Source organism: Lemur catta, chromosome 9, assembly GCF_020740605.2.
Source record: "Lemur catta isolate mLemCat1 chromosome 9, mLemCat1.pri, whole genome shotgun sequence".
Lineage (NCBI taxonomy): Eukaryota > Metazoa > Chordata > Mammalia > Primates > Lemuridae > Lemur > Lemur catta.
This window is the reverse complement of record NC_059136.1, coordinates 39,356,740-39,488,830: the sequence shown is the minus strand read 5'-3', so window position 1 is coordinate 39,488,830 and position 132,091 is coordinate 39,356,740. Positions and strand designations below refer to the sequence as shown.

The following is a 132,091-nucleotide window of genomic DNA, read 5'->3' as shown; positions in this document are numbered from 1 at the left end:
ACTCCTAGGCTCAAGCAATCCTCTCACCTCAACCTCCCTGAGTATCTAGGACTACAGGTGCACACCACCAGGCCTGACTAACTTTTTAATTTTTTTGTAGAGAGGGGGTTCTCTCTAGTTGCCCAGGCTGGTCTCCAGCTCCTGGCCTCAAGTGATCCTCCCACCTCAGCCTCCCAAGGTCCTAGGATTACAGGCATAAGCCATGATGCCCAGCCTCACCACCATTTATTTGTACCCACTACTCATTATACCCAAGGTACAATAAGAGAAAACAGGGGTTGAGGGCTAAGGACAGTTTCTCTGATGGACTCATAAGTACATGTGCATAAGATGAAAACAAGAACTAAAATGGACCAGGTGCAGTGGCTCACACCTGTAATCCCAACATTTTGAGAGGCCCAGGTGGGAGGATCACTTGAGGCCAGGAGTTCAATGCCAGCCTGAGCAATATATCAAGACCTTCATCTCTACAAAAAATGAGAAAAATTAGCTGGCTGTGGTGGTACTCACCTGTAGTCCTGGCTATTAGGGAGGCTAAGATAGGAGAATTGCTTGAGCCCAGGAGTTCAAGGTTGCAGTGAGCTATGATTGTACCACTGTACTCCAGCCCGGGCAACAGGAGAGAATGAGACCCTGTCTCAAAAAAACAAAACAAAACCACAAACAACATACACCCAATGTCTGTATTCTAGAATTCACAGATTGAGTGCTCTGGAATTCGACTTCAGGCTTTTAGAAACACTAAAGTTTAAATCGTGGCAACACCAAATATTAGCAATATCATGTAGTAAAAATTACTTATCCTCTCTGTCATTCCATTTCCTTATCTGTAAAATATGGGAGAGGAGGGTATTGATGGTACTGAACTCATAGGATTGTTGTGAGGATTTAAGCAAGATAAATTTATATACAGCAATTGAAGCAGTATCCATGTTGACTAGTCTCTCTTTTTCTCTCTCTCTCTTTTTTTTTTTTTGCTTAGCTGTCTTTTTGAAATGTCTTACAATAAAAATGTATCACTTTGTAATTTTTAAAAAGTAAATTAGTAAAAGTACTTGTCTGCCTGTAAATTGACCTAGCCCAAGGACAGAACAGTTTCCAAATGATAATAGGTGTAAGGATTACCAGTAAGAACATGGCCCATCTCCTGAAGAGTCCAAGTTTCATAAGTCTGGAGTGGTCCTAAAATCTCCATTTTTTAAAAGCCCTTCCTTTCTCCCTCTCCCATGTGATTCCGATGCAGTGATCTGCAAACCATTCTTTAAGAACCATTAAATTAGATGGACATTCAGGATTTTTCTCTTCCTCTTTATAAAATCACTATATATTGCAATAAGCTATTCCAATAAACACAAAGATTATATTAGGTATCTTAAATAGAGGACTTCCCCAGTTTTCCCAGACAGTTTGCTTTAGAATTTAATTATTTAACTTATAAGGAAGTTCCTGTATTACTGCCATCAGTACAAGCCATCACGGAAAAAAACATGCAGGTAAATGATGTTGGGCTAGATTCTAGAACAAAATGTGAAGATATGGGGCAAAAAATATGGAAAAATGGTGCTCCCATGAATTATTGATGAGAATATACATTGGTACAGCCTCTACTGCAAGCAATTTGGCAATATTTAAATGTACTTCTAGGAATTTAAGCTTTAGATAGATTCCAACATATTTTTAAATGTAGGATAGCCATTGCTGCATTTTTTTAAATACCAAGATTAGAAACAACTGAATATCTGCCTATAAGAAACTAATTAAATTATGGTTTATCCATATAATCCAATATTACGCAACTTTTATTAGAATAAGACAACTTTTTCTATGTTAAAGTAGAATGATCCCTAACATATAGAATTAAGAAAAAAAGAGTTACATTACAACATGCATAGTATGCCATTATACCATTGCATTGTACAGAAAGCACACACACAAATATACATACAGTATTTTATTGAAACAGGGGTCATTTCTGGGAAGGGGAACTCAGAGGCTAGGAGACAGGGGTGGGAAGGTGATGTTTTATTGCATATCCTTTTGTACCTTTTAAATTTTGTTCCATGTTATGTACTATGTATTTAAAAATTAATTTTAAAACTGAGTTTTACTCAGAAAGGAATGGGTTTGATAGTCAGAAACTCCAGAAAGATGAAGATGGCCTTAGCTATGTCTTTCCTGCTGTAATTGAAATATCTTTCCTATTGTTTCTCTAAAAACAAAAAAACTTCAAAAACTTGGAGGGAGACCAACAGTCAAGAGCACAGCATTGCCTAGCAGTGAAGCTTGGCACTGCGCTGCCAAGAGCTGCTGACAGCAGGCTGGGGACTCCAGTTTTGCTCTGTCACAACAGTCACACAGGAGCACCATCCTTGTAGGATGCCTGCCACGTCAGAGGCATCTTTCTTCAAGAAGTTCAAAGCACATTGCAGACATGAAATTAATCCCTATGTTAACTAGGAGGCAGTTTTGTTAGCCCCATCTTGCAGATGACGACGCTATGGCAAGAATAATAACTTGTCATTGTCATGCTGAGCAGAGCCAGTCCTGTCCTGTATTTTTAGCTAAAATCTTGAGACTTTTTTTTTTCCAATTTTGACACACCAGGCTGGGAGAAAATGGGGTTATAAATAACATATAAAGCATTTCTCATTTGTTATTCTGATGTCTGTGTGTGTGTGTGTGTGTGTGTGTGTGTGTGTGTGTGTGTGTACTAAAAGTCAGCCTTTGTCACACTATAAAGGAATCACTCTGGATTCTAGTCCTTCCTCTGCCTTTTGCTGATTGTGTGACCATGGGCAAGTTACTAACCTCTTAGCTGACTCATCCAAATGGGAAAATAATAATAGTATTGCAGCCTACATCAAGCTTTGTTTGTTTCCAGAGCCTACTCTTTACCAAGCTCTGGGCTTGTACTTTACACAAACCACCTCACTTAACATTCATCCTAATCCCTGTAGGTAGGTACTATTATTATGCAAACTGAAAACCAGACATTAACTAATTTATCCAAGGTCACATAACTAGCAAAATGTGATTCAAATCTAGGTTTGTCCAACTCTAGAACCCTTCCTCTAACTACTCTACTTTACCTCTGTGACGAATGTAAAGGCTCTTTAATAAAAACTCCAAAGCATCTCATAGGTACTGGTTTCATTCTAGTAACCAACACCAGAGACCAGCGCACGAGAGACACTCAGTGTTTCATAGGTGAGTAAACCAGGCTGGCAGAACCAAAGAGTTTATGCAGAAAGCATTTGGAAGAAAATAATTCCTTTAATATCCAACTTCTCTAAACTAACAATTCTGCAAATCAAAATAATCAGAATAACAATAATCCAAGCAATAATTACTGATGTTCATAACATATGTACGAACTCATAGTTTATAGTCATAATCAGAACAGTAGTTAATGATATTCATTCAAGATAGGCCTTGAAGAAGGCCGATAAGGATCTAAAATGCCTTCCTTCTAAATCAAAGAAAAATTTTTCAAGCTAATGTCAGTGTTAGAAATGTGAGGCATAAACTGATAAGAACAGATACTACACTTGATCTTAACAAAGCAATTGTGAGGTATATTTAAATGCAGGACTCTTATCAGTTGGCCTTGGACCCAAGTCATTGCCTGTGAGGTGAACATCCCATTAGAATTAAGGTACAGCCAGAACTCTCAAAAAAGCCTTCCATTGGTGACACATCTGGAGAAAGACATATTAACCTGGACCCTGAGCCATTGCAAAGATACAAGGCCTGTTCGCATCAGTATCAGGGCACAGCTGTTAGCCAAAATGTAAATAAGACTATGAGCTTTGTGGTTAAAAACTTTAGGGGCAGCCAGGCACAGTAGCTCACACCTGTAATCCCAGTACTTTGGGAGGCTGAGGCAGGAAGATCACTTGAGGCCAGGAGTTGGAGACCATCCTGGGCAAAGTAGCAAGATCCTGTCTCTACAGAAAATTTAAAAATTAGCCAGGCATGGTGGCATGCACCTGTAGTCCCAGCTACTCAGGAGGCTAAGGCAAGAAGATCACTTGAGCCTAGGAGTTGGAGGTTGCAGTGAGCTATGATCATGCCACTGCACTCCAGCCTGGGCAACAGAGCAAAACCCGTCTCTTAAAAAAACAAACAACAACAAAAAAAAACCTTAGGGGCAGGTTGTTCCCTTGGAATGAACAGAGTAATTAGAGGAGGATTTGGATGAGGAAGAATGCTTATTGAAAAGAAGACACAGATATATTAATAAAAATCTTACTCTTTCCTAGTCTTTGTCCATATGTCAGGTTTCAATGTGAAAATGTCGGTTCTGAGTGCGCTCATAACTGAAGAATGACCAGATACACCAAAGTAAGACAAGCACGAAAATGAGGTTTATTAAGGAAAGAAAGATAGGATTATAGGGCAAGAGCAAGATACAGGTTTACAGAGCATGATACACACTCCACAGATGACGACTGGACCCATTGTCACAGCAAAGGGAGAGCAAAAGGAAGGGCGCAAAAAGGGACTTGGTTATGGCCTGCATCTTGTTTCATAGTGCCCTGATTGGGACCTCCCTAGTGGCTCTGACGTCACCATGGAACCACTTTGATTGGACAGTTGGGGAGTTGCATTACTATGCATGCAGTTTGTTCTAGATCAATTTCTGGATTCTGTGGTATCTATGTTGCTTGGCCCATGGGCTAGAGAGTCCTCTGCATTCTTTTGCAGCTGGTGCACTAAGTTCTGATTGGTGGATTTGCAGGTGTTCCCTCCTCCCCCAGGTATGGCAGTCACTTGGGAGATTAGTGGGGGGCAGGACCAAGATGGGGGCAACAACACCCACTTTCATCCCTAGGAGACCTGGAATCCCTCGCTAACTAACTTAGACATACATGTATTATTGTCTGGTCTTTTCATTTAACTTTACATTTAGAAAGGCATTTTCTGTTTCTACAAAGTCTGAATAACTATCATTTTGATGACTAATAGGGCATGATCTTTTGGCCATTTTCCTATTTCTGATACCTGTTTTTCAATACTATATATAGCTCTGCAATGAACATTTTTATGCATATATGCTTTTGTATACTCACAGCTACCTTTTTTAAATTTACTAATGTCAGGTCAGCAATCTAGTTCTTGGTTCTAGGTGTGCTCTTGGCTGAAGAATGATCAGACACACCAAAAGCAAGGTAAGCATAAAAATGAGGTTTATTGAGGAAGAGCAAAGTAGGTTTATAGAGCAAGAGCAAGATACATTCGCCACAGACAACAAACAGGCCCCCTTTCATAACAAGAGGCTCTGGTTATGGTCTGGAGTCCTGTTTTATATTGTCTGGATTAGGCCCTCCCCATGGTTCAAATGTCACCATTGAACCACTTTGAGGGACAGTTAATGACATGATAATTAGCCTTAAGTTACTCTAGGTCATTTTCCAGATCCTACTGTACCTGGGCTGTCTGGTCCAAGGGCTGGGGAATTCCCTGCATTCTTTTGCAGATTGGCAGGGTGTTCCTCCTTCCCCAGTGGAGGAAGTTTGCTTTGGAATTTAATTATTTAACTTATAAGGAGGCTCCTGTGTTACCACCATCAATATGTGGCTAATATCCCTAAGCATATAAACGATTTCTAAAAAATTAGGGGGGAAAACTCAAAAACTCAATAGAGAAATGGACAAAATACACAGGTAATTCACAAAAAATTAAATTATTCTAAAACATACTAAAAGATACTCAACTTTTCTCATAAGAGAAATGCAAATTAAAACAATACAGAGATACTATTTGTCACCTATCTGATGGGCAAAAAATAGTATTATACAATAGGAAATGTATAACAATAGAAATAATGTATAGATTTACAGTTTAACCTGACAGTATCTATTTTAGTAATTTACCTTGAAGATAAATGAGTAACAGTATAAAATATTATACAAAAAATAAGATACAAGTTTATTTGACATTGCAATATTTGTAATTGCAACATATGGAAAGAACCTAAGTGTCCATACATAGATTGGTTGAATAAACTATAGTATGTTCACACATTAGAGTAATATGCAGCTATAAACAAAGAATAAGAAAGCTTTCTGTGAACACAGAAAGAACAATTTCCAGGATAAGTGAAAAAAGCAAAGTTCAAAATAGTGTATGTAATATGCTACTTTACATGTAAGATAGAAGAGAAAATAAGAATATACACACACATGTTAAAAAGAACAAGAAAGTATAATCTTTTTCTCAAGCAGTAGCTGTGTTTCAGGAAAATTGAATGCCTATTAAATCCCAGGAAATATTCTTTATGTTTTATGCAAAATAGAATTAGTTCTAGGTTCAGATATCATACACAGGGTTTTTACTTACAGGAATATTTTGAGAACTTGCAAAAGGATACAGGACTGTCTTATACATTGTAGAATGTCTGCCTAGCACCCCTGGTCCCTGCCCTAAATGCCAGCTGTGTCTCCTAGTGTTTGTGATAACCCAAAACAACCCTGTTGTGGGTTGGATTGGGTTCCCCCCACAAAAATGTTAAAGTTCTCACACCCAGTACCTGTGAATGTGACGTTATTTGGAAATAGAGTCCTTGCAGATGTGATCAGGTTAAAGTCATACTGAATTAGGGTGAGCCAAATCCAATGACTGTGTTCTTTATAAAAAGAGAAAATGAAGACACATCCACACAGGGGAGAAGGCCTTGTGAAGGCAGAGGCAGAGACTGAGTAATGATGCATCTACAAACCAAGCGATGCCACGGATTGCCAACAAGCACTAGAAACTAGGACAAAGGCACGGAACAGGCTCTCCCCTGGTGCCTACAGTATGAATGAACTTGGCTAGTACCTTCATTTCTGACTTCTGGCCTACAGAAATGGTAAAGAATAAATTTCTGTTGTTTTAAATCACCTAGTTTGTGCTCCTTTTTTATGGTAGCCCTAGAAAATTAATATAAATCTCCCCACCCGGTATAGTGCACTATTGAAAACCTGTCTTTGGGGCTTCCTTCTGCACCACTTAGATAACACCTTTCAGCAGAACCTTCCCTGCACACCTTAACCAAAGTACCACCCCACTCCATCATTCTCATCTCTTTACTCTGCTTACATTTTTCCTCACTTTTCATTACTTAACATAATATCATTTACTCATTTTCTTATTTGTTTATTGTCTGTTTTCCCAACTAGAATGCAAGCTCCATGCAAATGCAGCTTTGTCTTGTTCACTGCTGTAGCCCAGTGTCCAGAACAGGTCTTGTACACCATAAGAGCTCAGTTAACATTTGTTGAATGAATGAACGGAGATCTCCTTTGTAAAAAGAGGGCATATGTAACCTTGGTATCATGAGGGATAAAAGAGAACAGTTTACCTGGAGAAAAGAGCAAAGAGAGGCACCAAGAATACCTGAGAGTCAGAAGTCTTAGAGGAAAAAATAAAATGATTTGAGATGTTTTAGTGAAAGTTGGATGTACAACCACTTTTAGTCACAGAATATTATTGCTGTTGCTGAAGACATGATGTGCAAACATGCATATGCTTGACTGGCAAAGCATTTGAGCCAAAAATGCTACATCTGTCATATTTGTTTGAAGTTAATCCAAGTAGGCTGAACACACATTTAGAGAGCTGTGAGAGAATTTTTTTATCTTGTACATGCTGCCAAAAGTAGCAAGGGAAAATGTGTTGGGAAGAGAAAAATGTACATACTAAACAGCCAAAATGTTGCATGTGTTAGGTTACGTACAGGGTTTCTCAACCTGGACACTGTTGACACTTTGGGCTGTATAGTTCTTTGCTGTGAGCAGCTGTCCTGTGCATTGTAGGATGATTAGCAGCATCCATAGTCCCCATGTGACAGTAGCACTCCCTCCCCATTATGACAATCAAAAATGTCTGCAGACATCACCAAATGTCCTCTGCAGGGCAAAATCATCCCTGGTTGAGAACTGCTGAGTTATATGTGATGCTTGTCCATTCTCCTCCTTTAGCAATTGCCCATACATCCCAACACACACACACACACACACACACACACACACACACACACACACACCTCTAGGGCACTCCCACCCAAAACAGGATGACTTGTTCCTGTGTATCCTCCCTCCAAATGTGCCCCTGGGATTACCTGCCATCATCTATGGTCAACAATTACATGAAGGCTCACTCGTGCCCTATTGCCATGTGATGCCCTTCACTAAGCTCTGACACAGAAAGAAAGGCCCTCATTAGAGGTTGCCACCTTGATATTGGACTTCCCAGCCTTCAGAGCTGTAAGAAATAAATTTTTTTTTGAGACAGAGTCTTGCTCTGTTGCCTAGGCTAGAGTACTGTCATCAAAGTTCACTGCAACCTCAAACTCCTGGGCTCAAGCAATCCTCTTGCTTTAGCCTCCTGAGTGGCTGGGACTACAGGTGCATGCCACCAAGCCCAGCTCATTTTTCTATTTTTAGTAGAGACAGGGGTCTCACTCTTGCTCAGGCTGGTCTCAAACTCCTGAGCTCAAGCAATCCTCCCACCTTGGCCTCCTAGAGTGCTAGGATTACAGGCATGAGCCACTGCACCTGACCAGAAATAAATGTCTTCTTCTTCCTTTTTAAATAAAGTACCCAGTCTCAGGTATTCAAGAAAAAAAAAAAAACAATTATATGAGTAGCCTCTAATGAAACATCTCCGTGAGGATTCATGCACTTGTGTAGTTCCCTCCTACATTGATTCTGGTCTTAACCATGTGACTTGCTTCAGCCAATCTGACATTAGCAGGCATGGTAATGCAAGCAGAGGCTTGATAAATACATATTCAGGCTTGTCCTATTGGAACATTCCATTCTTAGAAACCGAGCCATGTAAAGAAGCTCAGGCTAGACTGCTGAATGATGAGAGGTCACCTGGAGAGAGATCCTGGTGGATGAGAAGCCATCTTGGATGTTCTAGCCCCAGCTGAGCTTCAGCTGAATGCAACCATGAGTGGCCTTGGCTGTACCATGTGGAGCGGAAGAAGTGTTCGGCTGAGTGCAGACAACTCACAGAATTGTGAAAAATAGGAAATCACTGTTGTTTTAAACCAGTAAGTTTTGAGGTGGTTTGTTGCAATAGCAATAGACAACTAAAACATCATCAAATGTCTAGGTTGATGAAAGTGCAGTGCAATGTTGGAGTCAGTTCACACCAGCTTGTAAGAGCCAAATACCAAATTTTCAGGAATTATTTTCTTAGTCAAGTATTAAACATTTAAATTAAAATTATTAAAAATTTAACAATTTATAATTTTAAAATTATTAAAAATTATATGGGCCTGGTGCAGTGGCTCACACCTGTGATCCCAGCATTTTGGGAAGCCAAGGCAGGAGGATGGCTTGAGCCCAGGAGTTTGAGAACAGCCTGGGCAACATAGCAACACCCTGTCTCTACAAAAAATAAGAAAAGTTAGCCAGGCATGGTGGTGTGCGCCTTTAGTCCCCGCTACTCAGGAGGCTGAGGCGAAAGGATTGCTTGAGCCCAGGAGTTCAAGTTTTCATTGAGCTATGATTGTACTACAACATTCCAACCTGGGTGACAGAGAGACCCTGTCTCAGCTAGGGTCTCAAAAAAATTATATAAACTTACATTAAAATAAATTATATTATATTATATTTTATTTTAGAGACAGGGTCTCACTCTGTTGCTGAGGCTAGAGTACAGTCATCATAGCTCACTGCAACCTCAAACTCCTGGGCTCAAGCAAACCTCCCATCTTAGCATCCCAAAGTGCTAGGAGTACAGATGTGAGCCACCATGCACGGCCAAAATAAATTATATTTTAAAAAGTAATAAATATTGACTTCTTAATTATTGTACTATATTTTACTAATATATATGGTCTTGAGGTTATTTATGTCTGTTTATCTGTATGGTGGACATACTGTATCATAGTGTACTACTGTTCACCTCTTTCCAACTCTGCATTCAGTGGCATCATATTGATAGTTTGAAATTGGTCATGGTAGGGGCATTTACACCATAGAAATTGCCACATGCTACACACAAGGGCTCTTTTGTGTGTGTCCAGAGAACTAGTAGTTAACATTTACAGCACATTACTGGTACCCTCTTTAGAAGGGCTTTAATGATAGCTAGTACCCATTGAGGACTTCTATGTGCCAGATGCTGTTCTAAACTCTTCATAGCTCTATGAGGTCAGTACTATTATGATCCTGATTTAACAGATGAAGAAATCAAGGAATAGAGAAGTTAAATGCTTTGCCCAAGGTTATAGCATTAGTAAGTGATGGAGCCAATGAACTCAGGTATTCTGGGTCCCATGTCTTTAAGTATACTACCCATATTTTCCCAACCATCACTTATGGTACAAGCTTTAATAAATACAAACGTATTTATGTAGAGAACAGAGCATGAGACTTGAAATGCGAACTCTCTGTTCATGGTACCCATGAGTTACAGGTTTTAATTTAATGCAAAATTCAAATAGGAGCTTCTATGGAATTTTAAAACAAAAAGCCAGCAAGACCAAAGAACAACCTGTAATAAAATGAAAAGTAGCTAACACATGCCTGGTACAGATGCCCAGTCTATGGTGGTTCCATCCCTCTCCCCACCCGCCACATGTTCACACCCACTTCCTTACAGAGAATCCTCTGCAGGGTTAAGCAGATGGTCCCAGCTTCTGGGGCCTACATTCACTAACAAAGACAAAACTCTTCTAAGGCCCATAGGGTAAATTGATGATCCCATTGTGCATACCCCACCTTATTTTTCTCTTTCTTCACATGGAAAGTTGCTTGCAGTATTTTTCAAAGCCATCAATATAAGGAAAACAACAAAGATACTTGGGAAAGATTTTTACTAATAAAGCCATCTAGAAATGGGAGGGATGGAAGAGCCAGCTGGGATGTGATGAAGTTTGGCCAAGGAGGGGTCTGTTAGGTGCTGATTTCTCGCTGGTCATTGTTACTGCTCCAAGTGGTTGCCACAGGAAGGATGCTACACTGCCCTGGAATAATTTACTGGGCAATAAATGCTTCGCTCAGTTTGTCTTCCTGCCTTACAGCAATTACAGGCATCTTACTCATGGTTTACCAGCATCCTGTCATGCTTGATTGATAGCCTGTCCTCTGAGCCCACAAATGTTATTAAGAGCCTGCGAATTGAGGCTAATTATTCAGTGCTGTGGGAGATATTCCCAACATCCTCTGACTCCACAGCCTTCTGCCCATGGAGGACTTTGCAATAGGCCATTACCTGCAGAGAATAATTTTGAAGGTTTAAATTTAACTGATAGAATCTTCTAGAGCTGGCTTATACTAGTGCCCACAATAGCACAATTAGATATTAATTCCTCTGGCATAAAAATTGCAAATGATTTTTTAAAACCCAGCGGCAGCAACTGGGGAATTAGAAACTCGTGTCACATCCCCATGAGACGGAATATTATGCAGTTGTGGCTAAAACCCAAGTGTCTGTAGGCTGTCCTTGCTTCTTAGGACAGCTTCAGATGTCATACAGGCTAATAACACCATATCCTCCTCTTCTGGCCGTGGGAGGCCTGTCCAGACTGGAAACTTGTAGGCATGATCCATGCTGTCATGGAATAGGAAGTTTTACTTTCTGATCTCCTCCTTCATTTAGTCTGAGGAAGCCTTTATCTATGGCAGCAGTTTTCTCATTGTATGTGGACATGATCTTCCTGCCTGTCAAGATTAATGCCACATTCCCCCCTCTCCTCTGATACTCTTCTATTTCAGTGTAGGTGCCAAATCCTTCTGATTATACATGAAACACTGCCCTTGGTTGCTTTCATGTATGTTTTATGAGAACACCAAGCCATGAATATTTATATAAGCAGCTTGGAACACATCTCTTTGATATTTTCTGTTCTGACTCATACTAAGGGGTAGGAGAAGGTGCATTATGTCATAGTTCACCTGTAATGGCTTCTGCCTCCTTCCTCCCCCTCACAAGACCAAATAGTTGAGTCATCTGGCAAATGGAAAGCATTGCCTAGGTTTGCACCAGCTAGCAGCATGACACATATTTCTGTTTTACTGATGAAACAGAACTGTTTCTTTTGCAATGTCAGCTTTCCTATGCAATATGTCCATAAATCCTTGTCATCAAACTGTTGCTGACTTGTTCAACCCACCCTCACTTTTTGTCTCAGTTGGAATAACAGCTCTCACTCTCACCCCTTCTGCCCAAAGCCTCTTTTAAGTGATCTTCCCACCACAGTCAGAGGGATGTATTTAGAAGTAAGGAGTTTCCCTAGAACCTTTCAGATCCAAACACCTTAGAATGGCAAACTTTTTATAGTCTGATGTTAGCATATCTCTTCCCTCTTACTCTCCTGCCATTCTTCCATATAGTGATAATAGTGACTGTTACTGTTTTATTAAGAGTTTTCTAAATGCTAAGCACTGTACATGCACGATGACTCCTTGTGCATCCTGCGCTTTAACTGCACAGAGCTCCTCTAGTTTTTGGAGGGTACCATGTTGCTTCATAACCTCCTTGCCTTTCGACAGATGCTGCTTCCTCCCCTCATGTCTCCTCTGCCAGGGCAACCCCCACTCGTTCTTCTAGACTGAGCTCATGTATCATCGCCTACAGAAGCCTTTCCTCACTCTTTTTTCTTCCAATTCCATCTACTTTAGGAACAAAATGGAACGGTTTAGCTCAAGTAACCAGAGGACAGGAAAGACTGGAGGTCAAATGAGCTCCTGGGACAATTAGAACAAGGAATGTAAATGCTGCCAGGATGCTCTCCTACCATCACTTTTTGCTTCTTTTCCTCAAACATTAGCTATCCTCTCTCAGACTGACCATCACCACAAGGTTGGAGCTATTGCTCTGGCCGCCCCTAGTCTCTGCTACCAGGGAGGCACTGAGACTTGCTTTTCTTGATCTCACACTTTAAAATCCCAGGGCAGGGTTCTGATTGGCTCAGCTGAGCCAGGCACCGCCCTGGGCCAATCATACGACCAATGAGGAGCAGGATAAGAACGTTCCAGGAAGGGTTTGTGAGAAGGCAGTATTAATATATTTCTGAGGGGTGGAGAGTAAAGTGCTGGGCTGGCAAAATTCTCCATGTTTACAATCTTCTCCCAGCCCCACTTCCTCTGTGCTTTATTATTTTTTTAAAATGCTCTCAACATTGAGAGCCTCTTTGTTTACCAACACTCCTTTTTTTCTTCTTTTTAGGGATGGAGTCTCATTCTGTCATCCAGGCTGGGGTGCAGTGGTGTCAGCATAGCTTGCTACAGCCTCAAACTCCTGGGCTCAAGGATCTCACTGCCTTAGCTTCTTGAACTACAGGTGCACACCACCAGGGCCGGCTAATATTTTTTATTATTTTTGCAGAGACGGGTCCTGGCTATGTCGAGTAGGCTGGTCTTGATCTCCTGGCCTCAAGCGATACTCCCTCCTTGGCTTCCCAGAGCACTGGGATTAGCGACATGAGCAACCTTCCCAACCATAACACTTCTTTTAATATGCAAAGAACCACCCCCCAACACCCACCCTCTTTTATTAACAAGGGGATGAAGAGAATCTTGTTCTAAAGATTCCCAGAGATTTTTAACTCAGGTTAGCAATAAGTTCTTTTCTGGTCCAGGCAATGGGTCTTTTGGAAGAATTACAGAACTGTGCCAGTCTGGTCCACAAAAGGCAGAGAAAGATAGGAAAGGCAAAGTAAGATAATGGAGCCAGATAGGTCTACACTGGAACCTTGGCTTGACAGCTGTATGACCCTGGCCAAGTTATATAAACCTTAGTTTCCTCATTAGTAAAGTAGGGACAAAATTACTGTATTAGGCAGGATGGGCAGTAACAAGAAATCTCCAAAACTCATTCTTCTGTCTAGAAAGCCTCCTCCACCTCATCCTTCCAGGCCTACCTTAAACGCCAACGTTGTTATTAACATCTCCCTCTCTCTTTCCTGGAGAATTAATTGTTCCCTTCTCTGAAATTCACCCATACCTCAATTACAGATGGCCCCTGGCTTACAATTTTAGAGTTTATGATGGTATGAAAGTGATATGCATTCAGTAGAAACCATGTTTCAACCCATACAACCATTCTGGTTTTTTACTTTCAGTAAAGTACTCAACAAATTACATGAGATATTCAACACTTTGTTGTAAAATAGTCTTTGTATTTGATGATTTTGCCCAACTGTAGGCTAACATAAGTGTTCTGTGCAGGTTTAAGGTAGGCTAGGCCAATCTAAGATGTTCCAAGGTTAGGTATATTAAGTGCATTTTTGGAGTTTGTTTGTTTGTTTGTTTGTTTGAGACAGAGTCTCACTCTGTCACCTAGGCTAGAGTGCTGTGGCATCAGCCTAGCTCACAGCAACCTCAAACTCCTCGGCTCAAGCAATTCTCCTGCTTCAGCCTCCCAAGTAGCTGGGATTATAGATGCTACAGGTGCGTGCCACCACACCCAGCTAATTTTTCTATTTTTAGTAGAGACGGGATCTCACTCTTGCTCAGGCTGGTCTCCAGCTCTTGACTTCAAGGGATCCTCCCACCTTGGCCTCCCAGAGTGCTAGGATTACAGGCGTAAGCCACCGCGCCTGGCCTTAAGTGCATTTTTGACTTATGATATTTTTAACGTATGATGAGTTTATCAGGACATAACCCAATCATAAGTCTAGGAGCATCTGTATAGCACTGATCACATGGTACTATACTCACACTATTTCTCCCTGTAACCTCCCGTGTTACTTTAAGCTGTGAGCTTTGCAAGAACATGAAACTCATCACATTTCACCACTGCAGCCCCAGGTCCTTGTACAGGGCCTGACATATAGTTGACATTCAAAATGTTGAGTGAATGATTAGCCGATGACTGAACTAATCAATGAATGACAAGAGTAAGACATGACCTACCCATGAAGGGCTAATCCAGGCTCTTTTCCAATTTTGATAAAAAGAATTCTGCAGACACATTGTATATGGTCACTTATAAGCCTTATGCTTTTCAAAACTAGATACTAAGCTAATTTTTTTTTTTTTTTTTTTGAGAATCACTGGGTTGAGCTGCTGTCTCCAATCAGAGGCATCAAAAGTTGACTGTGCTTGGAGAACAAATAAGAGTAGAGGTATGGAAAATAGGTACCAGGATTTTTTGTGTGTGTGACAAAAGTCAAAATGAAGGGACATGTCAGATGTGTGTGTGAGAGACGGGGAAATACAGAGGGGATCCTATCTTCCCCAAAAGAGAACTCTCATTCAGAATCTTGATGCTGATAACTTCAAGGGGGATTTGAATAAAATGCAGCCAAGTTTTTATGGGTGTCAGGAAGAAAATGTGTGTAAACATGAACTGTGCCCGGCTGTGGACCCTTGAATGCATACCTGAAAATATGAAGTGGTATTGTGTTTGCAATTGCACATAAGAAAAATTTCAATGGGTGCACAGATGAGCTTCCATCTGTATATTGTAGCAGCATGGGATATGGGAAAGGGAAGAGGTTAAGGAAGTATTTTTCCATTTGTGCTGTTTGCAGATGAGGAAAATGGATCTCAGGGAGGTTGTGACTTACCCAAGATCACACAACGATTTAGTGTCTGAGCTGGGATCAGAAACTCAGTCTCCTTGTTTCTTTCTTCTTCCTCACTATAGCTTGATATTCATTTAATCAGGAAAACGTAGCCTGGAGTACTTTAAGTTTAGATAATATCTCAATTGTTCACTAAACATGTTTTAAGGGCTTACTATGTGCCTGGCACTGTGCCAGATGCTAGGAGGTACAAAACAAGTAAATTCCTGCACTCAATAGATTACATGTTTTATGTGCCATACTTTATGCTAGGTTCTGGGGAGCTGTTTGCCTTCATGAAGTGCTGTGGAGAAGGCAACATTAATCAAAGAATCACACAATTAGTGAGTATGTGACAGGGACGGAAGAAAGATATTAAATTCCACGAGTCTGTAATCTTCTCAACATTTTAAGGAGGAAAGATTTCTGGATCAGCTTCTAGGCTTTTTTGTTTGTTTGTTTTTTGTGACAGAGTCTTGCTCTGTCACCCAGACTGGAGTGCAGTGGCAGGATCATAGCTCACTGTATCCTTGAACTCCTGAGCTCAAGCGATTCTCTCACCTCAGTCTCCCGAGTAACTAGGACTACAAGTGTGCACCATCATTCCTGACTACTTTAACAAAAAAATTGTTTTAGAGACTGGATCTTGCTATTTTGCCCAGGCTGGTCTTGAACTCCTGGCCTCAAGCAGTCCTCCCACCTCAGCCTCCCAAAGTGCTGGAATTATAGATGTGAGCCACCACACCTCGCTTGTAGGCTTTTTTGATTGTACAACTCCTATTAATGGGGAAAAGACCAAAAATGCTTTAATGTTAAACCAAATAACAAAGAATTAGAGATAAGAACCCTGGTGCCCAAGAACTTCAAGGAAGGTTTTAGGACGGAAAAGAAGGAAGTCCTGAGGGTTGTGAAGATGTATTTCATATATTGAGAAAGAGGGATAGTATGGGAGCTGTTAATGATGCCCACCAAATATTTCAGGGTCTTCCCCCTTTCAAACACATGGTAGATGTTGTAGATTTCAAAACTGGTCCCCATTCTCCACTCCTCCCTGGATCCAAGCCCTCCAGGGAACTTTTCAATGTTCTCCTGCCATGAGTGGAATATAATATTCAGCCCCTGAGCTCAGCTGCCTAACTTACTTTGGTTATTAGGCAGAGGTGAAAGTGATGGTGTGCCAGCTCCAAGCCTAGAGGCATTGCAAGTCTGCTTGCTCAACTGCACCACTGCATGCCTTGGCTAGCTTGAGGGAGGATGAGAGACACTTGGACCAGAGTTGAGTTGCCCCAGTTACCCCAGAGGAGGTCAGCCTATAAAACTGAAAGCCAGCTGACCCTCAGACATGTGAGTGAGCCCAGCCAAGATCAGCAGAGCCACCTGGCTAACTCCAGATGCATGAGCAATAAATGCTGATTGTTGAATGCCACACAGGTTTGGTGGTGGTTGTAGCATTATTGCAACTATATCTAACTGATTTAGTAGAATCGCACTTCCTAGCACCTTGTGTTTGGATGGGGCCACATGCTATGATGATGCCATTGTACTCTACCCTGGCAATAGAGTGAGACCCTTTCTCTAAAAATAGTAATAATAATAAATAAGGGATGCAGTTACCTCCTCTGTAATAGTTCATTAAAAGTTGTCTGACCTTTCAGAGCCACCCCTTGATAAGTTTTAAAATCTCCACTAGTATTTTTTTGAGAGTTTTGTTTTTCTGATAGAGAGTTTGAGGTTTTCAAATATCATAGCCATATTATTTTTCTACAATCAAATTTCTGTTGTAGAATAACATTGGGACCAGGAATGGAAACACTAAGGTTCTAACCTGGCTCTCCCCTTACCTCAATTTCCTTGTCAGTAAAATGGAGATAATAGTAGCACCAGGGTTGAATGGTGCCCCCCAAAGTATAAGTTCACACTCTAATCCCCCAAATCTATGACTGTTATCTTATTTGGAGAAAGGATCATTGGAGATGTTATCAAGTTAATGATATTTGAGATAAAGAGTCATCATGGATTATTTGTGTGGACCCTAAATCCAATGACAAGTGTCTTTATAAGAGAAAAACAGGCTGAGCACAGTACCTCATGCTTGTATTCCCAGCACTTTCAGAGGTTGAGGTGGAAGGATCGCTTGAGGTCAGGAGTTCCAGACCAGCCTGAGCAAGAGCAAGACCCCGTCTCTATGAAAAATAGAAGAAAATTAGCCTAGCCGGGCATGGTGGCATGCGCCCATAGTTCCAGCTACTTTAGAGGCTGAGGCAGGAGGATCACCTGAGCCTAGGAGGAGTTGGAGGCCTCAGTGAGCTATGATTGTGCCACTGCACTCCAGCCTGGACAAGAGAGCAAGAGCCTGTCTCTACCAAAAAAAAAAAAAAAAAAGGAAAGAAAGGGGCAGGGAGATCTGAGACAGATAGAAGAGAAGACACATCCCAGAGGAGAAAGCTATGCAAAGATGGAAGCAGAGAATGGAGTGATGTGATCACAAGCCAAGAATGCCAGCAACTAGCAGAAACAGGAATGACAAGGAAGGGAATCTTGCTGACACCTTGATTTCTGACTTACGGCCTCCAGAACTTCAAGAGAATCTAATTCTGTTGTTTTATGCCACCGGATCTGTAGTAATTTATTAGGGCAGCCTCAGGAAACTAATGCACAACTTCACAGGGCATTAAAAATGGGGATAACAATACTACCTAATTGGTAAATTTGCTACGAGGATTAAATAAACTAATATATTCGTAAAGTATGTAAAAAATGCCCAATATCTAGTAAACACTACAGAAATTCTAAGTGAATTTTTACAAAAAAGAACTCAATGATGTCAATGCAGCTGGTTGTTGATGATATTATTGCTTTTCTGGGCCGTGATTGGTGGACCGGACACCATCACACCAGAGCATTTTGTCAGATTACGGAACTGAAAAAAATGAGGATGGTTAGAAACTCAAGAAGAATGGACTATTTCATCTATAAGGTTCTTTCGACCCTGAAAGTTCTATAAAAGGAACCCTTCAGTTCTCCAGTTCTCGATGCATTTGGCTCCTTGCTTATTAGTTATCTCTATACAATCCCTTAATCCCTAACCGTAATTTAAAACGGAATGCAGAAATCACAGGAGAAAAAAATCACTTTTCTTGCCACCTGCAGAAAACTACGATTCCCAGAAGGCTTTGGGTCTCCCACGAGGGCGGGACCACAATAGGGGCGGAGTCTAAGAGAAGGTCTTTGGTCGATTCCATTGTCCAGAGCGGGAGGGGTCACCTGGGCCAAGTTTGGGAGGAACGAAGGCGGTTGGTTCGGGCCGCGGGGGATCGGGCCGTGGCGGACCGCGCTCAAACTTCCCGGGCCGGGAGCGCGGGGCCTGCTGGGAAGGCGCCGGGACGGTTACCCACCAGGCCGCCGGCGGTCTCGGCTGGGCTTCGGCATGCAGAGCACGGACCTGGGCAACAAGGAGAGCGGCAAGATATGGCACCGCAAGCCGTCTCCAGCCACTCGGGATGGGTAAAGGCCGCGGCGGGAGGGCGCGGGCTGTGGAGGGGGTGGAGACCGGCGAGGGGCGGGTCCGCGTCCCTGGAGAGGCGTTCGAGGGTCTGTCTCAGGCAGGGATGCAGGGGGCCAGGCGGTGCCGGTTTGGGCCCTGACCCTGCCGTGCTGCCCCGGGGTGGGTGACCCCATCAGGAGTGGGTAGCTCCAGACGCCCGATCTCTGTCCCAGAGACCCGCTTCCAGGTTCTGGGGGCAGGGGTCTGGTCCGGGACAGCATGGAGCAGGAGGCAGGTGGTTCTCTTTATGTAAGAGAACGTGCGCTTCTTGGTGAGTGCCAGCCAGGAGGCTTCCTTCTTTAATTATCATGGTATCCCTGTAGTATCCCTGGCACGTAGTAGATGCTTAGTAAATATTTAATGGTTGCATCTGGAAAAGAACTCTAGGGGAGCTGCGAGTTGGGAAAGCAATACACTTCTGCCGCTTCCGAAGGCCGCAGCTTATGCATTCTTAGTGCACTGTGTTCAGACAGGCATGCATTCATCAACTATTTGTTGAGGGCCTGCTATGTGCCAAGCGCTCTTCTAAGCCCTGGGGGCAGCAACGGAACAAAAACTTCCAGTTCCCTGAGTTCACATATGGGCGTGTGTGTTACGAGTAGGGGTTACATTCTAATTGCACGGCGGCCTTCAAGTATTGCCGGGGCTGCTTTTCATTCTATTCCCAGTTATCTGACCTGTTTAAGCCGCAGTTTCTCATGGTGACTTCATTGGAAACCTTTGTTCCAAAGTGCTATTTGGGGTTCCGATTGCTGCGCACAGAGTAGTAATCTTATTGCTTCCAATTCCTTGGGGTTTCACGGACTTTGCTGCATCGCTTGAATTCATGTTTCAGTGTGTTTCTTGTTCTAGTGATTTTTCTGTTGATCTTTTGGTTGCTTCTCCACAAATCAACAGACTTTTAATTGCCTGCTACGGTGCGCAAAGCGCTGTACTAGACATTTTACCAGGAGCTTGTTTGGTTTCTGGCTGTTGTCAGTCCCCTTTTCAATGTGCTGTCTCTTCAATATAATTGAATAAAAAATTGTCTAAAGTGAGGATTCTTCAAGTTTTTCATTTCCAAATCTGGGTTTATGTAAAGGCCATCACTACCTCTGGTATTTTTAAAACATTTGGAAAGTTATAGCCAATCTACATTAATTTTATTTCTAAATCTAAAACATCTAGATATACATGCAAGATTTAAAAAAGAGGTTTATTGTTCAAATGTCCTTATCATTTGCTTCTTCCACTAAAACTTAGCTTTCTTTTTATTCATTAAAACCCATTGTTTACGCTGTTTAGAGAGGCGAATAGCCCTGACTAGGAGTCAGATGGATTTAAAGTAAATGTCCACTTACCAGCTCTGTGACCTTGGGCAAATTGATCGCTAAGACTGTAAGGGGATAATCAGACTTACCAGACACATTGTCTGACACATTTGGTGCTCAGTAAATATTTGATATTATGTTTAAGAACTGAGAAACTCTTTCAGGCAACCAGTGGTCAGTTGAAAGGAAGTTGCTTTACTAAATACTTGTATGTGTGATTTATATGAAAAATCAGAGGGGTAGAATGTTGCTGTTAATTGTGATTACATCTAGATGGTAGGGTTATAATCAAGTACTTATTTGTTAGTGTATTTGTGTATTTTCCATATTTTGAACAATGATCATGTAATTTTGTAAGCAGAACACATGTAAATGTTACAGAAAAAAGACTGGAAGGAAAAGTCATTTTTGCTATGTCTGAATTTAGTTGCCAGGGACATTTTGATATTATTGCTTGTCATTTCAGTACATTTATTTTTGGATTTTTAATTCCTTGGATACTAGATAAAAATAAGCATTGTAAGAATTTTGCTGTTTCCCTTAATGGATCTAAAAAAAAGCCTATGTTTAGATAAACCAGTGGAAGATGTTTAATCCACTTAGTTCAGTTTAGCATGCTTTAATGAAATTATAATGAGGAACATAGATGTTTCTATGTTAAAATCCAAAAATTCACAAAAAATAAAGATAAAATTTTCACAATTAAAAATTATTGTTGCAATAAAGAATGGCATTATTCTAGACCAGAATGTACACACATATATTTTTTTAAGGAGTTATTTTGTGCCACAAATTTTATAAATATTTTTTTCAACAGGTACATGGTATATGATCCTCCTCTCAAAAATATAGTAACTTTAGACAAATGTAGTTGTGTGTTCTTAATAAAGTTTGTCTTTCCTCTTATGAAAGTAGTATATGATCATTAAAGAACATGTATAAAATATTGAAAAGTAGAAAGAAGGGGCAAAAGCCATATTCCTATTATATGCAGGCAACCGCTATCATTATAACATTTGGGTATGTTCATCTTTTTTCTCTATGTGGACGTTTTTCTTTTCCTTTGCCATTTTTTCTTTGAATCACATGTACGTATGTATCAGCTATTTAAAACCTAAGGTTTTTAAGAATGTTTTCATTTTCATTTAGCTTTTTAATCATTACATATGTTTCCATAGAATAATATTGAAAAATAAACTTCCTTAATCTTTTGAATAGAAGTATGATTAATGTGGGTTTTAAAGAATGACTTCCTAATGCATTCATTCATTCAGCAGGCATATTTTGAATGCCTTTTGTGAGTTGTAGGCCAGATGCTGGGATACAGTAATGAATAAGCAGTGGTCCTGTCCTTGCAGAGCTTACCTGCCAGGGTATTATGGTAGATATGTTAGAAATGAAAGTAAAACTCATGTATGTTTATTCACTTTGGAACATTCTATATCACAAAATCTCATTCCCTGTTGTTGTCTATCACTTAGTCACAATTTATAAATCTGCTTATGAATCTATTATATGTGTGTTTATTTTTTTAATGTCTGTCTTTACCACTAAACTATAAGCTCCACGCGGGCAGGGACCATGTCTATCAATTATTTGCAGCGCCTGGCTTGTTTGGTGCCTGACACAGTGAATTTACAAGTATTTGATGAATGAATGAACAGTAGCTACTTTGGTAATGAATAACTTTCTGAACCGTTTTCAGAATCCTTGATTCTAGGGGAGGGGAGGAGCAGCAACAGTAGGAGAGGGACGAATAGGTAGCCTTCAAAATTAGTATACTCTAAAAGCCATATTTTTTCATAATATTGAGTAATACTTGATGTAGAATTTAATGTTTTTTTTTCTTTGACAGAATTATAGTGAACATCATTCACAACACTTCTGATTATCATCCAAAAGTTTTGCGATTTTTGAATGTGGCTTTTGATGGCCCAGGTGATTCCTTAATTGCTGGGGACCATCAGGGAAATATTTATGTTTTTGACTTGTATGGAAATAGGTAAGTAGATACTTTTGATATTTACTTTATTTAAAAAGTTATTAATTTGTTGACTGTTTTAGCACCTGCTATTCATTATTCATTCAGAAAGATTTATTAAGTTCTATATTTCAGGTATCTTGTAAAACACTGATGTAAGAGCTAAAGGAAGAAAGTGGGAAAGGATAGAAAGATTACATCGCCTAACTTTTTTAAAGAATTAAAATGCTGGTTTTAAAAGTGTCTCTAGTAGTTTGTTTTTTCTTAAATTTAAAAATTCATTACTACTAATTTATCACTTAATTTCTAGTACTTCATTAGGCAATTTAGAAAGAGCATAATTTCCTTTGTATATTATTATTACAGTGTACTAGATCCAAGAATTTTAAGGAATTGATTTTCACTCTTCCTTTTTTCTTCCCTTGTGGAACAGTTTAGTCCAAAAGCAGTTAGGTGGGACTGATGAAGGTCCATACAGTAGGGCTAGGTGGGAGGGAGAACTACAGCAGCCCAGCAAGAGAGTCAGAGGGTGTCTGCATGGGAGATGGGGTGATGACGGCAAGTTTAATATGGGGCTTTGATCGAATAAATATATTGGGGATAATGAAGGCCAAGTTCCTCACTATTGGAACAGGGGCTCACAATATGGAAAGGAGAAAACCAGAATGAAAACAGTGATACTAGATTGGAATTGGATATATCAGTGTAAAGTACTGGTTTTGAATATGTATAGATATAGAAATAAATCAAGGTATATACAAAGATATGTACATATATTCCCTAGCTTTGTCCACTCAAGGCCTGGGAACAACAACATACCAATAGCAATGAATATACCTGGTGTCCAGTTCTTGTTTTCTAAATACCACTTTCTACTGAAAGGAATCAGGGATCTTTGCAGAAATGGCCAATTTCAGAATGGAGCCAGGGAAGGTACAGGATGAGCCTGTAACATTTTGTAGCCAGTAAGAAGGAATTATTCAAAGAATGATAGGGATGTGTCAAAAGGACACAGGTGCCAACTTAAAGGAGCTCCTTCTGGCCATATTGGAGATAATTTGAGCATCCAAACAAGTAATGATTTAAATAACAAATAAATCATGATAATACTGGGTCATATTCCAGTGAATAAAATTGAAATCCATGAGTTCATGTTGCAATCAAACAAAAAAATAAATTGCTTAGTAAGGAATGGGATATTGTATGGTCACAGAGTATCTCCTCACCAAGTACTTATTAATTACAGAAGAAAAAAAGAGCAATAATGCAGTGAAGAAGCCTGGTAAACCCTGCCTTAATGATATGATTAAAGTTAATAGAACCAATAGTGGAATGAATCAAAATTTGTATGCCACCTGATAGGATGCAGTGAAAAGAACACACTATCATTTCTGTGGTATTCCTGCCAAGATATATAACTTGAATCCAATCAGCGGAATCATCAGACAAAGCTAAATTAAGGACATTCAATAACAAAACTGTCTGTGATCTACACAAGGGTCAAGGTCATGAAAGTTGGGTAAAGACTGAACTCCCAGACTGAGGGAGATTAAATAGTCATGACAAAGGCATGAATCTGATTGATTCTTTTGCTGTAGGGAACATTATTGGGATAATTGGCAAAGTTTGATTGGTTTTAGGATTAGATGATGGTAATATACAAATGTAGTTTCTTGATTCTGATGGTCGTACTCTGATTATGTAAGGTTTTCTTGTTTGTAGGAAACACGATCTTGGTAACTTATTCTCAAGTAGTTCAACAAAAGAAGAGGTCATATATTTAATATGATTTACTTATCTGTGATTTAATAGGTAGAAATCTGTTAATCATTTCTGCCCTTTACCAAAGAAGTAATGGTCCCAATTCTTCTACCCTTTAGTTTTGTGTAACCTACCCTGCCAATTCCCAGTCTTAAATCATTACTGCCATCTCTTTGCTTATACTCCTGAACAAAATAAAAATAATTGTTGATTGATTCCATTACAGAACAATGAATTTCAACATCAGTGATTCTTAGCACTTCGTTTATCTACTGTCATTTATTTTTCCCATTCTTTTTTTTTCATTTTTTTATTTTTCCCATTCTCCATCAAGTATTGCAAACCTTTATCAGTTTGCTTGTCTCCTAATTTTTCAGAAAATAGACACCTTACCGCTTCCCTTCATCCTCCTCCATTGCAGCTTCAAATATATCTGTAAATTCAACCATCCATGCTTCTTTGTTACCTTATTCATAAAAATTGGATCTTAATTTCTTCCAATGCTAATCCCTGTCTTCTGTAGCAACTTTGCTCTATGAGTATTCATTCCTCTCTATTTTGTCCATTGTCCCTTTTCCATATCTATTTTAGGGGAGAAAAAATAATTTTTCCTCTACCTTTCTATGTTCTCAACTGGGGCCCTTGTAAAAAAAAGACAGATTAACAAGGGGGAAATGAACAAGTTATTAACTTGTATCATGCATATAACACATGGGAGTACCCAGAAATTAGTAACTCAAAGAAATGGCTCAGACTCTGGTTTATATAGTATCTTCAACAAAAAACAACAAATTTTTAAGGAGGTGACGAGACAAAGAAAAAGGACCTTCAGTCTCTATGGGCAGTAAATTGTGGGAAGGCAAATACATGGGAAACTAATTAATGGTAGGTAAAAGCTAAGTATGTAGATTTCTCTGGTGCCATCTCCTGGATGATAAGGATCCAAGTCCTCTCCTTGATCAGCCTTTGTCCTTGCTGGTAGAGAGGGGAGGAGGGACACCTTCATAAATTTACCCAAACTTATATAAACGTTCAGGCAAATGGGGGAGGGCAGAAAATGTTTCTTGTGTCTGCTTCTCACTTTTGGCTCAAAATAATCCTTATGCCAAAGTAGCAGGTTTTGGGGTGGCTTATTATGCCACTCTTCACTAGAATCATTCATAGCTGAGCAGTAAGTGGTAGAGCTGAGACTTGACTTCAGACTTGATTATAAAGCCCACTATTCTGGGCTCTCTCAAATCTTAGTGATTGCCCACTCCAGTGACCTCTTTTCAGGATTCATTTTACTAAAGTACTGAAAATTCTTGTCTTCTCCTCCTCCTTGATATTTTTTTCTTTAGCTTCACTCTGCTGAATTTTCCTAACTCTCTGATCATTTTTCCCTTACTTTGCCAACTCTTCTTCCAGTGCCTGCCCGTTTAATGTTGTGCTTGCCCGACATCTGTCCTTGGCCTGCTTCCTTCCACATTGCAAGTATGATAATCTCATCACCACCAAGCCTCAAGTCTTCATCTACCATGTAAACATTGTTGACTCAGATCTGCTTCTATTCCCTATTAGAAATTTTTGATAGCCACTAGCTACATATGGCTCTTGAACCCTTGAAAGGTGGCTAATCCAAATTGAAGTATGTTGCAAGTGTAAATTTAAAATACTCACTGGATTTTGATGACTTAAGATAAAAAAAAGAATGTAAAATATCTCAATGATTTTTTTATTGATTAAATACTGAAATGATAATAGTTTAGATACATACTGAATTAATAAAGTATGTTGTTAAGATTAATTTCACCTGTTTTTACCTTTTCACTGTGGTTCCTAGAAAATGTTAAGTTACACATGTGGCCCGTATTATACTTCTTTTGGACAGCATGGCTCTAGATGTTTTATAAGGGCCTTAAACTAAACATGTTTAAAACCAGACTTATTATTTCCTACCCCCAAACTTGTCCTCCTTTTGTTGAAACTCAAAAACTTAAGTAATTAACTTTTGTAAGACAAGGTCTTGTTCTGTTGCCCAGGCTACAGTACAGTGGCATAGCATCATCGTAGCTCACTGCAACCTCAAACTCCTAGGCTCAGGTAATCCTCTTGCCTTAGCCTCCTGAGTAGCTGGGACTACAGGTGTGTGCCACCACACCCAGCTTATTTTTTTAATTTTTTCTAGAGATGAGGTCTCCCTATGTTGTTCAGGCTCGTCTTAAACTGCTGGGCTCAAGCAATCCTCTCACCTCAGCCTCCCAAGGTGCTAGGATTACAGGTGTGAGCCACCATGCCCAGCCTAAAAAAGCTTAATTTTTTGTAAATTAAATTCTAGCTATGTGCCAAGTACTCTGTTAAGCACTCAACATGTATCATTTTATTTAATCATCACAGCAAGCTTAGAAGAGCAATTCCTGATTACCTTCTTTACTCCATGTTTAATGCATACCAAGTGTCTTTCCCCTTAACTTCTGAAACCTCTCCTGTCTCTAGTTGAGATTCCCTATGGTAGCTTTTTTTTTTTTTGGAGACAGGGTCTCACTGTGTCTCCTGGGCTAGAGGGCAGTGGCATCATCATAGCTCACTGTATCTTCAAACTCTTGGGCTCAAGAGATCCTCCTGCCTCAATCTCCCAAGTAACTGGGACTACTGGCGAGCGCCACCATGCCCAGCTAATTTTTCTATTTTTTGTAGAGATGAGGTCTTGCTCTTGCTCAGGCTGGTCTCAAACTCCTGGCTTCAAGCAATCCTCCCATTTCGGCCTCCCAAAGTGCTAGGATTACAGGCATGAGCCACCATTCCCAGCCTGTAGTAGCTTTCTTAATGATCTCTTTTTTTTTCCTTGTCCCTCCATCCATTTGCCATTGCTGGCAGGATCATTTTCCTAAAAAACATACCTAATTGTGATTCTGCTATGCTGAAAACTTACATTGGCTTCCCATTCTGTGTGAGTGAAATCCAAACTCTGTACAGTGGCACATAGCACCCTTCATTATTTATTTTTGCCCTACTAAATGGTAGCTCATTTTTCTGGGTTTCATTTTCTTCATCTCTTAGGACTTCTTCAACGTGAAATTTATGATTATTGGAAGAATTTCTGATACTAATGCAATGATTTCTTAATAGGTTTAATCTTGTTCAGCGAACAGCACAAGCTTGCACAGCTCTGGCCTTTAATCTTCGTAGGAAATCTGAATTCCTTGTGGCATTAGCTGATTATTCTATTAAATGTTTTGATACAGGTAAGAAGTTCCATTTGTCTTTTGAAGCAGAGTAAAATATAGACTGAAGAACTGCAAGGAGTTTACCAGGGTGTACAGTTTGAGGGAGCAGTCCACATGACTGCCCTTGCTTCAGACACCAGCTACAAGCTTGGGGATCCCAGAACCACCTTCACTGGAGATCTGGCTACAAATTCAGGGTTACTCAACTATCCTCAGTTTTGATAATTCACAAGAACAACTCAGCACTCAGGAAACCACTATGCTTATGATTACAGTTTTAATATAGTGAAAGGATGCAAATTAGAATCAGCCAAATGAAGAAACACATAGAGTGGAATCTGGGAGGCTTCCCAGAGGGAAGCTTCCGCTGTTCTCAGGGACATGTTACACTTCCAAGTAACCCACCCAGCATCAGTGTGTGGCAGTCTGCACCAAGTATCGTTGACCCAGGAAGTTCACCCAAGCTTCAGTGCCAAGAGCAATTATTGAGGCACCATTGCATAGGTGTGATTGATTGGATTAGTGCCCACATGGTTGAATTCAATTTCTAGCCCTCCTCTCTTCCTGAGAGGTTAGGCTGATGTCACCTGCCCCAAAGCCCCAGCCTTTTAAGCATATTGTTGGTCTTTCTGGCGTAGGTTTCTCCCACCCTGAGTCTTCTCCTTAGCATAAACTCTCTGTATGATGTGAGAGACCCACCAGGAATAACAAAGACTCCTATCACTTGGGAAAGTCTGGGGGTTTAGAGGTCACCTCCCAGAAGCCTGGGTAGAGGTCAGACGTCTCTTTGAAGGTCAAATTCCTTACTATACAGGTACAGCAATACTTTTTAAAAAAATACAACCTGTATATTTTATATCACTTATTTTTAATTGGGAACATAGAATTCTGTATACTAAACCTCTTAAAGAGATAACTATGTTTTTTCTTATTAAGTCATCAGTGTGTTGTAATATTTAGAAAGATGTATAAAAACAATTGTAATAATACTGATAGTTAATACTTATACAGTGTTTACTCTTTGCCAGGGACTGTTCTATGACTTTATGCATATTGATTAATTTTAATCATCATAATAACCCATGGAGATGGATACTGTTATTATCCCCATTTTGCAGGTGAGGAAACTGAGGCACAGGTAACTTGACCAAGGTCCCCCGGTTTATAAGTCATGGAGGCCGGATTCCAGTCTAGGTGGTCTGGCTGCAGAATCCCTGCTCTTAATCACTGTATTGCACTCTTGCTCTGCATACAAAGAAGAAAAAGTGGTCATCCTTCAGTAACGACTGGAGACACAGTCAGTATTTTCATAATGGAGATCTATTTTTCCAGTCTTTTCTATGCACATACGTTTTTTTTAATAGTCTAACAATATATATTATTTTGTGGAGTTATTTTTTACCTCATTAAAAATTCATATGGTATATTTAAAATCAATACCTAGATTCTACTGTATAGATATTTACAGTACCATAATTATTTAACCTATTCCCTACTGGACTTAAACTGTTTCCAATTTTTGGTATTACAAACAGTGCTATGACAAAATTTCTAAAAAACTAAGTCTTTATATTCACCTGTGATTGCTTTCCTTTGATTCCACCATGTTCTTCTCTCTTCTTACTTCTATCTTTCTAGTCTTTTCTGTCTTGTTGACCCCCACTCCCATGAAGCCCATTCCCCAGATGCTGTCTCCACCTCCCTAGCTCCCCAGCCACTTCCCTCTTTCTTTCCCTTCTCTGCCTAATCCTGCTTCCTCACAGCTCCATTGATGAATTCTGACTCTTGCTCCCCAACCCACCCTACTGAGACTTCTGTCTCCAAGGTCATTAGTAACTCCTGGTTCTTTAAATCCCCTTCATACCTTTCATCCTACTTATAGTGCCTTTAACACTTGGGATTGCTTTAGGAGTCTGTCTTTAGTTTTCATACTATTACTTCTCTTGGTTCTCCTCCTATCTTTGTAACTGCTTCTTAGTAGTCTCTCCTGGATTCTGTTAGTAGTTCCTAGGATTTTTGACCCAATTATTAAAAAAATAGTAGAGGGGCCCACACAGTTTGTCAGCTTTTAATGTTACTAATTGACATTGAAAAAATATATAACTTCATTTCATAAAATGAGGGATTTTTTTCCCCAACATAAAGAAACTTGTAGGGACATAATACTAAATTAAAGGGTAGTACTTTAAATTTGACTTCATGAACAAATCACCACAGTATTCTTATTTTTCTCATTTCACTGAAGATCAATGAAAAATAGATCATTTTGCCAGACTTTATACTGGTATTTGGAAATCACAGCTGTTTCCCTAAGGGATTTGTCTGTTCTCTCTAGCTTCAGGTTTGACCTACTTTGTATCTTAATGTTTTGAATATTTATACCTTGCTTTTTGACTGTTGTCCTCAGTTCCATCTTTCTGGAGGAAATTTTCTGATTATAAAGGTAAAACGTGCCTACTAGAGAAAACTGACATGCAGAGAAGTGTAAAGAGAAAATAAAAATCACCTATAATTTTACCACCCAGTTGTAATTATCGTGAATAGTTTTAATTTTCCCAACTAGACTGTTTCTTCTGCTTACATACACAAGCACCTCAGAATCAATTTTAAAAATCAAATTTATTATCTTTTTCCCACACTGCTAAATCTCTTTCTCCTCATATATTTCTTATATCAGTTAATAGTATCACCATCTGCTTATGTAACTAAATTAGAACCATTGGAGTCTTAACTCCTCCTTTATCTCAATAGATTGACTTGATCACTAAGCTTTTTGTTATTTCTCCTTAATAAAATTCTTGAATGTTTTCTTATCTCCATTGCTACTTTTTTAGTTTAGGCCCTCCTTATCTCCTGCTTTGATTATTACAGCTACATATATATTAGTCTTCTAATCCGCTCTCTTCCCGTCTACCATATATTCTCAAAGTGCTGTTTCTAAAACACAGAGCAGATAAGATACTTTTTTTTTTTTTTTTTTTTTTTTTTGAGACAGTGTCTCGCTGTCTCCCAGGCTAGAGCGCAGTAACATCATCATAGTTCCCTGCAACCTAAAACTCCTGGGCTTGAGTGATCCTCCTACCTCAAGTAACTGGGACTACAGGCACATGCCACAATGCCCAGCTAATTTTTCTAATTTTTGTAGAGACAGGGATCTTGCTCTTGCTCAAGCTGGTCTTGAACTCCTAGCCTCAAGTGGTCCTCCCCCTTTGGCCTCCTAGAGTGTAAGAATTACAGGTGTGAGCCACTGCACTCGGTCTAGACGTGATATTTTTGTACGTAAAATTATTGCCCACAAGAGAAAGTCCAAAGTCACTAGCATCACATTCGAGCCTATTCTTCATCAAACCCTTTGTCACCCTCATCTTATGACATCTCCGTGATATATGTGTTACTAACATGTCCCATGTTATACTTTATCAACTAGCCACCAGCTTCCATTTTTGTAGCTGTTAATGAAGGTGCCTCATATAATACCTAGCCATCAATTGAATCAGTTCAATGTATACTGTTTATATATATAATGTTATTTATAGATGTATAATGTTTTACCCAGATAACAATTTTACTTTTTACCACAGTCACCAAGGAGCTAGTTAGCTGGATGAGAGGACATGAATCATCTGTATTTTCGATCTCTGTGCATGCATCAGGGAAATATGCCATCACTACTTCTTCTGATACAGCACAATTATGGGACTTGGATACCTTTCAGAGAAAAAGAAAGCTGAATATTCGCCAGTCTGTTGGTATACAAAAGGTCAGTGAGTGGGTACATGTCGGCCTGTTGTGCTTCTTGGGCTGGTTTCTTGGTCAGCAAGATTTATGGATGACATAAGAGCAACGATTCACTTTGTCCCACATAGCTGTGTTCTCATAACTCAGCAACAAGCAAAGCAAAGCGGCCAACACAATTAAAGACATTGCCTTTGGCTACAATATATGACTTGGTGAGCTTTATTTATTTATTTTTTAATTATAACTGTAACATCAACTATCATAAGGTGACAGTTGTTTAGTTGATTGGTTTTGTTTTAGTTTTTAACCTGCCTGATATTTTGTTATGAAAGATTTCAGACATGCAGCAGATTTGTAAGAATTTCACAGTGAACATATGTACACCCACCATCTAGGTTCTACCATTAACATGTTACTATACTATCCTTTCTGTACTTTACATGTTACTGTACTGTATTATAGATCTATCCATCTTTCTGTCCCTCTGTTCATTAACTCTTTGTGTGTATATATGTGTTTTAAGTACACTGTGGATATCAGTGTACTTCTCCATGAATATTTAAGCCTGCATTTAATTGACTAGGGTTCAATATTTATTGATGTAAAATTTATATGTAATGAAATGTATAATTCTTAAGTATTCATTTAAGTCTGACAAATGCATACACCTGTGTAAGCTGTGCAGATCTGTCATTATCATTATCCCAGAAAGTTCCATTGTATTGCTTTCTGAGTAAGCACTACTCTGAAGTTTTTCCACCATTTATTAGTGTTGCTGGTTCTAAAATTTCATGTAAATACAACTGTTCAGTAATAGTTTATGTAAGACATTTCTCACTCAGCATGTTTTTGAGATCTATCCTTGTTATATTTATCAATAGTTCATTCATTCTTATTGCTGAGTAGAATTCCATTATATAAATACATTACGCTTTTTTAAAAAAATCCATCTCTTTTGCTTTTAAGGTGTAGTTATTTTTTTCTATCTGATTAGTTAAATACTATTTTCAGGAATATCTGAGTCTTCCATGTGATTAATTATTTTGCTTCAGGTTACATTATACATGCAGTATTGCTTTTAATTTTTTGGTTATTAACTTGAACAGCTAGCAATGTGTGTCAACCCAGATTTTGTTTTGTAGTGTTCATGGAAATCCCAGAGTTCTTTAATGTGCCTTTAATAATTAAAAAGAGATAAAAGCCAGCTTATTCATTAGGGATTTAGGCCAAATGTCTTAGTAGGACTTTTCTTCTTTAACTGCTTTAGTACTTAAATTTTGAATTTTAAATTCCAAAAAAAGAGAACGTTGGGAGTTGAACCCACAATGGGAACAGAGTTATGAAACTGACACAAAAACCATCTGTTCTTTGTACTATGAAATTAAAATAAGTATACACTGGATAGTTGCCAGTGCTAACCTTGCCTGATCGTTTAGACATTTTAGTTTAAAAAACAGGACTCCAAATGTTAGTAGTATAAGAATAAAATTAAATGTAGAAAATGTATGTATGGTGTGATATATGCATACCAGTTTATTCTTCTAAAATAATGGAGTACCATAGTCTATAAGTTACTAGCAAATTGTTACTTAAGGGACCAGATAGTAAATATTTTTGGCTTTGCAGGCCAAGAGTGAGATTATATAATCATTTAAAATGTAACCATTTAAAGCCAAGCGTGGTGGCTCATGCCTGTAATCCCAGCTACTCAGGAGGCTGAGATGGGAGGATCCCTTAAGCCCAGGAGTTTGAGACCAGCCTAGGCAATACAGCAAGACCTCATTAAAAAAAAAAAAACATTCCATGAAAGGATCACATACGCAAAGCGACCCTCAAATGCAGAAGGAGCAGAGAAACCAAAGAACAAGGCAGACAAATCAGATTTATTGGGGAAGTTATGGGCAGAGGCGTGGTCTTGGGCGGCAGCAAGACAGGTAAATCTCTGCACTGTTGCTCCCAGACCCAGGGCTCATATACCATAGGGAAAGAGTGTATGTGAAGTGTGCAGGACAATTAAAGGCAATTCTCCAGAACAGGCACAAAGGCTATGTACATCATACTCTGTGATTTGTGCGATAACATCAGGTTGCTGTGATGTAGAGCAGAGTTTATGGTGAGTGCATGTTTGTATGCTGGGACAGTAAACAAAGTAGAAATCAGGACACGTTCCTGGACTAGGGTTAATCAGAAGTCAGCATGGCAGATTAGCATCCAAAATGGAGATGCTTTTGTCTCCACAGTAACCATTTAAAAATGTGAAAACCATTCTTAGCTCCTAGGCTGCACAAAACCTGGAGGTGGGCCAGATAGACTACCACTCCTGGCTTATGATGTTGAAAATAGGAAATAACTATAACATAGTCTTAAAGTAAAATGTTAATTCTTATCAAATTTTTACTACACTTATATTTTTATTCCAGATTCTGATTCTATATTTTAAATACAACTTTATTTATTTTGATTATACATGAGACTCTTGAAGTAACTTTCTTTGGGTCTTTGATAGGGAACTCATGTTATGGTGGCTTTTTTAATCTAAAAGTTAATCCCACTTTTTTTTCCCGTGTCATTAATTTTTTGGAGAGACCAGGCCAATTGTCTTGGAAAATATCCCATATTCTGGATTTGTCTTGGTCTTTCATCATTGTAGTTTAACTTGTTTTCCTCTCCCCTGTATTTCTTGTAAACCAGAAATTAAGTCTAAAGACTTAAGTAGATTCATGTTAAATGTTTTAGACAAGCTATTTACCTTATGTGTAAGATGAAAATAGTAATAAAGGTTGAGCATCCCTCTCTTGGATATCTGAAATCCAAAGTGCCCCAGAATTCCAGGCTAGAGTGCAGTGGTATGATCATAGCTCACGGCAACCTTGAACTCCTAGGCTCAAACAATCTTCCTGCCTCAGCCTCCTGAGTAACTGGGACTACAGGCACACGCCCCCACATGGGTGGGGTCTTGCTATGTTGCCCAGGCTAGTCTTGAACTCCTGGCCTCAAGCGATCCTCCTTCTTTGGCCTCCCAAAGTGCTAGGATTACAGGTGTTAGCCATCGTACCCAGCCTGAAATTCCAAACCTTTTGAACACTGGCATCATGCTTAAATATCATGCTCAAAGGAAATGTTCATTGGAACATTGTGGATTTCAGATTTTTGAGTTACAGATACTAAACTGGTAAGTATAATGCAAATATTCCCAAATCTGAAATAATCCCAAGCATTTCTGATCCTAGGCATTTCAGATAGGGGATACTTAATCTGTGGTACCTACTTCAGGGTTGTTTTTAGTGTTGAATATGACAATCTATGCAAAGTACTTGGCACAGTGCTAGTTGTATAGTAAGTGCTTGGTAAAATTGTACCTGCTGCTTTTCTATTATTATTGTTGTTTTTATAAAGCTCTATTATGGGATTATGCAATTAGATAGGAAGCTGTAAGATAACTGTTGTTTTCTTTTGAACTACATTATATAGTTGCATAATCTATTATTATTATAACAGTTCAAAAACCCAGAGGTGTTTAAATAACTCACTGGCAAAATGTGATCTGACCCCAATTCATTTGGCAACAAAATCTGAACTAAATTGACATGAGGCTGAGATATTAATATATTTGAGTATGGGGTGTTGCCCCAGGTCCCCTAGGGGTTCATAATGTCATAGAATGTGTCATACAACCTTTCTAAAATTGGAAATAATTCTAAATTCTGAAACACGTCTAGCTCTAAGAGTTTCAGATAAGGAACTGTGGATCTTTGATTTCAAAGTGTTTTCAAGGAACCTACCACTCTAACTTCTTTCCACTGATTTTTGTATATAGTAATAGAAGTAATTAATACTAATAGTAATAGATACCAGTTGTTGAGTACCTACTATAAACTTATTTTTAAGCTTAAATAACCCTAAAAGGCAGATACTATTATCCGCATTTTACAAGAGGGGAAACTGAAGTCTAGAAATATTAAGTAACTTGCCCAATGTCACATAATTTAGAAAAGAGTTGTAGTATAAATCCAAAACTGTCTTTATCCAAAGCCATTCCGTTAACTATACTGCTTCTCAGATGAACTAGTTATACCTCTTCAAATTAATAAATTTTGATTCTTTTGTTGATGCTTGGAGGTAGGATATTCAGCCCTTTAGTTAGGGATTTTGGAATAAATCCTGGGATTTGTGATTACTATGGTTCAATATGTATCAGAAAAGGCTTTGTGATGGATAGCAGAAAACATTTAATAAATGAACTAGAATCAGTCCTGGTATGCAATGGACACTCACTAAATTTCTACTAAATTGTACATTTGGCCTTAACTTGCTAATATTACTATCCTGAACTCTTTTTTAAAAAATTTTGATTGATTGATTGAAACGCGGTCTCACTCGGTGGCCCAGGCTGCAGTGCAGTGGCACAATCTTAGCTCCCAGCAACCTTGAACTCCTGCTCTCAGGTGATCCTCTTGCCTCAGCCTCTTGGGTAGCTGTCATTAAAGGGGTGACCCACCACACCTGGCTGTCTTGAACTCTTTAAACCTTGAGAAGAGCTCATGTGCCTCCTAAAACTGAATTGGAAAGCTTAGGATTTTCATATTCTACCAGGAAAAAACTGCAGCCCATTCTTGAAACTGACCCCCCCAAGAAGTACATTTTGTTAATGTTTTTGAAGTTTTTCCTGGGTTTTCATGTTTCCCAAGAGATGACACTGTCTAAATAATAATGACATGATTCATTAGGAACAATTTTATAATCATTAAAATCTGGCAATTAAAATCACAAATCTAGTAATGAATAATCATGCAGGCAATAATCTATCACAGCTATTCCCCTAAAATAGCAGTTGATGCTCATTAACTTTTAGGCTTTTGCTTCTCCCACTAGGAATAAACTTTATTACTTTTCCGGAAAAATGACTGCTAATTATAATAAGAATTTTCTCGAGTCACATTTTGACATCAGTTTTGAGACTATTTTAATATATTCATTATACATTATAATGTATTCGTTGCACATTCTTTCAATAAAGCCTTCATATTACATATCTCCCTAACACAGTGAATCTGTTAGCAAAAGGTCTATCAGAAATTGTCTTTGGCAAACTGAGGCAAGGACAAAAGTGAGGAGCTGGGTCAGGCCCATGCCTGGTCTATCAGCATCTGATGTATGATGAGTTAGCTTTTTTGTTGTGTCTCATTGGCATTAGTCCTGAATAGATTATTTTAACCAGTGTGTTACGTAGTGCATTATGTATGTGTGTTTCGTGTAGATGACACACAAAATTATATTTGAGGCCATTGAAGCTTTTTGAGAAAAGGTTGGTCAGTTTCAGTTAAAATTTTGTATTATCAAAAGGAAGCATTGTTTAGTGCTTATATAATAGAAAAATGGAAATTAGAATAAAATGATATTTTCTGGCTGGGAGCAGTGGCTCACACCTGTAATCCTAGCACTCTGGGAGGCTGAGGTGGGAGGATTGCTTGAGCTCAGGCATTCAAGACCAGCCTGAGCAAGAGTGAGACCCCATCTCTACTAAAAACAGAAAAAAAATCAGTTAGGCAACTAAAAATAGAAAAATTTAGCCAGGCGTGGTGGCATGTACCTGTAGTCCCATCTACTGGTGAGGCTGAGGCAGGATAGCTTGAGCCCAGGAGTTTGAGTTTGCTGTAAGCTAGGCTAATGCCATGGCACTCTAGCCTGGGCAACAGAGACTCTGTCTCCAAAAAAAAAGAGAGAATAAAATGATATTTTCAACTTTGCTATCAATTAATTTCACTCATCCATTAAATAAACTGAATCTCTGCTTAAATATAATCAATATGTGCATTTTCAGCTTTTTACTCTTATAAAGAATGCTTGACATATACTTTGCCAATTATTCCCAAAGGACTAACTCTTAGAAATAAACTGACTAGTTTGGGAGATGTATTTATCTGAAGGCTGTTGAGACATGTTGTATAGTATTTTTAATCAATTTTTACTCCCAGCAGTAGCGTATGACAGGAGCTTTCCCTGTACTTTCACCAACATTTAGTATTTTTTAACATTTATCAGTAGTTAGTGTTTAATATAATGTTTATATCAGTATATGGTTTATAAACATATGTTAGAGTGTGTATATATATAATTCATGTATGTATATATGTACATCATTTTTAAACATAAATTTAATACTCAAAATGGTATCTCATTTTCATTTAAATCTTTTATGTAAGGTAAAACAATTTTAAAGTGTTATTTAGAATTTTGTGACTTGCCCAGTCATTAAAGTTACCCATTTTTTATTTGAAGTTTACCATTTCTTTTTTTGTTTATATCAATTTATGAAATATCAGTATTATCCCTCATCATACATTATAAATGTACTTTTCTCCAGTTTAAGAAAAGGTAATTTTGATAAGGAAAAATTGACTACTTTTACAATTTTAAATTTAAAGCGGGTGATACGAACCTTACATGAAAACTAACTTTTCTATTCTTCTTTAGGTTTTCTTTCTACCATTAAGTAATACCATCCTCAGCTGTTTTAAAGATAATTCCATCTTTGCGTGGGAATGTGACACACTTTTTTGCAAATATCAATTGCCAGCTCCACCTGAAAGCTCTAGTATATTATACAAAGTGTTTGCTGTGACCAGGTAATGTGCATATTAGGGTACTAGGAATTTTTAAGAAGTTTAATTTCTGGGGAAACAATTACAAACTTTCATTTAGTTTTCATTCAGTATCTTGTCACATGAGAAAAAGTTTCCTTCAAATTTAGATATGGCCTGCTGACCTTTTTTTTTTTTTTACTTTATTGTATAGAGAAAATAGAAACAGAAATGAAAATAGAAAGTACATGAACCCTTAAGCACTTTCATCAGCTATAATAATCATCAACTAATGGCCACTCCTATTTTTATCTATAACTACCACATCTCCATGCATTGTTTTGAAACAAAGCCTAAGCGTGTCATTTCATTCATAAGTATTTCAGTGTCTATCTTGGAAAGTAGGGACCCTTTTTGAAACAACTATAGTATTGTTATTACACTTTTTAAAAATAGACAAGAATTTTTTACTATTGTCTTATATCTAGTCGTTCAAATTTCCCTGATTTGTTTAACAGCTGTTTTTTTTATGATTGATTTGTTCAAATCAGGAGCAAAATAAGATTCATACATTGTATTTTGTTGATATATTCCTCTCTTTATTTGTTTCTTGTAGTTTATTTGTTAAAGAACTGATCATTTCTCCTGTAGAGTTTTCTATAATCTGGATTTTGCTCTTTTGTTCATGTGGCTTTGTTTAATATGATCTTCTGTCATCTGTGTATTTCCTATACACTGAATTATACCTATATTTATACCTATATTTGCTAAAAACTGGAGGCTTGATCTGATTCAAAGACAAGAAGCTATTATAGATGGTTTGTATACTTTCATCAGGAGCAATGTAGAACACTTGTGATATTTTAATTTTTATTATTATTATTATTATTTTTGAAACAGAGTCTTGCTCTGTTGCCTGGGCTAGAGTGCAGTGGTGTCATTATAGCTCACTGCAACCTCAAATTCATGGGCTCAAGCGATCTCCTGCCTCAGCCTCCCAATTAGCTGGAACTACAGGTGCACGCCACTATGCCCAGCTAATTTTTCTGTATTTTGTAGAGATAGAGTCTTGCTCTTGCTCGTGCTGGTGTTGAACTCCTGACCTGACCTCAAGCGATCTTCCCTCCCACAGTGCTACAAGTACAGGCATGAGCCACTGGGCCTGGCCTGTTGTGGTGATGGTAGTAGCCATTGCTGATCAGTACCTAGATCCAAAATTGCATTAGAAGTTAGCAGAGTGCTGCTATTCTAAATCTATCATTCCTTCATTTATTAACTAGAAACCTACAGAAAGAAACTTCCTCTCATCGACACTTTGGTTATTTTGATGTACGGTTTGTAAAGGAAAGACAAGATAAGTGCTTGATTCCCCCCCTTTTTCTTAACCACTTTTCAAAGTAATGAATTGGTTTATTAGCATCTTTCTAAGGTGGCCAGTTTTTTATCTTTAATCTTTGTAAACTCGTGGATTTAACATAGTTGATATGTTTTAATACCTTGTACTTATTCTTAGTGATGCTCCAGTTCTCTCGTCTTTGACCAGTAGGATCCTTTTCAACTTGGCTTTTGAATCCTTTTGCTACAGTTCCAGTTGTCTGTGATAGCTTTCGTGCTTTCTTGTATGACAGGATGTTCCAAGTGCATCTTGTACATTTCCTGCCCCAAGCCTGGAATCAGCCACTTCTCTAAAGAGTCTGGGTTCATTTTAGTGGGAAATGGTACTTCAAGACCCTAATTTCGATGCTAGGGGAAGTCATTGTGACTGGGCTGATAATTGTTTCTAGGCCCTTTCAGTTGGAAGACCTAGGAAATCTGTTCTGTCAACCTCCTAAATCCTAAATCCCATCAATTCTACCAAAGTATTTATTGAGTTGGCTAATTTTTTTGTCCATTGCTGCAAGTATTACCCTAGTCTGAGCTACGCTAGTCTCTTTCAGATTGCTATAGTAGTCTCCTGTTTGGTCTCCTCGCTTTCAATCTCATTTCCTAAAGTCAATCTCTGCACTGCAGATAGTCTGTATAAATCATTAAGTCAGATCGTGTCACTTTTCTATTTATCTCCCTTCTACACTTTCCTTACCCCGAGTATCCCTTGAGGCCTTCTCTCATCTGGCCTAGGCCTCCCTCTCTTTCTTCTTCTCACCTCCTTCCCCTTACTCTGCTGTAGGCACACTTGAAGGTGGCTTCTTATTTTTCCTCATATACTAACCTTATTCCTTTTTCAGCACTTTTGTACTGGCCAGTATGGGATACTCACCAGCGTAGAATTCTTCCTCCAACTCATTCCATGACTGGCCCATTCATGTCATTCAGGTAGAATATTTTCCTCCTTTCTTAGCTTTTATCATCTCATTTTATAGTTCTCTATAGAACTTATCACCAGCTGGGGTCAAGTTGATTTATTTGTTTATTTGCCTTCCTCTGGACTTGTGCAATCTACCTGACTTGTTTGCTACTGTGTCTTGGCTTCTGGAATGATATCTGGCTTATAATAGATACTTTACAAGTCCTTGTTGAATGAATAACAGCCTTACAAGTCAATACAGTTTATTCTTTTTGTACCTTATAAGCATAAAGTAGCCTTCTTTGAGCAGGAAGAAAGTTGGAGCACTTTTGTATTTTCATATAGCAAGACACTACCAATTCTGTATAGTTGTGTGTGAAATATAGAAAGTTGGACAGTGGTAAGTGACTTTGAGATTATGCTATAAAGTATAAATGTTATGCAGAAAACCTCCAAGTAATCAAATAAATGTTTGTTAAGCTGGGGCCTTAGAACAGCAGATAAAAAATATATATACCATAAACCTGAGCTGTCCATGTGACTATTTAATAAAATTTAAAAGTAATGTCCTCAGTAGCATTAGTCACATTTCAAGTGTTCCGATAATCACACGTGGCTAGTGGCAACCATATTGGACAGCATGGATATGGCGATTTCTATCATCACAGAAGGTTCTGTTGGATGGTGCTGCTATAAACAATTCAACTCGTCTTGCTTTCTCACCTTTTTGTTACGTAGAGATGGCCGAATCCTGGCTGCTGGAGGCAAATCAAATCACCTTCATTTGTGGTGCCTGGAAGCTACACAGCTCTTTAGAATTATCCAGATGCCTACTAAAGTTCGAGCCATTCGCCATCTAGAATTTCTTCCTGATAGTTTTGATGCTGGTTCTAATCAGGTTAGTAACATAAACATAGGACATTGTACTTTTTGAGAAAAATCACATCCATTTCTGAACTGTATCAGCTCTACTTACTTGACTTACACCCTGTTAACAAGAATTTGAAATTGCAGATATTTTAGTGAAAGAGTCTAGAATTGAAAACAAATTTTGAAATCTTATGTTTGTTATATTACTGATATATATTATTATTAATATATATTATTATATATTTTCCCTTTTTATAAAATCAGTATACTTTAAGTTGAGCTTTATGGTTTGCAGGGTGCTTTGGCATGTTATTTTTTATTTGATCTTTAATTCTTTGAGCATAGGCAGGAAAGGTATTCTCCCCATTTTACAGATTATAACACTAAACATTGAGCAGCTTGTCAATACTCATATTAATTGTAAGTATTAAAAGTGGGAGTATAACTAAACTTTTCTCATTTTATTGTACTGTGTTTTATTTACCAAAAGTGTTTGCCTCATTCCTGCAAAACATGTTTTCTTTGTAACTTTCCTTAGTTTACAAAGTGCTTTTTCCCCCCATCCCCTTCGCCACTTTTTGCTTTTTAAGAGTTGAGTACAGTCAAACCTTAACTTTCTTATTTTTTTGTTTTTGTTTTTTTTAGATTTTCTTTTTTTTAGAGACAGAGTCTCACTGTGTCACCCAGGCTGAAGTACACTGGTACAATCATAGCTCACTGCAGCCTCAAGCTCCTGGGTCCAAGTGATCCTTTTGCCTCAGCCTCCCAAGTAGCAGGGCTACAGGTGCCACCACACCCGGCTAATTTCTCTATTTTTTGTAGAGACAGGTGTCTTGCTATGTTGCCCAAGCTGGTCTCAAACTTCTGGCCTCAAGCAGTCCTCCTGCCTTGGCCTCCCAAAGTGCTGGGATTGCAGGCATGAGCCACAATGCCTGGTCCAGCTTTCTTATTTTAAATTGACTATCATGGATCTCACACTTTAACAAATTAGATATATATTTTATATATATATACTGTGTGTATATATGCATCATATCTATTTAATTTTTTCATAGGTAATACATTCCCATGGTTGAAAACATAAAACATAAAAAGCATACAGTAGTAAGTCTTTCACTTCTCTTTCCCATTTGTCTAGTTATTCAACTCCTCTCCCATAACCAGTGTTGTGACATATAGTGTTGTTTTTTGCACTATTTTATACAGCGTTTTGCCTTTTATTCTTCCTTAATTTGGAGATTGTTCTATATATCAGTACAGAACTTCCTTTTTACAGCTGCATAGTGTTTCATATTTTTTTTCAACCAGTCCTCTATTCTTGGGCTCTTAACCTATTCTCAGGTTCTATTACAAATACTATGCAGTGAATAACTTTTTGCAAATGTCATTTCACATACCCTATTTGTAGGATAAAATCTCAGAGTTGAAATAGTGGCATAAAGGTTATGTGCATCTGTAATTTGGATAGATCTTGACAAATTGCCCTCCAGAGGGGTTGCATCAACTGCAAATGAGGGGGTTTGTTTCCTACAAGCTGACCAACAAAAGAACATTTTATTGATTGTCACCTCCAAACTGCTTTTTATGGTCTTTTGTATACAAGTGATACTGGTATTTCAAGCAATCACATGGTGGCACCACTTTCCCATTGGCACTGGGAAAAGAACCTGTACTTAGACAAGGCAGCAGAGGGATTTATTTGCTTAAACTTTTTTATTATGTTTTAAATTTCTCAAATTATTTGAGTTAAAATTTAAATTTGTTTTCCTTAGAAGACTAGCTTCCTTCCTACCCCTCAACTACCCTTGCAACTCACAAACTCTTTTCACTCCACAAATGTTAGTTGAAATAGCTGAAGATAGGCAGACAGTGGGTTGCCTCACTGGGAGTCACAGGTTTGTGTGGGGGCAGCAGGGCTGATGTTAGTTCTGATTAAACTATGGGAATGGTAAAGGAAAACAAACCTTCCAGCCTCCTTACTTTTGACAGTGTGGAGGTCAGAGTTAGGAACTGTCTATGTTAGTCTGTGTTATGCTGCTATAACAGAATACTACAGACTGTGTAATTTATAAACAATAGAAGTTTATTTCTCATGGTTCTGGAGGCTGGAAAGTCCAAGATCAGCGAGCTGGCATCTGCTGAGGGCCTTCTTGCTATGTCATAACATGACAGAAGGCATCACATGGGTGTGGAAGCAGATAGCACAAGGGTGGGGGTAGGGAAGAGGGGGCTGAACTCATCCTTGTGTATCAAGCCCACTCCTGCAGTAATGGCATTAATCCATTCACCAGGGCAGAGCCCTCATGGCCTAATCGCCTCTGATTAGGCCCCACTTGCCAACATTGTTGCATTGAGGATTAAGTTTTAAGGCACGTATTCAAACCATAGCATGGTCTGATCTCTATCCACTGTGTACATCATTAGTGGATGTGGACTGATTGTGGAAAGAGAAGATTCTTAGGTCACATTTCCATAATCCACCATGATGGGTTCCTTACTGGTTCTGGTTACAGCCAGACTCATCTGAGCCTGAATAGGGCAAATCAACATATGAGCCATAATTAGTGATTTTAAAATATATAATAGCTCACTGAGAGTAGAACCTCCAACTGCCCTTCTCAAAAATATGTACATATAAATATATGTAAAAATACACGTATTACATACATATGTGTATATGTGTATATAGTTTGACTTTCAGTCATTTGACTTTCAAATGTTTTTAGGAACTTACATTGTTTCTCTCTTCCCTTAGGTTCTTGGAGTGCTAAGTCAAGATGGTATCATGAGATTTGTCAATATACAAACTTGTAAACTTCTCTTTGAAATTGGGAGCCTTGATGAAGGAATTAGCTCCTCAGTAATTAGCCCACATGGACGGTACATTGCATCTATTATGGAAAATGGAAGTCTAAACATATATTCAGTTCAGGCTTTAACACAAGAAATAAATAAGGTATGTGATCAAGTAATCAACATTAGTTTTTTAAAAACACTTAAATATTGTATCATCAAGAATAAAATCTTTATGCTACTATTTTCTAACTTGGAACTTACCCATTTTTCTGGATATATTTTGTTGCTCTTACTCTCAAAGCCACATCTTCAGTCTTGATTTCTCACCTGTGCTCCATTCTTAAATTGTTCCTAAAGGACATCTCTGTTTGGTGTCCTTGTATCTCATTCACTGTATCACTTGTGAGCTCCTTCCCAAAAGAGGTCTTCAATCCTAGTTTCATCATTTCTGTCTGGTTCTTTCTTCCCATCTCATAGACTAGAAACCTTGAAGCCCTATTCCTTTATTTCCTAAATCTAGTCAATACTAAGTCATATAATTTCTTAAATTTGGAATATCTATATATGTGCTGCCTGTTCTCCATCTCCATAATAGCCATCCTTGGTCCTCATTAACTACTTTAACAGTAATTTAAACAAATATCCCAAACTCAGAGCCATCAGTGCCTGAGCCTCCATTCCATCTTTTATATAACATTTTTCTACAATAATGCTTTCATCATCATTTCTTAAATAATGTTACTTGAGTGGCTTCCTTCCTTTTGCCTGTTGAATTAAGTCCAGACTCTTCTGCTTGGCTCTCAGGTGTTCTCTGTAATCTTATCTACCTGTCTAACTTATTTCCCCATATTTTTAACTTCCTTAATTATCTGCTGTAGATACCATTCTTATTTCTGCATCTGTTATCCACATTATTCATTTCTTCTAAAATGCATGCCCTACTTCTCTTCTATGGTTATCTAAAATCCCCCAGCTAACAAGTCATATTGTCTGTGTGCAGCCTTCCCAGTCTGGAATTGTACTCTGGTGGCACTAACAAGGACTTTGGTGATCACCCTTTCATTTTAGAGAGGAAGAATTTCATGCCCCATCTTAATCATACAGCAGGTGACTAAGCAGGTCCAGGTGTTCTGATTTCTAATACAGTGTTCTTTTTTTTTTTTTGAGACAGAGTCTCACTCTTGCCTGGGCAAGTGCTGTGGCATCAGCGTAGCTCACTGCAACCTCAAACTCCTGAGCTCAGGCGATCCTCCTGCCTCAGCCTCCCGAGTAGCTGGGACTGCAGGCATGTGCCACCATGCCTTGCTAATTTTTTCTATTTATAGTAGAGATGGGGGTCTTGCTCTTGCTCAGGCTGGTCTCGAACTCCTGAGCTTGAGCAATTCTCCCACCTCAGCCTCCCAGAGTGCTAGGATTACAGGCGTGAGCCACCGTGCCTGGCCTACAGTGGTTTTTTTTAATGTGCTGTCTCTATTTTTTTCTAATTACACAGTACTAACTGTCTCATTGCAGAAAAAAATCAAAAGATACAGATAAGCAAATAGAGAAATACAAATCACTCAAAGTCTCACTATTCTCAGATGATTTTGATGGTTATTTTCTTAACCTTTTTTCCCTGTGCATAAACGTATATAGGCACTCCTCATTATTTGTGGATTCTGTATATGAGAATTTGCCTACTCTATAAAGTTTATTTGTAGTTCCAAAATCAATACTTGCAATGCTTACACGGTCATTCACAGGCATGCACACAGGCATGAAAATTTTGTTGTCTGATGCCCTTGCTCCTAGCCAAAGTTGAACAAGGCAATACTTTGCCTTCTTGTTTCAGCTCTCGTGGTACAAATAGGTATTTTTTTTTTTTGTGGTCTATTTAACGCCATGTTTTTTGCATTTGGGGGCTTTTTGTTGTGATTTCACTATTTAAAGTGGCCCCAAGCATAGTGCTGAAGTGGTATCTAGTGTTCCTAAGCACATGAAGGCTGCGATGTGCCTTACAGAGAAAACACATGCGTGTGTCAGATAAACTCATTCAGGAATGAGTTAACAGTGCTATTGGCTGCAAGTTCAGTGATAGTGAATCAATGTATATTAAATAAGGTGTCTTTTAACAGAAACGCACATAAAACAAGGTTATGTATTGATCGGTTGATGAATATCTTGTGACCAGGGGCTCTAAGGAACCTAACTCTGTATTTCCCCTAGGAGCAATGATTCAGCATTCATTAATTGAGTGTTTGGGGTGACTTTATAGAACTGCAAATAACGAGAATTGACTATACATACGTGTTTTTGTGTATGTGTGTGTATGCATACATTTTCTCTAAACATATGGGATTATATTCTGCTGCTGTTGTTTATGTTATTATATATCTATATGTGCTATATAATTATATACACTTATATATTTTATCTATTAATAAAATAAAAATTTATTAATATATTATTATCTGCTCTTAATGAGAGAGTTTCAGCCTTTTCAGTAGTTGATTTTATAGTACTAGCTAAACCTTCTGAATAGAGGCAGGGAGAGACTGAGGAAAAACCATGGCAGGGGTGAATCATTGAGTTCCTCTCTATTTGTTGAACAAGCTGAGATCACATTGAACTGAAAAGCTAGCTTAGAAATAGATCTTTTTCACTTTTTGGACACATTACCAGCATCATCAGCGTCTTTATGGCTGTTCCAGGCTATATAAATGTTCAGCTCTGTATTTTCTATAAATCTTAACTCACCTGTGTCCCATTTTTTCTAAGCTTTATTTTCTTATCTTTGGAGAATGCTGGTATTGTGCTAATAAAGTAAATGAATTCTTATGTGTTGAAGTTTTAACACTACAAAGGTATGTCAAATCAAGTCACATCTCAGGATCTAACTTTTGGGACGTTGTGCTGCATGGTAGAGAATGAGATTCAAGCAGGGGAAAATGTATTAGAATAAAAATTTTAATAAAAATTTAGAAGACTAAATTGAAGGCAGATAGAAAATAGTTGAAGGATATTAAAGATGAGTAATATTCAAAAGTCAGGCCACTATTAATTCCATCCCATAGATGAAGAATTGAACCATACACTATAAATGGTCATTGTGCTTTAATTGTATTAGAACTCAGAAAGCCCAAGTTACCTTATCTAAGCATTTCCTTTCATTAAGAAAGATCTGTTGATTTCAAAGAGAATATCTATGGATAAAGTGTTCTAGTGAGTCATTTTACCTTAAATAAATTGAAGTTTGGGGGGTTGTTTTCCCCTGCTTGATAGGCCCCACAAAAATGAGGGTTTGGATTCTAAGTCATGCTGTCTGAACTGCTTTTTAAGCTGTAAGGAACTATTAATAATAGCCATTATTATGCAAATTAAAACAACTAAGAGGACAGAGAGGCAGGGGTCCTATGCTTCCAGAGGAAAGTCACTCCGGAGTTTCCTCTCCCTCAGGAATTTCACTTGAGCGTGAAGAATATTAGAGTGCTTCTCTCAGCATTCTAGAGGGCCACACCTCTAACTGTGCCTTCTCTGCTGTGGATGATCGCCACGCCACTAACTTATCATGCAAGTGTGAAAATGGTTTGGTATTATATGATTTAAGGCTACCTTTCAAGGAATAATTCTGTTTTTTGCTGTTGTTAATCATGTATCTTTAGTATGTTCTTCAAAGGAATTTGGTAGAAATTTGCTTTGATTAGTCAACCAGAAAACATTCTTAGACATTTTACTTACACGTTTTGCCTGAAGAATAATTATATATATTAAAACATGTTGTTAAATTAATCAAAGTAAATTTTGAAAATCATAAACAGGCCTATTTTCTAAGGATATCCACTGAAATATATATGTATTATTTATTCATTTATTTTTCCTTTTAGCCACCTCCACCTTTAGTGAAAGTGATTGAAGATATTCCCAAGAGTAAACTGAATTCTGTTGATCTTAAGATGAAGATAACGTCAGGAAGAGTACAGCAGCCAGCAAAATCCAGGGAAAGCAAAATACAAACTAGAATATTAAAACAAGACCTGACTGGTAATTTTGAAAGTAAAGAGGTAGGAATACATGATAATTAAACTTGTCTTTGTCATGATTCTGCTGTAGGCAAGTCTTAGGATTTCTGTATAGCCATCATTACTCTTCCCTCTCTTGGGAATTAAAGGAATATTACATGAAGACAAGAAAATTGTAACTGAAATTACAATATGCTTTTTAAACTTTTTGATATACTTGTAAGTATAATACATGTTTATGGTTTTTTAATAAAGCCAAACAGTATAGAATTGCACTGTTTCATATGCTAGCCACTAGCCCCATGTGGTTGGTGAGTACTTGAGGCATGGCTAGTCTGAATTGAGATGAGTGTAAAATACTCAGGAAGAAAGTGTGAAAACTTAAGAAAACTTAATATGAAGAAAAGAATGTAAAATATCTTATTAATAATTTTTATATTGATTATATGTTGAAATGATAATATTTTGGTTGTATTGGGTTAAATATATTATTAAACTGAAGTTTACCTGTTTTTTTTCTTTTACTTTTTTAATATGGTTCCTAGAAAATTTTAAATTATGTTTGTGGCTTATTATTCTTCTGTTAGACAATGTTGGTATCGAAAGTTATGAAGGGAAAAAAAAATAAAAGCATACCTTTTTTCCTCCCTGTTCCCTATCCCACTAGTCATTGAATTCCCTGGAGATAACCAAGATACTAATAGTAGAATTACCTTGGAGGGAAGAGATTTCAGTGAATTTTATTTTCTTCTTTAAATTTTTTTATATTTTCCTAATTTTCTGCAAAGTGCATATATTATTTGGAATAGAAAGAAGATATAAATATTAGAAAAATTACTAATATTTTCAAGGAATTTTAAAACTTTTTATTGGCAAACGCACAAAGTATGCATACGTATGTAACTCAATGAATTTTCACAACTGAACACACCCATATTACTGGCACCCATTCAAAAAATGGAATCATCAGCTGCTTTTCAGACACTCTCCCCTTTATCTCAAGGATAACTACTCCTGATACACCATAGATGAGTTTAGTAAATAAGGTCAGTTTTCCCAAGTGATTGATTGAACCAATTTACATTCCCATTAGCAGTATTTGAGAGTTCTAGTTGCTCTATATTCTCACCAACACTTGCTATTTTTCACATTGATTTTAGTACAGTAAGTAGTCCTTATCTGCAGTTTCATTTTCCATGGACTTCAGTCCAAAAAATAATAATGAAAAATTCCAGGAATAAACAATTAATTAGTTTTAAATTGGATACCATTCTGAGTAGCGTGATGAATTCTTGTGCTGTCCTGCCCAAGATGTGAATCATCCCTTTGTCCAGCATATCCACGCTATACATGCTACCTTCCATTAGTCACTTAGTAGCCGTCTCAGTTATCAGATCAACTGTCAAGATATCACAGTGCCTGTGTTCCAGTAACCTTTATTTTACTTAATAATGTCCCCAAAGTGCAAGAGTAGTGATGCTGGCATGTTATAATTGTTCTATTTTATTATGAATTTTTGTTAATCTCTTACTGTGCCTAATTTATAAATTAAACTTTATCATAGGTATTTATGTATAAGAAAACACATAGTATATATAGGGTTAGGTACTATCCGAAGTCTTAGGCATCCACTGGGGATCTTGGAACATATCCCCCACTGGGGGGGACTACTCTAACGTCTTTTACTCTTTAAGCATTTTTAAATTGTGAAACTTACGTACACAGAAGAGTATATAAAGATTACAGCTTAATGAAAAATAAAAAGATCCCATATGTGCCTGCCCTGTGTTGGGTGACCCCAAGACCATCCTCAGGTTTGGTGATTTATTGGGATTCAGCATGTAGTCATGTTCATAGCTACGACATATTATAGCAAAAGCATACAAAGCAACATCAGCAAAGGGTAGGGCATATAGGGTGAAGTCCAGAGGAAGCCAGGCAAAAGCTTCCAGGAGTCTTCTGCCACTGGAACCATAAGATATACTTTATTCCTCTAGCAATGAACTATGACAATGTGTATGAAATATTGTCTACCAAGAAAATTCATTAGACCCAATGCCCAGGGTTTTTCCTAGAGGCTGGTTACGTAGGCATCCTGTTTAACACGTTTCAAATTCCAGACTCCAGAAGGAAAGCAGGTGTTCAGCATAAACCACATCATACTAACAGTTTAGACACAGTGAGCCACTCTTATTGGTTCTGGGGTTGGTGGGAATTCTCCCCAAATCCAACATTTACATCCCAGCCAAGGACCAACCTTTCAAGTAGGCCTTCTAAGTGTAGCAGGCTCAGACCTGCTATGTTAACTCTTTTCTGCACATAACCATTCTACATTAAGAAATAGAGCATTACCAGTAGCTTAGGAGCCCCTCATGTGCTTATCCCCAATCATATTTGCTTCCCTACCCGCTAGATGGAACATTGTCCTCACTTCTGTATTAATTGTCCTTGATTTTCTTTAAATAGTTTTATAACCTTTTAAAAAAATAGGCCATTTAAAGGACTTTACCGTAACCTCTTCATGTAACTCTAAACAAAATATTGTTTCTAGAAACTGAATAGCAGGCACAAACCTAGCTGTGTAAAGATTGGGCAATATTGCTACTGTTCAATAAATGCTTTAATGAAAAAGCAAACAGAATGATAATCTCTGAGGCATGATCTGGCTTCAGCTTTCCTGAGAGTTTGCAGAAGCCTTTTCTGGGAAAGCTGGTGGGCATGCATGAGTGACTTCCAGGAAGCGAAAGATAAAGTCTGGATAGCTTACAGAAATATGTCAAGGAGTGGGGCTGCTTCTAAGGAACTCATAACCAGCTCTAAAAAGTAGGTCAAAGTAGAACACTTCTGTGGGGTGAAATGCATGTCCTCAACTAATTTTGGCATCAGAAAAGGAAAGTACGAACTTCATCAGCTTATGGTCAAGACAAGGACAGATAAAATTCAAGCCAAAAGCATCAGAGTATTCTATCCTTTGTTTAAAGAGAGGCTTCAAATTAGCCAGGCATGGTGGCATGTGCCTGTAGTCCCAACTACTCAGGAGGCTGACGCTGGAGGATCACTTGAGCCCAGGAGTTTGAGGTTGCTGTGAGCTAGGCTGATGCCATGGCACTCTAGCCTGGGCACCAGAGTGAGACTCTGTCTCAAAAAAAAAAAAAAAAAAAAGAGAGGCTTCAAGGGCAGCAGATATCTTGGTGATAATAGCAATCACCATGTCTCTTACCTAGATCATTTTGCTCTAGTCTGAGCTAGTTGCCCTCTATATCTGGTATGTGGCACTCAAATGGGAATCTTCATTCACCATCATCTTGAGTTTTCCCAATCTAATCACGTTGGATTGATTACCTGGCTTCAGGTCTTGAGCCAAGATTTAGAAGATTTGTCATTGAACAATTCACTCAACTTCTCTGACCTTCCCATTTTCTTTTCTTTCTTTTTTTTTTTTTTGAGACAAAGTCTTGCTCTGTCGCCTTGGCTAGAGTGCAGTGGCATCATGATAGCTCACTGCAACCTCAAATTCCTGGGCTCAAGCGATCCTCCTGCCTCAGCCTCCCCCAGCAGCTGAAACTACAGATATGCGCCAGCATGCTCAGCTAATTTTTTCTAGTTTTAGTAGAGACAGAGTTTCACTTTTGCTTAGGCTGGTGTCGAACTCCTGAGCTCAAGCTATCTCTTGCCTCAGCCTCCAAGAGTGTTAGAATTACAGGTATGAGCCCACTGTACCTGGCTTGACCTTCCCATTTTCTAAAATAAGGGAAGACAACATCTCATCTATTTCACAACGTTCTTAGGATCAAATTGAGATAATCTATGAAAAAGGATTTTTAATCCTAAAACCTATAAAATATAATTTTTCCATTAAGATAAAAATTGACTTAAAAGTTTTAGGTATAAGAGACTATCAGCAGAAGCTGATGTCTGTTAGTGTTGTCTAGGATAAAATGGTGAAGTAGATAAGTTTTTCTACCAGACTTGTCCTTGATACTTTCATGCTAGGAGTTCAGAATTTTAAGAAAAAGGAAGGGGGGAGGTAAGCAGGGCTGGGAGGGTGGGAAATATCAGAATGCATTGCATTTGATGCAAATGGCAGTCCATGGGCCCAATCCAGCTTCTCAAGCTAAGACTGATTTTTATATTTTCAAACAGTTGCATCTTAAGTGGTTATATACCTACATAATATTCTCCATTTTTCCTCTTGGCCCACAGAGCCTAAAATATTTACTAACTGGCCCTTTACAGAAAAAGTTTGCCAAACCCTGGTCTAGGAAGGTAGTATGTCATGAACTTTATTTGTTACGTATATGCACACTCAAGAAAGGGAGAATAAGAGAGAAAAGAGTCCCATAATATGAAAATATTTCTTATTGTGTGTTGTGTTCTAAAGTTGGAAAGCCACTGGGGACTAGATTACCATTTGTCATTTTACAGTTTATGATTATGTCAGTTATTGATACTATCTTTGTCTTTATAGAATGAGTTGTCAGATGGATTAAACAAAAAACGTTTACAAATCTTATTAAAAGGCTATGGTGAATATCCAACAAAATACAGGTAAAATTTAAATTCTTTTATGTTAAATCGATTTTACTGAAAATTTTTTTGGTTAAAATTATATTTTAATTTCAGAATGTTCATTTGGCGCTCTCTACTGCAACTGCCTGAAAATCATACTGCATTCAGTAGCCTCATAGATAAGGGTACTCATGTGGCATTTCTCAACCTTCAGAAGAAATACCCCATCAAAAGTAGGAAACTACTCCGAGTATTACAGAGGTATGTTCAGTATATTGCAGCAATGTGCATGAAACCTATAACTAATAATTGCAATGTTTTAAAATCCTATGCTTACAAAATATCATTTAGTCATTTCTAATCATCCTTGTGTGATATGTTGGTTTGTTTAATTTAAAAACAAAACTTACGTATATATTACATATGACTATTAGTTTGTGTTGTGTCCTGGAAAATAGGACTCTTTCAGATTAATCTAAAAGAACAAAGAAGCATAGTAGAAAGAGCTTTGAATTTGAAGGCAAAAGACCTACTTTTGAATCCTTGTTCTACCACTTAATTGTAATGTAAGTCATTCCATTTTACTTCTCTTAGCCTTAATTTCTTGATTTAAAAATGGGAGTAGGCCGGGCGCGGTTGCTCACACCGTAATCCTAGCACTCTGGGAGGCTGAGGTGGGAGGATCGCTCGAGGTCAAGAGTTCTGAGCAAGAGCAAGACCCCATCTCTACTAAAAATAGAAAGAAATTATTTGGGCAGCTAAAAATATATATATAGAAAAAAAAAATTAGCCGGGCATGGTGGCGCAGGCCTGTAGTCCCAGCTACTCAGGAGGCTGAGGCAGTAGGATTGCTTGAGCCCAGGAGTTTGAGGTTGCTGTGAGCTAGGCTGATGCCACGGCACTCACTCTAGCCTGGACAACAGAGTGAGACTCTGTCTCAAAAAAAAAAAAAAAAAAATGGGGGTAATAACACCAACATCATAAGATTATTAGAACGTCAGATAAGAATCTCTCTTAGAATGATCATACTAGAGTACGATTCATAGTAAGCATCCAGTAATTATTAATAATAATAGCTAACCTTTAAAGTGCCTTTTGTGTGCTAGGCACTGCTATATATACATCTAACTTATTTTACGCTTAAAGAAACTGAGGCATAGAGAAGTTAGCTAATATGTCAAGTCACACAAGTGGTAGAGCTGGGATTAATAGCCCAGGCTCCAGAGTCTAAGCCTTTTTTAAAATAAAGTTTGTATTATGAAAAGTCTCAAGCATAAATAAAAATAGAATAATATAATGAATATCCTCATGTCCATCACTCAGCTTCAACAATTGCCAACTCATGGCCAATCTTGTTGCACTGATATTCACACTTACGCTATACCGCAAATCCCAACACACACAGACCCTGCTAAATATTTACATAAGTATCTCTAAAGCTTAGTGACTCCTTTTCTTTAACATAAACACACTACTATTATCACACACAAAAAGGATTGACAATAATTCTTCAATATCCTCAAATAACCAGTCAGCATTCATATTTCTCTAATTATCTTAAAATTTTTTGTTATGGTAAACTTGTTAAAATCAGCGTCCAGACAAGGTACACACATTGCATTTGGTTGGTATCCCTCTCCATCTTTTTTTCCACACAATGTATTTATTGAAGAAACTAGGTCATCTAACCTATACAGTCTTTCGTATTCTGATTTGCTAATTGTATTCCCATGGTATTGCTTAACATGTTTCTCTTTCTCCTGACTTTACTATAAACTGATAATTAGAGCTAGGGGGCTTGATTTGATTCAAGGTTTTTATTTTACTCCCTTTGGTATTTGTTTCTTTGTTTTGCAAGAAAATATTATAGGTGGTTTCATGTACTTCTGCTAGGAAGTTTATGACACCTGGTTGTCTCTTTTGGTGATGTTACTGGCCATTGATGATCATTGTCTATATTCATTATTTCTCCAGAGATTTGCAAAACAGTGATAATGTAATTCTATCATTCCTTCTCCTTTTATGAAGTATAAAATTTCTGTAAAGAAAAAGTTGCTATTATCAACTCTCTGGTTATCCTAAGATACAATTCATATAGGAAAGGCAAGTTAAATGCTCAGTATGTTTTTTAAAAAATTTATTTACCAATTTTCAGAATAGTAAATTGATTACCTTGGAGTCCCCCAAAGTGATCAGTGTATTCATTATGAACTCATAGATTTAAATATATAGGGCTTTTCAGTGGCTACAGCCAGGTTTATATTGATATTTTCAGTTCAAATTTAGAAGCGCAAAGTGTTTCTATTGCTTTTTTGATTTTATATTTTTATCTTTTTCTCTTATGCTAAGAATCTTGATTCCTAACAGTGTTGACATAATTCCTTAATTTTTTTACACACATGAACACAATGGTTTTAAATTCCATATATGTATGCTATATAATAAAAACTATGTAACTGTAAATAATAAAGTGACTATTATATCTCACATTATGATTATTGAGAACAATTCAAAATATTTTTGTAGTTCTTTGTCTTTAGATTATATCCCATTAGACATGTATAATCAAATTATTGTTTTAAAGTCACTTGAAATAATTTGTTTTCAGTTTTTTGAAATTTTTTTATATTTAATTTTTATTTTGTTTTATACTTTCATAAGACATCTACATGTTTCTAAATCTATAAAATAAGGTATATTTAGAACAGGCTGGCTTCTGTTCTCTCCATTCTGTTGACTTTCTTCCCCATAAGTAATCCTTTTAATAAAAGTTATCTTATTTGTATGTGCAATTGTATTTGTATTCTTCTTCCTTAAGTAAATGGTTGCGAACTCTTATAGTTTTCTGTACCCTGATTTTTAAATTTAGTATATGGATATCATTAAAAAGCAATATAAAGTAATATTCCTCTTTTCTTTTTTATAGTTTATTGTGCTTTGTTGTACAAATGCACTGTAATTTATTTGGCCTTTCCTCCATTAATGAACATTTGAATTGTTTCCAGTCTTTTACTGTTACGAGCATGCTGCATTAGTTAGCTTTGTCCATAAGTTTTTTTTTTTTTTCCATGGAGACAGTCTCACTCTATTGCCCAGGCTGGAGTACGGTGGCACAATCATAGCTCACTGCTGGCTTGAACTCCTGGGCTCAAGGTGTCCTCCTGCCTCAGCCTCCCAAGTAGCTAGTACTATAGGCATGTACCACCATGCCTGGCTAATTTTTATTTTTTTAATTTTTTTTTTAGAGACAGATGTTTAGCTAAGTTGCCTAGGCTGGTCTCAAACTCCTGGCCTCAAGCGATCCTCCTGCTTCAGTCTCCCAAAGTCCTGGTATTACACACATGAGCCACTCCACCAGGCCCATAAGTCTTTTTTAAATTTAAGGACAGATTCATAAATTTTTGATTACTGAGTCAAAGGATAAATTCATGATATACTACCTTTTTGAATTGGAGAAAAATCAGATCACTTTGCTCAGACCTCACTTAAAAGAAATGGGAATTTATTTTTACCATTTTATCTTCACACTTGATATGCTTCCCTGTTGTACATAAGTCTGTGCATAAAATGACATCACAATTCAGACATTTGTCAAAATACCAGTGTCCACCGTTAATGCCTTCCCTTTGTTTTTTGGGTTCATGTATTCAAGGTTGAAAGTGGAAAAATAGTAATTTTACAGTAGAAAAATTGGCAGACATCTCTTTAACCAAGTAACCAAATTTAAAATCACCAGTAATGAGACATACCAGTATAATACAGATCACTTTTGTGATATTCTGTTTTTTCTTTGTTTTGCGGGATTTTTTGTTTTTTTTTTGTGCATCCCTGGGTGGGCTTTTGTGTATTCTTGCCAAAAATATATAACCTCATTCTAATCATGAGAAAACATCAGGCAAACCCAAATCTATTCCTCAAGAGTGGCAATGTCATGAAAAAATAAGGAGAGACTGAGAAACTCTCACATTGGAAGAAACTACAGAGACATAACAAATCAATGTAATGTTGAATCTTGGATTGGCAAAGTGGAAAATTGACACAGAAAAATGGATTTAATGGAAAAAAATGATAAAATCTAAATAAAGTTCATAATTTAATTAATAGCATTGTGCCAACGTTAATGTCTTAGTATTGATAATTATATGCAAGTTGTTAACATTATAGGAATTTAGGTGAAAGGTATACAAGAACTTCTACACTTTTGGCACTTTTTTGTAAGTCTAAAATTATTTCAAATCAAAAGCTTAAAAAGAGAGGGAGAAACTTTAAAGGTGTTAGAAGTCAATGTGGAAGAATTGTAATCCCAGAGTAAGGTCATTTTAAGTATATCCAGAAAAGATTAGTAACGATAAAAACCTCTACATGTAAAAAACATTCCCAAAACAGACACACGTAAAACTGAGAAAACATATGACAAAAGGCTGTTTCTTTAATGTATGAAGTGCTTGTATAACAAATGTGAAAAAGGGTTGGCCAATATAAAAAATGAATAAGGAGTTTAACATACGGTTTACAGCAGTGGAAATGGTTCTTAAACATGAAAAGATGCTTAACTTCCCTCATAATAAGAGAAATGCCAATTAAAAGTACGTTGAAGTACCTTTTCTTACCTAGATTAATGGTTTAAAAAAAATAGTTGATAATAAAATATGTTGGCAAGAGTGTGAAAGAACAGGCATCCTTTTATGCTGATGATGGGAATGTAAATAGACATTTGTTGTGGAGGCTAATTTGGCACTGGCTATTGAAATTACAAATGCACATATCCTTTGACTCAGCAATTCCACTTCTAGGAATTTATCCAAATCTATATTCCCACATGAAGACTGATATACAGTACATACATTGGCATTAAACACAGCATTGTTTATAAAACATTGGAAAGAAATGCCTAAGAGTAGGGATCATTTTAAAGGAATGAAAATGCATCTGTAAAATTTCATGACAAAGCTGTGTGCTTACTGATATAACCTATTTCCAAGATACCATTAATTGAAAAATGCAAGATGTAGAACGATGTTTATTACCACCATTTGTGACTTTTTTTAAGAAAAAGGATTTATACAGTGGTTGTTTCTGGAGAGGTGAACCAAATGATAGGGCTAGAAAGGAGAATTTTCACCAAATATACTTTTTGTATCAAATTTTATCATGTAAATGTATTATTCAAATAAATTTTAATAATAAGTTATTTTCTAATCTTTATATCCTTATTTTATTCACAGAACCCTATCTGCATTAGCTCACTGGTCTGTCATCTTTAGCGACACACCATATCTTCCACTGTTGGCATTTCCATTTGTAAAATTATTCCAGAACAACCAACTCATCTGTTTTGAAGTTGTTGCTACTCTCATAAGTAAGTAAATAATTATTAAAGAATGAAACCAAGAATGGATTTCTATACATTTTCCTGATGTCTTTGCACCTTTGCAACATTTAACAATTGTAGATTTCTCTACTTTTAAGTCAAGAAAATGTGACAAAATCAGGTATAGAGCATAAAATGGACAATTGAAATATTTATATATAAACCTTTTTATTTAGAAGAAAATTTGTATAGTTAAATTTTAGAAGATAGTGTTATAGACTGGATTTTGTTAATAAGAATGAAGCTGATCCTTCACTTACTAAAAGTCTGTTATTCTTATAGGATTGTTATAAGCATGTAAAGCATTTAGCACACAGTCCTTATTGTGTTTAGTGCCCAAGTGTTGGCTGCTGTCTTCATCCTCAGCATCCATGGCTAACATTTATTGAGCACTTTCTGTGTACCAGGCACCATTCTCAATGTTTTACTTTTATTAACTCATTTAATCTTCACAGTAATCCTATGGGGTATGTATCATTATACCCTTTTTACAGATGAGGAGCTTGAGGCACAGAGAGCTTAAGTTACCCAAGGTTGGCTTAGGGGCAGAGCAAGCATTTGAACCCAGGCATTCAGACTCCAAAGTCTGTACTCCAGCCATTGTGTTTACTCCCTGTCATCATTATTTATATGGAAAAATAAGTCATTATTATGTATTTTAAATCATTCAATGTTTTGCTTGTACAAAAGATATATGTACTTAACTATAATATTCTAAAAGGTAAAAATTTTAAAAAGTTTCAAGCATATATATTATGAATATTTTAGTGTATTTCCCTGTACATCTTTTTGTTTGTTTTATTACATTGTGCCTGTTTTGATAATTTTTTTACTTACTATGGGAGAAAATTTGAAAAATATAGGAAAATATACAAAAGAAAAGAAAATTCACCAATATTCCTCTTCCCCAGAAATAATTTTTGGTGTGTTGATAAACTTCTTATAAAAGTATTTCTTCCCAAATCATTAAATATTTTTGAAAAACATAATTTATTGTCTGCTATAATATATTTCATCTTATAGGTATACCATAATTTATTCCTCAACTACAAGAATTTTTTTTAATTTTTCCATACCTTTCAAGCAGTTTTTGTTGTTAAACTGCTTTTGTTTAATGTTATATACATTTCCCATATTTTTATAAATTTCATAAATGTTTTACTGACTGTAATATTCCATAATTTGCATTGAATAGATTGTTATTGGATATTTAGATTGTTTCTAATTTTACCTATTAAAAGTAGCAATATTATAACCGTCTTCACATATATATGTTTATAATAATTTCCTTTTGGTAGATTTCCAAAACTGGTATTATTAGGTCATAAAATATGAATAATTGATTCCCTCAAAGGGTTGTACTAGTTTGCTCTGCCAATAGCACTCAGTGTTTTAAAGGGAAATGAAACAATAACAAAGAGACAATCCAATTAAAACACAAGTAAAGGACTTACAGACATTTCTCCATAGAAGATATACAAATGACTAACAAGCACATGAAAAGATGCTCAGCATCATTAGTCATTAGGGAAATGCAAATTGAAACCACAGTTAGATACTACTTCGTACCTACTAGAATAGCTATATTTTAAAAAACCATAACAACAAGTGTTGGCTAGGATCTGGGAAAATCAGAGCCTTCATACATTGCTGGTGGGAACATAAAATGATGTAGTCACTGTGGGAAAGTTTGGCATTGTGAAAAACAATTTGGTATTTTCTCAAAAAGTTAAACAGAATTACCATATATAACCTAGCAATTCTACTTTTACATGTATACACAAAAGAACTGAAAACTGAGACTCAGATACTTGTGTGTGAAATGTTCATAGCGTCATTATTCCCAATAGTTAAAAGGTAGAAATAATCCAAGTGTCTATTAACAGATGAATGGATAAACAAAATGTGTATACATAGTATGGAATATTAGCTATCAAAAGAAATGAAGTTCTGATACATACTACAGCATAGGTGAACCTTGAAAACATACCTAGTGAAATAAGCTAGACACAAAAAGAACAAATACGATTTTATTTATCTATGAAATATCTAGAATAGGCTAATTCTTAGACACAGAAAGTAGATTAGAGGTTACCAGGGGCTGAGGAAGTAGGAAAGGGGAGTTAGTGCTGAATGGGTACAGAGTTTGTTTGGACTGTTGAAAGAGTTTTCGAAATAGTAGTGATGGTTGTGTAACACTGTGCATATAATTAATGCCTCTGAATTAGCATTCATGGTTAAAATGATTAAATGGCAAATTATATATTACCACAATTAAGAAAGAAAGAAACAGATTATAGCTAACTTAAGTAGGCATGCAAAACTAAATCTTTTATTTCCAGTAAAATCTTGTTACATAGCTAAAATATTGTAATATACTAAGGAAATTGATTTTTCTCTTCTAAACAAACATACCTGAAATCTAAATCTAGGAGATTATTGTTTCCTCCATAGTGGTCAGCACTAGTAGCTGTGGACTTTTACCAAGGGTCTCAAGTGAGTTCTGTTCAATAAACATTCATTAAGAGTAATGTTACAGAGCAGAGTTTGCACCTGGCTCCTGCTTTCACGGCCATGGCAGAACATTGAGCTCCAGAGAGACGGTGCAGCACAGTTGAGAGCTAGACAAGTACTAGGTGACTCTGCCTTGCTGAGAAAAATAACTTAGCGTAGGCAAAGGTGACCCTAAGAAGCCGAGACAAAACATCATCATGTGCATTCTTTGTACAGACTGGTTGAGAGGAGCACTAAGTGCTTCAGTCAACTTCTGAAAGTTTTCCTTTTCTTCTTAATTTTCTTTCTTTCTTCCTTCCTTCCTTCCTTCCTTCCTTCCTTCCTTCCTTCCTTCCTTCCTTCCTTCCTTCCTTCCTTCCTTCCTTCCTTCCTTCTTTCCTTTCCTTCCTTTCCTTTCCTTTCTTTCCTTTCTTTCCTTTTCTTTTCTTTCTTTCTTCTTTTCTTTTCGGTTTATTTGTTTTTTTGAGACAGGGTCTTGCTCTGTTGCCCAGGCTGAAGGGCAGTGGTGTCATCATAGCTCACTGTAGCCTCAAATTTCTGGGCTCAAGCGATCTTCCCGCCTCAGCCTCCCGGGTAGCTGGGACTACAGGTGCATGCCACCACACCCAGCTAAGTCAGAGTTCTCTAAAAAGTGTTCAGAGAGGTGGAAGATTATGTCTGCCAAAGAGAAAGGAAAACTTGAAGACATGGAAAAGGCAGATAAGGCTTATTATGAAAGAGAAATGAAAACCTATCTCCCTCTTTGAAGGGGAAGCAAAGAAGTTCAAGGATCCCAGTGCACCCCAAGAGGCCTCCTTTGGCCTTTTTCTTGTTCTATTCTGAGTATCGCCCCGAAATCAGAGGAGAACATTTGGCCTACCCATTGATAATGTTGCAGAGAAACTGGGAGAGATGTGGAATGACACTGCTGCAGGTGACAAGCAGCCTTATGGCAAGAAGGCTGCTAAGATGAAGGGAAAATGTGAAACGGATATTGCTGCATACCCTAGCTAAAGGAAAGCCTGATGTGGCAAAAGAGGAAGGCATGGAGGCTGAAAAATGCAAGAAAAGGAAGAGGAGGAGAAAGATGAAGATGATGAAGTAGATGATGATGATAAATAAGTTGGTTCTAGTATAGTTTTTTTTCCTTGTCTATAAAGCATTTAATGACCCTGTACACAACTTTTAAAGAAAAAAATTGAAATTTAAGACTGTGTAAGATTTGTCTTCAAACTGTACAGTGTCTTTTTTTGTAGAGTCAACACACTACCAAATGTGTCTTTAAATAGTCCTGCCCTGGTGGTATTTTTAATAGCCACTAGCCTTGCCTGTTATGGTGTGGGGGTTATAAATTAGCACAGAAATTTAAATCAGATCTTTCTTGGTGCATAGCACAAATTATTAATAGTTATATATGGGGATGGTAGTTTTTTTGTCTTCTGTTGTCCCTGATGCAACTTTTAAGAAATAATTGTTCCGTTAATACCTCTCTTAACTATAAAAAAAAAAAAAGTTGCAGCTGTTTTGGTGACATTCTGAATGCTTTTAAGTAAATACAATTTTTAAAAAATGAATGAGCTTTAATTGAATGTTAGTACTGTTTAGAATACACCATTGTTTTGGCTTTTAGGTTTATAGTATAGTTGGGACCCAGAAGATGACATATTGAAGGAAAACAATCAACTTCTATGTATAATTTGGAATATATTTATAAAAGTCATTTTTAAACACTATTTAGAATCTCTTTTGTAGCCAGACAGAATGTCTTTGGGTTTAGTAAAGAATCTTCACATGATTATCTTTCTCTTCATTTTGCTTTCTGTTGGTTCTCTCTCTAAGTCCTCTACCCATATTTTTGTGGTAGCATCAAAGCAGAATAAAAATTTAAGAGAAGGCAAATGGTTACTGTACAACAGGGTTTCCCTCTTGCTAATGGAAAACTGTTCTATTAAGGAAGATTAAATATAATGATCAGGGCTTTGTATTTGTGTGTGGCATTTTAATTTCCCAGAACTAGCTGTGTCTGAGACATAATAGGTACTTAGTAAATGTTGCTAATCCAGATTTTCCTTTTAAAATTAAGAACTGCAGTTTAAAGAATTTGAATTTTTTAAAGCTTAGTCTTTGCAAGATTTTATTTATGACTTAATTATTAACTCAAATTTAAACGCTCAGTAATAAAGGAAGTAAATGGAAATTCAGAATCGGAAAGTCCTTGTAAACAATATATAATCCATATATAAGTATTTTGCTGATAAAGACTTCTTTTGATAATTTGAGATAGGAGATCTTATTAAAGAATGAAACCACAACTCAATATTTGAAATAAAAAACAGCATTTAATAATTAAGTAAAGGAAAGGTTAACCATAGGCTCATTAAGCAAAACAAACCGATCTTATATAGGGTTTTTGAGAAGAATTTGGGGTGAGGGGTTTATACTGATTACAGAGTACAAGTGAGTTAAAGTCAGCCTTAGAATCCTATTCAGTGGAATGGGTTCTACTTTGGACTAGCTGACTTTCGAAGAATGCCGCTGTTATTGGTTGGTTTTCAACATCAAGTTTACTGAAACTTGTAAAAACTTGAAAATTGTCATTGATCAATTAGATTTAAAACCAGTTCTGGTGGTTACTTGTTATTATGATTGTAGAACAATCAGTCTTTTCTTAGATATCAGGACTTTTTAATTCTCATTATAACATTTAATGGATAGAGATAAATGTTCTTATATATTGCTATCTATATGTAAGAATGTAATTTTGAACATTTTTCCTAAGCTTTTCTAATTTTGATTATGTATAAATTTAATAGATTTGAGGAGATTGATATGTTAACATTGATTACATTTAATGAAAACTTAAATAGGGACCTTTTTAAAAAAGACCATTTTGTTAATCATGAGGAGAACAAAACAGGAGTCAGCAGGAACCAGGATGCCCTGTAACTTGGATCATGAATACTTTGGGAAGTTGAATTTGTTTTAATTGACACTTTTTCTTTGATTACTCTGAAGAAATTTGCAAAATTTCTATTAATATAAATCTAACATACTATGTTAATAAGATGGAATTTTAAAAATCTATTGTTCTAGAATTTATAGAGTTATGTTTTCTCTTATTTTTTTCATGGGCACATTGAGGACATAAAAAATAGATATATTTTAAGAATCACAAAATGCTTTGATAAGCAAGGTATTTAAAAATAAATTTTCTTTTTTTTTCCCTTCATAGTCAATTGGTGTCAACATTGGTTTGAATATTTTCCTAATCCTCCTATCAATATTCTTAGTATGATAGAAAATGTTTTGGCATTTCATGACAAAGAACTGCTGCAACACTTCATAGATCATGATGTAACTTCCCAGGTAAGAAATATGTGACTTTTAGAATAACATAACTTACTTTGGAAGCTAATATTGGTTCTGGTATAAATAAAACAGTATATTCTTGAAGGAGTGTAATAAAAAGCATACTACATTTTGTATTTTTAACAATATTCCATTCTTTTTCTTCATTAAACTGCCTTCCTGAAAGTCTGTAAAGAAGGGTCCAAATTAAGGTAGTTCTTTTCATAATTATGTATTTAATACAACGATTTTCATAGTTTAAATGTAAGAGAATATTACAATAGCAATGACTCTATTTTGACGTTTCCCCAGACAACTAACACATTTTTCTTCATTTACTTTAGCTGTATGCATGGCCTCTTCTTGAAACTGTGTTCTCAGAAGTACTGACAAGAGAAGAATGGCTCAAATTGTTTGATAATGTCTTTTCCAACCATCCTTCATTTCTCCTGATGACTGTTGTAGCCTACAACGTATGTTCTAGAGCTCCTTTGCTCAACTGTAATCTTAAAGGTGATTTTCAGGTAAACATCCTTGTTCTTAAGAGGGGCTTCTTAAATTTCAGTTATTTCAATTGAAAAATCCGTTTATTTATTGGTTGCCTATTGTATGTCAGGCACTGGTGCTAGGTGGTAGGGATATAATGGATATCAGATTAGACCACATCCCTGACGTTGTATGGTTTGTAGACAACTAAACAATTATAGCAGGCTGTTAGTCTTGTAATCATAGATTCAGAAAAGAATCATGATAATATTGGCATTTTGTGCTTTTTGCCTTTCTAAAGGATGTTTAACAGTTGGGTAGTTGTTTATTCTTGAATGATCTTATCACTGACCTATCTGGTCTGAGATGGTCTGAATGCTTATTACACATACAACACTGTAACAATCAGAGTTTCGAGGCTTGCCAGGACAGTGACTGAAAGAAAGCATTAGAGGTAGTTTTGAAAGGGAGAGGCTTTTTTGGTAAACAGGATAAATTAGTTGGGTTTTTGGGGTGTGTGTGACTTATTTTTACTTCATGATCATATGATGCATACATATAAATATCTAAAATATATATATTTTAGAATTTAGATCTGCCAAGATGATGTGGAAACATTTCAGACATTTTTAAAGAATCGAGCTATTTTATAACTTATTTATTTTAGATTGTGAAGGAAAAATTCAAGCTGAAAAGGTGTTCCACTGTTGAAGCATTCTTTTTCTGTTGTCATGGAAGCTTTCATTTTGAGCTAAAATGTAAATAGTTTTATTTCAGAATTTCATATGATTGTGAAATTGTATTACATTTTGAAAATAGGAAATTGAGTCTTCATTTTAAAACTTAAGAAAACCCTCAGTGAATTTGCAAAAATCAAAATATTTTTAAAGATAAAATTCACGTTTACATTTGCAAACTCTTGTTTTAGTTCTACCTCATAATTGCTTTGTTAGGTAAATCTCTGTTTAAACACCAAGTTTTCTTACAGTATTTTTTTCACCATCGGAATAACCTGGACATAAGCGTTGTGATTAGAGAAGTTTATCATCTTATGGAGACCACGCCTAGTGACATTCATCCAGACAGCATGCTTGATGCTTTTGTTGCACTGACAAAAGGGCAATATCCAGTATTTAATCAATATCCAAAGTTTATTGTGGACTATCAGACACAGGAACGAGAAAGAATAAGGAATGATGAATTGGATTACTTAAGAGAGAGGTAATTATGGAATAGTTGTTCTCTGATGAAATAAAATGTTATAAATAAGAAAGTTTTTAATGAAAAATACATTTAAATTATTAAGTATTTGTGTAAAATCAGAGTTTGAAGGCTGGAAGTATTTTTTTTTTTTGAGACAGAGTCTCACTCTGTTGCCCTTGGTGAATGGAGTATGGTGGTGTCATGATAGCTCACTACAACCTCAAATTCCTGGGCTCAAGAGATCCTCCTGCCTCAGCCTCCCCAGTAGCTGGGACTACAGGCACACCTGGATAATTTTTTATTTTTAGTAGAGATGGGGTCTCAGTCTTACTCAGGCTGGTCTCAAACTCCTGAGCTCAAGCAATCCTCCTGCCTTGGCCTCCCAGAGTACTAGGATTATAGGCGTGAGCCACCACACCCGGCCAAAAATAAATATAGCTAAATCTTGCATATGGAAATAGAATTGATAATACATTAATCAGATATACATTCTGTGTTTTAGTTGTTCTTGGACTTAAATTACTTAGCTTTCTTGTTTGTGTTTTCATAATAATAAATATTATCTACTCAAGGCAGACAGTTGAAGATATGCAAGCTGAAGTAGACCAGCAAAGAGTTGAAGACGAAGCTTGGTACCAGAAACAAGAACTACTTCATAAAGCTGAAGAAACAAGAAGAGCAATGCTCTTACAAGAGGAAGAGAAGATGATTCAACAAAGACAGAGGTATGATTTATCACTTGTTTAAAAAATTTTGATGTATGAGTTGAATAATTTCTGTTTTCTTTCAGTTTTTCATTTTAGGAACAACACTGTATACCCAGCTATAGTATTTCCATTAAGCAAATATTTAAGTTAATAAAAATAATCTTTGTATACCTCTTTTCAAAAAATTGGCATATAGGAAAATGTAATTTTAAAACTATAATGAATATAACTTTGCACTGATTATTTACAAGTAATACAGGATCTAATGACCTTGAAGGACATTATTTAGAACCATCATTGTTTTTTTGTTTTGTTTTGTTTTTTTTGAGACAGTCTTGCTCTGTTGCCCAGGCTAGAGTGCAGTGCCGTCTTCATAGCTCATTGCAACCTCAAACTTCGAGCTCAAGCGATCCTACTGACTCAGCCTCCCACACCTGGCTAATTTTTCTATTTTTTGTAGAGACAGGGTCTCACTCTTCCTCGCGCTGGTGTCAAACTCTGGAGCTCAAGCAATCCTTCCACCTCAGCCTCCCAAAGTACTGGGATTACAGATGTGAGCTACCACACCAAGCCCTAGAATCATCGTTCTGTAGTGGTTAGAAATGGTTTGTAATATAGTGTTGGGTAAATCACTTTTAGTGGAGTATAATTTTTTAAATTGTGTTTTAAATATATCTGTGTGACCAGACAATTGTAACATAAAATGATTAATTCATTATGCATTTAATACTAAATGACAGGGGAAGAAGAGTTAAATGCTTATTCAGAAGTACGTTAGCCAGGTATGGTGGCATGCACCTGTAGTCCCAGCTGCTCTGGAGGATCACTTGAGCCCAGAAGTTTGAGGCCAGCCTGGCCAATGTAGTGAGACTCCCCCCACTCCACCCCTGCTTCTTAAAAAGAATTTTTTAAATAAATAAACAAAAGTATGTTAACAAGGTAAAATGTTTAAATTAAGCAAAGTCATGGGATAAGCATTGAGACTAAGCCTGTTTATTGGGAAACTCACTTCCATAAGTTTATTGATTCTTATTCTTGGGTGGAACTTTATGAAACAGATTTCTAATATATGTTAAAAAGAATTACTGGCTTCACATGGTGGCTCACGCCTGTAATTTTAGCACTTTGGGAGGCCAAGGTGGGAGGATTGCTTGAAGCCAGGAGGTCGCGACCAGCCTGAGCAAGAGTGAAACCCCGTCTCTACAAAAAAATAGAAAAATGGCCGGGTGCCGTGGCTCACGCCTGTAATCCTAGCCCTCTGGGAGGCCGAGGCGGGTGAATCGCTCGAGGTCAGGAGTTCGAGACCAGCCTGAGCAAGAGTGAGACCCCCGTCTCTACCAAAAAAATAGAAAGAAATGATTTGGACAGCTAAAAAAAAATCTATATAGAAAAAATTAGCCGGGCATGGTGGCGCATGCCTGTAGTCCCAGCTACTCGGGAGGCTGAGGCAGGAGGATCCCTTAAGCCCAGGAGTTTGAGGTTGCTGTGAGCTAGGCTGACGCCACGGCACTCACTCTAGCCCGGGCAACAAAGTGAGACTCTGTCTTGGGAAAAAAAAAAAAAAACGAAAAATTAGCTGGGATTGGTGGTGCAGGCATGGTGGTGCATGCCTGTAGTCCCAGCTACTCAGGACGTTAAGGCAGGAGGATCACTTGATCCCAGGAGTTTGAGGTTGCAGTGAGCTATGACGACGCCACTGCACTCTAGCACGGGCAACAGAGTGAGACTCTTTCTCAAAAAAAGAAAGGAATTACCGAGTTGAGCCATTAGCCTTCTACTAAAATTCTCAAAGAATAACCATACATCATCTTTGGAATATTTTTTGGCATTCTTCCTTCAAATAAAGGATATCAATTGTGTTGAAATGATCTGAGTGGTGGACCTGTTAGAGGTCTAAGTGTGAAAATGATAGCCAATTGCATGTGGACCATTTGTCTTCATGAAGGCGGACTTTGTGTAATTGGGCATCTTTCATTTATATATTATAAACAGTTATGTTACGGTGGCACCAGTTAAATTGAAAAAGTTTGTCAAAGTAGGTACCAGGCAGCAATTAAGAAAAAAATTAAACCATATTGGGAAATGCTTTATTTGTTCCACATAATGTTTTTTGTATTTAAGACTAGCTGCTGTGAAAAGAGAGCTGAAAATAAAGGAAATACACTTACAAGATGCTGCAAGAAGGCGTTTTCTGAAGCTTCAGCAAGATCAACGAGAAATGGAACTAAGAAGACTGGATGATGAAATTGGAAGAAAGGTTTATTATCTTAATATACATCATCTATATTTACTGTCATTTAAGTGTAATGAGCACCTTCAAATTAATATTTGTAGAGTCCACATGAATACTAAATAGCTTCCTTAATCTTATTTACTTTTCCCTTCATTTATTCTTATTCTCTTTTATATTTCATTAATGGTTAAATATTTAAGAAATGCCAGGAAAATTAGGCAAATTGACCAGTGTCCTTGGTAACTATTTCTCTAAAAATAGAAATATCAATCAGTTAACCATTAATTTTTAATTAGGGGACATATTCTTTTTTAATATAAAAATTTATCCATGGCCAATATAAGAAGAATTTCCAGTAAAAAATATATGAAGCTAAAAATGGATTTTCTCTATTTCCTCCCCAGATAAACACTGTTTAAAAATGGTTAATTACACAGCTTTGCAGCTGTGTGTCTATAGATAGAGTAATAATTATACTCCTATTTTCCTTTATACAAAAATGAGATGATTATTCTCATATAGTCTGTTTTTGTGACCTGCTTTTAAAAATGATATATATTGAATATCTTATTGTTTTATGTGTGTCTGTTTCTCTTTTTTGTGGTTGCATAGTATTCTGTTGTGTGAATATACCACAGTGTATTTAATCTTTGCTATTGAACTTTTTTTTTTTTTTTCAATTCATGCATGAGACTGAGAACTATTGAACATTTAGGTTAGTTGTAGTGTTTTGAAAATAATAAAACCTTGCTACATTGTATAAATCTTTGAGTACTTGCACACATGCTTTTATTAAGTAAATTCAAAGTTATGCCAAATTGTTCTCCAAAAATAAAAGTTTAAGATATTTTAACTGTATGAGTATCCATACCCTAGTCTAGTCAATGGTGGAGTGCATCAGTCTTAGTATTTGTCACCACAGACAGGTGACAAATAGTCTATTTTAATTTGCCTTTTTTTTTTTTTTGCTAGTGAGATTGGATTTCTCTTCAGTTATTTATCTTCCATTTGTAGAAGATAAATTATATACATATAACATTTGTCCATTTTTCTATCAAGTTAGTCTTTTTCTTACTGATAGGCCTCTTTGTGTCATTTGGGGCAGCATTGTCCAATAGAAATAAAATGTGAACACAGATATAATTTTTAAGTTTTCTAGTGGCCACATTAATAAAGTAAAAAGATACAAGCAAAATTAATTTTAGTAACATTTTATTCAACTCAGTATATTTGCAGAATATTTCAAAATGTAATTAGTATAAAAACATTATTAATGAGATATTTTGTCCCTTTTTTTGTACTAAGGCTTTGAAATCCAATATCATTTTACCCTTATAGCACAACTAAGTTTAGACTAGTCACATTTTAAAAGCCACTTGTAGTTAGTAGCTGCCATACAGTGTAGGGTTTTATGTTGTAAGTGTTTTCCTCTGGTGTGTGTGTGTTTCTTAATAATGTTTATGGTGTCATTTTTTTTTGTCACACAAAATATGATAATTTTTAGACCATCAAGTTTATTAATTTTTTTTTTATGACTTCTGGATTTTGTGTCATGTTTAGAAAAGCCTTCCCATTCTAAGGTTGTACTACCACATAGGCATATTTTCTTCTAGTTTTATGTTTTCCTCTTATTTGTTTTATCTTTGAGGTATCTCAGGGATCAGCAAACTACGCTGCACCAGCCTAATCCAGCCCACCACCTATTTTGTATGGCTCATGAGCTAGAATTGGTTATAACATTTTGAATGGTTCTGAAAAATCAGACAGTAACATTTCATGATATGAAATTATATTAAATTTTAAAAAATATATGAAATTCACATGTCAGTGTTTACAAATAATGTTTTATTGGAACACATTTCCCACTCATTTGTTTACATATCTTCCGTGATTGCTTGTGGCAGAGGTGAATAGTGGTGACAGAAACCATATGACTCACATAGCCTAAAATATTTACTGTCTGACCCTTTACGAAAAAGTTTGCCAACCCCTGATATGTCTGAAAATTGAATGTAAGGAATGAATTAGGGATGAAGCTTACTTTCCAAAAGGCAAGTCAGTTGTCTCAATACCATTTGTTAGACATTAGCAAAGTCATTTGCCAACTGATGGTTATTACATATTAAATTCCCTTACATACTTGATCTCCTCCCTTTTTCTATTTCTAAGGCAGTACTGCACTCTTTGAATGACTGTAGTTTTGTAATGTTTTAATAACTAGGCCTAATTCCCCTCATTAGTCTTCCTTTTCAGAGTTTTCCTCAGTGTTCTCAAATGCTTATTGTTCCAAATAGACTTTGAGAATTTTATCACGCTGTGAATTCCCACCTCTCCCCATTCTCTTGAAATTTTTATTAGGATTGCCTTAAATTTATACAGTAATTTAGGGAGTTGCTAACCTAGTTTTGATAAAGATTGCTTTTAATTAGCTCATCTAGTAAAGGAGTTTGATATTTCATTATCTAGAAAAGTGTGTGTTCTTCCCCAAAAGTAATACAGGCTCAGAACTCTGTCTTTATTCCAAACCACTTTGCGATAAGAGAAGGCATTTTTTGGTCCAAGAATCCTATAAAATCCTTTGAGCAACATGATCTGGCCTCTGCCTACTCTTCCAGCCTCCTCCCATCCTTTCAGCTGCCTGTTCTGATGTTGTGCTCTTAACGCTGCCAAACTGCAAAAGCTCCTTTCACAGTTCAGGCTCCACCAAGAAAGACTGCTTAAGTCCAAAGTGACATGTACATGTGACTGCAAACATCTGTTAGCAGCAAGCAAAGCTGATCTGTTTTTTGCTCTGGCACATAGCTGTTTGTATCTCTGAAAATTCATAAGCAAAAGAGCTTGTGTAATTGAAATTCCTAAAAAGCATTATATGCTATGCCAAACCTCTCCTCCACCTCTTGGCATTATTACTACTCTTGCTTCATACAAATAAACATCCCCCCATTTGAGCTGGCCACTTTGCCAGTAACTTCCTTAAGTTGAACTGGTCCCTGGTCTATGGTTTCTTTTACCCCTTGGATATATATCTTTGCACATTCAACTATATTCTCATTTTTACTGTTTCTCCTTTTATATGTATTTGATAGCATGTCTTTTACCATAATTGACAATATCTAACACTTTATCTTATGAATGCAGATAGTAATGCAATCATTAAATGTTTGCTGAATAAATGAATGAGAATAGATAGCTGATTGGTTATGGTTTTTGTTGTTTTGTTTTGTTTGAAACACATATCGTGTACTTTATTCTCACCCCTAAAAATAATAGAGGTTTTAGGTAGCCAAATCTTTAACATGATTTCTAAGATTCTTTAGTCTAGTGAGTGCCTTATTCAAAACCTCTAGTATATAGGAGTAAAAAGCTTCCAAGTAATCAAATTTTGGAGATTTTGAACTCTAAATTAACTAAGTTGGAGCAGAACACATGCAAGATGAACAGTTCCCAATAAATTTGAACCTGGAGGTATTAGTTGTCAAACCGAATTTATAAAAGTATAGAAGTTTAATGAAAAGGAGCCTTATAAATGTTATGTTTAGTAAGATTAAACATTCTGTGTTTTTATCTACCCCAAATTCAAATTGCTCAAGTTTTTCTACCTCATAATATTGGTCACCATAATATGACAAGAACTGCCATCTCTTCTCCAAGTCTGGACAGATGGCCATATGGTAATTGTGGTTTCTTTTTTAAAAAATTAAATTTAACTTGGAGAGTTTATTCCCAGGTTTTGTAGTGAATATTAATATGTTTTCAGTTACTCTGGTTTCAAAAACCTGAGTCCTTTTTTTTTCTTTTTTGACACAGGGTCTCACTCTGTTGCCCAGGCTAGAGTACAGTGGCCCAATCATAGCTCACTGCAACCTCAGACTTCTAGGCTCAAGGGATCCTTCTGCCTCAGCCTCCCAATAGCTAGGACTACAGGTGCACACCACCATGCCTGGCTAATTTTTCTACTTTTTTTTGTAGAGACAGAACATCGCTGTGTTGCTCAGGCTGGTCTCGAACTCCTGGCCTTTAAGGGATCCTTACCTGCCTTGCCCTCCCAAAGTGCTAGGATTACAGGCTTGAGCCACTGCGCCCAGTCTCGATTCCTGTTATTTTAAATACTGTTAGTGATTGTTCAGATTACAAAATTACTAAATCTTTATTATTCTGTAAATTCTTTTTGGTATTCACAGTTTGTTGTTTGGTCATAGGTACATATGAGAGATCAAGAAATTGCTACCACAGCCAAAGACCTGGAAATGAGACAGCTGGAACTTGAATTACAAAAAAGACTTTATGAGAAGGTATAAATCAGTTATTTACAGAATAAGAAAAGCAAGGTTTTTACAAACCCTTTTTATACTGTATTTACTGATCATTTTTAAATGTTCATTTTATTCCCTTCTTAAGCAGAATACAGTGTCATCTAGGATTGTAAGATAGCCAAAATGTCTGAATGTACAGTTCGTTGTAATTCTTTAATTTGTGTTTCTATTAGCAGCTTAGTCTGGTGTCTGAAGCACCAGATGTAAGCCCCAGATTTTGCATCAGCATCTTTTACCATCTTACTGAGTTATCCTATGTTTGTGTAATAGTTACTGCAGAATTATCTCAGTACCTCACAAGGATCTTGAAAGGTAAATATTGTGAGAGCTATAAAGTACTTTAAATTTGAATCTTCTGGAATCAAATCAGCAAATACCTGCTTAGTACATATAATTTAGTTTTCGAGACACTAGAAAAAGGAGTTTTGTTGTTATAAATTTTTATTATTTGGGAAAAATATTTTGTTACTTATTCAGTGTTAAAACCATAAGTTTTCACTTCCTTCAGCCCTCTTAAAATCAGACTTTGAGTTTGAAATTAGTGATGACTGCTAATTCCTAACAGGTAAACATATGATTGTTGTCTACATTAAATAAGACAAAACATATAGCATCCATTCTCCATTCATATCTATAACACTTTAGGTTCCCACACTGAATTTTTTCTAGAACTGGGCAAGGGATTTACAGTTTGGCTAAGTCTCCTGTGATTTTGAATTAGATGTAATTCATCTAATGCAAGCTAAAGTTTGCATTTTACTATATTTTCTTTTGGAGTGAGGAGTATTGGCAATCAGGGGGTCATAATTTCAGAATTAACAGAAAATTTGCAAGGAAATACTAAGAATTTCTGATATTTTTTGCTAAATTTGTTTTATCATTCTCTCATATACACACATGCTTTTTTCCCCTGAACTGTTTAATAGTAAGTTGCTGTCATGATGCTCCTTTACCCCTAAATACTTCAGTGTATATTTCCTAAAACTAGTTAATCTTCTTACATAACCACAATACAATTATCACAATCAGAAATTAATATAATATTGTCTGATGTATTTCAGATTTGATTACTTGTCCTAAAAATGTCCTTTAAAGCAAAAGAAAAGCTAAGATTATCTATTTTTGGTTTTCATGCCTCTTTAGTCTCCTTTATTTTTTTTCTTTCCTTTTTATTTTAATATGAAAAGGGTAACAGTGAGATTCAATTTCCTTTTTTTTTTTTTTTTTTGAGTCTTAGTCTGTTCCCCTGGGTAAAGTACAGTGGCGTCATCATACCTCACAGAAACCTCAAACTCCTGGGCTCAAGGGATCCTCCTGCTTCAGCCTCCCCAGTAGCTGGGGTTACCAGCACCCACCATGACGCCAGCTAATTTTTCTATTTTTAGTAGAGATGGGATCTCACTCTTGCTCAGACTGGTCTCAAACTCCTGAGCTCAAGCAATCCTCCCACCTGGGCCTCCTAGATTGTTGGATTAGAGGCATGAGCCACTGCGCCCAGCCTCTTTAGTCTCCTTTAAATGGAACCATTCCTGAATCTTTCTTTGTATTTCATGACATTGATGTTTTTTGAAGCATATAGGCCAGATATTTTGTAGACTGTCCCTTAATTAGCATGTATCTGTTGTTTCTTCATGATAAGATTCAAGTTATGCACTTTTGGCAGGAATGCCACAGAAGTTATGCTGAGTTTCTTTCTGTGTGTCAGATCAGAAGGCAAATTTAAATGTTTATTGATCTCTTTTTGCTATCACTCAAGGGGAGTGTTTATTTAAGCAAACCAATAGGGTCAGAGAAGAGTTAAACTACTCAACAAGGCTAACTTATGAAATCCTGAACTTTATCTAATCAGTCGGATATAATGTGCTGCTACTACCTTTTTCAAATTAGCTTTAGTGATTAATACTTTACCTGTCCAATTTATCTCTTACATTTAGTTGATTAAATGTGTATTTCTAAAGAAATTGTCCCAGAAAATAGACAATATTATGATTACCTCTATTACAAGCCCAACATTTCATATCTAATTTAAATAAATTTTTTTAACAAAACTAAGCACAGACAAAAGAAACATAAGTAAATACTGACCTGTAATCCAGATCCTATCCTTTCATCATCTTCTAGGACCTTGTTTTGTCAGGTCTACTTGCTGTCTCTTGTCTCTCTTTCACACATATGCGCCTTCTCCCTGGCATAATACTAGTCTTGCAAAGATTGCTATGAGGATTAAATGAGCTAATACGTATATACCTGTGTCAGGGGTCCTCAAGACCACCCTTGGGTTCATTGATTCACTAGGACTATCAGAACTCAAGAGAAACTCTTATATTCATGGTTAAATTTTCTTACACCAGAAGGATACAGATTAAAATCAATGAAGGTAAAAGGCACATAGGGTAGAGTCCAGGGGAGACCAGGCAGAAGCTTCCAGTTTTCTTCTCCCAGTCGAGTTGTACAGAGAGCACTTAATTTTCCCTGCAAAGATGTTTGATAGTATGTACAAGTATTGCCCACCAGGCAAACCCACTCAAGTCTTGTGTCCAGGGTTTTATTGGGGGTCACATAGGCATGGAGTACCCACGTGGCTGACTTTAGTTACTTTCTCTCCAGCCTGTCCAGAGGTCAAATATAGTAAGTAGCATATAGCATGGCCCATGGCTTAGAGATTATCTCCCAGCAGCTGGTCAAGGGCCAGTGTTGGGAGTGGGGTGGGAATAGGAATAACACAAGTAAAAATGTTACAGAGCTTGTTCTTACTGAGATTCAGTCATTTTTATGAATAAGTGCTTCCCAAATTGCTACAAGCCTTCAGTTAATTTCCAGAATTCTGAAAAAGTTGATTTTGTCAGTTTGTGTCAGTGTTCTTAGTGCTTTTATGGAGGAGAGAATTTTCAGAGATCTGCCTTTTGTCATTTTCACTGACGTCACCACTCTTTGCTGTTTACTTTGAAAATTAGATGATTGCAGTTTTTGTGTGCATAAGACTATTCTGAAAAGAAAAAAGTCATTTTTGTGTCCTGGCATTATTATATAAATCAGTGATTTTTTTACAAATTGTTTTTTTTAACAGAATCTTACCAGAAATCAAGAAGCTGTAGCAAAAGAAATGCGAGAAGATGCAGATGTCTATAGACGGAAAGTGGATCTTGAAGAACGTATGTTTCATAAACTGATAGAAACAGATCAAACTCAGATCCAACAAACTCAGAAGGTAAAAATATGGTAAATTTAGTGTATACATAGTAGGGGAATTTCTATCTGTTACCCTTTTAAGAGAGTAAAATTGAAGTTAAACTGTAAAGTTGAGTTAATTAATTTGCTTCAATTGCCACAGTTGCTGTCTCACATTGCTTTCTTTTATTTACAGTGTGCTTACTCCATGGACAGTCATAGACATGTATTTTTCTTACCCTTTGAAATTTTAAGACTTACAAGAAAATACAAAAGAATAGTAACTTTACTAATTATATTATCCTACTCTGTTCTGCCTAAGAAATCATCCCTGAATAGATTAAACTGCAAAATATCAGGTCCCTGTTTTATATATAAGCTAGCACTTTCAAAGTATATTCTGTGGAATATTGATAACTATTATTCAGTAACATGGGGGGTGGTCAAATAAGTGTTGGAAATGCTGTCTTAAAGTTAGGTATGTTTCATGCCAAATTTGAGGATATTGTACATCGTGAATTTTCAAGAAAATTCCCCAAATTTATTTTAGAGAGTTTTTTATGGAATACCCTTTCAGAAATGCTGGATTAAGTGTATTGAAATAGAAATTGAGACTTTCAAAGAAGAACTTTCTCTATTACCTCTGTGACAAAATGTTAAATGGGTTTGTCTCTGGGTCTGGTCCTGTTCCAAAAACCAGGCATAGCGTCAGGTAGAGACCTTCTGTTCTACAACAGTCTCTTAGCTGATTCTTCCAAAATACCCCACCATTTTTTTTATAGGCTTTTGTCCAGTCTGTTAAAATGGGCTCTTTTGACTCCTCAGAGTATTGAAAACATGGAAATTGTTCAATCCTACCCATCCCCTAGCTTAGAAGTTTTCACCTTTGGCTGTACATTAGAATCACCTAGAGAGCTTTTTTTTTTTTTTTTTTTTTTACAGTACCGGTATCCAATCCAGCCACCCCAGAGATTGATTTAAAATTGATTTGTGGTGGGGCCCAGATGTCAGTTTGTTTGAAACACTCCCAGGTGATTCTAATATGCAGCTGGCATTCTGAACAATTGCCCTAGGCACTTGGATACATTGAATGGATGTACCATAATTTTATGTAGTCTGACCTTGTTTCTGATATTTATAATTGTTTTTAGGTAATTAAAGAAAATATGGCAAAAGCTGAACAAGCATGCCTAAATAATGACTGGAAAATTCAAACTTTACATAAACAAAAATGTGATGATCTACAGCGAACCAAATGTTACCAGGAAGTAGCCAGACTCCTTCAGGAAAACAGAAGGAAAGAAACAGAGGTATTAAATGCAATGTTGGAGGAGGAAGCGAAGAAGGTAATAGTGTTATAAGCTTTTTATTATTATATTAAGCATTGAAATTTTGAAATAGAACATAGGCAAATGGCAAAAGCATCAAACCAAATCATTTTTGTTGGAAAAGATAATCTAATAGGTGTTTTCCAGAGAAGTCATGTAATATGGATGCTATCTAAAATGATTGAGCATCTTTCTCATTTACATTAGTGTGCCTCAACTTCTCAGCTTCCTGGATTTCTTCTGGCCAATTGAATAATATTACTACTTTATCTAATTTTTCATACTTACCATGTAAAAGATTTTGAATAGGTAGAAATTGTGCATAGCTGCTAGTAACAAAACCCAAAATAACGGTGACTGTAAACAGGATAGAAGGGTAGTCTGGGGGTAGGCAGTCCAGGTCTAATGTTGTGGCTCCAAGGTCATCAGGTAAATGACATCTTTCATACTTTCTATACTACTTGGTGGATGGTGTTCATTCTCGAGGATACCTTAGCATCCAAGATGACTGCTGGAGTACCAGCCGTCACATCCATCGAGGCAGCAGGAAGAGGGTAGGACACAAGTGCATAAAGTGCTCTACCTCCCATCTGAGTCATCTCCTTTTTAACTCCTTCCCAGGAGTCCCATATGATATTTCTAGCCACATTTGGCTGCAAAGGATGCTGGGAAAAGTAGTATTTTTAGCTGGGAGTATTATCATCCCAAATAAAATTAAGATTCTATTCCTAAAGAAGAATCAGAGACTGGATTTTAAGGAAGCAACTAAGAGTATGTCACACATAATGTATCTTTTGGTTGATCCTCCCAACAACTCTGGGACCTATGCTTTGTAGTTAATTATCACTGATACCGTGTACTTTGGTAAAGATACTGAAGAGCTGGGGAGAGATCAAGATCTAGACAACTGGCTTTAGTTCATTCTTCTTTCTGATGCTGTATCATAATGCCCATTCTGAATGACAACTGCTTACAGTATATTTCCTTCCAGTCACTATTCCAGGTTCATTTTCCTCCTAGCCCATCCCAGTGGCTTGGGGCCCTGTCTTATTATCCTTCCCTTCTAGGAAAGGAAAGACGGGCTTAGGGAGAGTGGAGGTGATTCCCAGAACACCGAGGCTGTTCTTAGGAAACTTGTGGTGGAAGTCTGCCTCTTTAAGAAAAGGATTGCTGACACTAGGGCTAGACTGTGTAAAATTAGGTGCTACTGTACTTTGGGTAAAGTGGTGCTTCTGAGAGTAGACAGAATCATTTTAAGGGCTTTTCATGTTATGCAGAAATCTTTCTTTGTGTCTGGTGTCCTGGGTTCTCAAGCTAACGTGACTACCGAGTGGCCTTGGGAAATCACTCAGGCTCAGTATTACTCATGGGTAACACAAAACGGGTGGACCTCTGTGGTCCTTGCAGGCATTTCTGTTTCGTGATTCTTTAAGGTTTTTGTTATTTAATGCATTAGTATTTCTATAACATATAAAAATTATATATGTGTTTCCATGTAAAAGATGTAACATTTCTAGAACATTGGCCAACTTTAGGAGTAGTGTAGTATTTTAAACATTATTTTAGTTATCCTCTGAGCTAATTTTAGGATTATTATTTTCTTATTTTATAGAGAAGAAAATAAGGGCTAATACTTCCTTGTGGTCATCATGTGGACCACAGCTGGGCAAAGAATTCATTCTCTGAATTTTGTAGACTTTATTAGTAAAGTATAGCATTCACATTAAATACAACTCAATTGCCATTAAGACAAAACTAGCTTACTCTCATAAGATTTGAGATATGAAACTTATCAAAATGAATTATTATTTCAACCGTGGTTGAGATGTAGTTGTGTGCTTTGTGGCACTCTGAGGTACTGAGCAATACATAAAACCTGCCTCTGCTTTCAAGATTCTTCAGTAGTCTTGGGCGAACACAGACACCCCAGTTACCCTCTGGGGGTATAAGGAAAATGGAGTAGAGAAAACAGAAGGGGCTGTTCCACTGTAGGAGTGTGCATTACCACAATTTTTATGTGATCTTTTTTTTCCCACTTATTTATATTTAGTGGAAGGAAGCTGAAGAAAAAGAGTTTTATTTGAGATCAGAAAAGAAAGCTGCTGCTCTATCAGATGCATCTAGAAAGCAGTTTTTAAATCAGGAGATAAGCGCTGCTGTAGAACATGCTGAAAATCCGTGTAATAAAGGTGAGTGTCCACGGGTACCTTTCTCTTTTTGGTATTACAGATTCATTCTTTTAATGTGATCTGTTATGAATAAATCCTTGAGGTGTATTTCAACACTTTTATTCAAATTATTGCTCAGCCAAAAGGTAATCACTGGTTACCATTTTTTGGGAGGGAAAAGCTGAACTGAGGAGGGAGGACTGTTAAAAAAACAGAGCTCCAGCTGGACATGGTGGCCCAAACCTGTAATCCCTGCTACTCAGGAGGCTGAGCCCAGGTGTTCGAGGGGGGAGCAATACCACAGAGCTCCAATCGAGAAAAAAGTTCAGCTCAGCTCTTAATTCTCACTAACTTCACTTCTCTTGTCTTTTGAATGGTTCCAGCATTTTTCTCAGAAGAGTAGAAAAGAAAAAGGGGGTTTTGTTTTTAACCATCCTTGGCAATTTTAATTTACTAGGGACCATTTGGAATTAATAACTCACTCCCAAACATCCTCTTTAACTCCTCGCTTTTATAACAGAAGCACCAAGGTTCCAAAATGAACAGGTGGCCTCAAGCTGTTTGCCTAGAACCTCACAGTTAAATGACATTTCTGAAATGGATCCCTCAGCACACAGTAAGTTGATAAGCAAGAAAGATTTCTTCTGTCATTTTATTTTATTTTATTTTACTTTTTAATATCCATGAGTTGGGGATGCTTCTGTCATTTTAATTTTAGCAGTAGTTAAGCAAAATTGTGGCTTGAATTATACTGACAGAATGTGGATGCCATCTTGCCAGGGCATTGATGGTGTGAATGCCAAAATGGAGACAGCAAGATGCACTCATATTTTCAGCTGGGGGAAAAACTGGGATATAGACTAAATTTCAAGTAGAGGAAATTTGCTGAATATCACTAATGCCTCTCTGTGTCTTTAGCACCAGCACTACTGCCCCAAAGAATAGTTGGAGGCTCTAATAGAAGTCTATGGCTAACTAAATTGATAATATGAGATTCATAACTATTTTGACAGCCTTGTGAAAAGAAAATTGCTGGGTTATTTTTCAAAGCTATTACAGAATTGAATTTTCTTGACTCTGTTCACATGGGCTGGGCACCCCCAACAACCATTGGAAACGTGTGTCTGCTCTGGGCAGTCTGATGGAATCTGGGCCAGCCCACGGCAGAAATGCTGACGGCAAATGGCTTTGTGCTGATGAGTTGCCTTTGGACCCCCAGACTTGATTCACTGGGGCTTTTGTTTATTTTTGGAAGGGACAGGGTGGAAACATCTTACAGAAATGTAATCACAGCATTTGGCCAGAAAGAAGCTAACAATTTTCCCAGTAAAGCATATTATTTATTTTAAAAAGGGAGGAGGAGGGGACAGGAGACTATTAGACTTTGTTTCAACCAACTTTTTAAATACAACTGCCAGATAGATGAAGCAGAATTTAACGAGGTCTTTTGAGATCTTTTAGAAGAATAAACTTTTATACAAGGTCCCAAAAAGGCAAGCTTTATAAGAAATGTATCTAATAACAGGCCATGAGATTCTAGTGTTTGTAAAATATTTTTACTAATTCATACTTTTATATGCATCTATAAATTTCTGGGCTAGAATATGAATTAAACCAAAAAGCATTTGTGATTCAAATGAAATACAAGATATTCTCAATTATTCTCTATTCTGACACATCAGAACTTAAATTTTTAACTGGATAATTCTAAATTTCAAAATGGAGTGGAGGACATTTGGTAAGTTTAGGTTATTTGGCAGCAAAACAAAAAGCATAAAAGTTGTATTCCTTTAGGGAAAAAATAATTTTTTTAGAAATTGAGGCTGACTCTTTGAATATATATCTAAATTACAGAGAAGTATATTTTTAAGATGATTTTTTTTTCTTTCCAAATTGCAGGATTTACTAGCCCCTCTAAATCAGTATGAAATGGCTGTTAACTCTTGGACTCGCTGTAATATTTTAATCTTGATTCCGGACTCTCCCAGTATTAGCTGATATTAAAAGCATTTATTTCTATTACATTATTAGAAAAGTAGTCCTGTTATGCATTTCACAGTTTTGTGACTTGGAATGCCTTTTCTCATTGCCATTAAAGATTACAGTAAGGAAGCTTACTGTTGCAAAGAACTCAAATTATGTCTTAGACAAACTTTGTTCCTAATTTAAGATTGTTTGTATCCTAAATTTTAAAAATGCTAAGTAATCAAAAGCAGCTAAGTTCTCTGATAGCATTCATCCAGTTCAACTAATTAATAAATATTTAGCTTATAAAAGAAACCATGTAGGGCCAGGTAATGTTAGGCTTTTTGTTCAAAAAATTTGGTTTTTAGAATATTCATTTCATTACTGATTTTTATAACGCGTTTATCTTTAAATGCTATATCATTGCTAACGTCAGAAAATTCAACTTTTGTTAATTTTAAATTTTGTTTTCAAGTTTCTTTAAATCGAAGAACGATAGAATGGGACACTACGGGACAGGATCTTATCAAGAAAGTGAGAAATCTTCGCCAGAGACTCACCGCCCAGGCTCGTAACAGATGTCAAACCCCTGGTCTTTTGGCTACATAGAAGGCGTGTTGCCTTGAGGTAGTCACGAGATACCTATTTTGCAATCAGTGACGCTGATTTTTAGATTATTTATTTAAAATTCCTATCAAGATCAGCCTTTTGTACAGGAAAATGTATCCATGATTATGTGTTTTATTTAATTCTAATTTTTGGCTTGTAAATGGCTTCTTAAACTTTTCACAATAAAAATGTTTGGAAACTATTAAAGTTATATTAGGCTTTCAGGTTGCAAAGATCAGCATAAACTTCAGTAACTTTAGTCGATGAGGGTTTATTTTAAAGATAAATGGAGACACAGAAAACAGGAAACGATCTTAACAATTATACAACCTGGACTGAGAGATCTTAGGAGCAACTGTGGAGCCCTGACAGTGTGGACTGGCCTAAATTCCAGTCTTCCCGCCCCCCCCCCCCATAGCAGGACCTCCTCTTTGCAGCGACCCCACTGTACTCATAGCCTCCCCATCTCTGACCCTGCCTCTCCAGCTTCTCCTGGCAGCACCAACAGCTCTCCGTCTCTCTCCCTCTCTCTGCCTTACAGCACAGCAGGGCTGCTCATGACTTCACAAACCTTACTCTCCCCGTTTCTAAAAGGAAGGTAGAAATAGCTCATGAACTTGATATGAAGATTAAATAAGATCACGTGTATGAAGTTCCTGGTCCAGTGCTTGACATATAATATATAGTAAGTGTGCAATACATAGTAGTAACTCTTTTTTCTGGGGTCACAAAACATAATCTTATGTTGAACCAAATATTTGCAGTAAGCAGAGCGCTTTCTTCTATCCAGCAGGCAGAGACCTAAAATGATATCCTGGCACTATGCAAGGCATTGGTTTCCCAAGAGTAGTTTTCTCAGCCTAATTTTCTGTATGTTTTCAGTTGGTTACAGACATCCCTTCATGGGCCAAAATGGTGTGTGTTTGGCAACAGGAGTCACAGAATTTACAATATATAGGGTGTGATGGGAACTTTGTTGAACTAGAAAATTGCTTGCTCACCTAAAAGCATTCATGTTCTACAATACGTGATTCTGCCAGCCAGAATCAGCTGTCTGTTGCCAGGGTTTTTACCTCTGTTTCAGGTCCTCTTTTACTAGAATTTACATCTACTCAGATTGGTTTTGCAGCTACACATAAACACACACACAAAAAACTCTCTTTTTTATATATTAATAGTATTGTAATAGTTCATTATTTTAAAAAATTTTTAAGTGAAAGTGAGTTATGAATACTCTCGACCAAATGAAGAAGTTCTCTTTATCACATTCTTCCAGTTTTCTGAGCCTACATTTCTCCCAATGATAATCTTGAAGAAGTCACTGCCTGAGCAGATTTCAGATACTTGGCTGAATCTCCTTGGTCATGTGTGTTTGGTTGGCATTTCAAAGGTTATCACATTTAATGAAATATATAAAATACATTTCTGATTATCTCTTCCTGCTTCTTGACATTATATCCTCAATCTTACTTCAATTTCTTTATAATGTGAATCCTCCAGGATTGAATAAGAGTTGAGCTTGGCTAAAATTCTTTACACACTGGCTACATTCAAAAAGTTTCTCTCCAGTATTCCCTTGACTTTGTTAAAGAAGAGTGGTCATTAAAGGCCTGCCTTTTCATATTTATTACATTCATAAGGTTTCTCTCTGGTGCAGATTGTACCATGTTGGCTGAATGTTGGGCTTCAGCCAAATCCCTCTCCACATTTGACTATAAAGAGTGTTGTCTTTCCAGTATGAATTCCATGGTGTTGAATAAGTTATTACTTGGTTAGAGGCCTTTCCACATTTATTTACATTCATAGGGTTTTTCTCTTGTATGAACTCTGATGTTGAGCAAGATTTGAGCATTTGTTGAAGGCCTTTCCACAGTGATTACATGTTGACTGTTACAGCAGTTGATGACTGCAAGGACTGCATAAGGCTTAATTTATTAATAATTGGGACTTGGGTGCTTAATAAGGACTAGGTACATTTAGCAGAGAGTCTGGATTTAATGTTTAATCTCATTGTATCAATCTGGGTCCAATCAGGAGACAAACCACACAATAATTTGAACAGGTAAAGTTTAATATAAAGACATACTAAACTATGGCAGGGAGCAACTATAAAGATAGAGAGCTCTAAAGATTACCTAGGACTAAGGGAGAGAACTCAAGGAAAGATGAACTTGGAAGGGAGACCTCTCCCTCCTCAAGGCTCAGGTTCAGACCTCATCAGAGAAGGGGGTTGCAGACCACTGGATATTGGAGAGAGTCTCAGAGTTGTCCAGGCCACAGCTAGTCCACATTCCCAGGCAGCAAGAAACAATTCTCTGGGGCACAGACAATCCAAGGCTGGTGGGTGGCAGTGCACAGGGAGTCCGAGCATCAGGCCCCTGCTTGTCAGGATGGTGTACACCCCGGTGTGCACATTGTCCATGTTCAGAGGGCCATGGGTAACTACCCTTGGGCACAGGCAAACCAAGACTGGCCGGCAGGTGCTCAGAGCTCTTCAGGGTGGTGCTGCGGGCATGAGACCTGGAACATGCAGGGTCCATACTGGGAAGACTCCAGTGAAGTCGTCATCGGGCTGGGACCATGAAGGCCTGAAGAGAGTGTGTGCTCTGGGCACATGGCTGGGGCAGAGCACCACTGGATGTCCACGGTGCACATGCACCGCTAATGGTCCTTGACACAGGACAAAAATAAGCACAACAGCAGATTGGAGTCAGAAGAGGAGCCCCATTCCTCCTGCGGCATCCTCCAGCAGCCTCTGCTGACACCTCAACGTCATGCACCGTAGGAGAAATGCTGGGAGAGTGCAGTTGGGCATTGCAGACAGGCACTGAAGAGGGAGTTTGGAGCTGGGAAGCCATGAATTGCTAACTGCCACACTCATGAAACTGGAAGTGGCTCTGTAGTTTACGTGGGTAGTTGACAGAAATGGAGACTCAATGTTGGGCTCTATTTAATGAGATTGAGATGCCAGAATTTCCCCAGCATGATGTAGATGAAGGTATCCAAAGGCTTAGGGAGATAGGAATGTGGGAGTGGATTTATCACGTGGCCTTCTCACTGACCTCCCAATGACATGCTCTGCTCCCAAAAGACACTTCCTTCATGAAGGCCCTGAGTGAGGATCTGCAAAACTGAGAAGCTCCGTGGTGGCTCCTGTAACGAACCGTATGTGATGGTTAGAGATGCTACCACTGATAATGCTCGCTGGTTTCAGTGAGGACAATGGGACTTAGTGGTAGCAGAGGCCAAGTGGCAGCATTAATCTACTAGATACTCATTTACAGTCAAAGGCAGCAGGGAAGTAGTAATATTAAAGGATTTGGAGCTACTGATAATTGACTGCACTGTGCCTAAGAATGAAATAGTATAAAATATTATCGCAATTATCCCTGGGGGCATTGTAGAGATTGGTGCCACCATCAAAAAGCTGAAAGATGAAGGGCTAGTTACAGCTATCCCGTCTCAATTTAACTTGCCATTTGACCTGTGCTGAAAGGAGATGGATCTTCCAGAATGACTGGATATCAGGAACTTCACAGGTGAGGGCTGCAGTCGCGGCACCTGTTTCGGATGCAGCGTCCGCGCAGCCCCTGGCGTGCGGCATGCCCCCTGCGTGACTCGGGGAGCCCTCTCCCCGAGACCCTATCGGGAACCGCCACTTCCCGGCTCCACGATGGCTCCAGTGCCCTCCACTATCTGACCTCCCATCGCTCCTGCCCACCTCCCCGCCTGCACTCCGCGGCCCCAGACCCTGTCCCCAAGCCACTCTGCTGCCTTCACTAGAGGGCCTTGAACTCGGCCGCGCTCGGAGCGCCCTCCTGGACCGTGAGCATCGGGGCTCCGGTGCGCGTCCCCACGACGACCCGTGCTCCAGGGCAGAACGGATGGCCCAGGGGTAGCGCCAGGCCCCGACGGGCGCAGGGGCTCCCCGGGTCCCGGCTAAGTCGGCCCAGGAAAGCCTTTTCCCTAAGTCTCCCCTTAACATTAGCCTCCGACTTGGAAAAGCAAACAAAACCCATCTTTCCGGCAGGAGTAAGGACGAAGAGCGAACAAAAGTATTGTGCCCCGTGTGAGGATCGAACTCACGACCTTCAGATTATGAGACTGACGCGCTACCTACTGCGCTAACGAGGCACCTAGAAGTGTCTTCCGCCCAGAGAATAATGAGGCTACGCGGCGATCCAATTGCGCATGTGCAGTCTTATTTCTACAACCGCTGTATTTCTGACCCTGGACCCTTGGAATCTTAAGTCTCCGGCGCCCCTCTAGATCTGTACACCAGCCCTCCGGTCTTCTTCCGCCTGTTTATCAATCAACAAACACCACGGAGGGCCTGCCAACGCTGCACGCGGCAGGGGGTCATTGGGGATTTCCTGCTACTGTTGTGAACTCTTATTTTTGTAGAGTGCTTACAAAGCGTTGCACGCTCGTGAGGGCGTGAAACACTTACTAGGTACCTAATAGGTACTGGGTGCTGGGTGCTACGTTGACTGGGACAGTGCCAGCCTCAAGGAGTTGGGGCGGGGGCGCAGATGCATAATGATTTGAAAACACAGACACAGGCACGCTGCTCCGGCCCCCACCGCGTACCCCTGACCCTGACCCTGCGGGTCCCCAGCCTCGTCCCGGCGCCCCGGGTTCCACGGGCACCCAGAGCTCCTCGGCCGGGGCCGCTCTTCTTGCAGGCGTGTGGGCTCGGGACAGGGCCCTAGCCCTGAGGCGATAGCCTCTGCACCTGGGTGGTCCCTTCCCTTTCCCCCACCGTCTCCCAGCCCTTTACATGAACTCATTTAAATACATTCATTGTTAAAGGAAACTTCATGTCATTATCTTCAATGGAAACGGGTAAGGGTTTTTTTCCCCAATACATGTTAAAAATACGTAACTATTAAAAAAATACTCTCACACGCACTATCTAAAATCAGCCAGACTACGGCACACTGAAGATTTGTATATTTCGCGGTACCTAAATTTCACCTTTAAAAAAGTAAATTAGGGGCTGGACACGGTGGCTCACGCCTGTAATCCTAGCACTCGGAGGCCGAGGCGGGAGGATCGCTCGAGCCCAGGAGTTTGAGGTTGCTGTGAGCGAGACTGACGCCACGGCACTCTAGCCCAGGCAACAGAGACTCTGTCTCCAAAAAAAAAAAAAACAAAGAAGAAGAAAAAGTAAATTAGGGCCGAACACCAGCCTGGGACAGGCATGGGGAAGCTCTGGGAAGTGCGCCGGGTCCGCAGGTCTGAAGCGGGTCCGGGCGAGGACGGTCGGACGGACAGAAGGACGCCAGGCCGGGCGGTGGAGGGAGGACGTTAATGCAGACGCGGTGGTGCGCGTACGCATATTCGCTGTACGATTATGCCAACGTCCCTGTGTGATCTGAAGTTTTGCCCTAGAAAATGTTGAGCGGAATTTTTAAAATCGCCCAGAATTCGGGAGGCAGGGTGGGTTGTTAAGGGGGCAAGTAGCAGTATAAGGAGGTGGAGAGAATAGTATCGGGACAGCGGGCACCAGAATTGCTGGGGGTGGGGGGAGGAAGCCGTCCTGGGGGGGAAGGGGAATCTCGCTGCATTTAGGGTGAGCCCCCTGGACTGGACGGCGGAGGAGTGGGGGCTGCCCGACCTCCCAGAGCGGGAAGGAGTGGGAGTTTCGGGACAGGTGCAAGCAGGGGGAGCCGCAGAGCTAGGGGGCCAGGAAGGAGGAGTAGTGGGGTGGGGCGGGTTGCCGGTCCCCGGATCTCGTGCTGGGCACCCGCCCCCTGGAGGCTCCCCGTCCCCACGGTCCAGGGCGGTCACCCCGCCACCTCCCCCAGCCTCGGGACGCTGCGGCCCGCACTCCCCCCGCGGGAATCCCGCACAGGGGCGGCGGTCCAGGGTTAGGTTGCTGGGGCGGCCCTGTGGACTGCGCACTTTGGGTGTCACCCAGATGTCGCAGTTCCACCCAGATCTCCGGGTCCTGTCTACTACAGTTACAAACAGACCACTCGCGGCTCCGGCAGTCCCACGACTGGCAAGCCACGTGCACGGTTATTCCCCGAAGTCGTGTTTGAATGGAAAAAACAAAATTGGAAGCAGCCCGTGTCCATCTACAGGGAACTGGCCACAGGAATGACAGTCTGTCCAGGCTGTAAACAAAAACCAAGGGACGCTCTATGTGGTAATATTAAATGAGTGGAGGACAATTGCAGAACTGAGCATGCGACGTGTAAAAGGGGGGATGTTTATATTTGCTAATATTTGCACACTGAGCCTCTAAAAGGATACCCAAAAATCTAAGATCAACGATTAATACGTTGAGCGACGGAAACTGCATAGTTGGGGACAGAGGTGAGATGAAGACTTGAAAAAATAAACTTTATTTTTTGAACAGTTTTAGATTCACAGAGAAATTGCAATGGTAAGAGCTTCCACAAAGCCTGCACTCAGTTTCCCATGTTATTAACATCTTGCATTGGTCTGGGTCATTTGTTACAATTAATGAACAATGTTGATACGTTATTAACTAAAGTCCATTCTGATTCAGATCTCCTTTCTTCTGTTCCAGGATCCCATGTGAGACCCCACATTACATTCCATGGTCAGGTCTCCTTAGGCTCCCCTTGGCTGTGACAGTTTCTCAGACTTCCTTGGTTTTGATGACCTTGGCGGTTTTGAGGAGTACTGGTCAGGTGTTTTGTAGAATGTCCCTCAATTTGGGGATTTGGCTGACAGTTTTTCTGGGATGAAGACTTTTCACTGTAGGCCTTTGAGTACTTTTTTAAATACCTGACTTATGTTAATCTATAACCTATTTAAATGTTTAAATAGAGTAATTCAAAAGACAAACTGCAGGAACTAGGAAGGAGAAAAAGGAGGACGGAGGGAGAGAGGGAGGAAGAGGAGGAAAAGGAAGAAGGGAAGGGGGGAGGTGAAGAGGAGGGGAGCCTTCCCCTATCGCCCCCTCGGCGCGGTCACTTCCCGGGCCTGGCTGAGCCCCGCGGCCGCCAGGGGACGCTGTGCGGAGAGGTCGCCGCCGCCGAGCGCGGGCTCCGGCCCCCAACGTGGTTACTCCAGTCGGACTCGGGACACTGCGCCACCACCGCAAGCAGGGCCCCAGGCTGGGCCCCGACGCTGAGGTGGCCACCGCCACCCAAGCTTGTTTATGGGAGGTGGGGAGAGCATGAGTTGGGGGCGGGGGGGGCACACAGTGCAAATATTTCGCTCCATAAAGTGCCTCCATCTTTTCAATACATGTGCCACCAATTTTTAAAGACTTTTCTGAGCCTTCGAGGACAACGACACACACACATAGACACCCCTCCCCCCACACACACACGCTTCCTTACAGCCTGGATGGGGCCCGCGTGGCACCCCACGGATGCTCTGGGGGCAACCGGGGGCGCGCTCTGATTGAGTCTGGAATAAAGGGTGGTCGGTGCCACATGCCAACAGGGTCGCGGGCGAGGGAGTAGGGCCGCATACAGAGGCTCCTACCGGCGGTGAGTGACCGACGCCGAGGCCTGGAAGGGGACCCAAGGGTTTCAGGCCGCGCCTGCGCAGGAGCCGCCACAGCAGCCCAGGCCACCTCTGGGCTTTGCGCCGGCTGTACCCCCTGGCACGCCCTGTCCACCCTCAGGCCACTTGGTTGTGACGCGGAGATCTTCCTTGGCCTTCATCAGCCAGGTCAGAAGTCACCTCCTCAGCGAGAACCTGGTCCTCATTTCCTTCCGCATCTGCGTCCTTCCCCACCCTCCTCCCCAGCCGAGAGCTCGCCTTCCTCCCGCTCGGCGCTGACCCCGTGGAGGCTCCTTTAGCCCCATTCCCGGAACAGCCTGAAGGGGTTCATACCGTCGCCCGTCACTTCCCGGACGCGCAAACGCAAATTCAAAGAGATCAAGCGACCAGCCCAAGCTCCAACCATCACCCTCCCTCCCGCTCAGCAGTTTCCAAATGTTTTTCCCCACGCGCATCCTCTAAAATAATTTTGAAAAACATCTCTGTACCTCCTCTTTTGTGCTGATACCTAAACTTTCTCATTGTAAGTTCAAACGGTTGCAAAGGATGTAATTTCCAGTATATTGTAAATGCTGATTTTAAAAAGGAGTAGATGACATTTTTAAATGTACCCAATGAAATCTAAATATCCCAGGGATTCCACAGAAACCATAATCTATTTTGAATACACATGAATAAGCCCACTTTAACATTTGGAAAGTTTACATTTAATTTCCCCTTTGAAGTCATATTTCCATTCTGCTCCCCGCTACAAAATTTTATCCTCTTATAATAGATACTTTATGTTTGAATGCTTTTATTGGTCACCTAGCATGCCTCTCAGCAACAAAAATATGTGCACAAATTGAAATTTTTTATTTTCTGTTACCATAAGGCTCTAAATGTCAAAATTTCTTCTAGATGGACGTCTTACTTTTATTAGTATACAATCAAAAATCATAAATATATTTATAGATTTGAAGAATGATTATTAAATGGAAAATTTTGTCAAAAATGAATATCCATGAGATGGCTGTGACTTTTTTATCCCCCTTAGTTCATGTCTGGGTGGCCAACTGTTACTTTTTGTAGAATGAGATGGGGTTCAGCATTAATTCTATTCTTGTTTTTCATATTTACAGATATCAATGCTGAGAAACCTTGTTCACATGAAGAAGTAAAAAGTAATGGAAAGAGTTTTGTTACAGCACTAAAACAATCCCTTAGACACATTTCAAGTTACATACTAATAATCACTGATCAGAAATTACTCTCATCAATCTATTAGCATGGTTAGGTCCTCTTTCAGTTTTGAATTGGAAACTACAATAATTAGTAAGTCATTAGAGTCTTTCACTTTCTTATCTTCTAAATCAATGTTTTGAATTGAACGTTCCCTTTATTTGCAGGGCTGGAAGTTTTCACGGTTAAGTAGCATGATCCTGTGGGGTAGAGCAGCTCTTTCTCCAGCCGATCAATTTTAGGAAAGTTCTTCCTGGGACGTCTTCATGTACCTCTGGGGTACATGTCCAAGTGGCATTTGATGGGGTTTAGATTGTATCTGACAGGCAGTAGAGGCTTTTGTAATCCCATTTTACAGAGTGGAAACTGTGTGTGTGTGTGTGTGTGTGTGTGTGTGTGTGTGTGGGTGTGGGTGTGTTGGGTGGAGGGCTCAGGGCTGGCTGAGCAGGGGAGCTTAATGGAAATCTGAGAGTGATTCATCTTCATGGTGCTGGAGGGACCCAGGCAGGGACCACCTGGGAAACCCAGGCAACAACCCAGGCTCAAGGCGGTGACAGCACATCCCGGCAGGTGGCTGCAGAGGTCTAGAGGGAGCCAAGTGGAGACACATTCCCCAGAGTCAGCCAGGACTTTGGTCTAGTCAACTGTCAAGAGAAGCCAAGAGTCACTCCAGATTGGGATGAGCAATGTGCAGAAACGTCCTGATGCCACTGCCAGGGAGGAAAACAGGAAAGAAGGGCCTGTTTGGGGGAACCCAACAAATTCTGTTTTTGCATATTTTTATTACACAAATAATATGTAATCATTATAAAATATATGCATGCATACATACTATATGAGACAGCTATCTCTGCACCAGTCAGAACTTAATGGCTTACGCAACCGGCATGTGTTTTTCTTTTTCTTTTTTTTAAAGCAGGTTTACTGAGATATAATTCCCATACCATATGATTCACCCATTTAAAGTGTACAGTTAGTGCTCGCTCCAGTGCACATGTACTGAAACAATACAGAGATTAGCATGGTCCCTGTGCAAGAATCATGAGCATTCTGTATTTTAAAAATAAAAAGTAAAAATGTGTACAATTAAATAAGTTTGTGTATATTATATTATTTTCTAAATTATAGTAAATATATGTTGCATAACATTTACCATTTTAACCATTTTTAAGTGTAAAATTCAGTGGCTCTGAGTACAATTCACAGTGTCGTAAAACCATCACTACCTATTTCCAAAACTCTTTCATCATCCCAAACAGAAACTCTGTACCCATTAAGTAATAACTCCCCATTGCCCCTCTCCCTGCCGCTGGTAACCTCTAATCCACTTTCAATCTCTATGAATTTACGTATTGTAGATATTTCACGTGAGTGGAATCATGCAATATATTTGTCTTTTTGTGTCTGACTCCTCTCAGCATCAGGTGAGCACGTCTTTTTCTTCCTCACTGGTCTCCAGATCAGCTGGGCTCAGATTGGATTCAGCTGCTCTTCTTGTCTTGTGTTCTCCTCAGACCACCCACTCACTAAGATACGTTCTTCTCACAGAGTGACAGCAGCCCAGGAGACCAAGCCACACCCAGCAAGCACATGTAAGGTCCCTTCTGTAGGCATGTCTGTCACAATTCCATTGGCCCACGCAAGTCACATGGCCAAGTTCAACATCACTGGGGCAGTGGGAGACGGGGTAGAGTCCCAGGACAAAGGGAAGGAGGAATGAGTTGACAATAGTATTCCAATGTGCCACATGTACACAAGCAAAGTCCCAACAACTCACCCTCACCCGTAATCCCCACAATCTTCCTAAGTACAAATAGGAAAATAAACGCTTGGATTTTAGGTATGTAAATGGATCCTGTTGTACTTGTAGTTCTGTGACTTACTTTTTCCACTTAACAATGAACTGTCACTCTCTCCCTGCCAGGACATATAATCTTCCCCGCCCTTAGTAACTGCAATAGTGTCTCTGAGAAGAGGAGACTAGGGCACAGACACACACAGAGGGAAGACCATGTGAAGACACAGGAGGAAGACAGCCACCTCCAAGCCAAGGAGAGAGGCCTCAGAAGAAACCAACCCTGCCAACATCTTGATCTTGGACTTCTTGGACTGAATCTTGGATCTTGGACTGAATCATGAGAGAATGAATATCTGTTTAAGCCACCCAGTCTGTGGCACTTTATTATGGCAGCCCTAGCTACCCTAGGTCTTCTGATTCTAGGACATCTAATTCTTCTCAACTAGTAACAAATACTGCAATGAACGTTGTTATGCACGCACTTGACTGCAGAAGTCTGAGGAACTTGGAAGCAGCCAAAATATATATTGTGTCCTGGAATCAGGCAGGTTTGCTGTTTCACTCCAGGGCAGATACAGAATTCTCTGAGTACCTGAAGGTGAAGACTAGAAGCCCCGAGGATGATGGCCTGGTCTGAGCCAGGGCGTCCACAGCTGTTACAAGCGGGCACTTTCATTTATTTTCACCCCTCACCTCTCCCTGCAGGTCTCTCCCCCACACAGGTCACTTGGCAGGGATCACAACCAAACTCCGGCTGCATCTGGCCTGGCCGCGCCACAGCCTTTGCCCAGACAGTTCTCTGCCATGACCCCTCCAGCTGGAGGGACCTCAGGAGAGGCCGGTTCCAGGGTCTATGCACACTGGGACCCCCACCCCTCCTTTCCTGTTCTCTCTGCTTAAAATAAAAATAGAGTTTCTGTGATTATAGAGGTTTAAAAATGAGTAAATAAAGAAAAAAAAATAGAGTCCAGAGGCTGGGTGAGGGGAAAGGTGTCCAGGGAAGGAAGAAGCCCAGGAAGAAAGGGCCTTTGGGGGCTTCAGTTCTCCTGGGCTGCTCTGGGCAGTGGCGAAGGTTCCCCTGGCCCTTCCCCGCCGGGCCTTGGTGAGGGGCAGGACTTGGCTGGGGCCCAAGTGTCTCATCTCATTATTCCGCTGCGACAAGTCAGCTGGGCAAGTCAAGGGAGGCCCAGGGAGCCCGGATGTTGGGAGTGAGGGCGAGGATTTTCTTCAGACGTGCCCTCCGGGAAGCAGCCAGCAGTTCTTTTGTCATCTGCCAGGGGCAGCGGAAGGCCATGGTCCTCCCAGCTCGGTTTTTGACTCACCAAATGGACGGCGGGGTGTGAGTCAGCCTGTTGTAGGAAGCCACCGAGAGCCATCACTCTGTGCGGCGCTGACAGAGCACCACGAAGGAGGAAGGCCTCGCCTCTGCAGGCCCAGATGTTCCCTGAGGGACTCTACTGTCCCCATACCGTGGCCAGGTGCTCACTGTTACAAAGGCTGATCTGACCTGGTCTGTGTCCTGCTTAACAGCCTCAGGAGCTGCCACTGCCCGAGAAATGAAAGCCAAGGTCCTCACACGCCCCTGAGGGCTGACCTCTTAGCTCGTCTCCCGCCCGCACCCCCACCCACAGCAGACACTCCGTTCCCTCAGCCTCGCCAGCTAATGACTGCCGTCCTGCTGCTGTCTACTGGGACCGCAGAGAGGCCTCCCTGCTCTACACCCTCATGCCCCGCACTCCCCTGGCCTCAACGCTCACCCCGGGACGGTGTCACGATTTCTTAATGGCTGCCTGTCCCACCAGACCACAGGCACCTCCACAGCAGGGGCCACGCTGCACCCCTATGCAGAGCCCACGGTGGGCCCTGGAGCATCTGAGCATTTCATGACTGCAAGGAACATTCCTTACACTCTACGGTAATGGCTTGGCTTGGCTATAAATCCTTTCATCTTTAGTAACGTGGCAGTAATCTAAAATGTAGAAGAAAAGAGTCATACTTGTTCCCCTTCTGGTGGTGGCTACCATGACTGCCTCACATGACCAAAGGCCATCATGAGACTGGATTCCAAAGAGCATGGCTGGTGAAATGATTTCATGGCTCCCAGATGGAAGAGTTTGGTAATGGAGTCTCCAAGGGGTAGCAGGCAGCAGAAGAAACATGAAATTTAAGGGACCCTCAGAAGACAGTTGAAGAGTGTCTTGAGGGTGATTCAATGTCATGAGTATTTGTTGTCCGGGGAGAACCAAGCCGGGTGGGCTGAGCAGGTCTGTTGTCCCATACGGTCAGATTTCTTCAGCGCGTAGACCTGATCTCCCTGCTCGTTGAGGTAATACTGGAGAAACATGACCGCACTTAAGCTGGAGTTTCCAATTCCATCTGCAGCTCCACCTGCCCAAGCGCCAGGCTTGTCTTTTCTTGAGGGCAGGGACTGTAGTTGCCTTATTTCTGTATCCCCAGGTTTAATCTGATCAAAGATTTATTTCCTAGTTCCAAAGGTGTGCAGGCTCTGATTTCTGTAACCAAGTGGGCCTTTCCATGAACTGCCCAGGAATTGGACTGTACGTTGCCCACCCCCATATACTGGGAGGGGAGGGCAGCGAGGTCACCTAGCAGAGGAGAGGAAAGGGTTACAGCACTCCCCTCCCAGGGCCTCCCACTCCCTCCTACTGACAGGTGAGACAGGGGGTGGTGGGTGTGGGCCCAGCAGCCCTGGGGCCCCAAGGAGCTAGGCCTGCTCCTTCCAAGTACAGACCTGGCACAGGACAGTGGTTCTGCCTGTAGTTCCAACAGGTGTAACAGTAATGTCAGGGGTCACAGTGGGTGTCCTGTCACCCCAGGCTGTGTTGAGACACAGAGCCATGGGACCTATTCACACAACTAATAGGTGTCATGGTTCTTACCTAAGTGGCATACAGGGGCTGGGATGTCTAAGCACCAATCCTTTTAAATCATATCACAAAAATCTACTCCTGCACCTGTATCTCAAACAGAGCTTTGGTGCCTGAAATTGCACAATTGTGCTGTGGCAGCTGCATCATCTGGCTCATAATTTAAGGCTTAGAGGCTTCACTAATTTAGATGACAGTCTGACGGCCAAAGGGAGAAAATCAGATTACAAAGTGGCATTTACTGGAAGGTCGGGGCCCCCAAAGGGGATTGGTCTGGGGCCCCAGAAGCAAGACACTGCAGCACTCTCTGCATGCAAACATAGTAGGTGCTCATTGAGTGTTTGTGGAATGAATGCATGGTATGTTTGCTGTCCTGAGTTTGTCTGTCTTTTTATGTTCAGAAGTCTGTCCCCACTTAACACACACACACATGCCCCACACAGCAGGGCTTTGCTCATTGAGGGGGAGCAGAGAATTGGTCACTGTGAGCTGACTCACCCTTCTAATCTTTAAATCACTAGAGCCAAAGATGGGTGCAAGCCAGAATTTTCTAGAACATTGCTTTTTTTCTGCAAAAAGAAGCAGTCAGCAAGAGTTAGGGGTGGGTGTACAGTACCCATAAAGGGCATACAACCCACCTGGTCCACAGAAGGGGCTGAAGCTGGTATTCTGCCCTCCCTTGGGATAGGGGCTGCTGGAACATGACCACATGTTTCATTCAACAGATATTTACCAAGTGCTGCAATGGGGGTGCCACTGGGATTAAAGTGGTGAACAAGACAGCCGTGGTTCCTCCCTCATTAAGGTCATTAGTAGGTAAACAAATCTATAAATGAGCCAATTCCATATTGTGGAAAGTGCTGTGAAGGAGGTGATAAGCGTTAAGCTGAGGCCTAACAAGGGAGTTCTTCATAGACAACAGAATCCACTCTAGCTAGTCAAGCAGAATGTCACAGGGTATTGATTCACCATAGCATTTTCCAGAGGGCCAGCAACCATGTTTGGATGCCACAAAAGCAAGGACAACCCAGCTAGGAGGAGGCCTGGACACATTATTGGAGTGTCCCACGGAACCTTCCTGCTCCCCCCGCCTCCCCCTCCAACACACAGCCTAACACCAGCATTTGTTCCCACCCATGGGGCTGGAGAAGAACCAATCTGTGCGTGTGGCCTGCTCAGATATCTCATACCGTCCAAGGTATGGAAGGTATGGATTTCTTTATACCTTCCAAGTCACGTGAGGAAGCTCCTGCTAGTCAGAGCCCAGGGCCACACAGAGCTCTGGCTTTGGGGAGAGCTGAGAAAAGGTGTTTTGAGCTTCTCAGATGCCTTGGAAAAGCACACGAGAGGGAGGTCTCAGTGGGCCCTAAGGGATCTAGTCTACACTGTTGCCACAATGCACAAAAAAATGTTAAAAATTCTGATGTCCAGCGGTGTGGCTACAGAAGATGTTTTATTTTTTCTTTCATTTTATTTGATTTCTTTTTGCTTATCTGTTTTTCCCAAATTTTTACAATGAATAGTTAATATTTACAAAACGAAATACAAAAGCCAATAGCGTGATTTTCAAAGGGAAGGAGACAGGGTGGCGTCTGTGGAAGGGTTTCCCAGTCCAGCTTGAAGGGAAGATTCTTCCGATCACCCCTAGCAGCCCTGAGGGCCACCTTGGGCAGGTTCTGACCATTTGGTGACCTGAACCAGAGCTATGTATGATACCATTTGTGAGATCATCTCTAAGTTGTTAGCAAGATGTTCCTGGGATAAGCTACTTCCATGTTCCTTCCTTTACCATCTGACATCTTCAGCCTTCCTTCCCTGCCCACTCTCAGCTGTGTGTGTGTCGGGGGAGGACCCCAGTGCTCTTGTTACCCACCCCAGCATCCACACAAAGCCAGTGCAGTGTGTATGAGATTGTGATATAATATATTAATAATAAGAAAGATAAATTTAGTCTTTGTTTCCAGTTCATGGCACAGAGCTCCTAAAACCCTTGTTATTTCTTGAGTGATAGGAGCATCTCTTGTTCTGATATTTGGTCTTAGTCTCTGGTTTCTGACACAAGAGCTTCTAAGTCCCTTGGCATCTCCCGAGTGACAAGAGAACCTTGTTGTGTGGTCATAAGATGACTGTTGGCTGGGGGCCCCTAGACAGCTTCAGGGAGCTGGTGTCCCACCCTCTGGGGAGGGGAGAGGCTCCATGGACACCCTAAACTGCTGAGTTTGGGGTGCTTCCTTCCCAGTTCGTGAACACATCCACATGTCAGGAGAGTGGTCACCCCAACTCCATGGGGACAGAAGCTCCTGTGCTTGGGGACCCTCTGGACCTCACCCTACCTACATAACTTTTCATCTGGCTGATCATTTGTATCCTTTATAATAATCTGGTAAACCTAAGTAAAGTGTTTCCCTGAGTCCTGTGAGCCGTTATAGCAAATTTTTGAGCCTGAATAGGGGGTCATGGGAGCCCTTGATTTGTAGCCAAGTAGGACAGAAGTGTGGGTAACCCAGGGACCCACTGCTTACAATTGGCATCTTGTGGGACTGAGCCCGTAACCTGTGGAGTCTGTGCTACATCCATGTAGCTAGTGTCAGAATTGAACTAAATCACCCAGTCAGTGTCTGGAGAGAATTGGAGAGCTGCTTGGTATAGAAAACCCCACACGTGTGGTGCCAGAAGTTAGTTTTGTGCAGCATTCCCACTTTCTGGTAAGAATGAAATACATATGCATGTACAAACAAAATATAAATTGTGTAATTTTAGTGATCCCTACATGCAAGTTAAATGCTCTCATATTTTCATTTAAATGCAAATAAATTTAAATGGCATTGCACAATATAAAAATGAATGGTAAAATTCATGCTAAGAATTTTAATTTTAATTTTTCTTTATTTAAAACATCAAAAAGCAAATAAAAAACAAGATGAGAAGTCAAGAGAAAGACTGCAGAAGAAAGGAAAACCTTTCTGTTTTAGTACCTTTGATGGAACTCCTTTCCCTTTTGTTTTGAGCCAGGGTCCCACAATTTCATTTTGCACTGGGCCCTGAAAATTATGTAACTGGCCCTGCTATCACCAGCATTGCATGTTATCATTTCTTAAAGTTCATGTCCTGGCAAACACTCGGAGCAACTGGGAGTCTCCTATATTGCTGATGGGGATACAAAATGGTACATGCACTTTAGCAAATCGTTTGGCAGTTTCTTACAAAGTTATACCTACACCTACCGTAAGACCTAGCAACCTCACTTCTAGGTATTTACCTAAGTGAAATGAAAACTTCTGTTCATATGAAACTTCTGTTTTTGTATGAACAGAATATTTCTGTATCCTGTATATGAATATTTACAGTGGCTTTACTCACAAGCACTCCAAATTAGAAGCAACCCAATGTCCTTCAACTGGAAACTGGATAAACAAACTGTGGTACATCCATGCAATGAAATGCTACTCAGTGACAAAACGTAGCTAGCTACTGACACATGCCACAGTGTGCATGAATCCCAAGTGCATTATGCTAAGAGAAAAAAGCCAATCTCAAAAGGTTTATACCATGGGGGTCCATTTATATGATGTTCGAGGGAGGGCAGAATTTTAGGGACAGATAACTGATCAGTGGTTGCCAGGTGTAGGAGCGTAGGAGAACCGGTGACTACAGAAGGGCAGGGGAAATTTTTTGCAGTCATGGAAATGTTCTATATCTTCACCATGGTGATGGCTACACGACTGTATGTGTTTCTCAAAACTCAGAGAACTGTACACTAGCAAGAGTAAATGTTATTGCATGTAAGTTGTACTTTAATTTTTTTTAAAGTTTCTGCAAATGTACTTGCCAAAATACGGGAGCTCCATTGCTTTTGTGCATGTCAGAAATCCTGAGCAATGGACTGGGGACTCTGAAGCAGGGAAGAGAGAGCAGAGGAGTTTGCAGCTGCAGACCCCTGGGCATCATACCGTGGATTTGCTGGGTGCTGGAGATGGAATCGCCAAGCTCTACGGAGAAAAGCAACTGTAGAAGGACCTGTGGGTGGGTGGGGTTTGGGGTGCCTGGCTGTCACCCTATGCCTTTGCCTGCCAACAAAAGCCAAAGCTGCAGGGGCTCCTCGCCCTCCCTTCACCAAACTGATTTTATGCAGAGCGGATTGATTGGTGTTGACAGGGAGCTATTTACCCGTCTAATTAATTATGCCAACTAATTTTCAACTTAATTGCACTTCTCAGGTCACTGGGTAATGAGACCGTACAAGTTTCATGTTGCTGCAAGCCTTGATGGGAAAGTGGCAGGAAGAGGGTGGCAGCTGCTCCTGGAGGTCAAGCAGGCACCCTGTTCCTCCAGGCTCCTGGGCCCACAGCCCTGGCTCTCTGCCCCCGGCTGCCCCGTGGACCAGCTCTGGAACCCTATCTGTGTACATTCTACCTGTGTGAGCTGGCCTGTGACTCAGGAGCTCTCAGCCATGCCTTCACTCAACATGCATTGATTTAGTGCCTATGATGTGCCAGCCCCTAACTGGGATAGGCACTGGGAGTGCCGAGAAGCGAAGTCACGCCTCGCCTGGCCCCACACCCACCCCACACTGCTCACAGTCTACAGGAGGAGAGTCCCTCCTAAACCAGCAATTGCAGGATCTGGTTGCGGGCAGGAGCAAGGGCTTTGGAGACAAACCCAATCCAGATTCTGCCGTTGGGCCCTTGAGGAATTTGCTTCATCTCCCTATGCCTCAGTTTCCTCATGTACAAAAGCATTCCCGGGCTATGATAGGATGGGGAGTGTGTGCAGCAGGACTACCCACTTCCTCCACGTCTCTGCTGTTTTCCTCTCTCCCCAACCCCACCCATGCACATTGTTCCATATTCTGGATTTGTCTGATTGTTTCCTCCTCGTGGCATCACCTAAAAAACCATTTTTTTAAAAAAATCAAAAGCTTATTGAAATGGTGTAAACCCAATACAAAGCATTTCCTTTCTTCTGAACCATTGAGAGTAAGCTGCCAAGAGAATTTGCCATCACCCCTCATGTTTTTCCTATGGGTCCTACAAGCTAGGACTCTCTCCTACAAACCGCAATTCAGGCATCACAATCAGGAAACCAACAGTGATAAATTGCTGCCATTTCATCATCAGATCCCATGCAAGTTTTGCCAACTGTCCCAGTATATCTTTCATAGCCAGAGAGTCCAGTCCTAAATCACGCATTGCATTTAGTTGGCAGGACTCTTTAGTCTCCTTCAATATGCAACAGTCCGCAGACCTCCGTCTGCGTTCACGACTGATACTTCTGAGAGGAGAGGGCAGTTACTTTGTAGAACGTCCTTTTGTCTGATGTTTCCTTATAAGTAGATTCAGGTCATTCATCTTTGCCAGGAGTATCATGGAGGTGATTCTGTGATCTCATTGCATCTATCAGGTGACTCAAGATTTCAATATGTCCCATTATTGATGAGCGTCACTTTGACGACTTGATTAGGGTAGTGTCTGATAAGCTTCAGGGTTGTAAAATTTCTTGTTCCTCGTTTGTAATTATCAAATTTTTTATGGGTAGTTTGTTTGAAACTATTTAAATATCTCATTCCTTCTCATACTTTCAAGATATTTATTTATTTGTACCAGTATGGACTCGGGGTTTCCTACTTTATTTCATGCATTATAATCTTTTATCACCATTATTTTGATGCTCTAATTATCCCAGGTTTGGCCAGTGGGAGCCCCGTCAAGTCGGCTTCTGTGTCTTTTTTGACACATTCTCATCATTCTTTGAGCTCTTCCTTGTTTTCCAGCGCAGGATGTTCCAGGATCATTGTGTCCTTTCTCTGCCCCTGCCATGAAAGCAGCCATTTCTCCAAGAAGCCCCGAGCTCTAAGTGTGCACGGTGCTATCGGAGTATTGCTGTCAGTGGACAGAACTGGAGAATATATGTTTTTATGTTAATGTACTATGTTTATATTTTTAGATATTTCATTTTATGCATGTACAAATATATTTATCTATAGTTTACATATTAGAATTTATATATTTTTTAATTTCTAAATTTATCTACCTCTATTGAAAACCGGCTACAAATCAGTACCTCCAATTCATATTCAACACTAACGAGTCCCTTCTGTATTTGTAACTCCCTCCTCTGACAGTAAGAAAGCTGGTTTCTATTATCCTTAATATATTTATTCGTTTGATCACTGTCCCTGTATATATCCAATCTCCCATCTCTCCCCCACCTCTTCCAGCTCGAAGAGGGCTTGTGGAAGCCCTCCTTGCCCTGCTTGGGTTCCGACTGCCCCCTGCGAGGACGTCCCCTCATCCCCTCACCCTGCTGCACCTCCTCACCCGGCTCGGGCTCCCATACCTGCTCTGAGCCACCAAGCTCCTTCCCTACCACTGACGCCCACCTTGCTCTGACAACCCAACGGCTTTAGGACTAAATTGGTCAGAAAGCAAAGGAAGGGGAGGTGCAGAGGGGGGAAGCACGACATTTTTAATGATATGAAAAATACACTTCTGAGTAATGCTAAGCAAAAAAGAAGGGAAGACATGAAATTGCTGGACAGTACAATATCAACTACGTAAAAAGCTCAGAAAAAACATTGACACTTTCAGCCTAAAGAGCCAACGGGAAACTGGGTGAGATTTGCTCATTGATCACCCAGTCTGGCTCTCACGCCCTTTGCGGTCACCTCTGTGCCTCAATTTCCTTCACCCATGAAACGGATGGTGCTGGCACTTACTCACAGTGCCGCCGTGAGGACTGAATGAGTCAGCACGTGGAATGCATTTAGAACGGCACCTAGAACACAGGACGTGCTCCACAAATGTCAGCTGTTTCTGTATGGTTGGAAAAGTGAAGTTCAGCGACGTCCTCTATGTTAGCTACTCAAGGTCACATATTTCCACCAGGACGCCAAAGCCCAGGTGAGCCTTTGGTCTTTGCACCACTCAAGGGATTAGCAGCAGTGGGAGATGAGGCAGGACACCCGTGACTGGGACAAGACGGCCTGAGACGGTTCTTCAAGCACCTTGCTCACTCAGAGGAGGACAATTGCAGCCGCTCAGGAGTCGTCAAGGAAGCTCCCAGCACTGGTAGGATTCGAGACAGACCTGGGATGCTGAGAAAGATCTGAGGAAGGTGTCATGGTGGAGGCAAGGACTTCCTGCTGAGGGAAGGGACTGAACAAAGGCAGGGGACTGGACCTCCCGTGTCAGGCCCCAGGTAGGTGCCACCCATCCACGAGGGCCTGGCGTCAGACCAGTGTTCCTCAGGCAGCTCTGTGTTGCGGGGCCTGTCCTGTGCATCGTAGGATGCGGCAGCATCCCTGGCTTCCCTCACCAATACCAGTTAGTAACACCACTCCCTCCCCAGCGTGACAACCACAAACGTCTACACACGTCACCAGCTGTCCCCTAAGTGGGGGGCCAAACTTGCCTCCAGTTGAGAACCATTGCCCTAGATAAATGGAATTCTCAGGACCCCACTCACTTGCTGATAGGAGCCCAGCCCCTCATGGTGCCCCTCCTTGCTGGACTAGCTCATGAGCAGGAGACAGCCACACCCGAGATGGCCACAGGAAGCGAGAAGGGAAGGAAAGTCCTCCATGGTGCCCGTAACCGCGTGGACGTGCCTCCTGGTTCAGAAGTGCAATCCCTGGCGGGGAAGTTTGCTGCTGCAGCCAGCAGACCCAGCGAGAGTGACGACATCTCGCAGGGCTGGGCCGTAGAGGAGGGATGAGGACTAAGCTGATGACAATCACCAACCAGCTGGGTGACTTTGAGAACAGTCACTTCCCCTGTCTGAGCTACGGTTTTCTCATCAGAAATTCAGTAAACTGAAACCTTGCTGTACCTTCAAGATTCCTTCCAGGTGAGGCCTTCTCTTTGATCCCTGCTCTGGTTTGAATGTGTCCCCCGAAGTTCATGTGTCGGGAACTTAATCCCCAAGGCAACAGTGTTGGGAGGTGGAGCATAATTAGGGGTGATTAGGTCACAAGTATTCTGCCCTCATGAGTAGTTTAATGTCGTTATTGTGGGAGTGCGTTTGTTGTAAAAGCAAGTTTGGCCCCTTCTTGCTCTCTCGCCCTTCTGCCATGGGATGATAAAGCATGAAGCCCTCAGCAGCTGCCGGGACCACGCTCTTGGATTTCTCAGCCTCCAGAACCATGAGCCAAATAAATGTCTGTGAATTATAAATTATCCAGCCTGTGTTATCCTGTTATAGCAGCATAAATTGGACTAAGACAATCCCTATAAATAGAGGTGAGGACATAGTTCCCAGCCCACTGGGAAAGAGTTCTGTGACCAGCTAATAATGTCTGCCAGGGTGCAGGGATAGGGGGATGAGTGGTACCCACACATACAGTGCACTTGTTGATGGTTCTAAGGACTCAACCAGAATCTCTGGGGCTTGCGTGAGGGCCAGGAGCTGGGAACAGGAGAAGCAGGGGTCTAAAGAGAAGGTTCCACTCAAAGATTCTTTTTTTTTTTTAAGAGCTGCTCCGTGAAAGGACAGGAAGAAAATTGTCCCTACAGACCACAAAGTTCTCTCTCGGGGGGTACTCAAAATTTATTGATCCAAGAAGGACAATTAGGTCCAGGTGAGAGGAGAACCCCAGAATACCCACCCACTTTTTAAATTCTCCCCTCCACACATTCTAGAACCAGTAAGTGGGTGTATAACGCTCTGAGAGTAGAAAGAGAAGGGGAATGGGAAAAACGAAAAAAGAGTGGAGCTTGGCATAGTGGAAAGTACATCGGCTCTGGAGTTCCAGTGCCTAGGCTCTGCCATTTATTTATTAGCTGTGTGATCTTGGGCAAGTTACTCGACCTCTCTGAACCTTGCTTTCCTATTCTGTGAAATGAAGCCTAATAATCCATTTCTCCCTCAGTACAGGGAGCCAGCATGCAATGAGCGCTCATGATGGCTAAGTGCAGGAGAAGCCAGGCTGGAATGCTCACGTGGGAGCAGAGCAAATCCACGGATTTTACCCTCTCCCCTGAGTCCGTCTCACTGGGGTGGGGACTGGACCTGGGTGATGCAGAATCAGAGAATGGACAGAGGGGGACACAGACTAGACCAGATACGAGGGAAGGTGGGAAGAGGAATGGGGAAAAAGCTTACGTCAGTCTCAGAAACAAGAACTGGCAGAAGGCAGAGGGACAGGGCATAGCGCCAAGAAGGCAGTGGGAGCGGGTTTACTGGGTTTGTCCTCTTCGAGGCTCCAGGGATTGTAGGGAGGAGATTAAATAGAAGAGAGGACTGTTGCCAGATTGTGAATTGGATTACTTCAACATCCTTCAAAAGAGAGAAGAAATTCCTTTTAAATTACTCTCCTCCTCTTTGGACTGTGCTTTAAAAAACACTGCTGTACCACTGGACTGAGCCGCCCGGGCCACAGCTTCAGTAGGGCGACAGATGTCCTGCCTGTTTTCCTCCAGAGTCAATGTGCCACTGGGACATCTGCCTCCTACCATACCCGGCTCTCTGAAAACGGAGCAATCCCACTTCCCATTGTGGCTGCTGAGCAGATACTGTCACGCCCTGCTTCCGTCCCTCCGCTACTCACACTCCCGCAACCGTCTCTGCCGGTGAGCACCGCACACTCCCCGCCTCACGGCTGTCCCTGGCTTCACGGCTGTGCTTGGTGAACTTGCAACCCCAGGAGCAGCCCTCACCAGTGACGAATGCGGGTTTGTAGCTAAATCCTGCAGCTTTCTCGCCCTTTGGGCAGGAAAACCCAGTGATGTAGTCTATACTGTCAACCAGAGGGTCCCTTAGGATTGCTCCAGATGTCCCCACAGATGTCCATGAACCTCTGGTGTCCACGACAGTGACCCGCTCATCATCTCACCCTAGACTGGCGTCCTTCTCTTCCCTCTCACGTCCCCACTCTGCTCTCTGTGCTTCTCGGAATCACCTTCCAATGAACTACTGGTGCTCAGACCCTAGCCTCAGCCTGTTTGCGGCAGAACCCAGTCAAAGGCAGTCAGGATTCCAGGTCCCATCCCACTGTCGGGCCATGGGCTGATCTGGAAAGAAAACGTGGTCACTCCCTTCGGAGCGTGTGTTGGGAGAACCGAAACCCACGTGCCGCCCTCCCCCTCCAGCGCCACAACAGCCTGGTGCCGTGGACACGTGGGCCTAGACACAGCCTCGGATTCTTCTCGAGGTGGTGCTCCAAGCAGCCACTTCCAACAGGTCAGCGCTGGCCCTGGAACTGGACTTTGTGGGCTCCATGCAAACATGACAATGACAAGCACATGACAGGAGATGGGTGAGAGGTTCTCCTTTCATGGACCAGGGAGGGTGGGCCCTCGGGTGTGAGAAAGGACAGGAGGGGCCTGGTGAGCATCTCCCCCTGGGCTGCACCAGCTCCCTCCCCACAGGGGCGGCTCTCAGGACAGACAGCACCTTCCCCCACCGGGAAACTCATGTCTTTGAACCAGCCATTGTGGAGCCAAGGAGCCCAGGGGACAGAGGCACGGGCAGCCCTCCTCCGGGCCCTTCCTCGGCTGTGCTGAAGGTGCTGGGGGTGGCTCCCTGCTTGGTAAGGAAGGCCTGAGGGCTCCGGGCTCCTGGAGTTGTGAAACCAGGTGGGAAAGCCGGCTCACCTTCACCTCCCCCTGCGGCTGGGAGGAGAGGAAATATCCCATGGCTGACTGTGCCAAGGCGGTGACTGAGCCAGCCCTCCTGGCCCGGGGGCAGGGCAGGTGTCCCTCAGAGATAAGCCAATCCCCGGCTACAGAGCAGGATCCCTGAGAAGCATTGTTCAGGACGGAGGTAAATCGCTTCGCCAGTGCCGGGAGCCCCGCTCCTCTGCGGTGTGGCCCACCAGCTCCGCAGCCCCGCAGAGCCCAGGAGCCCCACCACAGCCCAGGGACAGGGCAGCATGAGCCGGCCCAGGCACATGGGCAAGATCCGGAAACGCCTGGAAGATGTCAAGAGCCAGTGGGTCCGGCCGGCCAGGGCTGACTTCAGCGACAACGAGAGTGCTCGGCTGGCCACCGATGCCCTCTTGGATGGGGGTCTCGAGGCTTACTGGCGGGCGCTCAGCCAGGAGGGCGAGGTGGACTTCTTGTCCTCGGTGGAGGCCCAGTACATCCAGGCCCAGGCCAAGGAGCCCCCCTGTGCCCCAGACCCCCCTGGAGGGGCCGAGGCAGGCCCTAAGGGACTCGACTCCTGCTCCCTGCAGTCGGGCACCTACTTCCCCGTGGCCTCGGAGGGCAGTGAGCCGGCCCTACTGCACACCTGGGCCTCCGCCGAGAAGCCGTATCTGAAGGAGAAGTCCAGCGCCACCGTGTACTTCCAGACGGACAAGCACAACAACATCAGAGACCTCATCCGCCGCTGCATCGCCCGGGCCAGCCAGGTAGCCATGGCAGGGCCCACGTCTCCTTGGCGGTGGGCAGGGGGATTGGGGGTTGGTGCAGCAGGGAGGGGGGTGCGTCCTGCTCTCAGGGACAGAGTCTGATGATTTCGGCCTAGGATGGATCGGGGCATGGCTCTTTGCCCTGCTCTAAACTGCTCACCCCAGGCTGGGTGCGGTGGCTCACACCTGTAATCCTAGCACTCTGGGAGGCCAAGGCGGGAGGACTGTTTGAGGTCAGGGGTTCAAGACCAGCCTGAGCAAGAGTGAGACCTTGTCTCTACCCAAAAAACAAAAAAAAAAGAAAAAGAAAAAAATTAGCTGGGCAAGTAAAAATAGAAAAATTAGCCAGGCGTGCTGGTGCATACCTGTAGTCCCAGCTACTCAGGAGGCTGAGGCAGGAGGATGGCTTGAGCCCAGGAGTTTGAGGCTGCTGTGAGCTAGGCTGACGCCACAGCACTCTATCCCGGGAAACAGAATGAGACTCTGTCTCAAAAAAAATAAATAAATAAACTAAATAAAAAATGAACTGTTCATTTCCTATTCCCACATGTCACAGCCAGGGTCCAGGCAGCACCATCCCTCCCCAGAATCCTGGCACCTGCTTTCTGCCCGGCCCTCTCTTCCTTCTCCATCCCTGGCCACCTAGCTCCTTTTTCTATGCGACAACTCTTAACTCGGTCCCTTCCCCGCTTACAGCCTTCAGTGGCTCCCAAATGCCCGTGGTGGGAAGAACAAGGCTCCCAACCTCTCCCGCTCGGGCTCACCTCCCACCTCCACCCACCCTCCTGAGCGCCCTGCAGGTCCCATCTCCAGGCCTTGGCAGGGGCTCTTCCCTCCCCGCGGCCACCACCCTTGCCTCCCCTGCTTTTCATTTGACTAACATTGCTACTGGCTCCCGACTCAGGACTCCCAACTCAGGACCCAGTATGAAGGCCTCTGTCTCTGGAAGCCTTTCCTGAAGCCCCCAGGCCAGCTCAGGCAGCCGCCTCTGCTTCCAAATGAAGGGGACCCCTGCTGGGGCACAGCCTTGCCCCTGTCCTCTCAGACTCTGCTCAGACCTGTCTGCCCACAAATGACCCCGTGGCACCTGAGTCTAGCCAAGGCCAAGCAGCAGATGGGGTACACAGCAGAGAAGGTCTTGGGAGTATTTATGTTTCAGTAAGTGTCTTTAAAAGAGGAAAAGCCCCTCAAAACCAGAGCTTGGCTGTTAGAATTCCAGGTACCACGTCGGGCCGGATCACTTCTCCCAGCGCCCCAGAGTCTCCAACCTTACGTGGCTGCCTACTGCCGGCTGGGGAATGGGTGCAGGGCTCGTGCTCTGGGGTCTTATCTACCTCTGTTCTGCCCACCCTCCCTCCTGATGCTGCAGGGGGCAGGGGTGAGAATGGACTCCAAGGAATTTATTGTCTGTAAAGATTCTCTCTTTGCCACTCAATGTATTTATTTTGTTACATTTGAAAGAACTCAGGTGAAAGAACATACCAATATTAAAGCTTAATTTTTGCTAGAATCCCAGTCTCATGACCGAATTCCCTGCCAAGTTCAATGCTGTGTGAAATTTGAAAGTTACAGAAAAAGCCTCCAAGGGTGTAGAGGTTATGCACAGTGGGGGAGGGAGGGAGTGGAGTTCTGGAAAACCGAGTGGAAGGTAACGACGGGTGGAGCGTGGCTTTTAGTGTGGCTGGGCTGCTTGAGCACGGTATGTCATGTTTCAGTGACAGGGCGGCATTAGCAACTGACAGATGGGTCAGGCAGGAGGCCAGGACTGGCCGCGTTGCCTCAAGGCTGGGGCTGGCTGTGCCACCTCAGGCAAGTCCCCAGCCTCCCCAGGTCTGAACTCCGCTGACAGCCAAGGTCCCTCCAGGCTCCAGGGACCCACTCCTGGGGGTGCCCGCTCTGGCTCAGCGTTCTCTCCCGAGGGGTGGGGCCGATGGTGCTGGGGAAATTCTCAGCTGCAGCCGCTCGCAGGGCGCGTGAGACTCCCAGGAAGGAGGCTGGGTGAGGGCGTGTGAGCCACGGTCCCCTGGCTGAGGCCCTCCTCCCACCCCCGCCCAGCAAGGTGGCCCGAGGCCTGCAGATCTCCTTTGACCAACATGGCACCTTATGAATTTAGGGCAAGACTTAAAAATCTGAAGATTTCACCTAAAAGTAAGAATTCCCAGCACTGAGTCCCTTTCACCAAGGCCTTGCTACTTCCTGCTGCCCTGGGCCCATGGGGCGTCCCCTGTTCTGTTTCCCACCAGGTTCCTGCAGGCAGAGCTTGTGATGTTCCCCAGCACACATATGTGCACACACACACACACACACACACACACACATACACGTGCACACATCCACACACAGGGCTCAGGGACGGCCTGCTGCTCCCACAGGCAAGGTGGGGGAGCTGGATCCCAGCCAGGCTGTCCGGTAGGTGGACAGAAGGGGCTGGAACAGGTTTGAATTCTCCCTCTCCTAGGGCCTCAGCCCCGAGAGCAGGCTAGAGGGGAACAAACTGCAGGAGCAGCCTGCCGGGTGCTGTCTGGAGCAGGTCCCACTGCCTAAGAAGCAGGAATTCTCCTTCCTTCCCTCCATGATCAAGTGCCTTAATTGCACAAAGCCTAATTTGCAGACTGGGCCCTGCACTCAGAGTGGAACCAGAGGCCTCCCTGCCTCTGGGGAGCTCCCTGCCAACTGCCTGTCCTTTCAGGGAGAGAAGAGAGGTCAGCGGGCGGCAACCTCGGGCTTGGGCGACCTTCCATGCCTGGGAATGAATGGAGGGAGGTAACTGGGGCAGGCTTCAGGGAGTTGAGTCTCAAAGCTGAGTAAGAGTTTGCTGAGCAGAGAAGGAAGGGAAAGGAATCCTAGGCCTAGGGAGGGTCAAATGCAAAGGTCAGGAGGTGTGAGAGAGCTTGTGTGTCCTGCAGAGGGTGGGACCAGAGCTCGGGGATACTGAACCTCCGGAGGGTGGTAAGGGATGGGGACAAGGATCAGGCCGGTGGGCAGAGCAGCTGTGACACTGGGCCAGAGTGAGAGCAGCATTTCCCAGCATGATGGAGGGTCCCTGAGGGGCCCTGGGGCCCTGTCAGCGGCCAGGGAGGGCCTGCCATTTCCAGCGTCTTCTCTGTGTGAGGCAGGACCATCTCCAAAGACCTCACTCAGACCACCCAGCCCAGCAGACTGACGCAGAAGCAGCTAGGAGAAAGCAAGCTGTTTTCAGTGAAGGCAGACATCACAGAAACTTGCAAACATGTAAAACAGTGCTGTTCTGCTCATCCCCTTTCTGTTGTTTTGAAAAATAGAGTTCTTTTCCATTAAAACTGTTATTTTATGTTTACATGTAATGGGATTACTATTGATAGTTTAAATAACTAATAAAGACCTATTTCGAAAGAATTTTCAGTTTTGATTTCTAATATGGCAAATATTTAATACCAATATCTATAATCCACATTAACAAAAGCTCTTTGAGACCATCAATTATTTTTAAGAGTGGAAAGGGGTCCTGAGACCAAAAAGTCTGGGAAGTTTATCGGCAAGCCCAGGGCCAGTGGAAAATTTGAAATGGAGATAAGACAGGATTGTACTCCCCGCAGGGAAACTGGGAATTGGAATTTTTGCTCTTTTTCTGGAATGTTCTCCCCCCCCCCCCCCAGCTTAGGCTGTATCTGATTATCCATTAAAGAAAAAAAAAATCAAGCTTGAAGTCTTACCAAGGCCTATAAACGGAGGCCCCCAGCTGGGGAGCAGCGGGTTGGAGAGGCTGTCACTCTGCTCCGCGTGGGATTTCAGCCACTGCTACGTACAGGCGGTGGAGACTCAGTACGTGCACGATCATATCTGGACATAGATCACAGAGGCATAATCACCAACCCCGTGAGATGGTATCTTATGTGTAGGAAAAGGCAAGGACTGGGGTTATTTATCTTTCAAGGAGAGTAGTGAATCGGACAAGAGACATGGGGGCCGCGTGCTCTGTCCTATTAAGAGTTTGTCTTCAAAGCATCTTTCCAGGGAGCTGTGAGTGGTCAGAGTCAGGGACTGTGTGGAATTCTGCTGGCAGGCGGGCCCCCTGGGTTGGGGTTTGGGGCACCCCCGCTGCATTCTAGCCGTGGGGCTTTGGGCAAGTCCTCTGCACCTCTGGCTCATCTGGGAAGCCGGGCTCTCGTGTTGTGCGCCGTGCCTGAGATGAACGAATAGGGCCGACAGTCGGTGCTCAGCAGAGTTGCTGCCACTGTTACTCATCCCTCAAAAGCAAGAGCGGGGGATGGGGTGCTGAGTGCCCCAAATAACTGTCCCAGCATGGGTGGTGGCCCCACTAGGACCCAAATCCCACTTCCCCTCCCAGCCTCTGCCCTTGCAGCAGCAGCAGGGAGCAAGGGGTTCTCAGCCAGGATGTGAGGTCCTCCCAGGAAGGTGCCTGTTTGGGGGTGTCATCCCTGGCTGAGCCCCTCCATCTCACTGAGGCTCAGGACCCCTGGAGCAGCTCTGCTTCCAGACCTTCCTTCTGCGGCAAGGTGCCATGGAAAGTGCTTCCTGCTCCTTCTCCGCCAGCCCCACCCCGCTGTGCCTGTCCCTCTAAGTGACCTTACGAGACGCAGCCTCCTTACCCTGTTTCTTTCGTTTATGCCCATAGAGGAGTGGGCACTGATTTTAACCCTCTTCCATACGTGCATTAAAACAACACTCTTGGCCAGGTGCAATAGCTTACACCTGTAATCCCGGCACTCGGACTGGCCGAGGTGAGAGGATCACTTGAGGTCAGGAGTTCGAGACCAGCCTGAACAAGAGCGAGAACTCTGTCTCCACCAAAAATAGAAAAAATTAGCCAGGCGTGGTGGTACGTGTTTTTAGTCCCAGCTACTCCAAAGGCTGAAGCAGGAGGATCGCTTAAGCCCAGGAGTTTGAGGTTGCAGTGAGCTATCCCGACACCCCTGCACTCTAGCCAGGGCAACAGAGCAAGAATCTGTCTCAAAAACAAACAAAAAACTCTTGCATTGTTATTTTAACATTACTTACACTTTCTCATAAACAATGCATGTAAAATGATAGTCATATTTTAACCATATATTAAAATCACCAACTGTACTTTAGTACTGTGCTTTTATTTATATTATCTTGGCTATCGTTAGACCCATCTTTCATGAGAGCTATGCTCTATTATCGTGCAGTGTTTTACAGATAAAGAAACTGAGGCCCAGAGAGGCTAAGTGACTTATCTGCAGACGCTCAGCTGGTTAGCAGCAGCACCTGCGCCAGAGCCGAAGTTCCCTGACTCCTAATAGCCTCTTTTCCCCTGGATTTCACGCTACCCCTCTGTATTAGTTTTCTAGGGCTGCTGTAACCAGTTGCCACACATTTGATGGCTTAAAACAATAAAAATCGATTCTCTCACAGTTCTGGAGGCCAGAAGTCCAAAATTAAGGTGTCGTTTGAGCTGTGCTCACTATGAAGCCTTGAGCGGAGGAGGCTTCCTGGCCCCTCCCAGCTGCGGGTGGCTCCAGGCATTTCGTGGCTTGTGGCTGCATCATTCCAGTCTCTGCCTCGGCCCTTGCATGGCTTTCTCCTCTTCTCCCTGTGTCTCCCTTCTCGTGTCTCTTATAAGGACCACTTGTCATCGGATTTAGGGTCTCCTGGATAGTCCAGGATAATCTTATCTTGAGATCCTTTACTCGATTATATCTGCAAAGACAACTTTTCCAAAGTCACAGCCACAGGGGCTGGTGGTTAGCAGGTGATATATCTTTTAAGGGGACATCGTTCGACCTGCTACACCCCCTAAAACAGCACACCCAGGCAGGGGACTAAAGAAGAGTGGTCCACACTGGTCACTGGGCTCCAGTTAATCCAGCTGGGAGACAGAGCCAACAGGAAGCAAAAGAGATAAACCTAGACACTGTGAGCCTGTATTTCCCAGCATCCGTTAAATCAGGATGCCAGGGCATTTTCATATCTGCCTCCTTTCTGTTCAGTCGTCTCAGGGAAACAGTGACTCACTGGCCCAGAGCTAGAAGTATTTACTAACCTACTGGGGAGGAAGGGAATTGTCTCTTTTTGTCAATACCTTGGAAGAAGAGGTATTTCTCTTTCAGCAAACACAGAAGGCCTTGGCTGTCTTCAGTGCCGTTAGGTTAAATGTGTGCAGACACTTGATGGAGTGATACCAGGGCTGTGATTCTAATGGATCGCTGCCTCATTATCAGAACATCCTTCTGGCTCCTGCCCTGGGGGAGCAATTTCTCAGCAGTTCCCTCCCCTGTCCAGCCACCCACACCAACTGAGCAGGAAGCAGCTCCAAGGTACCCGTCATCTCCTTGGCCTGCCAGCGACTCATTTTTCTTCCTCCTGTTACTGCCCAGATGGTGGTGGTTTAAAAAGTATATTGTAATTATTAGAAAGATGGTAGGACATTATATTACAGGTAATGTTGAAGAAAGAAAATGGCCATAGTCCCCCATCCTAACATGACTGCTAGTTTTTGCTTTGGGTTTATCTACCGCATTGGAATGTTTTGGTCAACGATGGACCATATATATACGGTGGGACAGTGGTCCCATAAGATTATAATACTGTATTTTTACTGTACCTTTTCTATGCTTACATGTGTTTAGATACACAAATATTTACCACTGTGTTACAATTGCCTACAGTATTTGGTATAGTAACACGCTGCACAGGTTTGTAGCCTAGGAGAAACAGGCTACACCATATAGCCTAGGTGTGCAGCAAGCTGTACCAGCTGGGTTTGTGTACGTGCACTCTAGGATGTTCACACAATGATGACATTGCCTAATGAGACGCATTTCTCAGAACGTATCCTCACCCTTTAGTGACACATGCCTGTATCTGCAGTCATAGTGGACACACTACAATTTTGTGTTGCTTTATTTTTCCTACTTGATTCATTGTTAACACACATTTTTGAGCCCTTATTATACAGCAGGTTTTACTTCAAGCCATGAACATTTCACTGTGTCTTCTACATAATGATTATACTTAGCATTTTTAATGGCTGCCTAATTATCTGCTTGTCAATATATCACAGTTTAGGGGGTAGAAAAGACTCTTGACTGGGTGACAGAAAGTAAATCCCTACAAGCTTAAGAAGATCACCATTCATTGACATCCACAGTGGAAAAGTCAAGGGTGGAACTGGTTTCAGACATGAGCGGAACCAGATGTCCAAACGATGGGACTGGCTCCACTTTCAGGCTGCCTCTCCCAAAGAGGTAGCAAGATGGTTGCCAGCCAGCCGAGCAACCTCGTGGAAAGAATGTCTCCTTTTCCCAAGAGTCCCGGCAAAAGTCCTGGGCTGACTCTCATTAGAATAACTTAGATCATGTGACCACCCCTGGACCAATCTCTGTGGCCATGAGGGGATGCAGTGCTCTCATTTGGTCATGTGCTCTCCCCACATGCAACCAGGGACAGCAGAAGATCCAAACCACGTGGGCTGTGGAGGAGAGGGGCTTCTTTAAGAGTCAGATTGGGATGCTCTTGGCAGAAGGGGAGGAATGGATGCCTGGCCAGCTGGAACACAGCCATTTCTTCCTTTTGCTGGATGTGTAGGACTCCCCTTCCCAATTTCTGCTCTGACAGACAATGCAGTAGCTGCTGGGGGAGTGGACTCCTTTCCCCTTCCCACCGGGGCAGCGGGCTCTAGTCTAGTTCACGTGTGGTGCCCCCACGGCGGAGGCAAGGATTCCGTGGCTTAAAAACAGCTGAAAACCAATGGCCAGAGCGTGCCTTCTAGCGCCAAGCAGCTGAGAATCCATGACCTTAAATTTATTCCTCTCCTCTGAACCTGCCCAGACACCTGTGCTTGGTTTTTCCTCCTCTTTCTAGCCTTTCTCCCTTCCTCCTCTGCATTCCTCGCTGGAACAATGGGCATAGGAGCCAAAGGACACGTGGTGGGGCTGCCGAGGTGGGGTCAGGACAGGGACAGGGGCCTCCCTTCCCTTCCTTGAACCTGCCCAGTCTGACCCTCCCCCACCGCCACCCTCTGCCCTCTGGCCCGACAGCGACAGGAGCAGCCTCCCAGGCTCACTGGCACTTAGGAAGTTTGGCTGAAACCAGTTAGCACTTGGCCCTGACTGTTCTGGTAACTGAGCCCTCTGCCCTGGCCCAGGTCCTGGTCATCCTGATGGATGTGTTCACGGATGTGGAGATCTTCTGTGACCTTCTAGAGGCAGCCAACAAGCGCGGGGTGTTCGTCTGTGTGCTCCTGGACCAGGGAGGTGTGAAGCTCTTCCAGGAGATGTGTGATAAAGTCCAGGTCTCCGACGGCCATCTCAAGGTAGGCGACCCACTGAGAGTCCTAAGGGTGCTTGTGTCAGTCCAGCTAGGACAGGCTATGCCGTGGTAACAATGCCACCCCAGCCCCCGTCTCAGGGACCTGACACAATAAAGGCTTATTTCTTGCTCAAAGTTCTACGTAAGGCAGACGGCCCTCCTCCACCTCGCAGCTACACCATAAGGAATACGTGGCCTCCAAGATAGCCGTACGGGGAAAGACAGGGCTGGAGGCTTCTGCAGGTGTCTCTAGGGTCTGGCCTGGAAGAGATTTTCATCACTTCTGCTCATAACCCACTGACCCCATGGTGCAGGGGGGCTGGGAAGTATAAAGGGGTCATGGCTGTCACATACTCCTCATCTCAGCTGGGGAAGCCCAGGGGACAAATCTCACAGGGCAGGCAACCTCCAGGACCCGCTGAATACTTGTTTAGAACTCCCTGGCCCCAACAGGGATTTGATTATCTTGAACTTAATCGAACCTCCCACTTCTCTCTCCTGGCATGGAAAAAAGAAACCCCAGAGATAAGGGTTCAGTCAGTCGCACAAATTTGAGGGCAGCTAATTGAAGGTCAAAGGTAAAACCACCCATAGCATTCATGAAGAGACCCAGCTGAGCAGCTGACGGGTGGCCCTCAGGGTTCCTTTGATGAGTCCCCTCTGGCTCAGGCAAGTCGGCCTCTGGGACGACCTCCCAGAGGAGAGTGAAGCCGCCTCCATCCCACTTCCCCTCCACAGCAAGTTCAGGGCTCCCCTTTGGTGCCACAGGCCTCAGGACCTCCGCCTACTGGGTCTGCTTGACGTTACTTGGATCATGCCTCCTTGGCACAAAGCCATCAAAGCAGGTCAAGAGAGTCAGCACTGGCCTTGCTTTCATGGCCCACGCAGTCACACCTGACAGTCCTCTGCTCACCACAGGACAATGGGATGTGTCCCTCCTGCCGAGATCTCACAGAGCAACGGAGAGGCCAGGGATAGCTGTTGGAGGCAGTGCTGGGTGTGCCCTTCCCAGAGCCTGACCAGCCACAGGCAGTTGTTCATGGAACCCCAGCAGTTGCCACCTCCCTCAGCCTTAACCCTGAGAGAAACTCTCACCCTTCACCTGCCCTTTCATTTCTCCAGCCCTCCACGGCACTGCACGGGAGGCAGGGGACAAATAGAGCCATGACTTGGGTTGTGGACACACCTTTTCATAGGGCAATCTAGGGTCCATTGGGACTTCCACAAAGCCACCCCCTCTGGCTACACTGGGCCTTCCCTCTGACCAGGTTGGGGCCAGGGACTCATGTCACTGAAGCCCCTTACAGGGCAGAGCTGGGCTTGCCTCCAAGTCACTGCCAGACCTCCTGTGGTCCGTGGAGGCCTAGACTGGGGGCACCACAGGCATCAGGCCCCTGCCTTTCTTTTATTTGCTGCTTGTTTGAATTCTACCCACATCCTTTTTTTTCCATTGCCAGCTGATACCAGGACAATGAAGAAAATTTAGACAATTCAATCAAGAAAAAATTAAAATGAGAGCCAAGTGCAGTGGCACGTGCCTGTAGTCCCAGCTACTTGGGAGGCTGAAGCAGAAGGAGTGCTTGAGCCCAGGAGTTCAAGGCTGCAGTGAGCTATGATAGCACCACTGCACTCCAGCCTGGGCAACAGAGCAAGACCCTGTCTCTAAAGACAAGAAGTTTTTAAATGGCCCATAATCCCACCAACCAGAGATAACACATGTTTATATCTTGGTCAACATTCTTCCAGACTTTTTTCTGTGCAAATTGTCTTAGTCCATTTGAGCTGCTATAGCAGAATACCATAGACTGAATGGCTTATAAACAATAGAAACTTATTCCTCACAGTTCCGGAGGCTGGGAAGTCCACGATCAAGGTACTGGCAGATTTGGTCTGGTGAGGGCCCATTTCTTGTTTCATAAATGGCCATCTTCTCCCTGTGTCCTCACATGGAGAAGTGAGACAGCCCTCTTGGGTCTCCTATATGAGGGCACTAACCCCATTCATGAGGACACCACCTTCATGACCTGATCACCTCCCAAAGGCCACACCCCCTTACGCCATACACTGGGGATTAGGTTTCAACATAGAATTGGGAGGCACAAGCATTCAGTGTATAGCCCAAATACATATCTGTTAAACACATAATTAATAAGTGACACTTTGACTTTCCTTGTGACAGAACATTTCCATCCGGAGCGTGGAAGGAGAGGTGTACTGTGCCAAATCAGGCAGGAAATTCGCCGGCCAAATCCGGGAGAAGTTTATCATCTCAGACTGGAGATTCGTCCTGTCTGGATCGTACAGGTGAGCGCTGGGTTCATCTCCTGTCCAGGCTTCATGGAGACCAAGGGCTGAGCCAGGTGCCGACCAGCCCCTGCTGCTCAGACAGGCACACCACCAGCAGCCCCAGGGCTGCTCCCTTTCCACCCAGAGCGGGCACTTCATCTAGATGGGGTGGGAGGTAAATCCGGGGCCCTTTCAGGGAGGAATTCAGAGTAGAGAGGCATTTCCAAGCACTTCAGGTTCCCTTGATATTGCAACAGGACATAGAATCCTCTGTTTCCCTCTTCTGATATCTTAGATGTGGTTATAAAGTGATGCAATTTGTTTAGTTGTGTATGTGCATCCCCCATTTTATTTTTTAATGTTATTACTTTAATATAAATTTATTGAAATGTATTAATTCAGACACCACACAATTCATCAATTTAAAGTGTGCAATTCGATGATTTTTAGTATAATTCACAGAGTTGCACAATCATCATTACAGTCTATTTTAGAACATTGTCACCACCCCAGTGAGAAACCCCACGCCCACTAGCAGTCACTCCCCAGTCCCCACCAGCACTCCCCAGCCCTAGGCAACCACTAATCCACTTTGTCTCTATAGGTTGCCTATTCTAGACATTTCGTATGAATAGAATCACATGTGATTTTCTATGACTGGCTTCTTTCACTTAGCCAAATGTTTTCAAGGTTCACACCATGGTATGGGCATACCACATGTTATTTATCCTTTCATCTGTTGATGGACATTTGCATTGTTTCCACTTTTTGGCCTTTATGGATAACGCTGCTATGAGCACTCATGTTCAACTCTTTGTATGGGCATAGGTCTCCACTTCTTTTATGTATATGCCTAGCAGTGGAATTAGCAAGTGATACAGTAAGTCCTCTGTTTAGCCTTTTGAGAAACTGCCAGATTTTTATTCCAAAGTGGCTATACCATTTTATATTTCTACCAGCAATGTATGAGGGTTCCAATTTGCCTGATGCTAGGCAACACTTGTTATTGTTTGTCTTTTTATTATCATCGTGGGGGTGTGAAGTGGTATCTCATTGTAGTTTTGATTTGCATTTTGGTTATAAGCCACATAGAGGCAACTGCAAAGTCTCTAGCCAGGGACAGATGAGCATAAATGAGAAGAGAGAAGGTGGGCGGGGAAACCTTACATTTAAAATGTACTATCTTTCTTTAACTACAGTTAATGCCTTTTAGCTTAAACCCTACTTCTTATGATATTAATACTGCTACCCCCAGGTTTCCTTTGGCTTATTATATTTGCAGAGCATCTTAGTCCGTTTGGGCTGCTGTGACAAATACCACAAACTGGGCAGCCTATAAACAACAGGAACGTATTACTCACTGTTCTGGAGGCAGGAATTCCATGATCAAGGTGCGTCAGATTTGCTGTCTGGCAAGGGCCCTCTTCCTGGTTCACAGACCACTAACTCGTTACCGTCGTCACAGTGAAAGTGTGTCTGCACCACTTCATGGCAAAAGGGACGAGAAAGCTCACTGAGAACTCTTTTATAAGGGCACTAATCCTATTCATGAGGACTGACAGGAGGGGGTGGGGCCTAATCGCCTCCCAGCGGCCCCTCCTCCTAATACCATCACATGGGGATTATGGCTTCAGCATAGCAACCTAAGGGGGACAAAAATATTCAGTCTATAGCACAGAGTACATCTCTTTTTCCCATCCCATTATTTTCAAGCTTTCTGTTAGATTTGGTGTTAGGTGTGTCTCTTATAAATAACATGTCAGTGGAGTTTTAAAATTATAATTTAGTAATCTGTCTTTTCATAGATAGGTATAATCTATTTACAGTTATTTGTGATTACTGATATCTTTGGACTTATTTCTAATATCTTCTTTATATGTTGACTTTGCTTTTCTTTTTCCCTTTTGTGATTTCAGTTCGATGGGTAGGTTTTTATATTTTTGTACATAGCTCTTTTTGTCTCTGCTTGCTATGAAGCTTAATAGACTATATTTTTACTCTCTTCTTTTAATGGCTAATCTCAGTTTTTAAAAATACATATTTTCCAAACAAAGTCTAACATTATACAATATTTCTCCTCTTTTCCCAAATACAACAAAAACCTTTGTGCATTGTTTTTGAAATGTTGGTTCCTATTAAATTGGTCAATGCTGTTTCCTTTTAAGGCACAGAAAACCTGCTTAAACTGCCCAAGTAAAAGGGTGGGAGGTGTTGAAAGGCTGCAGCAGTAAATCTCAGGCACATCCAAGAGCGGGACACAAGGGACAGCCAGCCCTCACCTAGCCTGGGAAAAGCTGGGGTGACAGCTGCCCACCCTGCCTCTCATGGGACCACAGGCCTGTGGCCCGGATCACCAACCGATGGCTGAGCTGCCTCTCAGTCAGGTGTCCACCCCTGAGCCAATAACCTGTGGCTGGGCTGGGGGTGGGACAGATGAGAACTTGTCGTATGGCAAAAACATGGCTGCCCTTCACCTGGGCCAGGGGCAGGGCAAGGTTTCCGAGAAGGCTCTCTAAAATATGTCTACTACAGGCCGTTTTCTCCCAGAACTTTTTAAAATTTGGATTTAGGGAAACAAGGCCCGCGCTATGGAAAAGAGAATGTGGTTTAGGAGGCACATCAAGTGCAGGTTACGCCTTCCAGCCCAGCTCGTCCTTGGGTCTGAAGTGCTCCTCGTAGCACTGAGGGTCCCCATGGAAACGCCTTCATCACAGCTCAGGCCAGGTGGATTCACCAGAGGTGGTGTGAAGGTGGAAGGGTCACGGCCTTGGCAAAGATATGGAGAGTCCTGGGCTCATGCCCAGCTCATCATATACTGAACCATGCAGATGGTTCAGCCACCTCAGGCCTCATTTTCCTCATCTGTAAAATGGGTATAACAACGCAGGTTATTGTAAGGCTCAATGAATGACTTAAAGTTGGCAAAACATGTGGCATGGCTCCTGGCACACAAGAGGTGCTCAATAAATAGTTGCTGCTAGTGGGCCAGTATCTTGGCAAGGACCCGCGGTGGGGGGACATGGGACAGATGAGATCTTAGGGGGTGAGGGCTGAGAAGATCCTGGTCCTGAGGGTTGTCGGGCAGAGCAGGCCAGGGGGATGCCACGTTGGCTGGGAGAGGTGAGGGTGACACAGTCTCGTAGGGGTATATGTGGGCCCTGAGAAGAATTGCCAGGGCTTACTCAGTTGTCACAGAGAGTCTTGGAGAGACAGCAAGCATAACCCTCTGTGGCCCCGAACTGCCAACTTCCCAGCCCTTCTCCACCTCCACCAGCGGGTTCCCTGTAAGAAGCATCTCTGAATTCTGCCCCTGGGACCTACGGCTGGTGCCTGGGGGACTAGAAGTGGCAGAGCCTGGCCCAGAATTCAGACGACCTAGGTTTAGTTCCCAGCTCCGCAGCTGCCTGCTGGGGGACCTCGAGCAAGTCACCGCACCTCTCTGCTCGTTCAGTCAGTCAACAGCTATTCAGAGAGCCTGCTAGATCCGCACCAGGCACGTTCCAGGGCTGGGGGTGCCTCCTGGAGCTCCCACTCAAGCCAGGGAAGGAAAAGCTAGTCGGATAGACAGAAAAGGAAGGATGCAGAGAGGGAGTGACGGAAGTACAAAGAAACAAGCCCCAGCAGAAGGACGTGGAAGGGTGACTCTAGCTCCTCCTTGCCTCTCTTCACCTGTCTCTGGGCCTTGTCTTCCTCCGCTGAGCAGTAGGGACCTGTCACCCCCACCCCAGACTGCAGATCTGTGCCTCGGCTATTGGCCCAGAGCTGAGGAGCCATGCCTGGAGCGAGCGGTCTGCCCTTGCTGAGGAATTCTGTGGTTTTTTTATTATTACAGTGAAATTCACATAACATAGCACATTCACAATGTGGTGCCACCATCACCACTATCTAATTCCAAAATATTTTCCTCACCCCAAAAGGAAACCCCATGGCCCTCCCTCCCCACCCCCTAGCAACCACTCTCTGCTTTCTCTGTGGATTTACCTACTCAGGCTGCTTCATACAAATGGAGTCATACAATCCGTGGCATTTTGTGGCTGGCTTCTTTCACTTAACGTAATGTTTTGAGGTTCAACCAAGCCGTAGCGATATGTATCAGTGCGTCTCCCCTTTTTATGGCTGAGCAATAGTCCATTGAATGGAGGTACCACAGTTAACCCCAAAATAATCGAAAGGGTCAGATTCTGGTTTAAAGGGAGTTTATTCAAGTACAAAGTTTGAGGATGGCTGCCCAGGAAGCACTGATTCCAAAGACTGGAAGTCTGTGTTCCAGAAGTATGAAAGTTTGGGATTGTTTATATAAACAAAGTTCAGAGAAGCTTAACAGAATTTCAACATCTTCCTTTTACGGCTTAATGCACGGTTACAATGATCTCATTAGCTAATGTGGTCTTTTTCTCTCAGGAAAGGTATATTTAACATTCCACACTGAAGATACAAGAGTCACCTGGTCTCAGTTAGGTACAGGACAACAAAGGAGGCAGTTAATCTATGGCTGTGATCATAGATCAGTGATTGGAAGGGGAGCAGCTCTGGTGTCTCCTACTTGTTTACAGAACAAGAACAAGGAGGAAGAGAGTTGATCTATAATCTAAGAAGCAGAGGTTGCTAACATGCTACCCAACTCAGTCTCCAGGGCTTCACTTCTTGCTTGGCATGTAAATTTAGAGGATCTTGAAATTTTATTTTCTTTTATACACAATTTGTTTATCTGTTCATCCGTTGGTAGACATTGGGTTGTTTCCCCCTTTTGTGAATATCAGCTGAGGCATTCGTGCACAGCTCTTGAAACCCCATTCCTCGGCACACATTCTCCCCCACAAGCTCATGCATTGGCTCACTAGAGGGAAGGAGGAAGTTGAGCAAGGGCTGGAAGTTACCAGAACTTGGGAAAGAAACCCAAGAACAGGTGCAGCCTGAGCTCTCTCCTCCAGTAACCCCAGAACATGACTCACTTCAAAATGAGCTGAACTTCAATCAATCAATCAATCAAAGTTTGGATGTTTTTTAAAAAAACACTTTCTTGCCCAGAAACTCTTATGTACAAGGCCTTGCCCCAAAATTACAGATTAGGCAATCACTTGCAAGAAATTTCGAGCACTCCCAGAACTCCCCAGCTGCATCTCCACGACAGTGGGGTGGTTAGCGCTGTGGAAAGAAAGGGAAGGCCTGGGAACACTGTCGGAACACAGCTGTGTGGAAACAGATGGAAAGATAAAAGGCTGAGAAACAAGTTCTGTTATCCCTGTGCATAATGAAAACTGACGAAGGAGCTTAAGCCACTGTGAGTGATTTTGAACGTTTCAGGGAGATCAGAACTGGCCCTGCGCTAGGAGGGGTGGCTTTGTCTTCCCACTGCGGAATTGGTCTCATGCACCGGGCCAGGCTCAGCTGAAACCAATTCCCAAGATAAGTTTCCCTTTAGCATCGTAAGGAAAACAGAGTCTCTAGGTTTGTATCTTTAGTTTCTCAAAATATGAATCGTTTCCACCCTCTCATCACAAAATTGGTATCATTTCACCTTTGAACAAGACAAAATATCTTACATACTATGCTTTCCCTCAGAAGAACAAGCATTTGCACTTGTTAGTTCATACCCCACTCTTAATAGCCGTGTACCCGTCATCTCTCTGGGCCTGTTTCCTCATTAGAGCAACATGGAAAATAGTGATACGTACGCTCTAGGGTGGTTGTGAGAAGTAAGTAAAACAGCAAGCTGCCTGACATACGGGATGCACTCAAAGATGTTACCTAAGAGTGTACTGCTGTTTAAGACATTGGTATTACTTATACTTTCAATATTATTTTGATAATTATAATCCCAAGCAGGGTCTATTTGAAAAGGACTAGTGAGTTTTACTAGGTGGGCTGGTCTGAGTTACCTGTTACTAGGTCTCTCATGCTTAACAAACATCGATCTGTTGTGTAAAGTGATTGAGATCACTTTCCAGTGGGTTCCTGTGAATTGGAAAAGAGCTATTGTTATTATTCTAAGTATACTAATTTTATTATACTTTTATATTATACTTTATTATACTTATATTATTCCAAGAGGTCCTTGGTGTGTCCCCTCCCTCCTGCAGGGTTTGTTAGAGGGCAAGTGCTAGAGAAACACACCCTCTCCGCACCCACCCCCACCCCCCCCAGTGGAGAAGCAGCGCAGAAGTCTGAAGCCATTTCCATGGAAGGCAGAAGGGTGCAGAGTTCGTCTCTCGCTGTCCAATGTTCAATGTTGGGGAATTGAAACAAAATCCCCTCCCAACCCAGAAAACCTCTCTATGGAAGTAGAAGCAAAAGAAAACAATTGTATTACTGAATAAAAATTAGACCAGAAGGTGTTGCCTCACAAGCAACCCACGAAAGAGGTTGTAAAGACAGAATGAAATGTCACTCTTTCATGTAACAAAGTGGGTGCAACCCTCACAGCAGGAAGGTGCTGCAATGTGGAGTCAGGTGACTGGCATTTGCCCTTACAGAGCTCGTCACGCAGCGGTGGCCCTCGCCCTGGGTCTGGGCAGGGGAGGCAGAACTAACATTGCGGAGTGACGTGCCAGGGCCAGGGCTGGGCATGGCAGACCTTTACCAAGGATTTGATCCTCATGACAACCCTCTGAGGGAGGCAGCATTCTCCTAACTGACGGAGGGGGAACTGAGGCATGGGGAGAGGAGGCAATTGGCCCAGGGTCATCGGCTTCCTTGACTGGGGTCCCCAGCCCCCCAGTGGCTGTGCAGACCGGGCTGGGCCTGTCATCCTGAGGTGGGAGGCACCAGGGGGAGGGTGGCTGTGGCCTAAAGACGTGCAGGGCCTTTTGTATGTAGTGTCATTCCCGAGAACTGTGGGGAAGCCAGCTCCCAGAGGGCAATAATGTTTCTGCACTTGACATTCAAACGTGATCTGTTTTCCAGCCTTTCAGGGGGTCCTCTTCCCTAGGACCCGTCTCTCCTTGAGTATTCTCTAGAAAACACAAAAAAGAAACCAGAAAAAGCCCTCCACCCCTTTCTTCCAGTCAGCTATCTTGGGGCTTCAGGTGTTTTGGCCCTTCCTTCCGCTGTATATGGTTCTCCCAAACTGCACGGCCCTGCTAGTTCAGCCACGCTTAGAGGGGTGGGGTTGTGCATTTCAGCACTGAAGGGCTTGTTGAGGGTCTGACCCGCTTCCCGGCGCCATCAAGAAACATGGCTAAGTGGCTGGAGCGGAGTGGGGTGTGCTCTGAGGTCAGCATGAGCCAAGGAAGTGCTCTGGGGTCAGCCAGGAGGGAGCCGCCACTCCTTCCTCGCAGGTCCGGGAGGTCAGTGCCCTTGGTTGGAGTTGGTCCTTGAAGGATGAGAAAGATTTCATGGTGGGGAAGAGGTGGGCAAAACTGGGCATCAGAAACAGTGTGAGGAACAGCATGACAGCACCATGGCCTTCCCATGGGCCTTCCTGCCCCGACTGCACTGCCCCCCACAAGCTTCCTCTCCCAGGAACAGAAAAATGTTAAAACACAAACCGATCAGCCTCCTTAGCACAACAGGCATCGCGTCAGTCTCATAAACCACAAACCAGATCAAATGGCTTCCATCTTTAAAATCCTTCAGTGCTTCCCACTGCTCCTACAAAAAGAGAAATCTACATCCTTGCCTGGGCCTCTGTGTCTGCAGGACCCTCTCGCTGCTCCACTGTGTCACAGCCACACTGGCTTCCTCCTAGATCTGTCACACTCTCTCCTGCCACAGGGCCTTTGCACTTGCTCTGTGTTCCCTCTCCTGGAGGGTTCATTCCTGCTGTCTGTATCCTGCTAACTCCTCATCTTGCAGATGGCAGCTTCCAGATCGCCTCAGAGACCTTTTCTGATCATCCCATCCAGACCCTTCCTATCCTCTGGGGCTTCACCTTCATCACGATTTGTAGTTATTTATCTGTGAACTTGTATAGATGAGATTGTAAACAACATGAGGTCAGGGACTGGACTGGGTATGCTTTCTTCTCTGTTGCATTCCTGGCATGAAGTACCGTAAATCAGTGCCTGACACATTGAACATGGCCATAAATGTCTGCTGACTGAATGAATGAATGAAAGCACATGTTAGGTTCTAGCCATCCAGTGTGGCTGGAGAAACAGTTTTTCAAACTGTGCACACCATCCATTAGGAGGGCATGAAATCAGTTTAGTGGGTGATGTCCAACATTTTTTCAAAATGACATAGACTAGAATAAAAATAATCATAGCACACTGAGTTAAGGAATGCTCTGGAAATCATGTGGTTATATGTGTATTTGTAGGTCACGATATAAAATGTATTTCTCCAAGATTAGCCAAGATAAATCTGAAGAAGAAAAGCCTGCAGGGAGGACTTGCCCTACCAGGGATCAGGGTTTGTCACGAAGCTGCAGTAATCCAGACAGTGTGGCTTGGGGAGGGGCAGACAAACTGACAAACAGGACAGAAGAGAAAGCTACACACATACCACACATGACAGAGCGTGCCAGAGCCGTGGGGAAAGGAGAAACTGGAAAAATAATTCCCTGTATTGCATTCCCACCTCATATAGATTTTTTAAAAAATCAACTCTCAATAGATGAAAAGAACTTAAATGTCAAAACCAAACATTAAAACTTTCAGTAGAAAATATAGATGAATATCCTCTAAACTTTAAGGTAAGCAAAGATTTTTTAAAGAAAACACAAAAAAACATTGACCATAAAAAGGTTGGTGAATCTGACTATATTACAATTAAGAACCTTAGTTCACTGAAAGACATCCTAAATAAATTGCAAAGTTAGCCTGAGCAAGAGCAAGATCCAGTCTCTACAAAAAAGTATAAACAATTAACCAGGCATGGTTGTGCGCCTGTAGTCCCAGCTACTCCAGAGGCTGAGGAGGGAGGACCGCTTGAGCCCAGGAGTTTGAGGTTGCTGTGAGCTGTGATCACCCCACTGCACTCCAGCCCAGGCAACAGAATGAAACTGTGTCTCAAAAAAAAAAAGAAAGACAGAAAGGAAGGAAGGAAGGAAGGAAGGAAGGAAGGAAGGAAGGAAGGAAGGAAAGAAAAGAAAAGAAAAGAAAAGAAAAGAAAAGAAAAGAAAAGAGAAAAGAAAAGAAAAGAAAAGAAAAGAAAAGAAAAGAAAAGAAAAGAAAAGAAAAGAAAAGAAAAGAAAAGAAAAGAAAAGAAAAGAAAAGAAAGGAAAAAGTGCAAAGTCAGGTTGCAAACTGAGAAACTGAGAGCAGGCATTCACGGTGTGCACCCCTGGCAGAGATTAGCGTCAGGAATTCCAAGAGCACAACAGTGCCACAGAAAAGTGGGTGGGAAACGGAGCATGCATTTCAGCAAGGAGGCGACATGTGCGGCAAAAAACAAACAAACAAACACATGAAGAGATGTCCAGCATCATCAGAGATCAGGAAAATGCACATCGAGGCTAGAATGAGTTGCTATTTCATACCTTTTCAACCATCACAAAAATAACAAAGACTAACAATACCAAATGTTGGATTTCTGAGATCTTTTATACGTTGCCGATGGGATTGCAGATTGGGACACAATGACTGGAAAGAGTTTGGCATTTTCTCCTAAAGCTAACTACTCACCTAGTTTATAACCCAGCAATTCTAGTCGTAGGTATATTTCCACGAGAAACTAGTCCATGGGTATAGGAGAAGACATGTATGAGAACGGCCCTAGCAGCACTGTTCACAACAGAAACAACCCAAATACCTGTCACTGGGAGGTGACAAATAAATAAACCATGAGAGAGAGAGAGAGACAGTGCGTGCGCCATTCAGTGGAATATTATACAACAGTCAAAAATGAAGCACTGCAGCAAGCGATAATATAGATATATCTTAGCAATGTATTATTAAGTGAGAAAAAAAATCCCAAAGGATTACTTCTATGTTAAAAAAACAACTAAAATAAAGATATTTACTTCCAAGAATATATAAAACATTTCCTTAATTATGGATAAAGCAAAGCAAAGGAGTTATGCTCACAGGATTCATAAGGCCAGTCTCATCTAATTGAGGGATCCTGGGGGCTGGTGTTGCAGGGGGGACCCCACAGCTAGATGCAGGTCATCCCCAAGATGCTATTTTTTCTTTTAGGTGCCGGGTTCCTAAGTGCTTACTACATGATTTTAAATAACTAATTAAATAGCTAAGTAGGCCGGGCCCGGTGGCTCACACCTGTAATCCTAGCACTCTGGGAGGCCAAGGTGGGTGCATCGCTCGAGGTCAGGAGTTCGAGACCAGCCTGAGTGAGACCCCGTCTCTACTAAAAATAGAAAGAAATTATCTGGCCAACTAAAAATCTATATAGAAAAAATTAGCCGGGCATGGTGGCGCATGCCTGTAGTCCCAGCTACTCGGGAGGCTGAGGCAGTAGGATCGCTTAAGCCCAGGAGTTTGAGGTTGCTGTGAGCTAGGCCGACGCCACGGCACTCACTCTAGCCCGGGCAACAAAGCGAGACTCTGTCTCAAAAAAAAAAAAAAAAAAAAAAAAAAAAAAGAAAAGATGAGCCATGAATAGACCCCAATGAGGAGAGCTTGCTCATGAGCCAGATGATGACTACGTGAATGCTATGTACTTAAGGGCCCAAAACAATGAAAGTCAAACGTACTTCTCCCCCTGGGCTGTGTCAAGAAAGCATACACGCTAAACCTCATGACGCACGGACATGTCAGGTGCAGGGTGCGCAGGGGCCGGGGCGGGACGCACATGGGAGACACACAGGTGCGTGGGGGCCTAAGGAGCTGCCAGGGCGACTTTGGGCTTGTTTTGTTGAGCAAAGCAGCAGCTGTTGTGCCTCATCTAGCCTGACTGCAGACAACACAGGGTGAGTCCCTCCGTGCCGGGGGGTCACCTCCTTCCTGGTCACTGGGCTGGCCCTGGGCGCAGCGTCAGTCAGCTGCTCACCTCTCTGGGGCGTGGGTGGCTCCTGGGCGGGCAGCGAGGTTTAAACAAAGCTTCGTCGTTGTTCCCAGCATCATCCAGCCCTGTGCGGGCCCCACCCTGCCTCATGGAGCAGGGACCTCCCCCCAACCCCGGGCTGGGGCCAGGCCTTAAGGCGGCAAGACAGGTGGGAAGGGGGCTGAAGGCCCCATCTTTGGGTGGCCCATTTTTGCTCAGCTCTGCCGCTGTCCCCTTGGCGACCCCGTCCCCTTCTGACCAGCCATTGCTTCAGGGTCCACCTGAGTAGGGACCAGGAATCTTTAGCCTGATGCTCTCAGTAGGTCTGTCTGTGCTGTCACCAGATTTTCAAGGATTGGCGGTCGGGTGGGCAGATAAAAGGAGTTTTCCATCAGAGATAGAAAAGAATTTGGTTAAATCTGGAAACACGTAAGAAGTAATAAGTGCCTTAAGTATTTTGTTTTCATTTAAACCCTTAAAGGGAGGGCCAAGGCCTCTCCTTGAGGTTGTCCTCTCATGGGTGTTTAGGCGACTTTCTTGCATAAACCGCACCTGCCAGCGTCCCTGTGGTTCCTGTGGGCTCTCCCTGTGTCCCCTTCTCTGTCCCCCAAAGGGCACATGATGCTCCCTCCCCGGATCACCCCTGCTGGGTCCATGTGCCTGAAAATGGGGCTAAATCCTCTTTCAAGAACACTTTAGATTTTCATGAAAATACAGCCCGGGCCGGGCACGGTGGCTCACGCCTGTAATCCTAGCACTCAGAGAGGCCGAAGCGGGTGGATCGCTTGAGGTCAGGAGTTCGAGAGCAGCCTTAGCAAGAGCGAGACCCCGTCTCTACTAATAAAAAATAGAAATTATCTGGCCAACTAAAATATATATAGAAAAAATCAGCTGGGCATGGTGGCACACGCCTGTAGTCCCAGCTACTCGGGAGGCTGAGGCAGTAGGATCGCTTGAGCCCAGGAGTTTGAGGTTGCTGTGAGCTAGGCTGACGCCACAGCACTCACTCTAGCCCAGGCAACAAAGTGAGACTCTGTCTCAAAAAAAAAAAAAAAAAAGAGAGAAAATACAGCCCGGCCTTCCAAGGAGCAGCCACGTGTTACAGGTGCTTTCTCCGGATCCCCGGGCGGTCAGAGGTGGTGTCCCCACATTCCACAGGTGCTGTGTGACTCACCCGAGCACAGTCAGGGCGGCTGGGACTGTGCCCCTTCCTGCCTCCTCAATCCAAGCACCAAGGGGGTCTCCCTCCGGCACTGTAACAGTCACCTGCAAACGCGTTCTGGTCTCTGGGCCTCAGTTTCGTCATCTGTAAGATGGGGATAACAATCTCTCCCTCCATGGTTTCTGCCGGATGAAATGAACCTGCACAGATGAGCAGTGGGCGTGGGTTAGTCCCCTTCCCTCCCTGTCCTGAGGGTTCCCCACAACTCCCAGACTGGTCCCCCAGGAGGGTCCTAGGCCAGGCGCAGCCTCCTCCTCCTCCTCCTCACCCTCTCTCCTCTTCCCCTTCAGCTTCACCTGGCTCTGCGGACACGTCCACAGGAACATCCTCTCCAAGTTCACGGGCCAGGCGGTGGAGCCGTTTGACGAGGAGTTCCGCCACCTGTACACCTCCTCCAAGCCTGTCATGGGCCTGAAGTCCCCGAGGCTGGCCGCCCCCCTCCTTCCGGGAGCCAGCCGCGGCCTCCCCAGTGGCGGCCTCAGCAGCAGCCGCTCCGCCAGCGACCGCACGTCCTCCAACCCCTTCAGCAGCCCGTCGACGGGCAGCAACCCGCACAACCAGAGCCTGTCCACATCCTCGGGGCCTGGCAGTCCCGGGACCCCAAACCCACCTCCACCGCCCCGGTTTCAGCCCTACCACGGCCCTTGGGGAGCCCTAACTCCCCCGGCCCACTTCTGCCCCCGGCCCCACGACGGCCCACCCGCCCCCTACAGCAACCTCAATGCCTACAGGCCCACGCGGCTACAGCTCGAGCAGCTCGGCCTGGTGCCGAGGCTGGCCCACACCTGGAGGCCCTTTCTACAGGCCTCACCTCATTTCTGAAGGGTCCCTGTCCCCAGCTGTCCTCCCCAGGGGCAGGGCTGGACATTCCTGGATTTTTTGGCCCAAAACCCCGCCTCAACATCTAGCGGCTTTGAACTGCTTCCCTTTGAAGAGGTACTTGGATGAAATCGTTGCCTTTGTTAGAATGTTCCCAGGCCTGAGACCATCTACTTGCCAGCCCCTGCCAGTCCCTGGGTTCCCCTGTCTAGTTTGGCCTATGCAGCACATTCCAGAAGGTTCTAGGGATGTAGGAGGAAGCTAGAGGACAAAATCATAAAAACAGTTCTGGTGTGGTGGCTCACGCCTGTAATCCTAGCCCTTTGGAAGGCTGAGGCAGGAGTATCACTTGAGGCCAGGAGTTTGAGATCAGCCTGAGGAAGAGCAAGACCTCTCTCTCTACAAAAAATAGAAGAATTAGCCGGGCATGATGGCATGCACCTGTAGTCCCAGCTACTCAGGAGGCTGAAGCAGGAGGATCACTTGAGCCCAGGAGTTTGAGGTTGCAGTGAACTGTGATCATACCACTTCGATTCAGCCTGGGCAACAGAGTGAGACCCTGTCTCCAAAAAAAAAAAACAAAACCAAAAAATCATGAAAACAGATCCCCTGTCTTCCAAAGATCATCCAAGGTTTTAATATTAATGGTCCCCAAATTTCTGTAATGTAAGAAAGAGCAAATGCAGCCCAAGTTTTACAAATGAGTAAACTGAGGCACCAAAAAGTAGATAGTGTGTTCTGTACTTCTGTTTCCCAGTGCCCAGGAATGGTTCACTCCCCAGAGATGTAGGAAAGATTCAGGAGAAGGTGTGAGAACATTCTGGATGTTTCTGAGGGAGTTGGGGAAACTCCTCCTCCCTGGAAAGGCTAATACTGGGGTACCCCTGTGCGATGAGTCAGGGATGAGGCCCCAGAACTTGTGTCTGTAAGTTGAAGCTGTACCCGACAAAGATGGGGCCAGCTGAGGGGTCTGGGGGGTCGGGTTGGACCAGGCAGTTTAGCAGACTCAGGTTCTTGCTTCAAACAGCCTTGGGAAGGCCTGGAGGTCCCGGGAGTCTGGGCTGGACCTCGGGGCTTGAGTTGTCAGGGCTGGCAAGGGCACTGCAGCGGTGCCCGGGCCAGCCGTGATCGACTAGGAGAGCTCAGCTGTCCCGGGGGCAGCCAGCTGTCTCCACATCCAGGTGCCTCCATCTGGGCTGTTCACCTCCCGAGGAACGAATGCTGAACCCTCGCCAGCCCCATCATTCGTTCATGCTCAGTTCACAGCGCCCCCTGTCCCCGGGGGTTGGGGGTGCGAGGTCCTGACGGCACAGCCTCGCTGAGTGTGAAGGGGAAATGCAGGATGCGGAGAGAGCACAGAGGACGGCGGCCGGCCAGGCACGGGAGGCCAGGGGACGCTTCCCAGAGAAAGTGACAGTTAACCTCACGCCTCAGGTGTGGTAGCTGGCGCTGGGATGAGATGCAGGCTGGGCCGGCGGGAGGGAGGCAGACCCTCGATCCCGCGCCCGCGCCCGCTCCTGCCACCCGCAGCGCGACTCAGCGCGGGTCCTCGCTCCCGCCTGCTCTGCGAGGACGCTCGGCCTTTGCTGGGGACGGCTGAGGGCACAGAGGGCTCCTCCTGCTGGTGGCCTGCGTCCCGACAGCGTGTGGCATCCGCTCCAGGCCCGCTCTCCCAGCCTCCCTCGGTTCTGACTTGTCCACTGTTTCCAGCAAAGCCAGGGGCATTGGGCTTCCGCTTTTGTTTTGTTTTTTGTTTTTGTGATTTGTATTCCTGTCTCACTTCCCTTTTTTCTCCTTAGTTCCTGAAAATAAAAAACAAAGCAAAAAAACAAACCACACTTTGGTGTCTGATGGATTTTTCCACCCCGGCCCGGAGCTGCTGTTTCCCAGCCGCCCCGAGACGAGGGTGGAATTCCCGGGGCCGCGTCCCGAGCTGGATTTCACAGTCAGCTGAGAGCGCGAGAGGAGGCGAAGCTTGCTGGGAGACCAACAGCCCCCACGCCAGCGTTCCTAAGACCTCCTCCGCCTGTGTCTGTGCTGGGCTCAGTCCTGGGGGACAGGGGGGACCTAGTGGCTGGGGACAAGCCCCCCCGCACGCCCACTGTCCTCAGTGTGGTCTGTCCACAACACGCCGTTCTCCTCTCCCCGGTAACGTGGCCACGCCCTGCCTGCTGGGAGCTTGGGGGTGGGCTGCTCTGGCTAGAGGAATGTGACAGAGGGTCACTTCCAGTGGCAGCTCTGAGAGCCTCGGCACAGTTTGCCACATAGGGCAGTGTCAAGTTGAAGCCCCTCCTCCGCCAGCCTGGGTTCTAAGCACGAGCAGGATTCTCCCACTCCCACCCCGCTGACCCGCAGTGGAAATGTGGCATGAGCAAGAAATAAA

At 41.9% G+C, this 132,091-nt stretch overlaps 2 protein-coding genes and 1 non-coding gene across 5 annotated transcripts; 2 read left to right on the top strand and 1 right to left on the bottom strand.

Annotated features, from left to right (window-relative positions):
• The first annotated feature begins 18,760 nt into the window (after nucleotides 1-18,760).
• Nucleotides 18,761-81,688, top strand: TBC1D31 (TBC1 domain family member 31). 3 transcript variants are annotated; one of them, XM_045560539.1, is made up of 22 exons: nucleotides 18,761-19,015; nucleotides 22,221-22,367; nucleotides 27,216-27,331; nucleotides 30,895-31,073; nucleotides 37,526-37,677; nucleotides 40,655-40,814; nucleotides 43,542-43,742; nucleotides 47,446-47,622; nucleotides 52,049-52,128; nucleotides 52,204-52,350; nucleotides 57,315-57,448; nucleotides 63,186-63,319; nucleotides 63,646-63,825; nucleotides 64,776-65,008; nucleotides 65,563-65,715; nucleotides 67,819-67,954; nucleotides 72,130-72,222; nucleotides 75,311-75,451; nucleotides 76,563-76,757; nucleotides 78,790-78,928; nucleotides 79,428-79,523; nucleotides 81,348-81,688. In XM_045560539.1, the coding sequence occupies exons 1-22, from the start codon at nucleotides 18,939-18,941 to the stop codon at nucleotides 81,479-81,481; spliced, it is 3,204 nt and encodes a 1,067-aa protein (XP_045416495.1). In that variant the 5' UTR covers nucleotides 18,761-18,938; the 3' UTR covers nucleotides 81,482-81,688. The 3 variants fall into 3 exon arrangements, with proteins under 3 accessions (XP_045416495.1, XP_045416496.1, XP_045416497.1); XM_045560540.1 differs by lacking the exons at nucleotides 18,761-19,015; nucleotides 22,221-22,367; nucleotides 27,216-27,331 and adding an exon at nucleotides 28,435-28,610; XM_045560541.1 differs by lacking the exons at nucleotides 18,761-19,015; nucleotides 22,221-22,367; nucleotides 27,216-27,331; ... (5 more) ...; nucleotides 52,049-52,128; nucleotides 57,315-57,448 and having other exon boundaries at nucleotides 52,281-52,350.
• A 3,854-nt stretch (nucleotides 81,689-85,542) lies between these two features.
• On the bottom strand, nucleotides 85,543-85,615 carry TRNAM-CAU. The gene has a single exon. It is a non-coding gene; the product is annotated as a tRNA-Met (tRNA).
• A 20,045-nt stretch (nucleotides 85,616-105,660) lies between these two features.
• FAM83A (family with sequence similarity 83 member A) lies at nucleotides 105,661-129,986 on the top strand. Its single transcript, XM_045560538.1, has 4 exons — nucleotides 105,661-106,226; nucleotides 114,334-114,501; nucleotides 116,677-116,801; nucleotides 129,180-129,986. Exons 1-4 carry the CDS (start codon nucleotides 105,747-105,749, stop codon nucleotides 129,709-129,711), a joined length of 1,305 nt encoding a protein of 434 aa, XP_045416494.1. The 5' UTR covers nucleotides 105,661-105,746; the 3' UTR covers nucleotides 129,712-129,986.
• The last annotated feature ends 2,105 nt before the right edge of the window (nucleotides 129,987-132,091 follow it).

Coding starts and splice junctions, on each gene's coding strand:
- TBC1D31 (XM_045560539.1), top strand. CDS start 18,939: ATGCAGAGCACGGACCTGGGCAACAAGGAGAGCGGCAAGATATGGCAC. Junction 40,815..43,541: donor TTGATGCTGGTTCTAATCAG/GTTAGTAACATA, acceptor CTCTTCCCTTAG/GTTCTTGGAGTGCTAAGTCA. Junction 52,351..57,314: donor CTACTCCGAGTATTACAGAG/GTATGTTCAGTA, acceptor TTTTATTCACAG/AACCCTATCTGCATTAGCTC.
- FAM83A (XM_045560538.1), top strand. CDS start 105,747: ATGAGCCGGCCCAGGCACATGGGCAAGATCCGGAAACGCCTGGAAGAT. Junction 106,227..114,333: donor GCATCGCCCGGGCCAGCCAG/GTAGCCATGGCA, acceptor GCCCTGGCCCAG/GTCCTGGTCATCCTGATGGA. Junction 116,802..129,179: donor GTCCTGTCTGGATCGTACAG/GTGAGCGCTGGG, acceptor CTTCCCCTTCAG/CTTCACCTGGCTCTGCGGAC.